The sequence below is a fragment of the Myzus persicae genome, unplaced genomic scaffold (assembly GCF_001856785.1).
Source record: "Myzus persicae strain clone G006 unplaced genomic scaffold, MPER_G0061.0, whole genome shotgun sequence".
NCBI classification, from domain to species: Eukaryota; Metazoa; Arthropoda; class Insecta; order Hemiptera; family Aphididae; genus Myzus; species Myzus persicae.
The window spans coordinates 7,023-151,201 of NW_019103460.1; the positions used below are offsets into that span (position 1 = coordinate 7,023).

General features: G+C 29.6%; 1 protein-coding gene across 1 annotated transcript; it reads right to left on the reverse strand.

Annotated features, from left to right (window-relative positions):
• Positions 1 to 20,398: 20,398 nt before the first annotated feature.
• Positions 20,399 to 101,567, reverse strand: LOC111034566 (transmembrane and TPR repeat-containing protein 1-like). The gene is made up of 14 exons (XM_022315845.1): positions 100,748 to 101,567; positions 75,933 to 76,110; positions 69,690 to 69,763; positions 62,460 to 62,600; positions 61,619 to 61,691; positions 60,836 to 60,939; positions 49,393 to 49,582; positions 46,652 to 46,773; positions 45,954 to 46,127; positions 45,489 to 45,602; positions 26,043 to 26,186; positions 25,489 to 25,688; positions 23,008 to 23,143; positions 20,399 to 20,609 (listed from the first exon to the last, which is right to left on the reverse strand). The coding sequence occupies exons 1-14, from the start codon at positions 101,119 to 101,121 to the stop codon at positions 20,417 to 20,419; spliced, it is 2,217 nt and encodes a 738-aa protein (XP_022171537.1). The 5' UTR covers positions 101,122 to 101,567; the 3' UTR covers positions 20,399 to 20,416.
• Between the last annotated feature and the right edge of the window lie 42,612 nt (positions 101,568 to 144,179).

Below are 144,179 nucleotides of genomic sequence, written 5' to 3' on the forward strand. Positions count from 1 at the left end.
CACACACACACACACACACACACACACACACACACATTATTATATCGCACGAAAAGTATTTTAAGCAATACGTATGACAAATGTTTAGTCAGTTAATAATTTTTTAAAAGCTTCGCGTTTTGTACAATTTTAACCGAAACGTAATAACATCAACAATATCTCTAAACAATGTAAGATATATACTACATTTTATGAAAATTCGTCTTATTGAGACAATCGCAACTCAAATGGCATGCCTGATCGATCAAATTCGAATCATGTTGAGATTAATTGAATTTAATTGATACCGTCGTAATATGCGTGCTCGATGAGAATGCAGACGAAAACCTTTCGGTACGATGAATACATCTACTATACCGTCGTTGCCGAGACAATTCAACTCATCTCAAAAATGTGATTTTTTCAGTGGAGACACGTCATATTAAGGCTGATACTGGTTTTAATGGTACTGTAGATAATTATATTATTGGTGATGATGTTTTTTTTTATAATTTCTTTGGGGTTTTGTGTATTATACACTGTATTCTCACTGAATTGTGTGGGTTTTTTCTGTAAGATATTTTGATCAGCATACAATATACGTTTGTAATGTTTTTGGAGATATGTTGCATTGTTTTGGAATCTACGACACCGAAAATACTATATACTAAATATTGGTAAAAAAAAAAAAAAAAATGAAAATCGTATGTGGGGGTGCTGGGGTAACGTTCGTATTTACATCGACCTATATACGGTATTTCGTGCGGTAGCTCATTTTAAAATAAACAAACAATACCAGCAATAAAAAAAGATTTAAAAATAACTATGACCTATATATGCGTTCACACGACTTTACGAATTCGATTTCGAACCACGGTCAAATTTTTATCTCGATACTCAATTTTTTTTTATAATAATATGCTCTGAACGCCTGCACCCCGGGGTCTTGTGTAACACGGGCGTGATCATAATCGCGTTTTTTACGTTAATCTTAGCTCACGTCGTGAGTTGTGCATAATTCATTACGGCTACATTACCCACGCATAATGATGAGCGCTGTTGCGTAACACGTGAGACGACTATGATCGCGAAGACGGGTTCGGGAATGACATGTGTGGCGGGGGGTCGGTGCGAGGGAAGCGTCCGGGAACCGAGGGTGGTCGCGGACGCTATTATGCGTGGGTATGCGCGTGCGGCGGGTGAGGCGGGGAAAAAATCTCGGTAGTTACATTAGCGTTCGTCCGTAAAATTCACGTCACGCGCACAGGTATTATGGTAGGTACTTGTGTCAATATTCAAAGCTCGGCCGTGTCGCCCCTTGCACCCGTCAACACTGATGCGCCTTAAAAACGCCATCAGTATTCAACAACTGCGGCGGACTTACCCTCGTAAAAAAAAAAAAAAATACACATAAATATATAAATCCTGGCCCGTGTGACGGGGGAAATATTATTACTGCGCTCGGCGCGGCGCGGGACGCTCTTGAGAGAGGGACATAGGGGGGGGGGATGTGTGTTTTGTCATGTATACCGTTTCTGATGTTACGACACGAGTTCCGGGCGTGGCGGAGAAGGAGACCGCAATGTCCGAAGATTTTTTCCACGCGTATCTGCAGGATAATAAAAATTCCGTTTGCATAGTATCGCATCGCGAAACTCGGCAGCGGTCGTGTCGGTTAGTGGGCGGCGGCGGTGGTGTGCTCGTGTGCAGGTGGGTGGGCGGGTGGGTGCGTGCGTGTATGCGCACGGGGTGTAGGTCGCTTACGTAATTTTGATTTATTCTGGCGGCGGCGGCGGCGGCGGCGGGGGAGCAGGAGAATTTCCGAAAAGGGAAAACTCGTTCGGTTCGAAGGTTATTGTTTGACATTTTACGCCTTTCTTTTCTTTCTTTTTTCCTTCGCCGCCACCGAGAGCGGCAAACCTGATTACGTGCGGAATACGTGCAAAGACATAAATAACTGACGCGCCACGGGCCAAGGACTCTCAGCCGGTGATAAAATTAATGACACTAAAACGGCGCACGAAAAGCGGACGATCGGATTGAACGGGTTTTCCGTAGAAATGAAAAACAATATTATTTAGGCGCCGCACAGTCTGACTGCTCGTATTCACGCATAGCCAATGTGTTTTCCTGCCTGCCTACCTACCGACCACGTTCGCAGTCGATTTCCGTCGATCGTTCGACCGACATCATTATGCACTGCAAAAGTTTTGCGTTCTTCGCCTGCAGAATCGGTCAGGGAAAAAAGGAAGAAAAACAATTACTGTAACTTTTTTTCTTTTTTTAGACAGCTATTAACTCTCGATGATTACCCCGGTGCTCGCATACATTATAATATCCGTTTCGGTTATTTTTTTTTTTTTTTTTTAGTAAACTCCAATTGACTTGGAAATAAAAACACAAATAATCAGAATTGCGTATTGAAGTACCTCGTAAAATATGCATCCGGAAAATTGTGAAATGGAAAACGCTGCTTGTTTTGTATTTATAGTACGACTCAACCGTGGCGGCGGACGGCGCAGGACTGTAATTACAAGAGGATATCGGAATGGGAAAAAGAAACGAGGGCGTATCGGTAATAACGAACCGATAAACATTATCGGGGCTTTTTATTACCTAGATAGTGTAGATAATAATAATAATATACTAACTGTCCAATCCCAATAATGATAATAACAATGAAAACGATCACAGAATAATGATGTCATTATTAGAGGTTAATTTTGCAAAACCACGAGCACTCTGAATAATTAACGAATATATTATTTTTGTTATGCAAACGTGGAATTTTTTTTTTATTACACAATAATAATATTGTTAATGGTCAAACTTGTATAGTTTTTTAAGCAAACACAATATAAACCGTATTGGTACGTTTGTATCTATTTAATTATTTATATAGTTTATATTGTTGTATGAATTATATACTCAAAACGATTAGGAAATTATTTTTAAAAAAAAAACTATGGAACACTGTCTCTACGATGCAAAGAATAAATTTCGAATGATACTCTCCGTCGAGTAGGGGAATAGTAAGTTCCTACACGAGAGTAGCAGGTAAACAATTACATACGTTAGTTCCTACACGGTAAAAAACAGGTACGTATGTTAGTTCCTACACGACGGGAGAAGGTACTTATGTAAGTTCCTACACGGTAAAAAACAGGTACGTATGTTAGTTCCTACACTGCGGAAATATGTATATTATACACAGACGTATCGTTTTAATAATAATATGTCCAGCCGTAGATTACTAATATACATTCAATTAATATAAAATCAATACGAATATGTTAAGATTTTAAGTTATAGAAATAAACCTCATAAAATATAAAATTTCGTATTTTATGTATTTCTATTATATTGTTTAATCACCATATTATTATACAATATTTATTTGTGAAAATGCACTATGACGATTTTTATTATATTTTTTAATCATCATAATATATTTGTTTTAATAAATTCGTATACACATATTTAACCTTTTCCGCAGTAACTAACATACGTACCTGGTTTTTACCGCGTAGGAACTTACACATGTACCCTTTTCCGTCGTGTAGGAAGTAGGAACTAACGTATGTATTTTGTGTACCTGCTACTCTCGTGTAGGAACATACACATTTGCCCATCGAGTAGGTCACTCCAATCGAGGATAAATCGTTGCATAACTACCTACCGAAAATGTTTCTGAACCGATACTCTCCGTCAACCTATATTTTTAAGGATGTTTTATTTAATTTTTAAACGTTTCATTTTAATATGCACGCGTATGAATAATTATTTTAATATAAGCAAATAATATATTTAATCAAAAGATTTTTGTTTGAGTAGTACGGTAAGTTAAATTCGAAATTCAAATAATACCTATACATCGTGATAACCGTGCACATTTTTTAAAATAAATTATTAATTAAATGCGTTGAAGAATATTTAATACAATATTAGAAGTAATTATATAATATATTCGACAAACATTGAATATTATATTATTCATTTCGTACTTACAATGATTAAGTCGGCGATACAACGAAAGTTATTAATTACTTTTAGTGAAGCTATATAATATGATTATATTAATATAGATTTTTTAGATTCCCATCGTTTTCTTTTATATTTTAAGTAATTTTTATCCAGATTCTAGTTTTTTTTTTTACTTTTCATTCCATTCTTGCGTCTTTTGGGTAACATTTTTTTTCGCGTAATTTGAACATGATATTCTGAAAATCCCTTTTTTAGGTCTATCGAATTGTAAAAATGTTTACTCACGAAATTTTACTACAATCTGCGGAGCAGCGGAATACACTGACCCTTTCCTTTTTAACCACATTTCTCAGAGCTCCCATGGGAAAATGTTTGAGCAGACCACTGTGGACGATTATGGCTTTTGATTCGTAACATAATCTCAGGTCTTTTATAATATTACTTATATTCTTATTATATGTAAAACATGTTTTTTTCATTTTATAATTTCGTCTAACTTTGAAAGGCCAAAATTCTGGAGCCACAGAAGATATTTTAGGTTATATTATACATCAAAGTACGATGTATAATATTGTTACAATGAAAATAATAATTAAAAATTGAAAAAATAGTACTCGGTATGAAAAGGTTACAATAGAGTTTTTTTCAAAGATGGGAAATAACAGGGTTACATAGGAACGTAGAATAGTTATTTTCTGATTCCTGAGTTATGCTTTAATATTATTTATCGATAAGTATACACGATATTTCACGTTTTTTTCTTTCAATTTTTCATATTATTAGTGCATTGACCTAAAGATAAAAACATTGTTATGTGATTTCAAAAATAAATACATTTTGCTTATAAGAATCACGATTTTAAGACAGTAATATTATTTGTTAAGCTCTCAAACACAACAGCTCTTCAATTTTTCACAGTAAAGTGTGGATTCAATGTACTTGTGAATTAGCATAAGCCTGATTTGAGTGGAAAATTGATCGGAATTATTAATATTATGAACATAACAGTGATTCGATATTAATTATTGACATATGAAATATAAAAAGAAGTTGAACGTTACAAATAAATTGAGTAATTGTCGATTGTAAAAATAACATAATATGACTATTAATGTGTTACTCGATTAAAATGTATTTGATATTTGTATTAATCATTGGATAACAATAAAAGCTAAAATGATATTTATTTGTATTCGAGTTAATTTGTATTTTTTAAATAAACCGATACTGTCGTTATGAACTAACATTTACTTGATGTTAGTGAAAATGACATACAAGATAGCGCCATATTGTGTTAAATTTATATTAAAAAAAAAAAAAAGAATATAAAAGCTTATAGCAGTATTTAGATTCGCGTTTATATTCATTTTACGGTCTAAATTCGATATATTATACATTATACACACCCATATATAATATATATGCACACATACATAGTAATAAAACGGTAGTTCCGGTTACGTTCGACTCTGTTCCGACAAGCCGTATAGTACTTTAACAGAAATTGCTTTGTAGGCGAATAACACGCATTTTGTGTGTCCCTCCCATTCGATGTCAATTTCTGCTCAGGGCTTTGGGGCGGCAGTGGCAGTGGTCGTAAATTTTAATTTCAAATGGTTTTTGGACGCGCCCGGCTATTCCCACACCCCGATGTAAATAGCATCTTGATGCGACATTTTGTCTAGGTCACGTATTTTGCCCACCGAAGTTTGAAAACATAATAATAATAATAATAATAATAATAATAATAATAATAATAATATGGTACGATATATACGCACGGCGTATATCGTTATTTGTTCGATTCAATATCGGTAAAAACGTTTGTTTCTAGACGGCCCCGACATAGAAATCTCTCTGAAATAAACAGTTCCAAACGAGCCGGCAGCAGAAGAGTAGGTACTCTCTTATATAAGTTTCCTCAATGCCGCCGACAGCCAGAGGTCCTCTCCGGCACAGTAGATTTTCTCGTGGCTCGCCTTGTACGCGAGTTCGGACGTAGGACCGGAGAATAAAATACTATCCATATTACATAGTAAATTCATTCAATTTTTGTTTAAAACGAATTTATGAATTATCGCGGTGACGTCCTTTGGATTTCTCGAGGATCGTTATGATTTAATCATGAGAATTGAGCTAGCATCAACGAACGGCCTCTGGGAATATGATGTATCGAACATTTTATCTAGATCACATAAAGGTAATCTAACTTTTATCGAGACAATACAATTTACTTTTTCGTCTACATGAACATAAAGTAACTAATAGTACATATAGTTGCGCACAGTGATATGGTAATATATTATGTAATAATTTTAGTAGGTATTCAGATGGCACAATTTTGGTCGAAACAAAAATGAAAATTTTTCATGAAAATGAATATGATTTTCGTACGATTTATTTCGACAAGTAAATGTGTCATCCAAGATAATATTAATAGATAAATGCCACAATAGTTATCTAGATAATAGATGAGTAATTTTTTTATCTAGATAAGTCTCAATACAGGCTACGAGATTATGAAATATACAGATGAGTACGATTATAAAAGCAACGCAAAAAACACATTTAAAAAAATGGCCGAATGGCGTAAATTAAAAACAGTTCTCGCCGTGATAACAATTAGGACGAAGTTCCCTGCTTACAGTTTTAAGAATGGCCCACGCCAGCGATGGCCTTTGATAAAAGATAAAAAATAGAACATTATTTATCGAATTTACGGCGGTGGATATTTAATGGTGGTGCCCCTGGCGTATAATGGTCTCGGCGTCTCGCACTCGGCCAGAGCGCGAAAACTCGTTTTTGCGATAAGAGCTCGAGTAGGGGTACCTACTCCCCAATATAATAAGTTATAACGGTAGAGAAGAAAAAAACAAAAACACCGGAATAATAACAAAAACACTTCAAAATTAAATATCTCGCTAAAAAATTGGTATATAAAAAAAAAAAAAAACAAATAAATAAATAAATACACTGTTCATATTATTATTATTATTATTATTATTATTATTATTACTATTCTCTTCGGGGAAACTACGAAAAGGAAGAGCGAAAAATAATACACGTTGCAGATAAATAGGTAAATGCAATATTATCATAATAATATACGAGCGACGGCACTGCAATTGTATTCGTATCGTATGTCGTGTTAATAAATTCGAAAACTCGGAAAGTGTTGTTAATAATAATAATAAAACCGAATAGTAGAAGCGTCTGTTATTAATATAGCGCTGTACGTGCAGTGGCTGTACAAAATAATAATATACTACTGCATTAGTATATTATATTCACGAACTACCTACTCATATTTCAAATGGTATTTAGTTTCGATGTGAAACCGTTCTTATTTTTTTCTCTTAAATTATTTCCCAAGTAAACGATATGTTGATATACCTATTATACCCGCTACCTACATGCGGTATATTCAAGTGAACCGAAATTGTTCAGGCTTTTAAAATTGATTCGCCGAGACAAACACAAAGTTGTCGAAAGAAGCATAGGTAGTATAATATAATAATATTATAAACGACATAATATTTTGTTCAAGTGCACTTCGTAATGAGTTCTTGAACAGTCATCTCGTATTTTTTTTTTTTTTTACACCATAAATACCGTATTTCAGAATGTACATCGGGGCGATTCACCGACAAGTTCATTTTATCCCTTAATTAGTTTTTTTTTTTTCTTAATGGCACTATTAAACGTTGTATCAAAGCATAACAAACTGCTAATAGCTCAGCAAATACTCGTTTGAATTTAAATTAAGTAAAACAAAATCATCGGTCGAACAATATTTACAATAACAAAAAAAAGTCCTATAGAAGTACACTCCTAAAGAAGTGTGTTCCGCGACGCGACATTGCTTAGATGCCCTAAAAAAATACAAGTATTTAAAAATATGGCCCTTGATATTGTGCGCTAAAAAACACGAAACATCAGAATTTGAATAAACGCATAATTAAAGAGCACAACGAGGGTGATCATGCTTGACGAATTTTCCAGTTTATGCTACGTATATTTAGTACCTATTAAAATGTATACATTACTTATATTATTTCTGTAATCCATGTACTTATACGACGCTCTGCAGCTTTTTAATTCACACCCTACAAGCGGGAAAGGTTGAAAACGGCACGCACTTTTTTTTCATTAAAGACGACGACGAAATTAATGGCTCTGCATATTATTATATAATAGCGACAAAATATATCTGCCGTCCGCCTCTTGCAGTATAATATTAAAGTAAACGTCTGCACTTGTGCCCCGTATTTATTACCCCGTTCATGCATGTCTGTTATACGTATACGTATCGTGATATTATGTAATGCTGGATTAAATGCAATCTTATTTACATTTTTTTTTTTTCTCGAAGAAAAACTCAATAAACTGTACCTATTGGTCACAATGGAAATAATAATTAGAATATTATTCTCTTTGATGTCTGTTGAAAACACGTAACTCGATTGGTCACAAGATAATCTCGGTACTCGAATAAATTGCCAGGAGATCTATAGAAAGAACGAAATAGAATAAAATATCGCGGTAAGTGGATAGGTTAATTCCGGATTGAACGATGAACCCAAAAGCATAAAGAATTCGAGGAAAATTTGAATCAAAATAAAAACAAAGATCAATGGAAAAATCAGTGGACCTCGATTACCAATAACTTAGAATAAATAACACTTTACGTGATCGGTCCATCTTGTAGTGGTTTATTTCTCAGGGTACAGTTCGACCAGAAAACTAATATTAAATCCCATACACATCACATTTTATTAAAGAATATTGTCTCGAGTAATAAAGTTAATTATCGCCATAGATAGTTAATTTTTAATCCAGCACACATAGTCAAATATTACAATAATTTTAATATCAAATGTTCACCCATCTGATTGAGTGGTAGTAATTAATTTAAGACATAAGTATACATTATATATTTCTCTCTAATAATTGTAAATGATTGAAATTAATCCGATATCGTTTGACACGAGTCGGTAATAGGGAGATAAAGTGATCTGTTTAAATATGATTAGATTCAAATATTACTCTCTATGTGTGACACAAGTCAAGCTTATCCAAAATGAGACATGAGTAAACAATATTCCCAGTGGAGTGGACGAAAGTTAGAAAAGGGATGACGTAATCGAACGACAGCACGGGAAATGGCCACGCAGGACCAATGGTCCTGGACCATGTACAATTTTTGCACTGTGCCATGGAACGAACTTATGACGTCGTATATTTTTTTAAGTGGTTTTTTTTTTTCTGTCGAGGAAAACACATTTTAGTCGGCAGAAGTGGTCTACAATATCGTCCCTCATCAATCGAGTGGAAATTATGTATTGTACTTTTACTTCGCCATTTTTCATCTTTTTAAATTTATATTTCCCATAAGTTATTGACATGTCGTTGAAAACAATCATTCGAAAAACTAGCAAGCAAAAGTACAAGTTTAAGATGAGCATACGTATTTAATTATACTTAATCGTTGTTAGAATAACCAATATCAGATGGAAACTGTTTTACTAACGTTTATATTATTTAACGTTAAATACAATCGAATTTTTATGAATTGAGATTTCAAATATAAATAAGACAAATGGCTGCGGTAATCGGTAATTTTTGATTTTTTGTTTGTCATAAAATAGATTAAAACGTTTATTCCTGTTCTGCTTGGAAATTTACATTAAACTAACTTATTCTCGTTTATTGGTAGTGAAGCACAATAAAGCTATAATTGGTAATGTTAAAGCTGAAACGCAAAGTTATTTATTTGTTTTTACGATTTTCTATAAAATTTTGTTCAACCATGAGTATTATAAAGTATTTTTATGCATTTACTAAAATAATAAAACTGACATTGTTTTATTATAAAATCATTATATTATTAATATTATGATATGTATTGTTTAATTTGTTATTCATTTTTCTATAAAATGCCAATACTAAACAATATAATTGTACTCTTAAAATAAAAAATAAACAAATTTAATGGATTTTGTTGATTACAATAACATTCATTCATATGCATTTTAAACCTATACACCGATTGATTCCAAAAAAAAACACTTTTGTGAAAAGTTAAAATAAATGAATTGTAAAAATAGGTATGTCAATACAAGTTAAATATATTTTTTGTATAAATTTAGCGATGTATTTGTTTTCATTTGAACGCAACTGAAATATGACAATAACTGTATGATGATACTTTGATTTTATTTTCTGTCTCATATTTTATGATTATTAACGAAATGTAAATATTAATATTTAAATCCAGAAAAAACCTCGTAAAAGTAGTAGTGTGTTTCTATATATGTAGTTTGAGAATTGTATGAAGTCTGGAAACAAGAAATGCTTTTAACTATCATTCCCATTTATTATTAACTCCTATTCAAATCTTACCTAGAAGAAAGGTAGTTTTCAGAACGTTCATCTCCAGTTCTATCGGACAGCCCCATTATTATTCAACTCATTTACTTATGATCAACCGACCTCACTCAGCTGAGGACAATGTCGATGGTAAAGCTCTTTATTCTCTTCATTCTTATTTTGAAATTGCCTCAAAAAAGTTACAAAGACATCTAAAACCCACTGTCAATGTTGTATAAAGACTGGGATCAAAGTATATTAATCAAGATCCGTCCACTGAATATTCACTCTAATACCTGAAATTTGTTCGATTATTGCAATAAAAAATCTACCTCACATTATTGCGCAAAACGTTCGTTACTATTAGAACTACAGCTAGACCGCAGAGTAATTCGGTCCCCCAACATTCATAATAAGCGTCTTGCTTAAAAATAACTGCTATCGACAATAATTACAACTTCTTCTTAAATATTAATCTGAAAAAACTAGACTCTTCTTTATAAGCTTTTTCTAAAGCCAATACAGACATAAGTAGAACAACAATTTGGAGCTCAGTACACTAGAACATTATATACGGAAATTTGGTAATTCCGTCAAATTACTGAAGATTCAAAAACCTATAAAATGATATCGAAACCGAGTGCTTAAATTAAATTGGGTTCCAAGTGAATTTCAGTTCAAATCAAGATTGTAGATGATTATTTAAACATATTAACAGTTTTCGATAACATTTTTTATTTGTCCTCAAAAAAAACTTTTAATTTCTTCTGATCATATTATATACTATTTGATGAATGATAGGTAAACTAATGATAAATTAAAGTCAATATGTCCATTAAAATAAAGTATGACGCTTTTAAAAATATTTGTTTCAATTCATACCAGTCTCATTAAACTGTTATTATATGAGTGAAAAACATCAAAATAGGTATTTCATTTTGACTTTCTACGATTTGAGCAGATATGACCGCCATTTTTACTGTGGTCGGGGTAACGTAGTCAAAAGAATTTTTCAGTATTTTTGTGTGAGATAATTTTTAAAATTTTGTGGCAAAGCGCGTTATGAAAATACACCAGCCACAAAAGAATAACTTTAATGATAGTCGAATATTCAAAACAATAATAATAATCATATTTGTTTCGTATTAGATCTTTGAGACGACCCTATTGGTCTCTGCCAATGTCTCTTCACTTGAATCATTAAAAAATGAATGAAAAAACCACTGCAATTTAGATACGCTAAGACGAAAGGTGATTTCTAGAAATTATAGTTAAGAAGAAAAATATTTACTATCCAGAACTGGGAATACATGAATTCAGTAATAGGGCTTAAAAAAGTACAAATTAAATTTAGTCGATCCGCGATGGTTAACACATCGTTAGCAAATAATAAGCTTTCGTTTACGACACGCAGAAAAAATAATGACGACGACTTTTGTATTGAAATCGAACCTAGGTTTCAACATTTTCTCTAATTGGTATTGAATTTCATTCATTTACAATTTCTTGCAACTATACACAAGGTATGCCGAGTAGAGCTACCAGGTTTCGAGTTACGTGTTTTTCACGAAATCGACAAAATCAGAATTTCCTATGTATGGCACATAAAATGGTTTAATGAATTTTTTTGGCAACGCTATTGATTCCGAGTTTAGCAGTCCGTACCAAGCGTATCGATGCTAACAAAGTAATATTGTGATTCGAATTCTACCCAGAAATAGCAATAAAAGCAACAAATTCGGAAAATTACATTTTCTGACGATTTCAGTTATGCAAAGCACGTAAATAGCGTTGAACATCAATATGTGACTACGAAATATTTTTTCCCGTGGTAAAAAAGTTTGTATTCATATTATATTTTTTGAAACTATACTTAAATATAGACCCTCCTTATTTAAACCTTATATCGGATGATTGCTTTACATGTTATATTGAAACAAATTCAATAAAATATACTGGAATTCGTTTGCATAATATAGTGGTTGAGATTCAAAATTTGATTTATTGTTTATCGTGATCAAATGTAAGTATATTTTGGACTTTGATTAGTTAAAAATAGATTCATTTCGGGTATATCCTATTCTGTTGCTTATTAATATAAAACATCATGAGTTCAGTGAATATGGCAACATTTCTGTTGCAGTTGGTGAACTTTTTTGTAATAGTAATTTATTTTTAGAAGTATTAAAAAAAAAAAACCCCGAAATTTATTAACCAACTAGGGTAACACTTTAATCCATGGGTGTTGAACCTATTGGAAGGCCTAGGCCACATTTAGCTTAAGCAAAGTGCGTAAGACAAAATAATGATATGACAATAATGTTTTTAACAATACGTATTATTTATAATTAATAATTACTACAGAGAATAATAGCATATATTTGTATTAATGAATAACAAGTGTAAATTATAATAAATCTTAATTTTGCTTATGATAAGTTTAGTGTCGTGTCCAGAATCGAATTTGTTTTGCCCATGATACGGGTAGATACTAATACTGGTAATTAAAAGTTTTTCAAATTGGGAGCCGCAATAAAATCTTTCGATGGATGTGGATCGACACATTTGATTTATCACACCCCGCGATGTGTTTGTATTGATCAGTCAGGCACAATGAGAATCTATAGGAATGCAAAAAAATATCAAGAGATGGTATGATATTACAGTTAAGGGATAAAAAATAAATTTTAGTATAATATAGGAACCGGTGTTTTTTAAAAACCCAACTTGTCCAAAAAATGGTACCACGATATATTGCAGTTTTTGATTCTTCATATTATATAGATCAACACATTTAGAGAGAATCCTGACTTGTGAGAGCGTTTGAAATAGTTTTTGCAAATAGTGAGAATTGCACAAATTGCTGATACCCAACTAGTAAAAGACATGTTTTTTTCAAAGATTTTTCCAAAAGTTTGGGTTTTGGGACAAACTGGGTTCTTCAAACGACTGATTTAATTATAGGTAGTAGATAATTTCAGTATTTTTGTGGTGTTTGATTAATATCAATTTACTTTGATAAAGTTCGTATTTTATCAAAACAATTATTTATATTTTGGTATCTGTTTTTTTCCACGTAGACGACGAAGTTCAAATAAAAGTTACCATTATGATTGTTTGAAATGGTTAGTGATTATGTTTAAATAACAAAAATTACGCAACTTACCATTTTGTGTGGGAATAATCTGAACAACAATTAAAAAGCATTCGCTGTTAATGTGTGTCCTCGTTACCTACCTACTCATTATGTTTTAATGTATACCCTGTTTCGTATATTTCAATAATTTATTATATTACATGATATTATAATATTCAACTTAATTAACATTTTTATTGTAAAACTAAAATTGTAGAATAATTAAAATTCTTTTGATTGATCTCAATAAAAAAATAATTTAAATCGGTAGGTACCTATCCACATTGTTTGAAATATTGTAATTATGGCACAGTAATAAATTACACAAAAAAATACTTCAAAACTAAATTGTAGCACCAACTAGATATTATCCGTTTGGGATAACATTTTTGTTCATGTGCTTTATCATTGATCCAATTCAGGTGTTCAGATAAAAAATAATGGCATTTAATGATTTAAAATGACCATAGTATAACATGGAAAATGATACATTTTTTTTAACTTCGAATTAATTAAAAGTGTATAATATGCTACCCTTAAACGTTTTGGCACAACGTAAATTAATATAAAATGAGAGACTTAGACGTATAATTAAGCTTGATATTGTGTATAAAATACTACAAAATAAAAGCCGATTGTTGATCAAATTTACAGAAACAATTATTTAAACGTTGGAGATAAATTTACATCTTTATATTATAATGGTAGGAGCAAAAGTTCTCGATAATAATTTGTCAAAAATGCTTTTAGTCAATTGAATGTCCATAGTATGCTAATTCGAAATTTCATTCTAAATATCTTCAAGTTTTTTCATAAGAACCACAATAAAAACCACAATGCTGATCAAAAAATGTTTGTGTAAGTTATAACTTACAACTAGGTATAGTGCGGTAAAGTAGTAGTAAAAGTTTCCATGCTATAATTGAATTGCTAAACTGCGAAATATGAAATAAGGTAGGTAGCAAAAAATCTCGTTTATAGTAGAATAGATATGAAAAAAACGAATCGTGATTGGAAATTTATTATCATGTTTGGAATTTAAGAATTACAATTTATACCTTAAATTATAATATATAACTTATTAAAGTGATTTGTGGTAGACATATTGTTTTTAGAACCATAATAATATTTGCTTGAAAAGCAATGGGAGTAAGTGTGTATTATACCTACTTATTATAAATAATAAGTGGTAAATTTAACGTTTCATAGTGTTTATATAAGACAGCAAAAAAATATGAAAGTATTATATAAATAAATTGATATTTTGTTAAATGTGCAGTGCTTCCGATCGGCCGGCATGAATAAAGATTACGAATAACGTAGCAGGAGACATTGGAGTAAAATAATCACGTATCGGTTACAAATCAAAAACAGAAAATTAATGCAAGTCAAGAAACTATAATACTACCTTCCCGTACTTCCTCTAGGAATTCCATTAAAAAAAAAATAATTGAATTTTTCGTCGAAAAAATGAAATGGTTATGACGTTTATAATACTATTAATAATAATAATTGTGTATTAAAGTATTACACTAAGTCGATGGTTCATCACGTCGTCGTGATATTATTACTATACACATACTCAGACGTATGAATTTTTGGACGTGAACCGTATAATATTTAACCCCAATTATTTTATTGCATTTTTATATTATATCATGGTAATTTGTTTTTGTGGCATTATGTTTTTTGCATTATAGTATTATACCTATATTATGTAGCTTAGTTGAAGTAATATCTGTTATTATTGTCTTAGTTTTCTGTGCCCTAATGCCATTTATTATTTATTGTAATGTTACAGTAATATTGGACCTCCACCTGTTATATACACACATGTATATATGTATATATTATCATGGTTAGGTCCGTGCGGAAAAGACACAGAGCTGCATTTAATGCGTTATTCCAAAAGGTATCTGTTATCACCTCCCTTCCAGCAATCCAGAGGGTAGTATGTGCGCAGGTCCGGATTGAACAAGAGGACTACCGGGCTAAACCCTTAAAAATTCGAAAGATCTTTGGTGGTTCGATGAAACATTTTTTTAGGAACTTGGACCTGTCTAGGCGGACAGCCTGACAAGTAATTTCATCCCAATCCGGCGCTGGCAGTGCAGTGTAACTACAGCAGACAACCATATTATAATGAATTATATTAGCGATCGAATTAATACTAACTATTTACGTCTTACAAGTGTGATAGGACTATGGATTAGGTATCTACGTGTCTAACTATAAATCATAAACCACAATTATTTTAACGCGCGGACTAGCATTATTATCGATTGCTCATTTCGACTAAATAAATTCGGCAGGTATGTACGATCAACTATAGTTGCGATGACAACCTTTAATACCTATATATTGTACTTATTAGACGACCGTATTCAATTTATTATCGAAGCAAATTTTTAAACAACATCGTTACGGCCGTATTCGTGTATATACCTTGGCGTACGTTGAGCGTACCGTTTTCCACGTAATTCTGGTTAGTTGCGGTTGTAACTACCTACATGTGATATCACGTATTTTTCGTATTTTTATTTCACGTGACTCGTATATAAATTATTATTATTTTACTCTATTCATTATACGGCGCACACGATATACAACGTACGAGTAGTATTATAGGTACGTCAAGCATTGTCGCACACACACACACACACACACACACACACGCACTCACGCAATAAAGCTCTCGTTCTCGATGGCGCTAAAGGACTTGTCACATAATGTTTTCAGACACACGGACACAAAGGTCGCGGTTCGTTACAGCGGCATCTGCAGCCGTGCCTAAATGTATAATAATATATTATAGTGCACCGTACAGACATGCATAATAATATCGTTCGCATCCCGGCTGTTTGACAAAAAGAAAAAAAAATTAAATTAATTGCGATATTATGTTTGGTTGCGAGTACCTGCGAAATGTAATATGATATAATAATGTAACGACGACAACTCGATTAAACTCGAAATTCACAATTATTATTATTAATCCAACGGTAGTCGGCCAACTATAGATTTCCTATCAATGTTGAGGCACGAGCGAGGAAAATATAATATTATATCGCATCATAATATTATGGCGAACGTGTTCGAAAGCGCTATGCCTATATTGATATTTATAATTTTGAGGTGCTCGGACGCAGGCAGGCTACTATATGTTTGCGGGTGAACCTGCGGATCAAGGAATCTGGGTAGTCTTAACTCCTCCCTCCCTCCCAAATGTCTTTCGGAAAACCCTAAAAAAATAGTTTTTATGTTTGTTCAGTAAAACTGGTAAATATTTTGACTATAAAAAAAAAAATATATATTTCTGTTTTTATTTTCCATGATCTGCTTCAAAAGCGGCAACAACCTAGGGGCCTACTATTATTTGAAAAATCTGATAAAATATCAGTTTTAAAATAAGTATTTTTCCGATGTTGTTATGGAAATCGCAATAGATTTATTACTGGTTTTTTTTTTTTTTTATAGTTTTTATAGTTTTAAGTAAATATCATGTCGAGTGTTACCGCTGGGTTGCTACTCACCTCACGCATTCACAACAATTGTATTTTTAGCCCCTATATGCTTATTGTAACCTTTATTACAGATTGTATATATTCGAATAAAATATGTTAAAAAAAAAAAAAAAATAGTTTTAAGTATTTTAAGACATGGACCTTTCTGAATGATTATACCCGAATTCCGATAATGTGAGGAGTTACCACACTCCTCATGAACTATCAATGAAATTGTTATAAGTTATAAGTATTTTAAGTCCTAAAAGTAAATTTTTAAATATTTCTTTACCTATACGTAACAAACGTTCGACACTTATTTGTTTATGGATTTTGTCCAACAAACAATACAAAAACATGCCAATTATGGATAAGCAGACGTTCCGTGCAGACATGTACCAGCTATGTCTCGAGCCATTACTGAGATATGATTGGAAAACGACACTACGCACGAACCGTTCCATTTTGTATTTGAAAAAAAAAACATATGATGATAACGATTACCATTCGTTTGGCTAATAGTCTTTCGGTCGCTCATCGAATATTGTTTATTGCGATAAACTATAATATTGTTATACATTTATTATATTACACCAAAACGTGTGCAGATTTTTCGTCGGCAATAAAAACTGTTGTTAAGTTAAAATATACGAATTATAATTATTATTATGTTGCGTTATGACTACACGTGAAACGGAATTACCAACCTATCTTAAACAAGTACCTACATTATTTTTAACACATCAATTAAATTAACAATTATTTCGTTCAAGTAAATTATGACACCTTGAAAACAGATTAAAGTATTCACTCAGTTTTGTACCATATGTCGACAAAGGAAACACTTTAATTGCATAATTTCAGATAGGTACCTACTTTTTATCGGTAAGGCTGGGAGGATAAAAGTTAAAGCAACAAAAAATGAATTAACTTGATTAAATATTAAATAAACTTTTTAAACAAAACTCGTTTATTTTTTAGAAGCAAATAATTAAAAAATAGCTCGTTAAAATTAAAAAAAAAGTTTAAATTAACTCCGTTTTAAAAATTCTAGCTCGTTAAATCCAATCCTTGGCTGCTGGTATAGTATATTATGCGTATAGTATACACGTAGGGGTCGGCGTACTTTCGGATTCTCGCTGATGTTCCTTTTTTATTTTATCACATTATCGTATTTACAACGACGTTCTATATAGTAATATTACGATGTACGAAGAGCTTATTTTTTTAAGCCAAAAACATAAATTATAATAATAATTGTTAATCGATGTAGGATTTCCGAAAAAAAAAAAAAATAACGACGTCGAAAAAACGAGTGCAACACGGCGTAACTGCCAGAGTCAGTTAAATAATTAAGTGAAACGTCTTTACTTTTAAATAATCGAAATAAATATAGCACAATATGTTTATGTCATTGTAGATAAAATACGTCATCATTGAATTCCGTTTAAATTGTCTGTATGTTTGATTTTACAATAGTTTACATGAAATGGTTACCTGATTAATGAAAAATGTTTATACGTCTTCCATTTTAGACATAATGTATTATACAACGGTTTTGAGTATAATATTGAACTTTCTAAAAAAATAACAATCTACACCTAGGTTTATTATTAGATAAACCTCTTTAATATGGTTAACGGGTTTTTCAGTAAACCATTTAATTTCGGATTTTTCAAATGCCACTTAAACAATACCTATATGCAGTTCTACTTAAGTAGGTACTGTATAAGACCGAAAAAAATGTGCTTAAAAAAAAAATATAACTAATATGACAACAAAAATAAACATATAAATATAGTAGCACATTTTTGGTTTCAGCTCACATCACATATAAAATGTTAAATATTCGTGTTGTAAAATGACACCACACGCGCGAATTTTAAATAGTTTGGTATTAGATATAGGTTGTTTTCATCAATTGATTTTCACATTTCATTATTTTATAAAGTGATATCGGTAGGTGTTCGCATTTTATTACATTTCAGTATTTGACCCAATGATGGTAGGTATTTTCAATTCTGGTATACCGGTATGATAAGTATTCCGGTGTATATAATATCATTGATGTCATTTTTTATATTTGTATTAGGTACCAGTACTAATACTAATCCGGTATGTATTGGTTTTATGGTTTTCCAGTTTATACTGGTATGTTCAACGATGGTATACAGTCACATACCGGTACCGAACCCGACACTACAATTATACACGACACACTTATTAATACTATCAGGAGACAACCCTAACTCAAGAGTATATTAAAATATTAGCTTCGCTTCTGTTATTATAACTTCAATATAAATATTTCTGTTGAAAAACTCGAACCAATCATTTTTTTTTTAAATCTCTCATTTTTTATTCGGATCGATTCTGAGCTGTAGAAAAAGGGAAAACACTGTGAGCTGCGCATTAGTAAAATTGATTAAAAAAAAAACCTCGAGATGTTACAATTGTATAAATATTCTACGATGTTATATCTTAAATAATATAATATAATGCGATTGTTTTACAGGAAGAACTAATTGTCTTGCAAATATTTGAAAATAATGTTTTTGCATAATTTAAAAATAATTATTGCAATACAACTTTTTGAAGACAAATTATGTATTTAAATTATCAGAAAAAATATTCTGCTTCGGAATATTAAATAAAAAATGTATACTGTCATTCAAAAATGTAAAAACTTAAAAATGTATTTGTTTTTTAATGACTTGAAATAATTATGTAAAACAATACATTTCCCAAAAAGTTAAAAGGTACTCTTTAAGAAAAGTTTACTTTTAAAATAATCACCTTGTATAGAATTACAACAGCTGCCATATAAAACGTGTAGTAGGTGCAGTCATTGTTTAACTAAATCCAATTAAAAAAGTAGCTAATAAAATTATTTATTTTAATCTTCAAAATTTGTTTGTAAATATCACGAAATCCCCATGCACGGGTTTAAACAAAACCCCCCCGTTAGAACCTTTTTATCGAGTACAATATTTTAAATCGGACGTTATAAATATATTTACTTCATATATAATATATATAATATACAAAATAATATTAATGAGCGTGAAAACACTACGTGGTTAATATTATTATTATTATTTACAGTGTCGTGAAATATATTTTCCGGTAAGTCCATTGATTATTGTATTTTGCGCTATCGTTTTCACGGGTGCTACGCTCAATATTTGTTTGGTGAGTATAATGATTTTTCGGAGAGGGATGGTCGTTCGGGAAACACTCGTCCCCGGTGGTCCCGTCGTGGTGGCGTTAGGTGGGGGGGAGGGCGGAAAACGAAAAACGAAACGAGTACATCACTCGGATCGGTGATGTCATCCCCCCCCCTCACACCGCACCGCCATTAAGACCCAACACTCGTCCCAGACCGATGCCCACGACTATACACGCGCGCGCGATGGTCGCAATTTGTTATTAGGGTCGTAGTGGATTAAAAACGTACGTTGCACATTGACATTTTGCCGTCGGCGTTGCGTCGTCGCGGCGGCGGCTCACCGGCCGAAGGTAGCGGCGCCGTGGTTTGGCCCTGTTTGTACAGCTGCCATCCCTTGACGTAGAGATCGCCGGCGAACACGATCCGACCGCCGCCGGGCACCGAGTGTCTGCGTCTCGTCGACTGCCACCTGCACCACAACAAAGGTCGGCTGATAATTATTAGGGCTTTTGCGTGTCGTCCGCCGCCGCAAGCGGGCGACGTCCAATAATTAGATTTACGGCGAAAACCCCTACTCCTCCTCCTCCGCGCTTCGCAGCCCTTTCGGACAGAAAGTGTGGGTGTAACCGCGCGGGTGCTGAATCACACGACTATACGACAACGAGCGCGTGTGGGTATAATACTATATGCTCGGCCTGCACGGAGGTGGGTGGAAAAAAATTTCATTCGAGTATACCGCCGCTGTAGTTTCAGTGTAATGAAGCAAAAAAAAAATATATATACATTTTTAGGTATCATAAAGTGATATACGAATGACCCGCGACTACATCAACAATAAATAATTTTATTAAAAGCTACAACTGATTTTAAAAAAAAATAAATAAAAGAATAACCTATATTAGGTAGTACGTATTCTTCTATAAAAAATAGAGAACGCTTTATGTTGCACTGTTAATGAAGCTCTACATGGGCTGCAGGCTAATATTATTTAAGCTGCAGTTTTTGTACGTTACCCGTTTCAACTTCTTCACCACAAATTTTTCCCTGTTATGTAAAGTTCTAAAAAAAAACTACGTACTAAAAGCTAATAAATCTTCAAAGGTTTACAAAAGATATCTTAATGTGAATAGAAAAATGTTTTGTGCAATCGATAAAAAAACGATGATAATAGGTTTCAAATACAACATTATTAAAATATAAATAGGTACACGTTATTATAACTTAATTTTTTTGAATTACGAATAAATTATATTATCATTAGACTTAAACAGTATGTTTTATTAAAAAACGATTCATCTTCCGTAGGTCATCGATGGGAGGATAATTTGTTTATAGATTAAAAGTTTGATATTGAGTGGACGATTTGATTTGGGAAATTATCTAAGTTTGTAAAGTTTTATCCACCTTAACAAGACTCAACGATTTCGAGTGACTTTTTTGGAAGGAATCATGTCGTTATTAAGAGTCACGAGAGGTAGAGAATCACGTGTATCTTATAAATTTTTTTGCTTAGTATTTATTTATTTATTTATTTTTTTTTTGCTCCATTAATTAAAGTTCTCCAGACTAAAGAATACTTGTTAAACCAAAATTAAATGTTGCCTCATTAAAAAAATGTCACCCTTCGTATATTTATTAGGGACAGCAAATATATATAAAATATGTTCTAGTATTATTTGATTGGACGAATGACATTGATTGAAGTTAAATTCCTAACACTTAAATACAGTAAAATAAGTAGGTACACAATACGTTTGTTGGGACAAAAATTAAATCAATAAGAGCCAACATTTTTTAAGAATGTATAATTGCCTTGTTAACGTAAAACATAAAACATTTAAGAAAAGAACATGGTACTATCAGATACAAATACTTAACCATTATTATTGTTCAATCATTGTCATTAGTACTCAATCACAAAATACATATTTTATACTTTCATGTTATTGATAAATAATGGTTAAATAAAACATTTTATTATATGGATATTTCTTACAATTTCCCAAATTCAAAATTACAGCATTATAAAAAAAAAAATTAGCTTGTCTATAATTTGATAACGAAAACATTGTTATAAAGCATATTTAAGTATTATTCTCAAGTATAAACGTTTTGTTACGTGCTATACAACGAAATAATAGTTTTCATTGAAAATTTATCTTCGATAAATAGCATATCTAATATTTTTTATTATTTTATTATTTGTATTATATTGTCATATCGCATAAATAATTGTATAATATAATGAAGTACATAGATGTAACACTACGCCAACATGTAAATAAGTGACGATTTTTTAAAATTGTTTACATGAATTTATGAAAATTTCAATTTTATATTTTAATTAGCAGCTTGCACAAATATAATTTTCATTTGTTTTTTTTTATGAGATATGATTGATAAAGGTTCGTTCTGCATGAACTAAATAAAAAAGTTAAATTAATATTTAATTTTTTATAACCAAAAATTTTTCTTTAATAACAAGCAATACTTACGTATTGATTCTAAATAAATTCAGGCCACATAAACTGAATTTAAATGTAAGAAAATATAAAAATTGCTTCAAATAATTTAAAACTACTATTTTTATTTGTACGATAAATCGTTAAAATAATTAATTAAACCCCTTTTGTTTCCAAGGTTATTATTATTTTTATCATAAGTATAAAATAAATAACGAAGTGTGAAAGTAAAATAAAATATCAAAAATTCATTAATTTTATATTATCATTGATACTGATATAGATATTTATTAAAGGTATTTGCGAAATACATCCATCTCAAACTTCAAAGTTATGAAATATTTATAAACATTAATGAAACTAAAATTATTTCTGTTTGATTTTAATTTAAAAAACGTAACTTACCATGTTATAAGTCTGTACACTCTGGATTTCTGTCCTCGGTCTCTAAGTACACGGGCCAAACCCAAAACAGACTCCCTGTGTTCCATATTCACAGCCATGGCTCGTTTATAATAAATTAAAGCCTCGGCCACTCGACCTGAAAAACAATTAATGAATCAGACATAAATACCTACTAAAAAAAATATGAACGTTATATTGCCTCCAATATTATATCCAATAATTAATGAATGCGAGCATGATATTTTAATCAATTAAGTTAAATGAATTAGAGTTGGATGTTATTTTACGAATATTTTAAAATACCTTCTGAAACGTTTTAATAAAGTGGTTATATCATCCATACGTTTAATAAGTTGAAAGGCTACTTATTCGACGAGAATATTATAGTTTATTATTACTAACCAGTAACCACTATGTGAGTAATAGTGGTATTATTTTATTAATTTACTCTGAGTGCATTTTCCCTACTCCTTTCATATTTATGAAAATTTTATTTTCTAAAATGAGATGACATGTTTCTTACATAATAATAAGGCTTCATTACAATATTGACCTTACTTTATATTCGATTACATAAGAGGCTTTTCTATGAGAAATACGGTTTTTTTCTCAATAAAATAATTCCATTGTCGGATTACGACAAAACGGGAAAAGGTAAAACGTATCATCCTTTACAATAGGATTTTTTTCCCAAGAATAGTTTATATTGAAGAAGCCAATTATATGTTTTTGAAGTTTTTTTTCGGTTAAACACAGACGACGTCCATTGTTCATACTATTAACTCTGAGATAGATTTAAATAATTTGAGTAAAATCAACAATACTAGAGAGTAGAGGTTAAGTTTGAAAAGTTATTTATTTGTTATTTATTTTTTACTCTCTGAGAATCATATTACAAAATATAAAGTTGTGTATGAAAAAATCAAGCTCGTTTGCGGTTCTTGGAACTATAAATATGATTCAATTTAAGAACACATATTATAATAACACATATAATATTATAAATTATAATATGGTATGTGGCTTGGTGTGGCCTGGTGTTTACATTCAGTTGCGTACGCGCTCTGAGTGTACGCACCAGCCTGTATTAATAGTTCAAGGATGGGTGAACACCCGGGATTGTCAGCAACAAATCCTTGCCACACATAAACAATACGTTCTCAAATCAACCGCCCCTCTCTCCACACAGTACCAGACTAATGCCCTTGGTAGTTGAAGCCTTTAAAAAAAAAAAAAAATACTATGTGTAAATGCTAACAAATAGGACTGTCATATTGCCGATCAAATATTTTATGAAATCCTACCAATTATAAATATGCACTTATATTTTTTACCAAACGTTTCGTTATTTATGACACACAAAAAAAAAACATTCTTGCTTATTATTTCATTTACAAGTATAATATACTTATATTATACTATATTTTGATATCCTTGTAAATTATTGGTCGTGGTAACTACGTGTATATTATATTTACTTAATATATTTGAATTTTATTCTGTTTTAAATTACATTACATACTTAACAGTTAATACTTATAGGCTAAATCAAATTAAAACAGCTAAAAATGTTTGAAAGAAATATAAAATAATGATTCGCATAAATGATTATTATTTGTTAATAAACTACATTAATGTAATTTGAATTTATAATTTTTCATTTCAACGTTCTACCTAAATCTGAAATTTAAGTTACTATTTGGATGAGTAAAAAATAATTAAAGGATTTGTAAACTGAGTTTCAAAAGTCATAATCTAGTTTATCAAACTAATTTCTCTCGATAAATTCATTAATTATTGATATTAATATTTTGTTTATTGGAAATCCAACTTTTGTTTGACTTCACTGTCAAGTTTAACTAGTTACTGATAACATCGTGTAAAGTTGTTCTTATATTGTTCTACCTATTGATGTTTATTTGTTAAAATGAATTTAAATATTAATGGTGACTTTATTTATGAAAACTAATGTTCATGATTCTCATCAATCAAATGATACAATTACAATGTTTATTCATTATCTGATATTAATATGCATTGTCAAATTAGGTGGTTTATTGTTTTATTTTATGTTGATTAATATTAGTAAATAAGTAATATTTTTTAAGCATAATAATTCACATCATAATAATATATGTTATTTATAAATTATAATATTATATTATATGTAATGTTCGTTTATAGATAAAATGACATAATATGTAGGTATCCAATATTTTGTTGTTGTAATCTTTCAAAATTGTTTATAGTTAACGATCAGGGTGCTAATGTTATAAGAATCACTTAAACAGTTATAAAAGTTCGATTTATGTAGTTAAAGGTCTATATAGTAATGGTCATTGTCTAAGATAATGTTGAGACCATTCTTCCGTTAAAAATACCTTTAAACACTTGAAAATCGCTATTGTATACTTGCGAAATTCTCGCAGTATGCGATATTCTTACACTGTAATAACAATACACTTAGAAAGATGTACTCACGGTTATCACGAAGCCAACGAGCATAACGTGCTTGATGTTCTGGGTGTTTGGGTTGATAGGCGGCAACGTGTTTCAAAAGTCGCCCAGTTTGGGTACCTGTATGCAATTTGGCCAACAGCAAGTAAGCAGCTGTGTAACCGTTGTTTAGCATGAGACATCGTTCCAGCATGGCCACTGCGTCTTTGGTCCGGTTCATCAACCTGATGTCCATTAACAGTAGGTATAATGTCAATTTTCATAAGTGTTCAAATCAACAGAAAATGGTAATATAAAAATAAATAGTAAACGATTTTGCCAAAAAATCATAAGGCAACATTTTGTATACCTAATTCCTAATCTTCATTATTTTAAAAACTGTATAAAAAGCATACTAAGAAATTCGGAAAACAATATAAATTGCAAGTAACAATCAGTATTATGTTTAACACGCAACATCCCGAGGACCTGAAGCGTGAATCTTTTTCGCCCAATTTAAATCCCCCTCCTCCCTTACTTCAAAAAAAAAAAAAAAAATGCGAAGGACAATGTTGTAGAGCTGGTACAATAATTATTACCTGTACACTTGGCCCAAGTTGTAATGAGCGTTAACGTGCCCCGGAGAGTATCGGATTGCGGCCAAAAAATGGTGTTCGGCATCCCTGGACCTTTCCATCAGCGTGCCTAAGTTGTTGTGCGCACTCGCATAAGACGGCCATAACCTACAACGTAAAAATCACCGGGCTAAAGGATATGACTAAATAATTTACAATAAACCTTTAAACTTAAACAGAAACTACAATAATTTAAACGCAATATAGTTTATGATATTACTCCATAATAATTTCTGTTTACATTAGTTTTAGTTGAAAGACTTCGCGGTGCGTATTGCGTATAAGTCTTAAATGCAATTAAACACAGTTAAGCTCTACGACATTATTACACTGCAACTTATGCCATGTGCGGAGATAACTTCAAACAAAACGCAGTTGATTTGCATGCACCTGAGTCCTATCGTGAATTCTAGACTCGTTTAAAGTACACAAATTACAATGGAATTATTTCGTACATCAAGGGACAAGATCACTTCAGTGTTTCTAGTGGGTACATAGCGGGTTGTCATTGTACTTGATTCAAACCGACTAAGAAATAAAAAAAAATCTCCCGAGACTGAATTACGTGTTGTAATTTTCTTCAACCACTGCATTTTTGAATTTGCAAAGACTTCATTTACAGATTTAAGAAAATAAAATCGACGAGTTAGCATTTTAAACTGGAATATATTTTTACACAATTGTATTTTGTTACTTAAGTGGTGAAATCTCTCCCAACTCTTTCAGTAGTGAACATTTTTAATTTCTGATTCGACATTGTTCTACAACTATAGAACTGATGAAAACAATCTTTGTCATACATTTATGAGTACCTAATGTTATACATGGTGTCATACTCTGGATATTTTTATACGTATCGAGAGTAATTTACACCGGTGAGCTACCGACAGTGACGATTCTGACGAACACATAATATATTATTTTAAAATTAAAAACTGTAAATATACGTATAGTTACATCCCACAATATAATTCGATAGTTTGTCTTTTCGTTTTCCACATATACCTTTATTTTCATCGGTGAATACAGATGGTCGGACAATTCCTTATCGAGAACGCCGAGTTTCGCTCGAGAACTTTTTTCCGCCTAGAAATTTGCAACGACACCTACGCGCCACCACGCCACATACATAATACATGCCCGCCGCCGCCGTGCGATACGCCGTACAACGACGACTGTGTTTTTTTTTCCCCTCGTTCGGCTTTCGTTTTTTACTCGGCAGACACGACTCAAACATTCGGGCCGAGCGTCACTGTAATAATATTATGCAAGTAGGAATAAAACACGTCGCCTGCATCCGACACGCGACTTACTATATGTATAATACTACACCGTATATATCCACCGTCATCGTCGCCCGGTTGACAACTACTGCGACGACAACGGAGAAAATCGATTTGTCTCGCGCTGTTTGTCCGGGACTCTAATGGAAAAAGTGTCATCGGCGGAATCCAATTTTGGACTCGTCACAACAATACCACACACACACACACACACACACACACACACACGCACACACACACACACTCACGCACACAGACCGACGTGTGCGCTCGCGCGTGCGTGCGCGCGCGTTTTTTTCGCCATATGTCGACGCGGTTTTTCCACTCTCCGTCGTGTCTGCGAAAAACCTCTTTACACTTGTTTGCATAACCGCGATAGCAGCGAGTTTGCACGCGCGCGCGTGTGTGTACAACATCATATCAATTCGCTTATCGGTTTCGATCTCCGCGCATAACGCCGCCTGTCCGGGGTAAAAAATATAAAAAAAAATACGTATATACGCAACGAAATACAACCCGTCGCCGGGCGCCGTGCCCGCATAATAATAATAATATGTTAACCCGAAAATCTCTTGTTCGACAGCGAGCCTTTTCACGTTGGTATGTGTGTTACACGTCATACGCACATGCACCGCAATATTATGTACGCACACGATCATAATATTATTATTATTGTATGCACAGCCAGTCTCGTTCGTCTTTTCGCGATGTCCCGTCGACGTCATTAGACGGTTGACACAAACGAGGGTGTATACATATACATTATACATATAACACGATCCAGCGATATCAGACACACCACGGAATAAAAAAGTACTGCAGACTGAGCTGAACGAGCCGACACGGAAATAACACGCCCGCCCCGACGGTCTACGTCATTTTTTAAATTTATTTTTGCGTATTCAAAACATCATACGCAAGAATTATAATATTCAGCTACACTATAATCTCACACCACCACCACCACCACCACCACCACCACCACCAACCCCAACCACCACTATCACCACCACGTGTTTGTTCCCGTTTTTCACACACACACACACACACGTCGCGCATACATTATACGCGGCGGCGTGTAAGCAGGTTAAATCTATAATTTTTGGATTTTTCCCCTCTTTTCGCCGAAGGCCAAAAGAGTGATGGATGACGTGTAATAATTTCAAAGGGCTAACTCTCATAAAATGGGTCGTTTCATCTTTTTTTAAGCCCCGTGTTGACTGAGCGTTTTTACCCGGTGAATGAATAGTTTAATATAAGTGTCCACGCCAGATGGTTTTTCTCGAGGTGTAAACTAGCGTTTTTTTTTTTAATGTATCAGCAAATTTAACATGCATGCGGTTTTTGTTCGTCGTCCTTAAATCCACGCATCCACTAATTTTGAGCACAATTTCATATCGAAAACACACGGTTCATTAATTCATTATCGTTATTATTACGTGAGATGGAGATCAAATCTCTGAACACGTGTATAACATGATAGTGGAGTGACATTTATCTTGTTATAAGTGGCGATACATGTACACCGTGGACTACAGGAATCGTAAATTTACAACATTAAATTGCACTGGATTCAAACAGTTTTTTATTCAAATATACCGAACAACCGAAATATAAACATAATGTTGAGATCAAATTGTGCTCCACTTTCAAATTGAAGAAAATATTTTCTTTGTTCGCGATAATGTTTAAAACCATTGTAGGTATAACTATAGGTAATGGACGATTAGATTAAATATTACATTAATCACTGTATATAGTGCAAAAAAAAGTTATAGTAATAAAATATGAAGTACAAAATATTTTTTATGCAGAACTATTCAGTCTTGATGTAACAGACTAATCCTAAATTCCGTTTGAGTTTATTGTTAAAGGTTTTCGCTGAATTTTTAATGTTGTGAGGAAAAGAAAACGTGTAGCAAGTGCAAGTCGAGAATAAAAATTTAAAATTTACCGAGCAGACGTGTGCAACTGTTGGAATAACGAACGCGCTTGTCACATCTCATACAAACAACTTTCATCAGAGTTCTAATAATAATAATAATAATAATGTGTATACTTTTATTAGAATTTATCACTGGAAACCGACCATTTATCAGGGTATTATTACATTTGCAACATCATTCAAACTTCAAGTAGATAGTATATATTCTTTTGTAAATATTTAGTTTGAACCAAGAACTTAAATTTGTATCTCTCTCTATATATAGGTACAGGTTTTTTTTTCTAAACACATAATATATCCTTATACGTTGAAATTGAATGCGTAATACATCCATTGGGATCCATTCGGTCCTTCTTTTAAGTCTTTGCAGTTACACATTATTCATTCGGGGTTTTTTTTTCCTATTTTTTTTTTCTTTTTTATCCGGCACGCAAGGCGCCGCATATTTCCGGTACGTAATAAAAGTTGGAAAAGCGTAAATGTGAATGTATTTTTCAGCTTCTGCGGTTTCCTCTCTATACCTCTCGATTTTCACACACACACACACACACACACACACACACACACACACGGGCGGGCGGGCGTGCACACCACGTATGTTTATGAACTGCCCGTCTGCACATACGCACTCGCGGGTAATCCGTCTAGGCGTGGCTTTTGCTCAACTTGTAAATACGAGTCCGCTGCCGACGGCTTATTTTATTCACTAACCCCGCCGCCGCCGCCGCCACCGCCGCGCAGTACACGAACATAAATTTTTTTTTTTTCGTAAAATATACACATATAGGTACACATTACTCACGTCTCACACTCTCGAGTGTATTATAATATGCACGTTGCACACGATGTTTACGCCATGTGCCGCCATCGCATGTTAAAACCGCGGTCCGGGAACATCCGGTGTGAAGGCCTTAAATATGTGTCCTACTATACAGACTAGTTCCTAAAATGCTCTACCCTACGGTTATCGTCTAAATAATATCGTATTATAGTATCATACTCAATAATGATAATAATTTGCGACCAAGAAAAAACACAATTTCGCAGTCGAAATAATGTTTTTCAAAACACTTTGCAGAGCTTAATAAATTACTATAGTACCTAGGTATTATAATTTATTAGGTTCCTTAATAATAATGTTATACAGCCATGTATGTTATATGACTTATTGTTTATTGTACTGTTATAGCTGATCTTAGTCCAATATAAGGCGCCAGATTTTTAAAAAACACTTCGATAAAATATTCACTGAACATTTTTTTCTTATGTACCAAAATTGTATCACATGTTTTTAAATAAAGTAAAATAAACTATTACAAACGAAGATTGAACTTTTTAATGAAATTATCAATTACCATGACCAGAACCGAAAAATACCAGTTCTTGATTTGTACATAACATTTAACAGAACCTCATAACTAATCTAAATAAACATAATATGGCTAATTGAGTTACAACTTGTTGTACCCAACTAGTTTAGGGGTCGTCTTATGACAGCACATCACAGAAATTGTAGTTTTATTTTTTCGATTTAAACTTTGCTTGAAAATTCATACATTATTTTAGAATAATATATCAATATGGGAAATATAAATTAAATTTAAAAAAATAGTTAAACTATTTAGCCTGTGTGGTCAAATAATAAGATATTACGGGGACAATAATGTTTTTTTGTTTGAATGAGAATATATTTTAGGAATTTAAGGGTTTGTTGATGAATTTAAAAATTGACAATAGGTTGTTGCGTTGTAGTGATAATTTGGGACAGTTGAAGATAAGATAGGAAACGTCACGAGTCGTGGCCCGTGGGGTTGTTGTGAAATGTGCGGAGGGTTAGTCATTCAATGGAAGTTCAAAGGCATGGGGGGGAGGGGAAGTAATGAGGCGTAGTCAATTCAGAGACTAGAGCACGATGTTATCTATTTCCTATAGAGATTAAGGTTGTACTAGAGTTTTGGTGGGCTGTTTGGGATATATATATCTGTACCAATTGGACAGTGTAGAAAAGAGGTGGGTGTACGTTTCCAAATGTTTAATGCTTCAATCCATAATTTGGTTATGCACACCAGGTACGGTTTTAACTTTTAACCAGGGTATTGGTTGTGATCTCAGACCGCGGAATTCTTATACTTGTTGGACATCTGAGGAATGCTGTGGATTCGGAAATTTGGTCGACGAATTCGGTACTCACTAATACTATGTAACCGAGGTACAGATGATAATTTAATTTCAAAGTTTGAGTCTGTTAGTAAATATAATAGGCATCTGATATTGATTGTAAGAGGAGAAGGTTGTGATTAAGGTGAGTAGGTGGCACTAAGAAATGTATTTAGCGATACGGCTAAGAGGTTTTTAACATCAAAGTTAATTTGTACAAACAGATACTGTTTGTCGATTGATAGTATAGTGGCTGAAATAAAAATAACTCATGTGGTCTACAATATTTATTGAAATTATGGTATAATATTATTTTTAATTTTTTTATATTAATTATTATGATTTTTTACCAGACAGGTACTTCAATAGGTATTAATTACAAACACTGACTGCAATAGACGTAGTTAATTGTATGTTTAATATGTTTGGACTCTTCTATTCAATTCAGTAGATATAAAACAACCAAATGCACAATTTATTATTTTAACTGACATTTAGTACACCAAAATGAAATAAGGTCAATGGAGATGAACTCATATCTATACGTATTACGAAACTCATGTACATTTATCTAGTTTTCATTGCCCCTGGGAAAAATAAAACCCCCTGTATTTAAAATGAGGCGGGTTTTTTAGTTCATTATTTATTATTATATTTTGTATAGAAAAATGCTGGCTAGGTCAGATCTCCTGTTTCATTGAATTACGAGCCTCCTGATCCAGACTCGGATTACCCATTAAAGCAACTGAACATTTTCCTTTATTTAAAAAAAAAGTTTATTTATTATTTATATTAATAATTTATATACGGATGAATGTATAAGTATATATATACATTATATTATGTATGCTATAATACTGCGTGAGTAAAACCTAACCAGAAGCGTTACTTTAGAGCATTGGATTAAAGAAGTTTTTTATTCGTTTGGTGTCCAATATGGTAGAATATAAAAGTAATTGTTATGTCTTTTTTACATTTCACACACCTAGGTAATATATCATTACAGTACAAGTTCATCTGTCAGTTTGTTCAATTATAATTTTAATAAGTATTTTAAAATAGGTTACCATCGATATTTACACGAAAAAAAGGCTGTTATTCCTTTTTTAGGTATATAGTTATACATTTGCTAACACTATATTTATGTTAGTTTTAAACGTTATGTCGACTTTATGCATTGGACTTTGTTACAAAATATGACAAAACTAGTTAAACAACATTTTTTTTTTATAATATTTTGTTTGATTGTGTTAACATGTAAAAAAATAAAACAATAAGATATAAAGAATATAAGCAAGCAAATATAATAAAATAAGCTTGTGTATAAAAATAAAAGTCGTTGATTACATATGGATTAATTTTTTTCCAGGTATATTTCTCCAGGCATTAAGCCCAAACTTGGGACTGACATAATTGAATTAAACAAACTTCTATAAACTCCCTTTATTATCATATTAAATTAAAAAAGTATTCCGTTGTTTCATTCGACATATTTTTTTTTTTTAGTGTCTTATACAACGCAATTTTATAAACTCCGTAGGTTCTGTTGTATCATTTTGTGTATAACTCTGTATATGTAGTACATAATGACCTGATTTCGCCATATTATTTTTACTTTAGCTAACACGAATGTCTATTATAAACTTTGTGCATTTGAAATCGATTTTAGGACCTATTTACATGTTTTATTTTACTGTGAAAATAAAAAAACTACATAAATTTTGTTTTTCTTAAACGAACTACTTTCAATATTCGAAATGGAAGGGTGTATTGGAACTCCACCATGTATTCCGTAAGGAGTTTCGCCTTATCGATTTAACGGGGATAAAAATATATACTCGTATACATAAATAAGAATACTATATACCGATCCGACATCTAAACACATTTAATCCTAACAGTCATTCTGGCAGGTGGTGAAAAAAACGGGTTGAAGAATTGTAATGCAAAAATGCGTGTTTGTGTTTTTTTTTAAGATGACCAAAAAAAATACGATGTGAGTTACGCTCTGAATAATATGATGTTGTCAAGAAATAAATCCGTGCGCATAACAATGCGTTTAGTCTGTGCGACCATGTATGTTTACAGAATCCGGTACGAGAACTTCTGGGAATGCTTTGAAAGTTTTGGCAATGCACGTGACGACGACCACGAAGACCTCGAGATTCACCAATTCCACGTACTTACATGAAATACGTTGTGTAAAACCGTCGGAAACGCCGTACTACTGTACTAGATATTATAATATTGTCACACAACGAGCGAGTATAAAATAAACACACATGCACAAATCCCGTAAACTCTTGCAAGTAAACGATTTGACCGGAGTAGAAAGAGAATAGGGGGGCGAATACAAAAAAAAAAAAATGCTAAAACAATTTTTTATCCGAGTATTTTCACTCGACGCAAGTACACAACAAATTCAATTTCCCCTCATGCCGTTGGCTAAAAAGGCACGGGAAAACGTTCTATACACCGCTATCCCGACCAATCCACCCACCCGTCCCAAGTATAGTTTACGCATAGTTGACATGTAAAACGAGCAAGGCGGTAAACAAAGTTCAGACGGCGAAGGCGGCGGCGGTAGCGTATATTCTATTTCATCGTCTTGACGTGTATACACCCAGTGTGTCGGCGCACTGCACGAAATGACACGTAATTTTAAGCATGAACGCTCTTATCCCATTTCAGTCCAACATCAGTCGTCCACCCGACCTACACTCCGACACCATCCACACCACCGCCACTTCTACTTATATAATATACGTAAGTGCGTGTGTGCGTGTGTGTGTGTGTGTGTGTGTGGATTCTCGTTGGATCATTGTATTACAGCACTGACATGACGACGCCACCGCACAAAATATTGCTCGACACATATTGGCGGGGAGGGTTTTCCGAATCGAAGACCTCCGCGAAACAAGCGTCATCCCCCATCCTCTTCGTAATTCATCTCGTCCTACGATGATATAGCGTTCAAACACAAAATGAATACACCGCACCGAGTGACGAATGTACACACCAGCATCTCCACCAGAAGGTTCGATACCACACAGCCACTGCGACAGCCTCAAAGCCCGATAAAAGACTCTACGGGCATAATAATAATTTGACGTTGTAATATTATTGTACCTGCCGAAAGTAACGACGAATCGACGAAAAATCTGACGGTGGAATACAGTTTGAAATAATGCTATGCTAGGGGTACCTCCTATAAACCAACAGGAAATCCTTAACCGAACATTCCATTTCACCTTGATAGGCATGTGTGTAATTTTCTGGCTCAAGTTAAAATATCAAACTGTCATTTGTTTGAAAATCGTCAAATAACTGTAAGCATAATAATGGTAACACGATTGATAATCTTTTAGCCACACGCACACACACACAAACACACGTATACACTAACTCCAAACAGTAAGTTGTTTATGTTTAAAATATAAAAATATTTTATAGACAGTGCATTGAAAACAAATTTACTAATTGACTTCTTTTTTCTATCCAGTTTTAATAACGAAGACAATAATATATAAACGTTTTAGTAAAAATCGCACGAATATGAAATAAGCTTAAGTTATTATTTTTTTATCAAAAAAAAAAAAATATATATAGTGGTGTACGTAATACAAACATTGAATTCCATAATATATTCGTACACCATAATACAAAATAAAATATAATATATTTGAAGAGATAGAATTTAAAATATGCTGATTGTGTGTTCACTTGCGAGAACCACTCAACTTTATGGTATTCGAATCAACGACAGTTATTATAAAGTTTTTAGAATGTTGACATTGTAATTGATTGCGAGCCTCTACGACGAACGACAGTTGGCAAAAATAAATTGCCAAGCGATAGGAATTTAAAAATATTGAACTATACATTGAATACTATTAAACAAATATTAAATAAATGATTTAACAGCATTGACGAACTGAAATAACAATCGCTACTAATAAAACAAATAAAGTATTCATAAAGTACAAGTAAAAGTACAAGTACAATTTTGAATAAAAAAAACTATGAATAATTCAAAAAGAAAAGAAAAAAGCTCTAGTGAAGGAATACACCCTGATAAATAAATTATAAATTATAAATGTTTAAATCTCTCAAACAAAGCGGCGTATCCGTACCTACTGCGATATTTAATTAGTTTTTAAAAATTAAATTATTCAATACGATCGAATAATTATCTGGCTATATCTTAATGTTATCGTGGTAGGAAAAAATTCATATGTTTGGACATTATTAAGGTACTCGCTGAAAATTAAAATATGTACAATGTTTTATAAAAAATAAAATAGAAGTAAGGCAAAAAAAAAAAATGACAAGCTGGTGATTTGAGATGGAGCATAATGCTGTCATCGGGCGATGAAGGTTTTCTGTATCGAATCCAGCAGTATATCGACTGCTGGAGCACTATGTCGATAATATTATAGTCTGTGGAGGAAGAAAGTTTCAAGGGACTCGGGTGTGTTGAAGATTGAGCCACTATTAAGTTGATGACGGGCCACAAACCTCGTGTAACGACCTGACGTGCACTTAACGTTGGTTGCTAATGAAGACTACAAACTCTCGTCTCCGTGCCCTATGATCGCCGTTATATTTACTTAAATCAACAAGAGGTCATAATATAAATCACCTCTCGGAACCATGTTTTAGTCGTTTATGATGACAATGTACTTCATCGTTTATCGTAACGATTCGTGAAAATGTAAGACAGTTTAAATTAATAATGATAACTTTAACAATATTATGATTATGAAAATTCCAGTGTGAACGTATTAAAACCAACAATATAGCGTCAAGTTAGTGAAAACGTGCTCGTTTAAGCTATGAAATAATATAATATCATGGAACTCTAGAAGGTTCCAAATCTTGAATTAAATTTTTTGCAGTGGAAAAACCTTTGATTAAAATTATTATACTGATGATAGTGCACTACATTTATTTATTCATAACAAGAGATTCATAATTTTTTCTAGAATTGATTGGTTTTCCTTTTTATAAGTATTTTTCAAAGAGACGTTTATAATCCTTTTTTGTATTAGTGTTTAAAATATACATTTTAAGGTACGTACACTTTTGCAAAAAGTTAAAATATTTTCTAACAACCGTGTTTTAAGACGGCTATATTCTAATGTTTAGATGTAAAATAATGTATTCTAAAAAATATTGACTTATGTTCTAAATATTAAATTACATATTAAAAATAGAAAATATTGTGTAGATAAATTGTTGATTTCAACATTACCCAGCTCTCATTATTGTTCGTCGTATAATAATATGAACTTTCAGGATATGTTTTCAACAAAAAAAGATAAAATAGTTTTATCTAAAATCCTCAGTTTAATGAGGGTTTTTGAGATGTTTACGATAATAGTCGAGGCATTTCGTGGTTTATGCTTGTCACTACAGTCGTAGCGTTTCCTGTTTTCGTATTTATTTTTAAGTGGCTTCTAATGGATTTCTTTTGCTTTTAAGAAATAATAGTTTGTTTCATAAACTAAACATTAGGTCAAGAATTTGTTTTATTCATTGTTTTTCACTGAGCAATAAATCGAACTAAGTCTAATATACCAGTTGTAAAATATCGTTTTATGTATGATATTGGTCTAAAAATATATATTTTCTAAAGTGCAGTATGATTCCCATTTACACATTTATGACACGCACCAGGTGTCCTGGAAAATATTGTTGTAATATCGATATGCATGATTCCAATATAGTAGTTACTGAACAGTAAATAAAATGTACCTTTTATTAAGGTTATTGGAACACAAAACAACACTCGAATGTTTGCTCTAGATTAAAAAATATATTTGTTTGGGGTAAAATGTTTATTTTTAATTTCATAGTTGGTATTTAAGGTTTTATTATCACTGTGAAAATCAAAACGTTACTGTATGTCAGCGCACTATATTTTGTACTCTCACTTTGGCCCATGAACAATACAGCAAATTAATGCATTCATCTGAACAAAGTTTAAAATGTTGTTGTTAGTTCTAATGTCAGGGTGAATTCACCAATTATGAATCTCAAAAATAATTATGTTATTTGTAATTTTGCTTTGATTTTTTTTTTTACAATATTAAAACGTTCATGCAAATGATGTACATGTAAGATATTATAATAATTTAAAAATTGTATCACAATATTATGCAAATTAAAGTATCGATAAAACTAAAAAGCGGTTGTGTAAACATATAACATGATGTTATTAACTTTAATTTTGGTAATAGGTAAATTAATTTTAATATTAAAGCAAAATAACTAATATGGGTGCACCAGAACGCAAGTTTGCTATGTTTAGTGAGCAAAACAAATGCACCAACTTTCTGTTAAATGAGACAAATATCAGTGGATATCTATGATAGCCGATATGTACATTGATTCTATAGATAAAGATTACCTATAACTACTCAATTTGTAGGTACCTACTCATCAAGCATACTTATAATTCTTCAACAATATAATTGATACACATTATTGTTCGTGAATACAATCCCTGGGCAAATAAATCGCAACAAAACTTTATTGCATATAGAGAAATCATTGAACAAAGTAATAATGATTTATAATATAAAATCTGGGTGATTCTAAAGAGTTTAATTATTTTCAAAAGATATCGTTCAATACGAAACTTAAATGTCAGAGATTAGTATAAGATGCTAAAATGCAGAAATGAACTGCCTGTATTATTTTATATTTTATAAGTTTTCAAATGGTACTAATTTTTTGATCAGTATCAATTTTATTAAAACAAAAAACAAACAATGCATAATAATAATGGACTCTTAAGTATTAATATAAATTTGCTGCTATTTAAAGAATATAAAAAAGTGTATTGAAAAAGTTTCACCGTTTCAAACTGAAGCGTTCAATAATCAAGCAAACTATGTCTCTTTTGTTTCGTCGTTTTTATGGTCAGTTAACTACAGACAGAAAAAAAAACTTTTATATTGAAAGATAAGATAGTGATCTTTGATTGGGACTAAAAGCTGGTTTTTCTCATACGCTTCTATTAAATAAACCTAAAGAACTCTTTAAAAAAAGAAAAGAAAATGTTTTAACAAACTTTATCAAAATAAATAGACTAATATAGGTAAGATATGTGTTTATTCTGTATATACCTACTAGTCGCCTAAGTTAGCAGACTAAAATAAAAAAATAAGTAAAATAAATATTATCTTGAAAAATTAAGCTTTTGTTCTTTTGTAAGAATTTAAAATTTTAAGCATATTAGGTAAATCGGATAATACTCAACTTGAATAATATATCCGGGTTATTGGAAATTAAATTGTAGCATTGCAAAGTTGTTTAGCTATTGATTTCGTTAAAAATATGCGTCTACAAGTACTTACATAATAATATTTTATTTAAAATATGAAAACACTAGTTTAATAATTTTGTTTAAGTTCAGTTGTATGTAACTCTATAACAGTAAATGTGCTTAACATCTATGTAATTCATTAATTTTTTTTAATCTTAGAAAAAATATCCAAGAAAGCAATAAAATTGGGAAAAATATTAGTTAAAAATGTTATTTGGAAGAATATTTATTTTGAGAATCATAGTTTAAATATATATAGGAATATCCCAATCTTAAATAATATCGTAAATTTTCCACTACGTAATTATAGGTCCTTCAAAATAGTAGTTTTGAATTTTAAAATTTTTTAGTAATAACATCTGACGGTAGTTTCGATTATTATAGAATATTAATAACCAAAGTATTCAATTAATTATTAGTTTCTATTAGTTTCATTCATTATATTTGCCCAATAGAATTTCTGCCAAACACAAACACACACGTCACACGTGTATGATATGAGAAAAACAATTATATTTTAATAATTATTTTATAATAAGTTTTTTTTTTGTTTTTTTATGTACTTATTCGTAATAATTTATCATAACAGAGTATGTAATAATTACAACTAGCAGACACAAGGTCAAAAAGTTTTATACCAACATAAATAAATATTTCATAAACTGAAAATATATATTTCAGTGCAATGAGTAATATTTTGAATTTAATAGTTTTCCTAAGAAAAATAAAACTACGGAGAAGCGTGACTATAGAGAGTTCCCGATTGATTCCCGCATGGGAGTCAAATTTTCGGATTATCTGATAACTTTTTTAATTAGTATGGCAAGTAAAAGTTTTAACGAAAACAGTTAAGAATTGTCTTCGTTCTAAACACTAAAATGAAAACTAATTTTATAATACTTATTTTAACAATTTTATAAATACACTCGTAATTCTTTCCTTACTCAAAACTTTTTCTCCTATGATTAACAATGTAATTTATATAATTATTTAAACAGTATAGTTAAATTTGTTTCAAACATTAATAATAATGTTTTTAATGTATAGTGTATAGTATACATATTATTTACAAACGTATCATAATAATTTACAATCAATAAAATAATCCAACACTGCAAGGCTAGCGAACCCATACTACAATTAGTTTGTACTCAGTCTTTATATTTTTGTAACCGGATAATAACATTTAATAACCAGATAAATGAACTTTTGTGCATTGAAGTATTTTTTTGCTTACCTAGTAAACATTTTTGAATTAATACAAAACGTTCAAATGTGCTGTAAGTTAGTTGAATTTGAAATTCAACACCGTTTCGATATTGCTTTATTAAATATATTGTAGTATACAACTATAAAATAAAATTTGTTAGTATATTCGATTAAATCTAATCGGTATTAAAAATCGCGAATTACAAAATTCTTTAATATTTACTTATGTCAAGCACTTATTTTTTCCTGTTGCAGACACTGCATAATCTATTCGGGAAAAACGAACAGAAAGTTATGTGCCAAATTCCAGTGCAAAAACATTTTTTAAAAAGTTAGGTGACCTCACATAAGTGATGAAAATAATGTGTATTTTGTTGTATATCTGCAATGTTGCGTTAAAATATCAATAAACCAAAATAAATGCACAATGATCATCAAATAATAATTATATAATACAGTAAAAACACATCTCGTTTATTGACTTTTTGTTATAAACTTTGTTTCAATGTTTAATGTTTTAAATTAGTTTTCTTATTTGAATAGATGTGTATAGCATAAAAAAGTAAATAAGAACATTGAATATATTTTAACTTCTAACCAAAATAATTGTGAGTGATTCTAAAGAAATATTAATTCATAGATAGTAAACCAATCCTAAGAAATAAAATGTGTACCTATGATAGTAAAGTTTAACATTTCAAAAAAGTTTTATTTAATATAATATCTAAGTGGGCAATGGGCATTAGTAATATACTTATTCGTAAAATATACAAGTCTGAAAGTCACATCTGACTTTGCATCTGGAATTTCAAAATTAGTCATTTTATAACGAATAAAACAATGATCTAATACAGTAAAATAAAAAATTTAAATTATAATAGGTAATTCAAATGATTTAAATGATTCATAATTAATCGTGTAATAAAGCCATTTAATAAAACAAATTGAGAATATCGGAGTTATTATATTTCAGTTATATCTCATTTATTAGGTACCTAATTCAATAAATATTATATCTAATATGATTACGATGCAATTATTATTATATAATTCAAAACCATACAAAATGATGAACAGTTGTATTATTCTTATTTATTATGGTGTAACTTTGAAAAATAGTATTTTATGGCTAAAGGCAATAGTTATTGTACTGCACCATAGTTATTCTGTGGTATTTTATTTTTGATAAGATATTTTCTGGTTAAATATATTTTAGATTTAAAGTTACTTAAATAAAAATACTCGATTATTTTTTTATGATTCCAACTATTAGTTTCATGAAATTATTTTGAAGAAATGTTTGTGTCTGATTTATTTGCGGTTGAATATAAAGTAATAGACTGGGAAAGTTCTGTCTCTTTTCTTTGGAAAAATTGTTTTATATTGTTAGCATAAAATATGACTCAAGAGTGTCTACGGTCTTGTTACAATACTAGAAAATGAAAAGTAGACTCTTGTGGCTGGTAGAATGATACATGTTTCAGTGCATTATCTAAAGCCCAGAGACGAGTTTGCGGACGAAAAATATCATTCAATTTGTCAAACCGTTAAGGCAGAGTTGACATATCCATTTCAAAACTTACACAAGTGTAATATTATTATCGTTTAAAATTATTCCACACTTTTTTCCACACTACACAGGGGGATCGTGTGTACCTACCTGAAAATGGGATTTCACCTGATTTATTATAGCAGAGATGTTGATATAGAAAATAAAACAACATGGGAAAAAGAAAATTGGTCATCATCTGGCAAGAAACACGACTTGTCGGTTATATTTTTAGTTGCATTTTAAATTGCAGCTGCTAACAAATTAAGAAACTTCAATATCATTTGCTTTGAAATTGATAGACTCTCACAAAAGGACTCGACATAGTAGTGATTAGTGAACGTTTATACATTTCCTATATTATAACAATAGTAATGATTAACGCTTAAAAGAGGACCGACTCTGTTACAATAAATTCACAAAAACTCCAAACAAAATATCTATAACTATATTTGTATTATATAGACTGATATCGATTGTATTATATTTAAAGGATCAAAAGTGATGAAGCGTATATTTTTTATTATTATTTTGATAAGTAAATGACATACAGTAATGCTAAGGATAAAGAATGAAACAACTATCGCCAATTGTCAGGCTACACCATCGATCGTTGTATTATATTATTACAAATGTTAATTCCTAAAGCGTTTTATTGTATTTTTAATGCACAGCAAAAAATCAATAAAATATAATATTTAAAAGATTTTATTTTTTTAATTATTTTTATATTTTTTAAGTATGCTTAACTCATTTTTAAATTTAAATTATGCAAGTATTCAAATTCTGATTTTCAGAATTTTTAAGTGTAAATATAGACAATATTTTTGAATACTTGATCTTTTACAGCACCTAAGAAGTATCCTGTGGTGATATCAAATTTTGTTTTTCAAATGAGAACCTACATGCTAATTTTGAATCATATCATTTTTCTGCATACGTTAACATATTTTAATCGACATATTTTGAACTATAAGTGTATAGAGTTATTCTACTTTAAATATTAAAAATAATAGTCTACGTAATAAATCGATATTATTTACTTGTTTAAAAGTGTAGTGGTTGCAATATTAGTTCATAAGGCTTTTGTAATGTTAAAAAAGTGTCCTAGTATAATATTTGACTAAGTAGTAATTATCATCAATTTATTTATATTGTATCCTCAATTATAATCATCGAGTTCTAATCCGTTTACAAAGTATTTAGTAAAGTTAAATTAAAAAAATATTATTGAAGTACATAAAATATACTATAGTAATTTAGATATTTGTTTGTACTAAGTTAGTAAATAGTAATAAAAACCATATGATAATTTTATTTATTTCGATTTATCATTGATATGTATGTCATTGTCACTAAAATTTGATTAAATACTTGTGTTTTTTAGACATTTAAAATCATATTTACATGATATCTGTTTTCCAATGTCTTCTGAGGTATACAGTTATAAGTAAACAAACAATAGTAATTATGATATTTTTTTTTATGATAAGACGGCATTTTTAGTACACTTTCAAAGTAAATTATGAATTAATTTACCTCAGTGTTACATAATATATTATTGTTTAACACATGGAAAAACACAATAAGGGAGTCCAGTTGTAATATATAAAATACAATTTTCTCAGTTTTCTCTGTAAAAAGAATTATCAAACCTTATTTTTCCGGTATTTTATAACGACGCTACTAGGGGGTCAAAACTAAAATTATTTAGCTATTGCGTTTCTCATTCTTTTCCTCCGTTTATTTCCAAAATCATATTAAAGTGTCAATTACTTAAAATTTCCGCAGTAAAAACGACATTTATTAAGATACATTTTTTTTTGTTTTACCTTATTTTGTCGATAACTCAATATTAATATTATGTTGTGGTGTATTCGACTTTATTTTTAATATGCTACCTAAGTTATAAAACTAGTAAACATTAAGAATTTTTACACTTGGTGTCATGATTAAGTCATGTTAGGAAACTCAAAGCTTAGAAGCGAAAAACCTCTGCACTGCAGCAGCTTATAGTGTTGTGCGTAAAGTCTTAGACCGGATGGACGATAAGGAGATTGTTTGGCAACAGGAAATGAATACTCGTGTTAAGTTTTCAAGGATGGAAAAGCGTACAGAGTCGTAGTGCTCTTAACAGTGTTTTAAATATGTGTGTAGAGTGTTGCGTTATTTTACATAGTAGGTATTTAAAACAACATCAAGATGTTAATTTGCATGCAAATTACAAAACATGAAATAAATGAACGCATTTGTTTGAAAACCATCATCATCGAATTTCTCACGAACCCAGTTTTTAGTTGTGATCACTGTGCGGAAACTAAAAACCCACATATTCTCTGAAATTGTTGGCAGTGTTTGTAAATGTCCCACGGTAGTTGAATGATTGTTTAAATGCTGTGGCCCGAGGGGAATAAAATGCACGAAAACGAATGATTAAAAGCTTAAAAGTTTGTCAGACAATGACATAGAAAATATTGTTTTAGCCAGAAATATAAAATAGAACGAAAACGAAAACGAAATAGTTACCGAACTGCAAGCTTCAAATTAAACTTTAATACTATTTCAATTGATAGGGTCGTATATTTAAATTAATTTTTTTTTTTTAAATATTTTTTACAGAAACGACCGCTTTTTATTTTCAAATACTATTTTTTTTAAAGTATTAAACCGATGTGAAGGATTTTAGTGCAATACTGAATATTTAAAAACAACCTTCATTATAACAACATATTTACATAGAATTATAATAATATTAATCATACCTATGTAACTATTATTGTTAAAACTTCAATATCAGACTGAATGCCTCAAACTCAAGCTTAATCGAATAATTCATACATACCCACCAGTAAAGATGATTGAAATATAACAATATAAATACAACTGTTGTATTTAATTGCATCGCATTTTGACGAGTACTCGTAAAAAAATATATTCAATTCCGAATTTGAAAACAGATAGTTTTGAAATATTTGAGACTGTTAAATCGTTTTTAACGTTTTAATCTTCGCTTACGCATAACTGAAAACGACCGTAAAAGTAATGTTGATAAAAAAGCAACTTGTTTGAAAAAAGTAAAATAATTATAATAAAGCCTAACAATTGAAACTATTAAACACAATGCAATCAAGCGTAGTGAAGCCACTATCAGTTAGAGGATAATACAAACAAAAACGTGTAATTTATGCTTCACCGAAGTTTTCGTTATATCCCAATGGAGCTTATTTATATTTTAACATGTCACGCATAACAGCGGCAGTTTATCTTGCGCTTTGTGCACGTTTTAACCTTTAACAGAAAAACAAACAGTCCTCGGATCCCTCGTCATAAATATTGTCTACGCTGTTGGAGTATCTCCACAATAAAACTCGTTTTTTTAATACCCAACCGTCTTCGTGAAAAATAACCAAAGATAAAAACAGAAGGGACGCCGAGATATGGTCGTCTTTTACGTCTTGCAATAATAATTATTTTCCGGAAGACAAAAAAATGTACGCATATATATATATATATATACTTACACACATTTAAAAAATGGCCCGAGATACCCGCCTTCTTTGTGGCTTTCGAACTGCAACGACTTTTCATTTTTTAAGAGCAAAAGCACGTTCTGAAGATAGAGCGGTCTTAACACTAAACAACAACAAGACAACTAATACGGATGCCTTGTCAGCTTCCACGGAAAGTCATAATCTAGAGCGTTTATTGCTCTACGAAATTATAATTTCTTTTTTCAACAATCTAAATTACTAGGTATGTTTATTCGTTATTATTGTGATTCACTGCAAGCGTGATTCGCAGACGCTCGCAAGTTACAACTGCAGTTTGTTGTCGTTATTGTTTAATTCTCGTAAAAGTTTTACTCGTAGGTATGGTGTTAGAAAATTATTGTAGTTTTCTTTTCTGTAGAGTAAATGCGTTTCTGAAATCTTACCTTAACGCCTCCCTGTAGTGATTTACAGCTGTCTGCGTGTCCCCTACGTCCCTTTGGTAATTCGCCCAGTTATAGTGCATTTTGGCGTTGTGTGGCAGAGTCTTCAAACCAGCCCTGAAAAGTCACATCACTTTATATATACCATGATGCAATGTATATGAACCGTTTGGGAATTTGAGATAAAATATGCATTAGGTACAATCGATTTTTCTACGTCACATTTTCATTTTTTTTTTAAATATCTAAATTTAATTTGTCAACGAAGATATGGAATGGCCAAGATAAACAATATTTTATGGTAGGGAATAAAATTTATTCAAAATGTAATATTTCAAAATGAATGACAATATTATACAAAGAAAAATCACAGTAGGTAGCACAATATGTTTTATCTATCAAATTGTGATAAAAAAAAGTATGGATTTGAAAATATTTTAATTTAAGTTGTTCTTTATGTTGACTTACTTAATAATAGTCGGTCTAGACATCCAATCACTATTCCTTAGTACGGTTCTAGCTACGAATAATAAGAGCGTGAAGCCAACAAAGAATTTCGTCGTAATCACCACCCAGTTCGATGTTTTTTTGTGATTCTGGAGTGTTTGAAGACCATACACGCAAAACAAAATGAGTCCCATACTGCAAATTAGTAATATTATTGTAAGTATATAGTTATACAAGCTACAAAACTCATCATTATTGATTAATATTTAATGTTATACAATGTTCTAGAATTGTGATTTATAAAAATCACATTTATAAGTTTACCTTTAAAAACTAACTCAATACTGTTAGAAAGGTAAGTTAAATACAATACAAATCTGGGAAATAAATTGTTTATCAATTATTTTAAATATTTATTAAGATATATCAACAAATTTAGTATAAAAGTTGTATTTTGTACAATGTAAATAAAGTTATAAAATATGTATTGATAATAATAAGGATTACATCATACAATTTATTAAAATTACAATGCATTTTAATTTTAGATAATACCTGTTATAGTGCTCGTTGCACTTTTTCATTAACTAATACATAACACGAACAAATGCTAATATTTTAATAACATATTGTATTAATATGTTTAATTTTTCCTAATACAATTCTATGATATGCAGTGGATATTATATTTAATCTAAGTATATTTTAATAATATTTACCTGGGTATGTAAAGTACTCTTTCAGCTACCACGAATCCTACTGTCACTAGAAGGTTGGAAGCAGGAATATAAGGGATGATAAGTAAAAGAGCTGCCAAAACTTGAGGACTGTGTTTTTGTGTCTGAAAGTAAAAATACAAAATATTTCTGTTATTTATACAAAATGAACACGTAAGCACAAAAATACATTAATATTAACGATATTATATTTGTTATATTAAATGTATACAATATAATTATTTAGCATCGATTAGAATATATTATGTATAACTTGAATTATAAAATCTAGTATTAAAAATCACTATAAATATCATATTAGGTAAAAATGGTTTACTCTAATAATGGGACAGAATAAAATAACTCAAGTTGTATTATATGCAAAAATATGATTATTGTCAGGAATGGATAGTGAACAGTTGCAAGAAATAATAAATTATGAAATATTTGTAGGTATAATTCAGCAACGGAACGACGAATCTGAATATTATTATTTATTTTTTCTTCGCAACTGAGTTTTACCCGAACCTATGACATGATTAGTTTTTTTCTGTTAATGCCATATATTTTATCAGTAAAACCCATAAACCGTAAATCTAATGAAAATCCGGATGTGGGATAAAAATAACGTATCGTGGACGACAAAATAAATAACATTAAACATATTTTGCCAATGAAAACTGATTCAAATCGAACTGATATTTATGACGATATTAATTTAATATAATCTATATCATTCTACGTAAATCGTGCATTATGGGCGTGTCAGAAGGGTGTGAGCTAACTTCCATTATAGAGCCGTGTTCTCGTGTTACGTGATATGTTGTATTTCATCCAAACTAGACGTTACATTTGGTTAGCTAAAACGGCTGTATGATAATAATATTATCAATAGTTATTTACAGATTCGCTTCAATATCTGAAGCAACAAGACCGAGTTTTTATTGTAATTATTATTATTTGGAGAACAAAATTAACGGAAGCAGTGTTGATGTACGTGCTCAGTGGGATAAATTACCAAATGATTACAGCAGCGGACGGATATACAAGGGACGTTATTTTTTTTTCACGCGAACAATAACAATAAAAAAAAAACTCGAGGTTAGTGTTCCGTAAATTGAACTCGCGAATACAGCGTTTTATATTCCGCGTATATTTCCCTCACCCCCCTCCCCCTCGCTCTTGGTAAAATAGACGGAATAATATTATAATTTTCTGCCAATGGGGAATTTTACGACTCAGCCTAAAATTATTTCATACATATTTGAACAGCGTAAAATTTTGACGCCAAATTACTATACAGTAGTGGTTTTGGTTGTAACCGTTGTTTTCACGTGCAAGTCCACAGGGAATTCAAACGAAACCCGACGAGAGCCCACTCTGACTGACTACCATTCGTCATATAGATTGAATATTATTGTCTACAAGTGTGTCAATTGACGTAGTAATAAAATATTATGTTAATCCGGTGTATATATATATTATGTTTATTACGCATATGTTACTTAATGTGTTACTTCGATGCATATCCAAGTGTAACGCTATTATAACGAGAACTGTGATGAAACGAAAACATAGTTAATTAACACCATGGTTCCTAGTTGTCGTGTACAGATAGACAGTCGTGGTGGATATAATAATAATAATAATATTATGGATGACGTGTTAATTAATATGAATTATACATCTAGTTAAAATCGTATGGTAAAAATAATTCATTGTTTTCTTATCCTCTTGGACTTCCCTGTATACGTTTGGCTATGTATATATATGCGCTTAATTTAATGTTCTTCGTCCGTTGACCTATTTTGGCGTTTATCTTTGCCAAAATGTTTCGGCCAAATGTTAACGAGCTCGCCAGGTCGACCTTTCCCGCTTATCATTAAATGCCTCCCGGAATTGATTGTGCATAAAATTCCGGTATCCGTTTTGGATTAAACTAACATCTACCCGCCGCCACCTTTACCAAAATGAAAACACGGGACCCCGAAAATTGGTGGAGGTGAAGTTGGTCATATGGGTGGAGGGGAAGTGGGTAAGCATACCGGTCTAAAGACGCAGGTTTAAGGACGGAAAACATAACTCATGGAAAGCCCACCTTCCGAATTCCTGTTAGCACTGTAGGGTGTCGCACACGAAATCTCCCCACATTAATTATGGTCATTTAGTTGCTTACATTACCTCTACTTAACGTTATTATGTTAGTTTCATATTCTTGTAATAAATATTATCATCAATTTTTATTTTTCCACTGATTTTTGGAAATATATTTAACTCAATTATAATAATATGAAACTTATAACTTTTTTTAAAATTTAATGAAAAATATAAAGGCTAAATGTAATAGAGTGCATATTATATTATAGTATACTGTTTACATCTCTTAAAATTTTTACCTGGTGTTTATATCAGTACAAATGAAGAAGCAATCAACAATAAATGTGTCTTTAAAGTTTTTATTCGAAAAATTAATAATCACACTAATGATTTTAAGGTGTTCAGCAAAAGTAATAAAACTACCACCTATGTTATGATAACGGTAGGTATATAATACAAATTAATAAAACGATAATTTTGAAATGACTTTTTTATGAATAAAATAAACACAGCAATTGTTAAATGTCATTACAGAATAATTGAGTATTTAACATGTGATATTTCATCGTAGAGAGGAAGACGTTTGAAAGAGAAATAAACATGTAAATATTATTATGGCAGTATGACGTGTATAGTGCACAACTTACGTCCATGTCGGATAATATCTTGCATGTAATGCACAACAAGAATGCTGCAGCTACACATGTTCCAATGTTTCTGATATCGTACAGAGACGTGACCAACGGTAGTGAATTCATTTGCCAGTCGTGACTCAATGCCGACGGACACAACATCAGCCACAGGTTGAACGCAGCTACATAGCTATAGCTGAAGAACCTATAAAAAAAATTTTTTTTGTCCTTAATATTTAGTATAGTTAAACAATATTACATTATTATAAACCTTATGTTTGATGTGTACAGTACTAACTAGTCTTAAGTAATTATTTTTTCAACACGGTACAAGACGAACGTAAAACAATTCTGATTAAAATATGTTCCTATCGATATTTTAGGATTTTGTATACCATTATTTAAAGGTTTGAAGCTTACAACAATAACGTTTAAACGTGCAATTAGGTATTTATTGGATATTCACGTTTCAAATAAATGATTATTGTATAATTAAAGTCTAACGTGTTTATAATAATATTCAATCAGGGACATCTAATATTTACCATGTTAGTTACTTGTTGTATTTTTCAATATCGCAAGGTTTTATGTGATCATACATAATATTACACTTTATTTAGTGTACGTTCTAATAATGGCTTTAACATTAATAATTTAAAAAAATTTAAATAACCTATTCACCACTTCTAGTGCTTAATTTATATGTATTCAAAATTTGATAATTTTGTATTTTTATTTATTGTAGTGTATTGTAGAAATTCCAATTTAGACAATACTTTAAAACGTGATTTTGAGATACGTATTTAGTGGTTATTATGCGAAATGCATATCGTTATAAATAATTGCAAGTAAAACGCATGTAACACTAGGATCGCAAAATGACGTGTTTTTCACCTCTGTGTAGAGTGCAGAATTTTGTTTCTCTCGATTTTTCCACCTCTTTTTGACCTCACTTGCATTTGCCGATATTCGGAACACGTACAGCAGAGTAAGTAAATTTCGTGAGGTCTGAGGACATTAAAACCTTGTAAATACGCTTGGCAGCGATCTCGAGAATGGGTAGACGAAAGTCCACGCGCTGAACCGCAATGACATAATTTTTCCCAAGTACACCTTATAATATTATGCGTACTGCAGTTTAACGAACGACACGGTCAACGTTATTAACAATTAATTTATACATAGACCATTAAATGATCTTTAAAAGTCTTTAAAAGTCTTTAAAAATATATTATGTAGATACGTCCACGAACACTGTTGGTATATTATTATACCGTCAGTCACCGTCCGATTGTCAATTTCTGTGTACTATACGTTTTTGAATATTATAATAGCATATAGTTTAATCTATATAATTGTATTTAGAAGAACAATAAAGATTCTGTGGCAATATTATGCGTCCTTCTCCGATCTCAAAAGCAACATGAATATAATACATTGAAAAACAATTAAAAAACTTTTGTAATTTCAATTCCTCCTTAAAATTAACGTTGTTATTTATTTTTATTTTTCTATACACTAATATTTAGGTATATTGTTTTTCGATGTATGATATTAAATTAAAATGGACATGGTCATATGAAACAAGCTTCATTCCGGTTAAAATCCATAGGGTTTAAAAATATTTTGTTTCTGTATTTGAGTTATTGGAGTTCCGAACTATGTGCTGAAAATTGTCAGCTAACCCTTCTACTATAAGTATAGTATGAACCACATTGATTTTAAGGCGACTCCGTGATATGCTGTATAGGACACTCTTGTAGAGATCCACATTTTCAGATTGAATGTAATAGGATTAAAAGCAATAATTGAAAACAATCTTTTACGATTCTTCTTTTGTTTCAAATAAGATTAATGGCTTTCAATACTTATGTTTTTGAAAAGTAACATCTGAGACCTATTTCGTTATTACTTTGATAGTAATCAATACCAAAAATTTAATAAAAATCTATAAACTAGGGTTATATTTTAATGCGGACCAATATCATTGTTATATTTTGATGCATTTGACACTCAAAAATGCACCGTAACAATGTCAAAATATATTTGTAAATTATTTTGAAAATATGTATTTCAATAATAATACAATGAGTATGGATTTCAGAGAAAAATAGAAATTGTAAATGTTTCACATGTGGGTATAATTATAGTGAGCAGTGTAAAGGAACCACATGGTTGAAAAAAAAAAATAATAACGAATATCGTTGATGTAGTGTGTGGGGTGAGGCTCTATTACTTAATAATTAAGGTCGTTAAATATTTTGGAAAAAAAAATATGATTTGATATAGTCCAAAAAAGGATGTTTTTCCATCGTTTTAATAAATCGCACTTCTACAATATAGCAGGCGGCGGTGAATCATGAAAAGTTATTCATTGTGTCATTGTTAAGCTACGTCAAACGTTACTACAGTACCTATTTAGATCGGCCACCATATCCATATATCATGCCATGTGTCGCATGCATTACTTACAGGACAATTCTTAATAAACATAAATATAAAAATAAATTTGCAGGTTGAAATAAACGATACGTGGTGAACATTTTACTCACTATGATGTACAAAATTACTGATTAAAACTGAAATTGGTCTTATCGTCTAAATAATAAATAAATAAATATAATTTTTATTATCCGGTGTTAACTGTGGTAACATTATATATGTTAGCGTTAATGTATGAAATTCCGTAATTCTATAGAATAACTAGTTATTTAATAAAATAACGTATTACATACATTACCGCTAACATATACATCACTTCATATTATGTACGTTCTACAAAATAGTTTCATTGTATTGCAGTTGAACGAACCACTGAGGTAAATAAGTCGAATCCATACATTTTATACGTATGTCCCTGATTTAAATATGACTTATTTCTTTACAAAAAATGGTCTATCAAGTCAAAAAAATCGAATTTTTTAAAATAAAATGTCTTGTATTCGTTCACTCCACTATCAATTCTCCGAATATCCTTAGTTATAAACAGACAAAACAAATACCATCTCACTCTATCTAAAAGACTTGGCAATCATCCCCATTGGACTGTGCCCAAGAAACTCTGAGTGCCTAAAAGTCGTTAAGCTATGGTTTTGTCATTTCTTAAATTAAGTATTGAGTGATACTCTAGTGTCTAGGGTATTGAAGCAAATTACATATTTTAATTTCCCTATAATTAACAATTTTATCTTTTGTATTTTTTTTTACAGTGTATTTGGAAATTTCGTTGTTTCTATTTAAAGTTAAGTCAATATCAAATTCATATGCATGAGTGTAGTATGATTAAATTCATAATATATAATATTATTTATAAAATGTATTCTTAAATATGTTATGTATATTGTATATTACATAAAATATATTATAATACTTGGAGAGCATATTATTGTATATTATTACTATTATTAATGCCTTATAAACAAACCAGGTCTATATAAAAAATTGAATACAGGATAATTATCAACAGACGATTGGCTAACCAAACTGATTTAGGTCAAAGTTAAGCGAGAAGTTAAGAATGGAAACTGACCAATACAAAACCAAACATAATATCGTTAAATTATTTTTAAAATTAGTTCTTGTTGAAAATTGCTTAATAACTTCCAAATTTGTATTGTATACAGCGACTTATGAATGAAAAATCTCCTAACAACTTTTAAACAAATGTTAGAACGACAAATATATTAAATATGTCTAATATAGGCACCTGAATTGTATTTTACATACGAAAACGTTACTTCCAAAGTAAATATTAAATGTATTCACAAATTATAATAAATTATGCATGTAATGTACAATGTATAAAATATTTACTAAAATCAGGAAGTTAACTTATTCTTAAACACAAGTGAATGCGAAGTTTGAATGTTGTTAACTGCACGTCTGCACGTTTACAATATTGTGATTCTAAAACAATTTTCTTGCTGTTGCGATAATATAATGCTATTTTACAGCATCATCATTTCCGTGCGTGTCTTATACTGCCAGCGAATAAATTAACTTGACGTACTTGTTCCTTAATAACAGTCTTCGATAGTTTCTTTGCATACAATTATTGTTAATTGCAAAAACAGTCTTGGATTTTACAACAATTATTTACTAATTTTAGTGGAATGAATTTCTGTAAAAGCTTCCACATAACAATATAGCCCATATGGAAATTTAACGTTTAATGAACAAAATACTGTTTGTAATCTTTCAATCTGAGGGTGTACGGAAACATGGAAATTTTATTTATTGAAATTTCAAAGTTGTTTTTATTCACAAACATTTATTTGTTTCTTCTTTATTAAATTAAAGTGTATTGTTAATAGCAGTGTGGAAATCAACGAGATAATAAATGTATAGTATCAGGCTGGATCCATTTCATTAAATTAGTTGAACAGTATAAAATAATAAAGTTTAGTGGCCATTGAAGTTTGTTTAAAATCGAATTGAGAATACAATTTAAATTGTATAATATCGCATATACAATAATATTACTACCAAGTACCAATCAAATATAAGTTTACATACCTAATCATGAAACTTTACCCATAAATAATAGAAGGATATGAATTCAGTAAAAAGTAACTGTGGTGAGCCTACATGTTATTGAAACTTAGAGATAATGATTATATTAAATTTAAAATGAATTAACTTAAACGCCATTGTTTGTAAAATTGAGTTATTATGTTACTCATTCAAATAAATATCCTTACCATAAACATATTGATATTCAAACATGAAAATATATTGAAAATTATAATAGCATTCAGTAAAAAAATAAAATAAAACACCTTTATTAAAATATTATTTTATTTATGAAAACATTGCGATTCAATTAAAAAAACAGATAACAATATTTTATGAGTAAGATAGTATATTGTAGTAACCATATAAATATTTAACTACACAATCTTGCAATGTATTTAAGTGACATATCAATTTTTTATTTGGTTATTACTAACAGCTTTAACATACATTTATTTTAACTAAGTATTGACTGCCAAATGTGATTTATCTTCAGGAAGGTAATTTTTCAATTCAACGGATAATTTCGTAGAGAAATACTAAACTATCACAGCATTTTATTGATACCAATGTTTAAACCTCCACCAGGAATTAAAAAAATTGAAATAATGTTAAAAAAGAAACATTCTATATTAATTTAATTGTAGAAATAAAATGTAGCGTTAATTTTAAAATATTTATTGAGTTATACGTTTTTATTACATAGTAGTAAAATACCTTATTTAGATACCTCAAATTCTGAGAGGAAAATACCATATACGATTTCGACTGTTCTATATTTATACAAAATGTATGGCATTAGCTTTTCTTAATTACAAAATACAAATTATATTATCGAAGCGTATTTAAAGTATAGTAAAATTTATATGCACATTTGTATTCACATAAAATATGAATATAATTAACTAACGTAATTTATGATAAACTAAAAAATTAAAATATTAGTAAAAATACAATATTTCAAACCCAACACAGACAATAAACATATGGTATGAACTATTATTTATTAAAATATACATATGCATTTGTTATTTTTTGTACAATGCTTTATCATTTTTGTATATTATTATGATATGATTATTACTAAATAAAAATCAATAAATTAGTTCATACTTTATACTGGAGTTAACATAGTGTTGACAGTAAGTAGTACATAAATATAATTAGGGTTTATAAATCAAGATTGATTAATTAACTATAATCGATTTATAATAAATGAGTTTATTTATTAATTTTGTAACAATATAACATTACTAAAATTATACACGTTATATATTTTGTTTTATCTAATAATTGTGTTAACCTAAGACGGAATCAATAATTATACGTTATAAATCACGCCTTGAATAATATACCATGTGGGTCACCAACTTTTTTTAATATCAACCAAGTCAAATGTAATGTAAAGGTGGTTTGTTGTTTCAACCGAGTAGTATAATTTAGCAGTTAACCATAGTTTGTGGAGTGTTAGTAATTAAATACGAATCAAGTGGTATGACTAAGGTCAGGGGGTTTTAGATAAGTTTTAATAATGCAAGCAAGTTTAATTTAATTTTAGCCCCCGTAGGGTCTCTTGAAACTGTTTTTACGTTGAAGTAACTGAAGAGTAATAAATCTATAAGTGTCTATTATTTAACAAGATTTATAGTTTAATTTGGAATTAATTACAAAGGTACATTTTATTTATAAATCGACACAAACGTAAGAGTCGAAAAATAAAACATTTAATATAGGTAACTTTACTAACAATAAATTATATTTAGCAAGGTGTAATAAAATATATTCATGTACCTGTGTATATTTTGTATATTATATTTCAAGTTTTCAATATGATTTCTTAATAGTAATGAATAAAAAACTATCAATATGACTTACTATAAAACCTATGATAGTTTGATAAAAAAGATAATACAAATGGATTACAACTTATGTGCAAAATGATGTATTTAAAGTATTATTTTATTTCGTAATATTTCTATGAAACACACCTTAACCCATTAAATATTATATTATCAATTAAACAACACGACTTTTATATAATTTTAGTTTTGATTTATATTAGTTGTATTTAACTCGTATGCAGTAATTTGTATTGTAATTTATTCGTTTAATTAGGTACATTCATTTTTATAAAAACATATCATACACTTTTCAACTAATCATTGCAGTTATAATCAGGCAAAATGCAAATATTTATGCGAATATTATTATTTATTGAGATACTTTTATATGAATATGTCTGTATTTAGGATTGGTACTTCCGGATATCCCCAGAATGTCATCTGAACGGGACCACACCAGGGAATAAAAAAAATATAAAAACGTATATTTGCTTAAGTTTTTTTTTTTCGAAATCATATTGGTACTTTATGATTTTAAGTTAAATAATACTATTGTACTTTGTTTACTTCATTTTGCTATTTATTTTACTAGAGAAACGGTACTCATGCCGAAATAAATTTTAGTCAATAAATCAAGTAAACTGGAACAGTTCCAATATTATATAATGTAACTTTTATTGTTTAGTTGTGTTGGTGTCTTCTTATAGTCGTAACTCGTAAGTACTGGTTTACTTTGTACGACAGGACAGCAACTACAACACTGTATCACAATAATATAATAACATAATAACTTTTATTACACGAAGTTTCATCACTGTGAATTGTGATAAGTAATATTATCACATTGTTGTTATAATTTCAATTTTATCAATATTTAAGTATAACATTTTGTCCAGTTTCTCGTTTTATTTTAATATTCTTTATATTACCTACACCTTTAGCTTACATACATGATTATACGTGATATTGTTTCGTTATTTGATTCCACGAAGTAATTTTTTAATTGTGTTGATTATGTGTATATATTTAAAGACTAATAAACGATTGTAGAATAAAATACAACTGTTTGTTTTTCTATTATAATTAAATTATGTATTTGTATTTTAATCAAAAATATCCATACCTATCTAATTGAAGTACTATATTAGTCCATTATGTAAAAACCAAACAAAATTTAAAAAAAATAGTAGCTAATAGTATTAACTACCGGATATCGTTTTACATTAACAGTCATTCCTGAAAATTTCTCACCAAGTTACGGTGCCGGAAATTTCCCAACCCTATATGCATTTAATATTTTCACTTTAACTACTTCGGTACATTAAAACTAAACTTTGAATGGAAAGGTTTATCATGAAAAACTAACCACTGAATGGGACCCAGGCACCTAATTTCCACAAACCACTGGTTTTTGTTAGAAAAAAGGGTCAAATAAATAACAAACACTGAAATTGCAATAAAAAAAATGTTAGCATGATAAAATATCGTATATTTTATAGTATTTAAGTATAGAAAATGTGACTTTTAATGAAGAATACAGAAATTTACTACTCATGAAAAAAATAATGTATAAAATACTACTTTATAATGACAATAGTTAAATATATTGACTTTTAGTAAGAAATGATTTTACTTGTTAGATAATATTGTGTTTCAATGTAAAAATAAAATGAAATATTATTAACCGTATTATCAATGGAGTTTCACAGAAGCTTCAAAGTTTATAAGGTAGTGTACAACCAAATACTTTGGCATCCGCCTTCTTAATTTTTTCCCAAATGAAATATTGTGTATACGTATTTTACAAAAATAAAGTCTTAGGTAATAGATGTTAACATTTTTATAATTCCTATAAGACTCGAGGAATTTTAAGAATCTATAGTTTATACCTTATTTTTTCAAATGAGGCAATACTGTAAGCTAATGAAGTTCACTGTTATCTTTAATTATTGTTTTTTATTTTGTATTTAGAATTTAGATTATTCGACTTTTATAGAACTTTGTTCGAAAGCATTAAATTCAATATATCTATTTTTGATATTTTAACACACATAGCTAAACATAATTAAAAAAAATTTGTTTAGTGAGACATTTGACGATTGCATTCAATGCTTTATGAAAATAATTGAAATAATTAAACAGGAGATAATATTAATAATCTATTTATTATGATCTTCAAAAAAAATATAACTGAATTTGCCAGACTATTGAAAGAACAATTATATGATTTTCAAACTTCGGAAAAAATAAAGGTACTTAACAAGTACAATAAGATCAAATATTACCATTAAATATTAGATACATAAATGACTATGCTACCTATTTTATTATCGAATACATTTTTAGTTCAGTTGTCTAAATAGTATAATAAAATCGTAATACAACTATGATGTATATAAAATACATTTGTTTAAAACATAAACTATTTTAAATTAAATACGAACATACGTAGCGTATAATTATTTTCAGTCGAATAACATGAAAAATATTATATACGACAAAATATTTTACTGAATATCAAGGTGTTTCCGAGATTCAGTAACACACACTTATTTTTGCGAGGTGAATTTACCAGTGTATCAAACACTGGCCAACAAATAACCCTTTGGAATTCCCAATGCCCATGATAACGGACAATGATAACCCCGGGTACTATAGCTTACCCCCTTGTTAAATTTATCGGTCGGCGGAATTTCTCTGTATAAATGGGTTCTGAAATATGTCCATTTTGAACATTCCAAAACCTGGTGGTGGCAAAAGCGCACCCCTCTCGTACTTTACTCTCGTCGTCCACAACAGAATTTAATATTAACTGCTTTGAATGCGCATAGGGGTTGTTCTCGTATAAGATACACAATAAATTATTCGACAGGGAGCCATTTAACGGGGCAGGGCCAAAGGGATGCTGTGGTTCTTGCATAGTTCTACTACCAAAACCATTCAATGTACCAAAATCCTCGGTCGCGGCCTACCTCACCGCCAATCATTGCTAAACAATTACCTTTGGCCCATTAATTAGTTGTAGTTAACAGAAACAATATTTATACATACAATCAGCCAGACAACATTATTATTTATACTAGGTACCTGCCTATACTTATTTTTCTCATCATACATTTTATAAAATATTGATCTAGAAACGTCATTTATATATTTTTTTTTTTCTTAATGACCCTCTTGCATTAGGAGAGGTTCCAAAATGGATCCACTTTAAAAATAACACCCCACTCGATCTCATATTTCCCACTAAACACCATCATCCCTAAACACTTGATCGTTCAAGTTTCTGTCACATTAATTATATTTGCAAGACTGCAATGAACTGTCGCATTAGTTTGCCGAGAATAGCTGGTTAGTTAAACAAAAAAGAGTTAATATTATTCTTTTGTTTATAATATGTATGTTTTTCCGATTCAGATATAAAATACAAAACGTCTAGTTGACAATTCAACGACATGTTTGTTTTTTATAGGCACTAAACTTTGAATAAATAAAACAGTATAACATGTACAATCTTGGTCGACAAGATTCTTCTAAAATAATATTAAGCTACGACAATTCGTGTATCCCACAGCCGATAGCGCCCCTTAAATATAATGGAATTTCAATGTATATTATATAATATAGATATTATTAAGGGTACCTAGTACCTACATAAAAACAAAGTTAATCATCTACGAGATTTTTTATTTGAATTCACTCTACGTGTGTGTGATTGCTTTGGGTTCTGTTCTAATATATCACTGTTTAGTATAGTATTCAACTTCTTTAAGAAAAATTTTTTTTTATTGAAAAACATATATTTATGATCATAATATATTTTTGTTGACCTTAGCTTTGGTGACAAAGACAAATTAGTTGTATACATAATATTTTATTTATTTTGGATAACTATTCGATTACAATAATATAGGACTAATAGTTATTTGTCTGTGTTTCTACTAAATGTATCTCTCCAATTAATAATGTATAATATTATATTATCTAATCAATAATTAAAACATTGCATGTAATTATAATATATATTATAATAATATTTTAGACCAACGTTAATTTGGTTACTTAACCATTTCAATAATAATGATTATATAGGTATTATAAGTTCGTATTATTTACTATGAGGACCCAATTTTCACATATCTTTATAGGTTAGTATAAATAAGATAATTTTTATGAATTTTAGTCGAATCTTAAAATTTACATTTGGAATTATTGTATAATTTATTCATGTTTTTTATATTTATGTATTTTATATAAAAGAATATTATTTTGATAACTAGGATTTATTATTCAATTATTGCTGTAAGTTCGTCAAACACTTCCAATTATATTCTTTACTTTCATGTTTCTCGTGCAATCTTATAATTAAACAATGAATTATATTTAAATTATATAATAGCTAACGCAATTTAAACAAAACTGCATTCTTTCTTTAAGCCCAAAAGAAAATGTATGTAAAATTATTAATATTTTTAAATGCTGTTTTGTTGACTAATTTTATTGTTATGATTGGTTCACTAAATTAATTCATAATTTATGTTCCAGAACATTATATGAAATTATAAGACTATTCACATATTCAAAAGTAAATATTTTTTTAATAATAGTTTATTTTTTAAGTATGCATTGAGAAATTATTAGTTTAGAAATTGCATATTTAAATTAATTTTATTATTTGTGTGTAAACACTTTAAAATATATATGGAAATAAAAATGAGTAGAACGTTTTTTAAAGAAATAATATAAATAATTTACAGGACTGAATACTATATTATTTGAATTTAAATGAACGTAATCATTTTCATAATATTTGTTCCAGAAATAAAAAAATATAAGTATCATAATGATGTAACTTTATTTTGCCTAAATTATTTGAATAAATATTTTATTGATTATATTTAAATTATTTCCCAAGAAGTAATCGTTTATACAACATTAAACAAAACTTTTAATTAGTTTTTAAATCTATTTGCATTCATATTTTACTGCTTAAGTTGGTTTCGTTATTTTTTCATGTTAAGGTATATTTATCAAAATGGGAAACGTTAAAACTAATACATTTCGTTCATATAGAATGTTATTACTTATTGCTAAATAGTATTTACCTGACTCTTGAGCTGTCATGGAACGCTGCAGGATTGTCCGGCTCAGTAAATTTCGGTAAACTGCCTTGAAGCATGTACAGTCGAAACGTTAACAGTGCAACTGTCTGCAAAGTTTACAGTAAGTACATGTGAAATTACACTCCACAACTTTTATTTAAACGAAATTAATCTTTAGTGAGTGATGACAAGTGGTTTTTGGTTTTGTAATTGCCATATTTGAATACAACATCGGATATAGTTACATTTAGTAAATAATGCTTATGAGTATTATAGCAATTAAAAAATATGTAACAAAAAATAATATTTGTTTCTCGAAAAGTTATATTCTAGAAAACTAATATTCATTGTACATTATCATGTAGAATTAAGCATTCGATAACCAAATTCACATGATATAATTATCATTTTTTATGGATTCAAAATTTAGAAGATCAAAGTTTAAACAAATAAATAAATATCGGAATAGCCAATTACATAACAATACTATTAATGGAAGCATCATGAACCACATTATTTTATTATTGTTTATAAAAATCTATATTGGGTTTATAAATTGTACTACAACTTCTTCAATTGTACAAACAATAAAATTAAGAATATAATATTTCATATGTTTTGAATTAAATTTAAAAGAAATTAACAGTAAGTTAATGCATTTCGATTAAAATTAAACTTTATTGTTTTAAATAATAACATGATGCATTGTATTTAATATTTACCCAATTAACAAAATATAATAGTGTGTAAAACTATAATATTTTAGGATTATAATAAACAACGTACCGCTGCTATAGTTTTTGGAGCCCTTCTTGCGAATGAATTATATTCCTCAGTCTGCTTGTGTTCCACCAATGACCTACAAATCAAATATTGTGTTAGTTGATTAAATGATTTGAAACATCAATTTTCGGTCTAAAAATACAATTATAATATTATAATCATGGACTCTAATTATTGTAATAATCAATATATACAACGATTATTAATTGTGTTTTTCAATATTTTTAAGATCACTTTCGTAAATTATTAAACTAAAAATAATTTTCAACAATTTTAAGCTTACGAGTATAAAAGTTTAAGCTCAATGAGTATTAAGATTATACCGTACATTATACAACAAACATACCTAGTTTTAATTAATAATATATTATCAATGTAATATTATGTTTATTAATTAAATACTACTATATTACTAGATAAATAGTTAAACAACGTTTAAATTTAATTTAAAAACAGGATAAATACGATTTAAAATTAAAATAAGGTACTCTAACTGCATACAACTAAATAAACAATACAAATACGATTTTACTAACAGAGAATTATATACTTTAGGTATTTTAAATTTAATTCCATAAAACAACACAATATGTATATCCATTTAAAATCAGTGATTTAAATTACTATTTATGTATATACTCTATAGTATAATGATCGTTAGTTATTTGAAGGAATTTTCAAGCTCATTACAGATAACTATATCGTTAAGCAGAGTTATATTCTTAAACGGAAAAAGATTATTTCATGCTCTGTATTATGTCAATATTCATATTAAGCTTAAAATGATTTGGAAAATAATTGATTTTTATTTCTACTTATTTACAAAATATTTTAGTTTTCTCACTTTTTAATATGGCCCCACGAAGAATATATGTCATAAGCCAGATTTACTAAAAGGACCATTAGCCCGGTTTCTTTGGCCAACATTGATAACGCTCCGAATGAACAGCTAAGCAACACCCGTTCTCTGCGTTTCCATCGTGTGCTGTGATAAAAAATAAAATAAATTATAAGACATAAATAATAACCACATATACCTAGTAAAAATTTTTTTATGGATTTAAGTGATAAGTACAAAAAAAAAAAAAATACAATTAAAACTTACAAACATTTTATTCACTGAAATCTACACATTTATTATTATTGGTAAAATTACAATTTATTTAAAATTGTATTTAGTGTATTTCAATTTTGAAATATTTAAATTTAAAACGTATAAATGAGTTGAATTAATTAAAAAGCCCACGGATATTTAAAAAGAAGCTAAAAAACAAATCCACTGAAAAATAATATTTATTTTATAATATTAAGTCATGTTTAGATGCATTTTTTACAAATAAAATAATTAATTTAGTTGAAATTTATCTATTTATGAAAAATACAGACTAAATTATATATTATTTATTTTATGCTTCTGTTCTATGACACTTTTCCTCAAAATAGGTGATTACTTGTTTAAATCAAAAATGAGTAAAATGATAAGATATTTTATTTTAGTTATTACATTTATTAAATGCTTGCAACAAATTAAAATATAATTTTCGCAGATAACGGTTGTTTATCATTCCATTTTTAAACTTTTAACATTGCGGTTTATTCTAAATGAAAACTAAAATTCAACGAATTATACTCTTGAAAAATGTTAAAGCGGTTAGTGGATATCCGATATTATGCAATATCACAGCTTTATCCCCTCAGTATCTACTGTTTTAAACTCGCTTTTTATCGGATCTAATTTTCAAAAATGACAGCTGTATCAAACATGTAAATAATATATGCTTGTATAATGTATATACATATTTAAAAAATAATCAACTTTTAAACTTGATTATTTTAAAACAAAAATTAAACGTTAAATTTATGCATTACCTAAACTTCAATAGATTTTTAAATTTCCCAGTATAAGTGAAAGAAAGACATTGAATTATTAATATTAGTTTGAAATTATTGTATCAATTAGATAATAATATTATAGATACAAGTAACATAATAACATGTATTATATAGGATCGATATTAAATTTAGAAATAAATAAATATAAAAAAATGCACAAACAAACAAACAATATTGTCGTGTTTTATAAATAAAATATCACAGTGGGTCATGCTTATCGATTGTTTTTCGTCCTCGACGATTTCCAACAGAAACTGTAATAAATCAAAAGGGTTATATTTCGACACGAATGTTCACCAAACAGATTATCAACTATTGTTTCCTATGACAAATGTATATAAATAATTTCAACACTGTGTACGGATTATGCTAAGTATATTCTATTACAGTATAAGAACTGGTTGTGAATTATCACGATCAATAGTTATTTTTTCAATCGTATTGTCTCTCCAATGTGGATAGCCACAGGCGTTGAAATCTCGAATTCATATTATATTTTATCTCCACATGTCATTAAAGGGTTACGGACATCGTATATTATACTGGGACGTACCTTTTTTTATAGCAATAAGACAAGCTGTGAATATTGTGATGCTATTCTTCTGATGAGGTTCCCTAGTCAACATACGTTTGTATAATATAGGTGATAATTCATTTCGATTCCACCGTATATTTCAAGTATGGATATACGGTGGATTGGGTACTGTCCTTATGGTCGATAGTCGATACCTTTTCGACAATTTCAATATTCAGCGAGTTACGTTTTTAAAATTCCAAGAAACGTTGCCAAAATTATATTATATAATATTATTAATATGCGTATTATTGTTGTCGTCGAACATGGTAAGCTGAACTTCGAGTTTTATGATTGCTTATTGTTGTTGGAGATTTCATATTACTGAATAAATCATTAATGATTACGCGTTTATAAATACAACCAACGACGACGAATATTGCTTGTGATTAATATTCGAAATATATTTTCACTGCTCAGAACATGGTTTTCAGTTTTTTGCCTTTTACCAACATTATTTTATTAATTATTGTATTACTATTATTATAATATGAAATATTTTACACCTATATTTTAATTAAATAAAAAAACACAGAGAAGTAAGACTTATATCCACTGATGAACTTTATGGGAATTGAATTGTTTTAAAATTCCACAAATGTGACCGTTTCATTAGATAGAGGAAAGGTAGTTATATAATTATCTTAATAATCACGTGGAGGTGCACCAGCAATAAATGTACAGCGAGGTTGTTCACAGAAAGTGACAATCACGACTATTATTCTATGAAATATATAATTTGATTTCGAATACTATTAAAAAATAACACAAAAAATACTTAAGTGACTAATGACTGCCCTGACATTAATGGTTTCCTACTAACAAAATGATATCCGAATTCTTAATAGATTTAAGCATTAGTCTTAAATCTCCTCTTTCGCATATTTCTAATTTGTTTCTTGATTTGGTCAAAAGTTATTGAACAGAACTAAAACCTTTTTCATTGCAATCAGTTATAAACAATAAAAATGTAGATGATAGACGAGTGCTCCCTTTAGCGCCTCCGCAGAAAAACGCCCTGTTCATAATAATAAATGACCATGAGGTAGTGGTAGAACCCACGATAGGAAACACTGTTCTATACGATAGCTCTTCAAAAGTTCAACATCAGGTATTATGGGGAAATTAAAAAAAACAGCTTTAGAATCAGTTTCGATCAGACCAATAAAAATTATTCGTACAGAACTCATTAAAGACATTAACACTTCAGTTCTTCGTCACAAAGCTTTAAAATCTGTTCGAAAAGCAATCTACTGAGTAAAATGAAAAATATACCCGGTATTTTCAAAGACCCTTATTGAAGCTGTTACTGAACTTCAAAAAAAGAAAAATGATGATGTTTTTAAATATAGAGGTCAACAACTTATTTATGTTCACGAAAAAGTACGTTTAATTTATACTGCCTACGGCTAAATAAAATATAAATTTAATGGTAAATTGCTCAACTTTTTTTGCTTCCAGTACTTTTGATTATGCACTATTTCATTTTTTATAGATGCATACCATCATTATCAAAATGGATATTGTATTAAAATATTTTCTTAAAAACTAAGTCAAAATGAACTTAGGTAAGTACATGGACAATGGAGTAGTTGTATTTAGGACTTGTGTTGTGAAATCGGCTCAAACCTACTGTTTAATTTTAATGGATGATACATAAAATAGACTAACCACACAAACGTAGTTTTTGATTGCGATCAGTTTAAAAAATAATCACTGTTATCAATTAACACAATTAAGAATATAAGATTTTTGACATGAACTTTCAAATTTTATAAGTACTGAGAATTAAACACTTAAAAAAACGTTATATCAAATTTCGTGCTCAATTTTACTGGGTTCAGTGCTTATAACATTGTTTTATTTTACAACAAAAAAGTTTGACAAAATTGGAAAAACGTGCTCAACTATACGACTACCATTTTAACCACCTTACATATTATATTATTATATATATTCCAATTTCCTTATGTACATAATTAAAAACAGAAATTCTGATATTATTTCCAAACGACTCAAGGGGATAGGTTTTATAGTTGGATAACGTCGTAACTTGTATAATCAACGATAAGTAACTATATTCACACATTAAATTGATTTGTCGAACGTCGAGTTTCTACACGGATATCCAGTTATTTACGGACACATTTTTACGAGTTCCCGTTTTAGTGAGGCTTTTATACTTTCATTTCATGAAGTGTCAAATGAAAACAATCAACAATTATAACCACTTCAGGGTAAAATATAAAATGTGAGCGATGCAAAAATATTATGTGACAAATCGTGAAAAAATCCGATGGTAAAATATACTTTCGCGTATAAGTATTATGATAATGCATCACGTATGGCTAAAATTCTTGGGCATACTCGTGTTTCAACAGAAAAAAAAGGATTTCATGATAAAAGGTATTCTGTTCCCCCGTTACACTGCGCCATCATACATCGTCGTTACATGCACAAGTTGAAGTTGTCATTTATCTTATTAAAATATTATTGATACATTATTATTAATAATATATAATATTGGGGGATGTTTATCCTTGCATCTTCCCCTATAATATACATACGCACATTAAAAGTATCTAATAATAATCACAACACTACTGTTGTCGACTTCGTGATAACGCACTGGAACAAGGATCGGAACTGTCACCTTTTTAATCGATAGACAGATCGATATGTGTTAATAATTAATGTGTTGATTAAGAAATCATGTCTTAGGGATTAGAGAATATAAGAACGTACCTCATCTCAATCAAATTATTTGAAAATGTAAGGATATTATTGTCACACCACGCGCCGGGCTAAGTGCAGAAAGCGGACGATGCGAGACCTTATATCACCTAAATATCATCAAGTACCCGCGCTACATAAAAAGAAAAATACCGGCCACGGATGTGACACCGGCCGATTTTCAAATCTAAAATCATATCTTTTTGACGTATCCACGACCTGGAAACGGGTGCAACTCGATTACTTTCGTGCGGCAGACCTATATTATGGGAGACGGAGTAGAGTGTGGACACTAATGATTACACGTCTGTGCGTTTAAAACGCCTCCTCCGCTTCGCCGCCGCGTCTAATCTGCCGACCGCGTGCGATGACAAACGATCGTCGGGCACAAAACTCCGCCGCACCTGGTGTACCTCTCACGACGACGGTACAGCGACGACACGCCCGTTAAAAATACTCGTTTTAGACACACACACACACACACACACACACCCAAACCTACACCCACACCCAAGCACGCACCCCCCGAGGTATATACATATACACACATATATATATATATATATATATATATATATATATATATGTGTGTGTGTATTCCACGCGCGAGGCTTAAATAAATGCTCGACAATTTACTGGCACTTTGCACACAGCTGCTAATTCCTGCACCGGAGGGCCATCATTCATGCTTAATCATACGACGGAACTGCGTCGGACGCGAAGGGACGGCACCCGAGGTGAAAAAAAAAATGTAAAAAACCATACTGCAGCTCTTCAATTATTATTCACAAAAAAAAAAAAAAAAAACAAATAAATAATTAAATAATGAAAAGAAGTGCTTGGAGGAAAAAAAAATATAGTGATCGATACACCAGCGACGGTGATCAGTCATCATCGTCGTTATAGCTTAGTTCCGTTCGATTCGGAGAGATTAGTTTAAACCCCAAAAGATATCCGAGTTGCATGTGGTAATTCCGAAAATTTGTCAATACGGAAGTTTTGTTTTTACCGTTTTTACCACCCGCTATCGGCGAACAGTCATTTCTGAGAGCTGATCAACTTATAACCGCAGACGCAGAGAACAACAAAAACAAGGATAATGCAAAACTGTTGTTTAGAGGCATTGTATGTTTTTCAACAATTTTGCCATTTTGAGCACCCTTTCATACTGATTAATATTATTTTGCTTAATATTATTCTAACAGTTTATTGACAGTCTTTTGTTATTACATTTGACGCCTTTGTAGTAATTTATTTTAGCACTATGTTTTCAATAGTATTAACGGCAAGAGGTTAGGATATAGTTAATACTAATAGTAAATGAGTATAATATTATGAATTGTATACATTTTTTTTTTAAATCCCACATGAAAAAAAGTTTATCTTTCTTAAACGTTAAGCTCTTTTCCACATATTTTATGTGTACCTAGTGTAAATATGTATATTTCACACATCAATATAGCTAAAAATGTATAATACATTAATAATATACTCTACTACCCATACCTTGTGGTTCTTTTACTATCGAACATTTATTATTTCAAAAAATATTATTAAAAATATTTTGATATCGAAAGTGTTAAAACTATAATATGCAGTAATTCAAAAAAATTAGTTATTATCAGAATAACAAATACTATCAAAAAATTAATATTTGTTTAATAATTAATGTCTTACGTTAAATAAATCACTCAGTATTATTTTATAATGGACGGATTTCATTGCAATAAAAAAAAACAACATATTATGATATTTCGTTAAAATAAAATACTTAATAAACTAACAAATTTCTAAGTATAACAAAATTAATAATATTAAAAGAAAGGGGATGTATTCAGTAACCGCTCGAGTTTAGCTTGTCATTGAATAAGTCAATATAATCTAAGTGTTCAATAAAATGCATCATTGTAAATTCAATACATTATTCATCTCTACTCAAAATCATATTAAACCATACACTAACTAGTAGTATCTAATTTTGAATCGATACGAAAAAATCTCTAAGATATGAAAATGTAAAGAAATGACGATTGCTTGTAAAATATGTTGATACTTACTAACGAATTTTTTACATCTGTAATAATTATTATTTATTATGCTTTATAATTTTATAATTATTTTAAAAAACAAAATAAATTAATACTTTTAATTAACAATTTATTTTATGAATTGTGTTTTTAATATGTTTAAATTTACAGGGATATAATTCTCCATCTCTATAAAAATGATGTGGTAATACATATTTTTTATTTATTAAATTTAAGGGTTTTTTTTAATGACTATTTAACTTTTAATATTTTTATATAAAGAGTTTTAAAATATTTTAAAATTGTTTATCATAATATAAGTGGATGATTTTTAGTTTTTATTTTTGTTTCAAAGCATCTAAGTTAAACTTATTAATTATTATATATTGATAATTTAAAGCTATTAGATTATGAATGTAGAGTGTTGCATTACAATTTTGGCAGTCAATCTAACTTATACCCAAATTGAATAGTACTTTATAATTAGAACATCTGCTTCTTTTTGGGAAAATATTCTGATTTTCCAAGATATTAAATTTAAAATATTGACTCAGAAAATATTAAAAAGCTAATTCGTTTCATATACCTATAACTTACATAAAGAAAAGGAAGTTTAATTAACATTTTTGCAGATAATACATCGTAGATTCAAACGACACCCAGTTTTTATAATATAAAAATGTAAAATGAATTAAGTTACTATAAGTTTTCATTATAAACATATTTTAATTAAAACTAAATTAACAGGTAATAGCACATTATGTGTATAATATGAATATACAGTATGGTCGATTGATCAAAAAATAAAACCTTTCAATTAAATATAATAATATTTCAATGTACTTACTCATGATACGTTAAAAATGATAATAGAAAAAACAGGCACGCCAATACATCTGCTCTTCCGACGATTCCCGTTACCTGAAACATTTTTAAATCAATGAGATACGTCTTGAGGACATCCTAACCCAATTTAACACTAAATTACCAAGCAACATACTACTTTAATAAAACATTAAATAGTATTCGATATCAAATGTATGTAAAACTAAATAATGTTCTTTATATTTTTTTTTAATAACATTTTTAACTAATAAAATAGTTCCATATATTAATAAACTGTTTAATAAATTTTATGTAATTCTAATGTTTATGATTTTATCAAGGGAAAAGCAAAAATATCGATTTTATCATAACGTATTTTTACGCGCAAAAACAATATATTTTTGCACGTAAAAATGTCAAAATATCGCATATAAAACTTGTAGTTTGCCAGTGCAGATCGATGGTTAAATATGGGTTGCGGTACCTAAATATATACAGCGCGTGTACATACACCATTGAATAATAAAAAAAATAACCAAAAGGTTAGGTCCCTTTGAACGAATTCGGCTGGTTGCATGTCATATACAATAATACTGTCGTAATCACCGGCAGTAATACGTATGTAGGTACTAAATGTTCTTAACGGATAATTTGGGCGTTGATCTCGGGGTGAATGAAAACTAAAATATCGAAACTAATTGAACGGGAGAACGTTATTAGTGTTGGAGAAAACGCGTGTCGAATGGTCTGTTGATATTTCGAAATTAACTATATTGAGAAGTATTATACTAACTTGTAATATACAAGTAATGTAATTGGACAAATAGTTTTTAACTAATACTCGTTTAAACTTTAAGTTTAGGCGAACCTGTGTACATTTTGTTCAGCGCTTAAAGAACTTGTAGTTGGCACAATTATAAAAGATTTGATCATTGCTATAGAATATCCAACTATTGACATCCAAGCAACATTTTGAATATTAAATGCGTATATTAAATAGTACAACACGTAACAGATTATCCATAACCAAATGATGTGTAAATTAATAACATCATATTAAAAATAAAATAAAACTACGTGTTAAGGTCTCCTTATTATAAGTTTTTATCGATGTGCCTAGGTAGTCATAGCTTTATTAACTGCATAATATATTAATAAGCTAAATACATAGCATAAAATGTATAGTTACCTACTAAATTCATTTAATCGTATTACATTATTCTTCAGTACGGGTATTAATAGGATATTGTATTTGATATAAACAAATGAGATAGCCATAATTAGTTGTATATTTTATGACATATCGTCTCTTATCCATAAAATTCGGTTTGCCTCTCCTGGCGATCTGGTCTGGCTATGGGCCTTAATGTTTAATAACTATTATTGTCGCATATAATTTTCTCGTACACCGGCCATTTAACATGTATAGTGTAACACTTTAAGTACGTACACTATACGAGTAATAATATTACACGCTTGTGTACGTGAGAGACACGAAGACTACGGAAGTTTCTGCGAGGAAGGGCGAGCTAACCTAACCGAACCACGTGCCCTTGTCTCCAAAAGTGCGCTACTTCGTCGACGATAGGGGAGCGTGACCACAATGGTATAACGAGATTATAAAGGCGATTCGAAGCACACTCCGCCGCCGCACGTACATATCGTCAGGACCTTTGACCGTCGAGGGAAATTACACAGAACGGCAGAAAATTCATCTCGAGTCCGAGACGACGAAAATAAAATCGGCGGAAAAAAGGAAACTAATTTTCACCGCGACACACGTGATTGGAAAGACGGAATGGCGAGTGCTTGCGCAATTAAAACGGTAAATGTCCCCGGGGCACCATTATTATGGCTCTATATGTCTCTATACACATGCACATACCACGACCGCGGTGCTGCTGTGGTCGTACTGCGACAGCGAAGAAAGGTATACCTATACATATATACTTACTGTTATTATTCCACGGAAATTTTGTCTACCTACGTCGATTATTTCGTGTGTTGTGTTTGTTCGCCTACTCCACCGCCGCCATCGTACGTTCAAAATAATCTAACGTTGACAACGGCGACGACAACTTTTAATTAAAATCACCCCTGGGGACTAAACGCGTAAAAGCTTCGCATGGCGATGGCGGTGACTTTGGCCATTATATTATACACAAAGAGTTACTGCCCCGGAAATCCGCACACGTCGTAACAGATTAAAGCAAGTTCCCATCGACAGTTTTTCCGGACGACAAAATACCACGTGGGACTGAAATCTCCGATGGCTGCCAGTACTACTACCGTCTGTAAAGTGCCCGTAGTGGATCCAGATTAAATTTTGTTGGAAAAACCGTCGACCATCGATTAATAAACGCGTAGTAGCATATAATTGCGTGTTAACGGCGAACTACCATCAAATAAATAGTATTTTGTAATTAAATAGTTGATAAAAAACTAGGTGTAAGTTGTGACATATAAAACGAATATAGTAACTCATGACGATTACTAATAATTATTTAAATTTATAGTAAGCTTAAATTGTTTTGATAATTATTTGCTCTGTTTTTAAATGCCTTACATTAAAATTTCAAGGGAACATTTCAAATCGATCTTAAAAAATAAAAGAAGTAAAAATAATATTTTTTTATGCATTAGTTGTATAAAAAATACGTTGTATAAACAATCTCAATATTAATGTTATTACTATTTACTAGGTAGCATAATAATTAATCAGTCATGTTAACTGGAGTCAACAGAAAATAAAAGTTATGAAATATAATAGGGTGAGAAAATAAACAATTATTCATGACGTATATTATAATATACAAGAGGCAAGAAAAAGTTTTCACGCATCGTCAAAGATCCTTGAACATTAGTGATAAAAAAAAGAAGTTGGCTAACCGAGGGTTTTCGGCCTTTCGTGAAACTTTTGGCCATTCATTGCTTTTTTTATACAAGGATGCAATAAAAAAAGGTATCAAAAAGTCGGCCAAGCATCCTAGAAGTCGGATGTATATCATTTGAAACACTTTTTAGGTAGATTTTTTTATTTTATTATTATTATTATTTTTTTTTTTTGTTACACAAGCGCCCTGACCAAATTTCTTGTTTTCTTTACACCACCACCACATAATTTGCAAACCTAATAACATTAGAGTGAATGTGAACATTTTCGATCACTGTTGCTCCCATCCAATGAATGTTCTTGAAATAACGATAAATCCGTAAATGTTTAAACGACGAGATAGCTGTAGGTATAAAGGATTAAACAGATTCAGAATTCCATGAGCCCGTTTCGTTCATGGCACATAAATCTTCAACCCTTCGCCTCCCCATTATAAATGTATTATTTTTGTCTTATTCTTTTTTTTTTTTTGAAAACAACTTGTTCACCCTTTTACTTCTCATAATATAAATTGTTAATTTTTTACAGTGCACTTTGTTACCACTGTTATCATACAATGTGATGTATCCCGACTAAACACAAGCTGTGTATCTAAATACAAAACAGTCAATACTGTTGTATCTTCAATGCAAGTGTGTGTAAGTTAACGTCATTTTTTTTTAATTTTAACATTCTCTAAAAGGTTAGTAAAAGTGAGATTTCTATTGGAGTTTAATTATTTAAATATTTGTATCCGTCATAATATTTTTGATTTGTTTTAAGTGTGTCAGTATTATTTACTAATTTCTTAGTATATAATAATATGTACCAGTTCAAAAATCATGTTTAAATGATTATAACTTGGCAGAAAAAAATAAGAATAAGCAAAAAAACAATCAGAATAAAAAATCCAATTTGATGATTAAGATAATTTACCCATAATATATAAAACTTAAATATTAATAAAGCTGTAAATAAGCTATTTCGTTGTGTATCAATTGTATCGTTCCATTGGGCAGGCCATTGTAATGGATATAATAAATTTGAGTTAAATTATATATTATTATTATCCACGAAAAATGATTCTGAGCAAAGACGGGCTGTCCGTCTATATTTTCTAAATTTATTTTATATTTATCTACTTGTTATACAATAGGATACAATAAAATATTATATTAAATATACCATTATGAATAATTAAGAATAACAAACTCAATGGTGAAAAGTAGCAGGTCACTGTGAATGATATTTTTTTAACTTTACAATTTGAGTTTAAAATATTGTAATATTAACATTACATAATATTCTGTATTATTGTAATAGGTACTACAATATAGATATTTTAACCACTATAAGCCTAACTTATAATAAATCTCAACTTAAAATTTCAAGATTTTTGACCAAACTAAACAATTTTTAAAAAGAATCATCCAATAATTGAAAATGCATACCAACTGCATGAATAGCTAATAATAAAATTGGTCTAAAAATGTCATTGTGTATAGACAATTATTATAAGATCTTTTCAGTTTTTAGTTTTTATAAGAATTCAGGTAATTTTTTACCTCCAAAACACCTACTAACCAGATTCTATTTTCAAAACATCCAAAGTATAGATCCAAAGGTTTTAATAGATTGAAGTATTTTTAATGTTTCAAAATATGATATCAGGGAAAAATATACAAACTCTTAATTTTTTTGTAAACCAATAAGTAGGTACATTCATCGCTTAGCTCATAATCTAAAATGATTGTATTATTTCATATAAGCTGAATTTCCTCATGAAAACATTTAAATTGTTTATATATAGTATCGATATATTACATAGTATTGTAATATAGTAAGTATATAATATCATGTAGGAATGTAGGATTAATGTCTCAATATAAGTATCTATAGAGCAAACACTCGTACTTATACAGGAGTAAGATGTAAAGCTTATTTCTTTGAACATAATATAACTTCCTGCAAGTCCACGGGTATTTTGAAATAAATAAATATTTTATTATACAAAATTTGATTGAAACTAAATAAAACGTTATATTATCGTCTATAGTATCGTGTTACTAAACTTTGACATGAGGTTTAGATACGAGTATGTCAATTATAATGTACATTATCGTTGATATCTACTGTTTATTAAGAACTATGCTATAAATTATAGTACATATAGATGAAAAGTTTTCGCTTTTAAAATCTGAGCATAGCGATAAGAATTTTGATTTTCAAGTTAAGAGTGGTTTCTAGTAGCAAATTAAATCTAGTTTGTGTTTATTTAATTTTTTTTTTATGGGGGTTAGTTAAACAATAAAAAGTAGCTATAATAACAACTTATAAAGAACACCTTGTAATAAAAATTCAAGGTTTCTGATCCAGTGAACATTTTTTACCGATATTTATAGAAAAAAAAACTAACAACTATTTACAATTAAAATGTCTATAAATAGTTCAAAAAGATTCAAAATATTTTTAATATTTGATCATATATAGAAAATGCTAATAAAAGTGTTAAAATTGCCAATGTTTCACATTTTTGATGAAAATGTTAAGTGTCTAGGATATTCATTTAAAAGATTCACACAAAAAAAAAAACAATATCCATATTTTGTACAATTCTAATTTTGCGTAAAAACTGCCGTTTTTACTTGCTATTTTTAAAAGTACAGAGGATATTTTGCTTTTTTCCGATAGCTATAGAACCAATTTTCTAGTAGAAATAAACACCCTCAAAGTGAAAAATGGTAAATATTTTACTGCACCAAAAGTTGATGACTCCGTCAATGACAGATAGAAAAAATAAAAATAAATTAAAAAACATATCATTGTAAAATCAATACATTTATCGCTTCACTCAGAATCTGAAAATATGTAAACAGTTTTTTATAGACATTTTAAGTTCAACAGTGTTTTTTGTTAACATTTTAAGTTCAAATTCGGACAAATTTAATATTTAAACAAAGAATTATGATTTTGGTTATTTTTTTGTGATATAAAAATATTATTCAAGGGTAGGCACTTGAAAATTTTAACGCACATTTGTCATATTTTAAACACAAAATGACATTTTAAAATGCATTGTTTTTGGCTAGTATTAATTCAACCTACCTGCAACAATACAACAGTACTACTAATAGTAAAATAAATTACTTTAATAACAATATAAAAATATCATAAAATATACTTAGTATAGTATAAGCCTACACCTATAATGGTCTTCACTCAGAATCGTTTAACAATTTTATGCCATGGGAAATGATTTATCATTGCATTCAAATTGAAAAGATTCATTACAGTGACTTACTTCTCAATTACGATAATATAGGCATACTCGACACATACAACTGTAGTGTAGAGCGGTTACCCACTTAACCCTTTTTTGTTTTGTTAACTCACCGCTTCTGTGTGGATTGGATGGACGGCGAAAACAATTCCAGCCAAAAGTCCATATTTATGTTCTAATCCAGCGACTGAAATGCACAAGCGGGCAAACAAAACGCTACAAAGGCCATGAAGGATAACATTGACCACGTGAAACCACACAGGTTGAAGCCCGAATATATAATGGTTCAATCTGTAACACACAAAAACACATATTCCTTGTATAAATAAACACAATTTACAATACGTATTTTACTTAAATTATTAACTGACAAATAAGAAAAAAATCTTTTTGACTATGATGAGTTACTATGAGCTAACGAAAACCTAAACGATATTAAGAATAAAAGTCTATCAAGTTAGCTAATAGGTTTACTGAAAATACGTCGCAATGCTCCAAAAGCACTATAAGTATGTATTATCTATTGCAGTTTGTTGTCATTTCGAACATGGATCTTTTATCTAAGTTGTATAGAGGTTTTTTTATTTCAAATAACTTATTTAGTTAAAAAAACAAAACAAAATATTAAAATCTTTATTGCAAGTGCTTTGGATACAATAATTAAGTAACCTATACAAACAATATCATGCTCAATAAATTGGTTTTGTTGTTTGTTAACAAACTAAATATTCAATATTGTATTGTTGACTATGAGATTAATTGAATTGTAAATACGAATAAATAAGTGTGTCTGCCTAATTAATATAGATTTATTTTACGTTTGTTTCATAATATTTTCACCTAAAATATATTGTGTTCGCAGGTACTCACATGATTGGTTTTGGCTATTCTGTGTATAGTGAATAATATGATTTAACGATATGTACGTATTTAAACTTGGAGTTTCAGTGGTCAAAAGTTGGGTGGAGTGGTAGGTAGTAAGTTAGTCAAATTGTCATATAATATTTAGCGAAATATACATTTTTACTATCACAATACAGTTTAATAATAACTATAGTATAAACACAGCATTTTCATAGACCAGGAAAACATATTTTGGTTTCTAGATTAAGATAAAACGTACAATTGTAACGTAACATAATAAGTAAATATACAACAAAGAATAAATTAAGCACACACAACTAACCAAGAGAGTCGAAACTCCCTTTTTAAATTTTATTATCAAGTTGGTGCTACTGTTTTTCTGGATTTCCAACGAAACCGACTGTAGCATAATTCAACCAAAGATGTTCTATAATATAACAAAATGCAGTGATTCTTTCCGTCTTCGCGGGAACCACGGAAAAACGATAACACCAACTAGAAAATAAAAGTTGTTAACGTGAGTTACGACACTCATAACATGTGTAAATGAGCAATTAATCATAATTAATCAATGTGAACATTTAGAAATGTCAAACCATATCCACACAACTTTCAGATAATCGTAAGTACCTATGTATTTTAAGTTTCATTACGATCGATATAGAAGTTTAAGATAATATGGCAATAATAAATTACATCGATTGGGTGATAAAAGGGCTACCCTTCGATCCACCCAACTGTATTATTTTTATTATTCTAAATGATTAGGTACTTTTTAGTTATAACTCAATATTTGTATAGTCTAGTTTATGCCAGGGTGTCCGTTCGTACCGGATTTCCCGGGACGTTACCTGTTTAGGAACCCATGTCCCGACGTCCCGGACAAAGTTTCTCGGGACAACGATTTGTATTGGTTTTTTACTTTTGCATAGCAATATTCCGTAATATACAATTTTTTTTCAAAATTCTCATATTAATTATAATATGCTAGAAACATGCAAACAATTTCAGTAATACCATAATTATGTAATTCATGACATAAATCAAAATTGTAATTGATTGTTAAAATCGAAGCATTTGATAAACGGTTGTCTAATTACATTTTTTCATCAGAGCCAGGTTTTAACTGAAACTAGTAATATTTTGATAAAACTTTCCTATAGTATATTTCTTCACCTAACCATTTATTGTACTGTTGCTTACACGATGTTCTTGAAAACTACTAAAAAACTAAATGACGCACACACTCAATATTACAATCTATGTTCAACTGCCAATAAATATATCCAATTATTGTTCAAAGTTTCTACAACAGTATTATTGTTTTTACCGGCTTAAACTATGAGTAAACATAAAAAAAAGAATTTTTAAATTATTAAACTTCATGGATCTAAATAATACTAGGAAGTCCAAGAAATAATATTTCTTTTTCAATTTAAATTTTATTATTTTAGAAAATAATAACATAGTATTTTTGTAAATAAGAAAACTTAAGTAAGTAAATGAAAACAATATCCGAGTTTATTTATAATTTATGTTAAAATATTATCTACACTAATATTATTTACATTTAAATTTAATTCTACTAAGAATGTATTATTTGGTATGTATAATTTGTAATAATTTAATGACACTCTCTCGACTCTTAATTGGCAATTATAATTACCAAAGTTTCGCGTCTTTATCATTGGGGTTGCACTCCTGCTACGCATAATAATTTAGGATACCTCTAGTAAGTCTTTTCTCAGGTTGTATATTATTACTGTTTAAATGATTTTTAACAAAAATAAAAATAAATGGTCAAAAAACATTTGAAGACATTAAAAAACTAGACATTTGATTTCAAATTTTAATATTTCTGGAGCACTTGGATTTTAAAATACCTGAAGTATCTAAATATATTTGAAAACGGAATTATTTATTTAAAGTAGGTTGAGTGAATTAGTGAATTATTTAAAAATGACTTAATAACTTAACTCATAAATGTTAGTCATTAGCATTTACTAAGTAGAAATAGTTTCGATGTTTGCAGTTATAAGTATATCACCTTCTAAAGAATTATTTATTATCCTAATACTCGAATACGAGTATCTACTGTATCTAGTGTGAATTAATTATCATAAAATCGATGTTATAGACTTCGATTTAATTGTATGTCTATATTTTATTTTTATTGAAAAGTCAGGAATAATAAAAGAAAAAAAAATCAGAATTATTATACAATTGTTTAAGCTGGTTTAAAATTTAAATAAAATGCACACAAAATTGATAAAATGATAGAAAAAAAAACTAATAAATTGTAATATATGAAGATAACGTGATGCGCATTAAATTTATTTCATTTCATTCAAATTATGGTGAGTAGGCTTACAGATAGTCACGTCGTCTCAAATATAGTTCTGAAACTGACGACTGAGTCATAATAGTATTATAAACAGATGATGCATATGAGGTAAGGAATACCATTACGTTATTAGTCTATAATATAATTCTAATATGTTTCTGTTAACAAACATTTCCCGTGTATTCTCTACGCAGTTCCACCATATTAATTCGTTTTCCTTAATAATTACCAACATTTAAAATAGATATTTTCAAAGTTCACCATTTGATACTTGGACGATAGCGACATTTTACTGGCAATGCTACGACGTAGGTTTTTCAATTTAGCTGCAATGGTATTTTCATAATTTAGTTTTTAATTGATAATATACTTAATGATTTAATTAATTAGCCGTTTTTTTTTTCGTTGGCCATAATCCAAACTATTTGGGAACGGATACTCGATAAGAACTGTTTGCTCGATTTGTGATGTAGACCATGCCAAACTTTTTCAACTTATAATTAAAACTGAGAGATTATACTCTCTTTGGAAATAATTAAAACTGGGGAGTTATTCTGTGAAGAGCTTAGAGTCTGGTGGAGAATTTTATTCTGGCAAACGATTATCCACAAGTTAATTTAAATAAAGCCTACGCAAGGAATATAGATTGCAACAAAGTCCGAGTGCCTGAATTCCCATCCTGGTTTTTCTTTAATGAAGTCGTTTTAAAACTTTTCCCATCACGTCAACGAAGGCAAGTAGTAGCGAGTAGCTACAACAATGCTGATGTGATTAAAACACTGCGTAAATCGATTATTTTGTCAAACTACCTCCATCGTAGTTATAGGTTAATTCAAAACGTTGTATTGACATGGTGGTTCATTTGAGGTAAATATTAAAACGTTAAAAACCTCTCAATGAATATTACATTTCGATAATATTTTAACAGTACACATTATATGATTTTTCTTCATCGACATCACTTCGGCTATTATTTGCATATCAATAAATAGACATTAATGCAGAGAATATAGACAAACACACATAATATTTTACATTCAATATCTACTGGCATTTGAACATATAACATTTATCTTAAAAGCATAAGGATGCTATTTGGTATATTATATTTTGTCCGAAATTCTAATTACCTATCTCTTTTCTTATTGTTTAGGATTTAATTAACAGCATAATTTAAAAACATAGTAAATATTTTTATGCATCCAAAAATTTGAAACAAAATAAAATAGAGCAATCAAGAAAATATTTCTGAAACAATACAGTATTGCTTCGCTCGTATAGACTTTGATAAATTTTAGTCAGGTTAGAGAACCATTTACTAAAACAAAAACTGCTTATTATATAATCACCTTAATTGTTACACTAACAAGTAACAACAAAAGTGAAATGCTCTTCTTTAACATTTAAATAAAATACAAGCCACACATTTAAGTTATATATTTCAATCGTCTACAATTTGAACTACCTATATAATGCAACAAATTTAAATGTGCTCATCGTTTGAGTGTATTTCAGAGGCTAATACAATATATTGGGGTAAACTTTTTTTTTAGCTCAGTAAACACCACAATTGACAGTATTATAGGTAAGGCTAGGTAAACTGCTTAAACAACAACGTATAATTATTTTTTTCACTTAATTCTTAAAAATTCCAATAATAAAATAATAAAGGGGCAAAAGTACTTTATTGATTGCAATTTCAAATACTGTATTAATTAAACTTTAATGTAAACGAATAACTGTAGAAGACAACATGTTAATTAACTACAAATGTGGTGGTTCAATAAACACCACTAAGTAATCACAAATAAAAATTATTAATTTAATACATTTTATGAGATGAATGGACTAGTTTTACATTATTAATTCAAGAAATAATCAAATTATTCGAAAAATGCTTGCTTATGATTGTTAATTTGTATTTTTTATAATCATAACAATAAAAATAATATTATACCTACGTCAATATTATTTTTCTTAATCTAAAACGAAATTATAAAATACATTTCAATAGACAGGTGGATATTTAGGCATTATTTACATACTTTATTATTATAAGTTAATAATAGGTTGAATATAAGTGATGAGCTAATTGACCTTTAGCATCAATATACAATTATAATACTCCTTCTATTAAATTATACATTCAATACACTTTTTGATTAAGTGTCAGCTCACCCTTTTGAAATTCATTAGACCAAACATCTTTATTAATTAGTTTTATATTTTCATTTGAATACCTAATACTATTATAAACTCATATGATAACATTATTTCAGATAGGTTACAGTTAAATTATTGTACATATTTATATCATGAAAATTCCCTGTACATGAAAGATCATCTCGGGTGGCACAAATGTTGGGAAAAAAAAAAATAAAATACCTATTGAACATAAACAAAATACCCGATTTTCAATTATTATAATACAAAGATTAATTTATACTTCGACAAATGATCCAAGATATTATATAAGGCGCATGTCACATGAAAATGATTACATTGTCATTCAATGTGTATTTCTACCTTAACAATCATTCACTTTTTTAGAATAATGAATAGTGAACCAAGATGAAACAAAAACTAGATAACATAATAATTCCAAATTATGTGCATGGCAAAATATTTACGAATATTACATAAACTAATATTAAGTAACCATATAGTAGATGGGAGATAAACCTAAAGGCTTAGAGAATAATGGGCATTAATAAGATAATTTAACACTAAATCCTTAAACTAAACTAACTTACATGTATGAATACTAACTGTTGATAACAAATAAATTATGAAAACTAAACATATGATCAATTATTTTCTGACGACAGAAATCTTATATGATATAACTATATAAGTAACATTATTATACTTCATTTGAAAAAAATATGTATAAAAGAGTACAGAAAAAAATATATTATGAAAGAAATAAACATTTTATAGTAATATTATAATCTTGAAATATTAAAAATATGTCTTATAAGCCGCAAGTTTTATATTCTGAGCTCAAGTCAATAATTATTAGTATAGGTGCTGTTGATACAATTGTATTTTTAATATACCTAGATAGAAAACCTAACGTGTTTAAAATTTGCATTCAAATTATTTTACAGACAAAACTTTAAAAACCATTTTACGGATTCGATCTGTTATTCTAACATTTATCGTGGCGATTCGACTTTGCATGAACAAGTATTCATCGGGGATTATTGTTCAGCACGCAAATATGGTAGGTAGTTGAACTTTAAACATTATTATCTCGCCAATGGTTCGTGACTAGATAGTAGGTTGATATTTTTAAGTAATTGCATCCAGGCGGTTATTTGGAAGCAATATAATAAAAACAACATTTTTCACAATGTGCACTACAGCGGATTTATTTAGTATAATAATATGTGGGCAGGAGAAAACACTTTTATTCGTTTATTTTTACCTTGAATTTTTTTTTTTTTCTAATGAGATTCTACAAAACACAAAGCCCATATACGCGCCCTTTGCGTCAGGTAATCTGATTAGCCGGACATGACGGCCTGCATGACGTGCGTGTTCTGGTGTAATTTCCAAATATGGCCTCCCAGACTTCCATTAAAAGAACCAAAACTCAATTATCATCTCTCCCTTCATTCTACCACTTGTCCACTCGCTGTCTAACTCTGCACACCACTCACTTTTCCGTCGACAGCAAGAGGACCTCCGAGAAGAAAAAAAAAAGGAAGAAAAAAAAATATTATCACAACGGAATACACCCACCGAAGTTTTACCGTACATTTAATCATATTATTTTACAACAATGCCGGAGTGCCGTGAGGAATTTCTACGCTCTGTAATTATGAAGTTAGCTGTTTGTTAAGTAAATTAGGTGTAATGAAATTTGATTTGGACGAATTTAATGTCACGTTGTGCGCTCCGGAAATGGAATTATAACAAAACAACCGAGATAAAGTTCTGCATGACTACGGCGACAAGAAATTTTTTCACTTTTTTCCGTTTCTTTCAATTTTTTTTCACATTTTTTTGCAATTAAAAACCCGTTTGAACGTTTTGTTAGAGTAATATAATATTTTGTAGTCAAATTCATGTCAGCGTGTTACTGTCATAGGTATGCTGTACAAAAATAAAACGCACATAATATCTACACACGATCGCGAGCAAATGTAACTGTTTTGCAAAATAATTTCCTGTGCAAGAAAAAAATACTACAGTGAACAGAGACATGCATTAGAAGTGTTTGTGTGGATTTATAACGAAATTCTTCACGGCTGATTGATATTTATGTGCAAAATCATGTTCGTCCATGTGAAAGGGGATGGTTAGACCGATCGTTGGTGTTTACATAATAATATTATAATATTATTATTCCACCATTTCAGACACGACAGGAAAATGGTTTTGCGTTAATCTCCCGTGCCAAAAATTAAATTATTAAATAACGTATATCATTATTATATGTAGGTACATATTAGGTAGGTATATGAATACTTGATGTAAAAAATGAACAAATACAAATTGTTACCAGTTCTTTCGGTAGGTAGTCTAAATATAAAATCAAAATTATGAAACATAATATTACGTCAGAACAATAATATATAATAATATTACAGACTTAATTAACTCAACAAACCTATAAACAAAAAGTTTTTTAAATTAAAATATCGCTCTAAAAGGTTATCAACATATTAGTTTCAGTGGTAAAATGTAGTATGTTAGGTGCATATATTATTTGGATGGAAATATATGGTACAATAATTATTATTAGGTGCCTTTCGACTATTTATATTTTGTAAAATATGACGGTACTTAAATTGACTACCACTTATAAATTGCATTAAGGGGGTGAGTGAGAACGCTTGATGAATCACCCTGTATATATTACGCATTTCATTTATCAAATAAGATAAATAAAAAATAGTAAACTTTTTTACTTAGATATTCGCAAAAAAATCGAGTCAGAATTAAAAATGTATTGTTAATTAAGAATGAATTATTTGAACCTATACGACTATACCTGGTTAGCGCCCATTTGACTGGCGAAAATATGGTATCGATCAAAAGTTAAAAAATAAACTGTGAACATGTACCTACGTATTATATTTAAATATATTGTGCTATAAATATTGTATGTGGTGAATATTATCATATGTATTTCTTGCCACTTCATCGTCGGAATATCAAACATCTTATTCGAATGTAAAATGCTAAAAAATAAACAAACGCATCGTTCGATATTCTTTATTTTTATAAAAATCGAAATTATCGAAAATCTATTCTGCAACTAACTGTGTTATTAAAAACATGAATTTCTATAAAAAAATCAGTTGAGGTTAAGGGTTAACTAATGATCACAGGGTTGCAGACATTTTAAATTTCCCAGAAACATAATTTGTTTTGATATACTGAGTATTCAATAAACCTTTCTATACACATAATAATATATGAATATAACCTATAAATATACATCATATTATATTACAAAGTGTATTGCATCTTTTTAAACTTTGTAAATAATTTAATTATTATATTCTCTATTATGATTTATTTTAAAATGTCAGAAAACTAAATTATTTTGTCTTATACCATTGTGTTAAATAGTACACTATTTAATTAATATTTCATGGCTCAGATTTTATAACAATAGTTCTAAGATTTTTTAAATAAAAAGTTTATAATACATCTTAAATTGTGTTGTTTAGTATTAATTAAAGCCAAAACGTGTGTTACAATATTTTATAAAGCTTTAAAGTATTCGAATAATCTTGCAAAATGTTTAATATACAAAAATACATGAAAATTATATAAATCCTATTGTTATTCGAAAAATTTAACAAAATACATAATTCTGATCTATAGACAAATAGAAAACCCATTTTTTTTTATACAATTTCGCAAAGCTCTTTACCTGATTTTATGCAGATAAAGCTAAAATATTTGAAAATATTAAAGAATTTATTTTTCATAGGTACCCCTTTTGCTTTAAAATTCTAACGAATCAGGTACCTTACACCATGCACGTGACTGCCAACTACTTTTAAATTATTTAAATATCTCTTACAAAAAGTTATAGTATTTCTGAAAAATATTTTTTTTTTCAATAAAATAAGTTTTATGATTAATCTCACTTCATTATTCATTGTTATTTGTTTGAATTTCGGTATGATGTTGTAATCAAACAAAATTGAACTCTGAGTTACCTATCTAATATAATTCCAAATGCAAAAGTTTACAGAATTTATTGATTTAACCTCAGAAGCAAATTAATTATTAACTATACTTTTTATTTAATAATCATTTCATGTTTGTTTTGTTAACACTGAACGTCAAAACTTTCATAGGTATTTTACATATTTTGCACGAATTGCACGGGTTACGTGGTATATTAAATCACTTTTGAATAAAATACAATGTGCGAATATTAATTATTAACAAAATATCTAGGTATTAAGTTTCAATCCGTGGTAAATTATTCAAACAGATTTTAGTTTAACGCATCTTAAGTTTTTATAGAACTTTATACGAAATGTATATATGCTCTGAAATTTACAACCACGTAGGTACCTATATGGTTTATTTTCCAATGATAAAAGTGAGGCGTAAAAAATGAAACATGTGTCTGGCATTCTGTGGTTCAAATCAGTATAAAATAATCAGTTTTATAAGTGTACTATAAATTTGAATAGATTATCAATAATCCATATGGACGAATAATAATTAAAACTACAATATTATGACATGGGAAACATTTTTTTTTTTTAGATATCCTAATGACACTTCTAAATAGTCAGATAATATCTTATCTCTTTCACCTTCATTTATCGCTTGCAGTTCCATCATTATGAGCAAAACATTAGGTTTCAAAGTAAATCATCTACGTAATTGGAGATGTTCGGGGGACGTTAGTTTCAAATTGCTAATTGTACACAGCCACACAGTGTTTTGATCTTTTAGAGTTCTACACAATTTAATTACAACCTTCGTATATGTACCTATATTAATATTTAGTTTTTTAAATTACTTATCGTGTAACTTGAATTTCTTATTCGTGTAACACTAATTTAAATATATGTAAGTATATAATCTTAAAATGTACATAACGATAAAACCATTCCGTATTTCATTAATTAATTTTTCTTAAGAGTGCTCTGTCCAGTTAGTTTTAATTTAAAAACAGTCTTTCTCTCTCTCTTTGAATTTGCACAACAGCCAGAATAAAAAAGTTTGTTTTAATGAGAAGTTAAAAAAAAAACTAAGCAAATATTATATATTTTGTGACAAGACGTAATCGACCTTTACGTAATAATTATCGTTTTCCTTCTTATATAAAAATTGGTTTCAGGTTTATTTCCTTCAAGTTTCTTAACGATATTCTTCAATAAGACTTTGGCCTACGACATTTTTAACCACTTTTGGAATTGATACTTAAAAGTCATTATCCCATAATTTTTATTACACTTAGTACACATTATTTTAATACCTTAAATACGTTTTATCGAATTTGACTATAGAAGATTGAGTAAAATATTATGCAAAATGTTGTATGCAATTTATTAAAATTACAAGCTGTGTTATATAATTGTTATAATCAAAACAAAGAAAAAAAAATTACAAACAACATGTATACACTAAAATTATTAAAAAATGTATGAAAAATATTGTAGTTCAAACTATAAATAAAAATAAAACCTTGAAATAAAATATTCAAATGTTTTCATTTTATAGATATTGTTACTAAAAAAATATATTAAATATATTATACGTCAAAATAAATGTGACATTTTCTAATGTTTTCATGATAATAAAATTATACTTGATTATCATTTCATTATAATTTAATCTAGTACATCCATTATTTTAAGTTTATTTAATTTAAAAAATCGCATGTACTATTATATCAGTTCATATTAGATTCGTTTATATATCAAATTTTGTCAAAATTCTACCTTAAAAGTCTATAAAATAATTTATTTTGTAGATTGTTTGTTGACAGTAATATGAACTACTTATGAAGAACCTTGTATAAAAATGTAAGATGTTAGCTAAACAAATTGAACACGTTATAAGCTTTTAGCTGCAAAGTAATTTGAAAACTTTCGTGATTTTGACTAATTTTGACAACATTTTAACTTGAAATGTTTATAAAAAAAAATCATGCCTATGTATCTTAAATATTTTTTAACGGCTTTAATAAAACGTATGGAAAACTTTGTAATACATTTTTAAACTTTTTTACAGAACAATACATTTTTTATCGATATTTCGAAAAAAACTAAAATAGGTAGCTCAAAGAAAAGACAAAATATATCTAAAATTAGAAAATCATGTAAAGGAAATGGTAATATAAACATTAGGTGAACATTTTTAAGTGTCCATGGTCATCGCAGGTTTTTGAGTTACACCAAAATAATACAACTTTGTTGAGAACTTGTTGTGCATAACATTTTCAGTATTCCTTAATTTGTATTTGTTGTAAACTATTATTTAAAAAAATTACTTGGGATTTTCTATTCAGGATTCTCAAAAGTACCAACTAGGTTCCATTTAAAATCAGACACCACTCTCCAAATATAAGGTCAAATAATTTTTCTACTAGAATATAATAGATATCATGTGTAAAGACAAAAAAACATATCATTGTAAAATCAATCCATTTATCGCTGTGCTCTGCTAAGAATCTAAAAGACGATGCTACAAAAACAACGCTGCAATGGTCTTTCATTTATGACTCTATTGTTAATTTTTAAAAGTTCTGAAAGGTGAAAAATTACAAGGGTTGCAGAACATAATTTAGATGCGCAACATAATACACCTATGGCATAGTTTTTTTTTTTAGTCGTCGTTCTGACAAGATATCTAAGAAAGAAAGTTCCACTATTTTTCCATCAAGTTTAAAAACAACATTTAGACAACCACACTTGTGACCTATAGTGAAATTATTATAAAAGAAAGGTTTTTTGTGAGAAGAAGCCAAAGTAAGTTTAAAAAAAAAAAATATATGATACATATTTTGTTATGCAGATTGTTCAGTTGATCCAACGTAAAATTGGTGAAATTGAAATTTAGAAATGTATTACATCATATTTAAATCATATAAATCAGTTTCAATAACTCTTTTTTAAAGCAACCTTGCTACAATTAATTGTCTACTGTACTAATATTAATATATTTGAATACAGAAATATTAAACGATATAAATTTAACAGTAATTATGTAAAAAATAATTAAAACATAAACATTTTACTCGTTTTTTTTTTAAACAAAAATCTAATTAAATGCATATACTTTGATATTTCAATAAGATAAATATCAAGTACTAAAAGTTTTTATAAAATATTATTTAATTTTTACTAGATACGAGTAATATTGTGAAGCACACATACAAAATAAATTTTTTTTTATACATTTGAAATTACGATTATTTCTTAGTACTTAAATCTAATTTATCGGAATTACATCTCTATTCACGTAATTAATTTAAAAAATATATAAAAATATCAAGTGGATTCATTGGATTGGATTATGGCTAACACTCACAGTAATTTCCAAAAATGCCTGGATCGGAAATGCTTGGTAAAACCAAACATTTTCGAAAATGACAATTTTTTTACTATAAAAATTGTATAGGTACTGTATTTATTTATTTTTAAAATCCTATTTTTTTAAACACTCTTTAATTTAGCGCTCATTCTGACTCGCACCCTATATTTTAACTTTAAGTACCTATGAGGAAGAAAATACGTAGTCTAGACATTTTAGTGCATCTTCTTCACCACAAAAATAAACATCAAACTAACAGACTAATAAAAAAATATTAACAACATATTTTTGAAATGGGTGATCACTGTGTGAAATAATGAATTTTTGTACGAATATGATAGGCGCATATGTGGTTTTCGGTCCAACGAAGTCATGAGTCAGTTTTAAATTCCATATTATGTTCGGAAATAATAACGAAATGTGCATTGAATTTTTCCGAGATCGTTTAGATAAGTCAGTCAAGAACATTTTAAATTCGAATAATAATTTCGAGAAAAATAAATTTAGTTGTGTGTTCAATGTAGTAGACTAAATTCTCCGTTTGCTCTATAATATTGGTGCTAGTTCTGCTAAAATTCATAATTGAATATACCTCAATAATGTATAATTAACTTTTGATTTTAATGAAATTAATTATAATGGGTACGGTTTTATTTAATTCAATATTTCCATTGTAATGTACAGTGTACATTGGTATACATATACTATATATTATACTATAAAAGCATTAGTGAAATAATTGTTTCCTTAACAAATTGAAACGGGTAATCGAATAACCTGAAAGTAGGTGTGTTAAATGGGGTTAAAGCAAAACATTATTTATACTGTTCCTTAACACAAATACCTTTAATTCTGTGTTACAATTTTGTATATTTATAAATTATTATTAAATTAAACAAACAATATGCAAATCAATCTAAAATAAAATATGCTTGATGGTTTTGTCAAAAATTAGTTCGAATTCAACCTACCGTATTACTTATAAAGAAATAAATTACTCGTATAGTAATCTAATTATATGATAAAATATCTTCTGAAATAGGGATGGTTTGCGTATGTATAGTTATTCGTATAAAATGATTAATCATGTAATTCAAATTTAACATACCTAATATTCATTATAGTGAGTTCAATGATATTATGGTACACAGAAATTGTACCATACTTTATATACTTTAGAGTAGATTCGAAGGTTAGTTTTTTTTTAATTGTGACGTGCAATTATTATTGTGTCAAGAAGCGTTGGTATAAAAAGAACAGTGAAAGTTGCAAGGTAAAAAATAAAAATAGTGAAATATTAAACATAAAGTATAAATAATCTATATTATAGATAATAATATGATGAATTAATTAGTTACATACAATGACGAAATTTATACGTATTTATAACATAACATTATACACTATTGAACGGTTGCATTTGGAATGTTAACAATTTTAAATACTAAAATCTAGTTATGTAAAAAATAGAACCATTAATTGAAACACATAAACCTTGTCACATAATTTGTAAGTTTACTTTAAGAATTTTATTTAAGTTTTTGAATACCTTGTGCTGATTTCTGTAGGTTCATACACACTTACAACGTGATATGATTGTCAAAACTTTGTATGCAAAATATCACCCGTAGTCCAAAGTCAAAACAGCTTAGCTACCATACACTTAATTTTAAATCATTTATCTTGTATTGGTCACTTTTACTGAGTTGGAATATAATAGACTGTTCACACCACGGATATTGTATAATAACTTAATGCTAGAATCCTGCCCGGATAAAGTACTAGCATGTTTAAATTTTTTTCAAATATACGGTTAAGGGATGATTTAAATATTTGTCTCATAAAAATTAAAAATTTTATGAGGTACTAGGCATCTGTATATAATTAAATTTTAAAACGAAATGTTATAAAAAGTTAAATAATACTATATAGATGGTATAGGCACCCATACTGTGCGTTTCAAATAATTGACTCTACCAGTTTTTATGAAACATTCTATAAACTTACGTACTGATTAGCTAACATTAAATATTCTTACGGAAAAGTTAATTTTTAAATGAAATTAATACATTATGGTGTGCGTGTTGAAATCAAATAGCCTATTTAGCTTTTACTGTACACCTGTTGTAGTACCGCTATCATATATGTTAATCGCGTGTGGACGGAGAATAAATTAGGTTTATATCATGTAAACGAATAACATTTAAAATATATTATACATTGTATTATCGTATGCAAAGAAATTAAAACACAAAACATATTATAAGTTATTTCCAATAAACGAGAAAGTTTTTATACTTTAGAAAATCGAGAAGGACTTGCATCTAACTTCGTTCAGTGCGCTAACTCAAAACAGAATAAAAAAAATAAAATATAAAGAAGGGCTTCCGCCAAATTTAGTATGCGCATATTTTTCCGTGGGATATATTATAATGGGTGAATCCCTAAAGTTTAAAGAATATTGTAATCGGACCATCCCTGCTCAATATTCTGACCGAGTTTTTGGGGAAATTTCCTCACCGAAAATATTAACCCTGCGTGGCAAAATGTGTGTATTTTGTGTTTCTTTTATTTCTCTACCACATGTGATGCTCCTTTCAAGCGACCACTCCCTAATTTTAATATTTTATTATTATTCTATTTACACTTTTTTTTTCGTGGCCAAAGGAATCGTGTAAATAGTATTATTATTTAACAAACATCAATCGCATTATTTAATATTTAATGACATAATGACCCGTTTGTTTCAAAAAGAGACAGAAACCTAAGCACCATATCAATATTTGTTTTTATTAATTTGTTGTTGTTAAAGTGGCTAAAAATAATAAGCCAAACGATATATTTTAATTGTATGTAAAACATTTTTACATAAAGCAATTAATACAATATGATGAATATCTGATTATCTGAACTTAATATTATTTTGGAATGAACTATATGGGCAATAATTAAAACTTGTATTTAATAATATGACTCATAAAAAATATCAAAATTATAATATAATAATAGACAATAGTTGAATATTAAACGTTGCTTGTAATGAATGCAATCATAAAAAAGGGAATTTATTTATTTATTCTAATAGATACTATTTAAAAAAAAAATGTGTTGGTATTACAAGGAAATCAATTAAAAAATAATTATTATTGTTTATGAAAGTATCTGCAACTATTTAGGATATACGGGTTAAAAATTAAATGCAGGAGATTGACAAAATAGAATGAATTTTTTAATGAATTAAGATATATTAAAATTATTTGTTTCACTACAAGGCATTTAGAATAATATTTATGTAAAAAAAATAACATTATAACATTTAAAACATAAAAAAATAATACACTTAATATTCTTCATGATGACCAATTTTGTTTTGTTGTATAATTCTGTCTATATTTTAACAGTTTTGTCAAAAATAGCAATGTTACACCTTTTTACCCTTTATTTTCTTTTAAAAGGAAACTTTACTTGTACAAAATCATATTTTATAACCGTAAAAAGTTTTTAGAGTTATTTTTTCACCCATCCCGGATGTTTTTTTGTGTCTTTAAACACAAAAGAAAAGTCTTAAGAAATATTCGAGATATATATATTTATAATATAATGTATATTTCACTCATAAATAATATCTTGAAATGTGATTTTGAAAAAAATAATTAACTCAAGTCATACAACTGTTATGTAATATTTAACCTCTTTTACCCTTTGTTAGATCATTTTATATAATTATTCAATTATAACTATTAAAATTCATCCTGAATGGTAAATTACAAAAGTATTAAGAGTTTGAATACACAAATAATAATTTTTTTTAATAATATAATATTTTTGATAATGTTATGAATATAATCATTATCGCGTAGGTGGGCATTGCATAGAACCATAAATTGTGTTAGGAAATTATATGCTATTAAAATACTATGACTTAATTAAATATAACTAATTAGTCATAAATCATTGGTAAATTACTCATAAGGTATAATAAATTAATAGCGTATTATTAAAGTTGGTTAAATTATAAACGTTTTAAAATGTGATTCATAATGGTTATGTAAGTGTAATATTCTAATTCCTATGATTTAATCAATTTGTTACATACACAATATGAATAGTTGAAATAAATATCTACCATGAGTAAAAATTGAGTTTTCATAAATTAATGCAATTTATCTTTCAACTTTTCCAGCCAAAACGTATCAATCATTATGAAACTATGGCAGTTTAATTGAATACAAATGAAATAATACAACAAACCACAATAATAGAACCGTGATTTCCTTGAATTCAGTTATAGTTTAGAGCTTATAGATTTTATGAATGAAATCCAAAAATTCAACTTAACTAAATAATATACAATATATGGATCCATAAATTATGAAATTACTAGACTATAATACTGGACTGTAAATTATTATGATAGTTCTTATCACTTTATGTTATTATGACAGATATTATGGTACTCATCTCACTTCTTATACCCCAGATCAAAATTGCATTTGGTGATATACGCCATTGGACTTTCAAAGAACCGTTCTAATAAGTGAATCTCGGTTATAACCACGTTTGGTAAAGTTTCAAAGTTTCAGATATATCTTTCAACTTCGTCGATGGGTGTCAGTAACTTTATCTAAAATCTTAGATAAACGATTGAAAAAAGTCAAAATACCCTTATAAAGTACCATCTAAACTTGTATTTTAATTCTTAAAGGTGATAATACGTTTTAAGTGATTCTTCTAAACTTCTCCTAAAGAAAAAATATTCATAGAAAGGTATAATAATAAAAAAATTAAAACCGCTAAATTCCTTGATTCATTTAGAATCTAAGATTCAATCGAAATAAATTAATAAAATTAAATGCATTCAACCTGAATTATTTTTAAAAATGAGACACTTTTATTGGCGATCCACAGTTATTTTTTTAAACAAACCAATACGTTAGTGGAAAGCTTTATCGTATAGTTTCGTATTATATTACATTATTTATTTGAATATCTTTTTTTATGCATTAAATATTATTTTAATTACAAAATGGTAAATACTTAAGTGTATATAATGTTATTTCTTATTTGTAACTATAAATAATTATTTATTGAACTGCGGTTTTATTTTGTTCATTATACACAGCACACTATAATAATATGAAATGTCATAACCATTTTTATAATATTACTGTTATTATTTTTTTTAATAATTATACCTCTAGTATGAAATATAAAAAAAAATCATTAATCGTGTTACTCTACAGTCCACAATATCGATCAATACAGAATGTATTGTAAGTATAGTGTAAACACGCTTAAAGTGCATTTATATATATCATTGGAGTTGATGGTAGGTAAATAATTGTATATATGAATTCCCTACGGAAATGCAGACACTATGGGATATTATATTCTCTGACTAATAACAGTGTTAAAAGTACAAATTAACTCTAACCAATCTATTATCTGTTTTTATTGCCATTTAAAAAATATTCATAAATGTAATATGTCGAGTGAAATGTATATAAATAAGAGGGTTGTAAGAACTATGAATTCAATAAAAATATACTATTATGGTATAGACGGTAATAAATTTTTTATATTCCTGAGCAGAATACTTTTCCGAGTTCTTCGATTCATAAAATCGAATTTCAAGTGAGTAGTTAATTATAGTTATCAGTAATCATTTATTAACAGGTGTAGTGTTAGTATATCTACGTTATGACGTGGTGTACCCATCTATTCTGCCAATTAACTCTAATTATGACTAACTAACTAACTAAGTAACTAACAGTTCAAAATTAAATTGTTGTGAATTTAAATCCTAAACAAATATTGTGAATTTAAAAAAAATTTGGATACAACCTGATTTTATTAGATACCATAATACCAGTATTCAAATATTATGCACGTTTATTTTGTTACAAATATAAGTATATAAGAGGTGATTCAACAGGCATGCTTACTCAACTTTTGTCTATCAAATTACGCAATCATTAAAAATTCAATTTTTAGAAATTTTAAATATTTTACTCTGGGAAAATATTTTCTAATTGTTAAAAATCTCAATAACTGAATAACTACTTGTTTTTAATTTGGAATAGGGCACATCAAAATGTTCTCAAAATGTATCAACTGAATAATTTACGGTAAAATAGAAAGTTCTCATTTGAAAAAAAAGTATCACCACAATACACTCCCTAAAAGGCCACTACGCTGGCATTAGTTGTCTCCGTTTTACAAGTACGTACATAACATATCAAATTTACCCTCGGCTGATCAAGTTTAGATTCGTTAGCTTAAAAATTAAAGTAAATTCATCTATTATTAAACTTGACGGTAAGAAAGTAATCTGTGTTTGTTTGTGAGTTTTTTTAAGATAGTTAAATTCTTTTAGTTAGTTGATGTATAATTGAGTATATAATATTGAAAATTATAAATTCTCACAAATCACTCAGTACTGAACTTTCGTAAAAACCCCACATATAAACACAGATAATGTCCTTATACCATCAAGTTTCATAATAGGTCGACTTACTTTGATTTTGAAACTAAGTTAAGCTAAACGTGATCTTCTGAGCGTACATTTGGTATGTTGCACACTTATGTAAGCCAGACACGACAAATGTCTGTCTATCGTCATTTTCGGAATTACAAAAATATTTAAGAATTAAAAAAAATTGTCTTTGAGTAGGTATCCTAGTAGGCGTATAGTGATAAATTTCAAAAATCAGAATTTGATTCAGATTATTATCAAAGTAAAAATTGGGGTGATCATACTCGGTAAATCATCTTGTATATAAATCAAAAATTAAGAATCGCAATATTCCCTTTGTATTATTTGGTGAATTCAAAGTGACTTGGATTCGTATTGGCTCTGTAGGAACCTAACCTGTACGAATCTTCTGTAAGGAGGATATTTGAGAAATTATACGGTGAACACAAGTGCAATAGTAAATGGTTTCCCTTTTCGTGGTAACTGGTAAGTATTCTCTACTTATAACTTTGTCTAGACTCTAGAGTCATTGCAATACATTAGTTTTCACCCCTCGTACTAGGATGGTCACATCATTGTTGATACATTTGCGTTATTCTTCGTAGAATAAAAGCGACTGATGCTGTAATATTTACATTTTTGATTTGTATTTCCGCTTACTTTTCTGAGATTTCTTTGACGTTTTTAAGTTTTAACCAAACATAGAACATTTTCTTTGGATATCAAAAAATAGAATATTATTAAACAGACTGAAGTTATAATGTAAGGTATTTATTTAAAAGTTATAATTATTCAAATATGTTACAAGTATTATGATTTGTAATAATTTACAAGTCTGCCGGTACGGTATCACGTGAAAAAATGTTTTTACTTTCAATAGTTCCAATATCGCGTCGATATTAAATTGTAATATTTAAGCGAATTTACCTATTTTAAAACTTAATGGTAAGCACATTATCTAATTTTTGAAGTTGGTTATTTCGACATTTTAGTTTAAAGCGCAACATAAGTATGAGAAATACCATATTAAAGAAATCCTCAAACCTCGCGGGTGAGGAGTCCTCTTGAACATTTTGTTAAAAGAAAATGTTTGTTTCTTTTTACAATATTATAATATTATGTAACGAAACCTCTGAACATATTTTATTGGCGGTAGTTAGTACCTATATTTTATTTTTTATACATTTTACTTCAAGTAGTTTAAAAGACATAGTATTTACAAAAAAAGACTTAAAAAATAGTAAAAGTATCACTTTGTGCCCTCGAGGGTTGTTTTCATTGGCAACGTTTGACTCTCAAAGGCTTAAGGTTCTTTGATATATTTATTTTTAATGTACAAACAAATAGCAATATATCATGAAATCATTATATTCACTATTAATATTTCAACGTACCTAACGAAGATTTCTTCAATTCTCTATTAATGCGTATCTGCAGATACCTTCCCAGGAAACTAAAATAAAATTGATCAAGAGATCAACTAAACATTGAGACCTAAAAACAATAAATAAAACTTGACGTGTATTAAAATTAATGGTTTCATCAAGTGGACGTAATAAATGTCATTATACCTTGTAACTTTCTTTTTTTCTTATTATAACCATACGCAATAAATCCACTATTTACAACAGGTGGAAAATATAATATATTTTAATAATGATATCACTTAATTTATGACTTTCAAATTAAATTTCGTTTTGTAAAGGTACTTTATCTAACTAAACATTGTATATGCTTACATGAATTATATACATGCATATTTTTTAAATTTGACGAAAATCCAGTCAAAGCATATAGATTAATCCAATATTATAATATTATAAGCTACAAGTTTTGGGTACTGTGAGAATAATGCGATTAGTGATTACGTTTAATTAAAGAGAATTATACCTATCGGTACCTATATAATATACATGTATATATATTTTCCAGTATATCAGAAAATGATGGATACACGGAGGATGATAAGGCGCCTGTAGACGAGGTCGAGGCGACCACGGACTATTAGCAACTAATTAAAATGGCTACGACATAGTAATTAGTCGGCCGTAATATCAAAACGCTTCATAATCACCAGACTTCCGGTTTTGTCTCCGGATAATCTTAAATAAGGGTGAGCTGTTTAATTAATTACTTCTTAGGCGTGTTTATAGCAATTTACGTACACATCGATAAGTGTACACTGTACATTAATGAAATATAATAAAGGAGACCTGGTGGGTGAGTTGACGAGTTGGGCAAAATGACTGATAATAACTGATAGTAGATTCAATCAACTTTCAAAATTGGATACGAAATCAATATAATGGTGTTAAGTTTAGTGTTAATACTACTGACTATAATTGTTGCTTTGTGTTTTTAATAATATGCATTTTTGTTATCACCACGACCCCACGCACAATTTCATTTTACGGAATTCTGTAATAACGATTTTCAAAAAAAAAAAGTTTGGTTAGATCCATTGATTGTTTAAATTCAATTTAAAGAGTATATTTTATTCTTTATTTTCGTGTTCCCGTACTTTTTTTCTACTACGTATTTTAAAATCGCTAGAAAATCATCAACAGTGAAATAATGATGTTATCTATCGGGCCAAGTTGATGTGGATAACATAACTATCGTAAACTTAAATTAATACATTTGCATTACCTACTGTAATATAATTATGTACGAACATTATAGTTTATTATAAATAGGTACTATAAAAATCTAAGAAATTATAAAAGGAAAACGATACCTACTCGTGGGACAATTAACACTACTAATAGCAACAGACGATTATGTAAATAGATGATATCTTTAAATTTCATTTATATATGTTAGGTTCATACAACTTGATAGACACATTATTTGTATTAAAATTAGTTTAGTAAATTTTTTGCATAATATGATTTGTAATGACATGTACGTCAATCTACTCTATTGTATTATATTACTCTATGTCTCATTGTATATTTATTTTATTATTAGTTACGTGTCTCGATTATTTCTTCCGAAATCATTCAAAATCGCAACGAGAAACAAACATAATATATACCTGTACTTATGTTTAGTTAAGTTTAGTTTTATATTGTTTATTTGATGTCTACAAAAGTGAAAAGTATCTTGGTACTAAAATTATCAAAGATATGAATTGTTTTTTTTATTATTATTGCTTTTAATAGTAGCCACAATAACAGCAGACCTATTATATAAAACTAAAAGAAAACTTGTTCAACTTGTTTGAAAAAGCCACCCATTGATGACATTTTGGAACACAGAAATAAACAAAAATATTTTTACAATTTTGTTACCTAGTACGTTTCAAACGCGTATAAATACAGTAAATTATTTGTTGGCATCGAAGAATAATTTTTTTAAACATCCCATTTGGACATTTGGTTAATCGGTTGTATAGATTTTATTTTACGTGAAAATAAGAAAACGGCTTTGCATAATAGGCACTGCAGTTATTTCAATGGTGTAATTTCTGTTTGTAATGGAGTCGAAAAACCTATTTGACTGGGCCTTCGAGTCGTTAAGGGTTCTTAAAAATCTTCACATCTTTCAAAGATCAATTCTGCTTTCACACACTTTTACTTAAAGTTATAATATCCAGAAAAGGAGGTTTTTCTCGTAATAATATCAGAATTAATTGGAAAATGTGTATTACACAATTTTAAAGTAAACTATATTTTTTTGGTATTGAAATATCAATTTTTCTTAAAACGTTTATAATAAAACATAATTACAAAAAAATTAATGTTTGTGAGGTAATTTTGACTGTAAAATAAATACTGAATATTATATTAAAAAATTAATTTTTATTTCTTTAACATAATATTATTTTTTCACGATTTTATAATAGGTGAGTGTTTAAGTTCTCAAATCATACTAGAAGGAATAATTATAGCTGGTCTCCATTTACATATTTTAATAAATTATGCATAATTTACACAATCTCGTAAATATGCGACAGCGAACAAAGGCAATGACATAACCACCTGTAAAATACTTTGATATTTGATATTTAAATATTATGATATTTTTATTTTTCTTAAATTCCGTTAAAATAACTAAATTAAAGCTCTTTAAACGATGGCGAAATGTTCTCTGACGGAGACTGCAGGTATTATTTGAAATAATATTTTATATAGACCTAATCTCCTAAGAATTTCGTTAGACGGATATAGATTTTTAATTTTCCAAAAAGTTTTTATTTATTTTATGATTTACAATTAAAATATTATCATAAAGTACTGTTTCTACGTTTATTATTATACATTTCAATTTAAATGACAGTTTTCACAATTTGCTTCTGTCAAAACATTGTTATCTCGTTAATTAATCGAAATCCGTCAAGCCCAAGTTGTATTAACAGATATCATTTAAACTTGAAAATCGGTGTTCTGAGAGGCCCGGGAGTACAGAGAGCATAACAATATACTTTACCACGTGCCAGTAGCGCATGCATGTATTTTCGTGGCGCAACCTTCCGCTAAAACCTAACCTAACCTAACCTAACCGGAAAAATCCACCTCATTCTGTTGACGATTTTGTCGAGGGTCTGAGGTGGCGATACAATTTCCAGATCAGCCTTAGACATACACACACTGTACACTGAAACCTCGCCAAAATACAATACCGTCGTACCAATGTTATGTATTTATAATAATGTACCATAATATATTGTACTTGTATTTTTCACTTTATAACGTGGCCAGCCTTGGTCGTCCACCTATGTGTTTTTCGTACTTAAAATATTATAGTATTTATTATAATATACGTAAACGTACATGGTTTTTTTTAAATTAAATAATAATATTAATAATCAATATTTTTATGTATTTTATACATAAATTCTATACAATCAACCTTACATAAAATATTCATTTTTTATAACACACCAGAAAATATGAAAATACGTATGTATGGTTTATACCAATTAAATAAACTTTTTCAATAATTGAAAACAGGGTGTAATGATTGAAATAATATAGCCGAAAATTCAATTAAAACTAATGAGGAGTTTAATATTTCATATGATCTACTACGCTTCATAAACTAAAGGATTGTCAGTTTTTCACCAATTACAAAAAAAAATATATCATGACTTACACACGAAATTAAGAAATAAGTGTTTATTTTTAACACTTAAAGAGACCATATTATGACTCCTACTAAATATTGTACATTTGTACTATGAAAAGATCATTTCGAACACTTCTCTGAAACCAAGGTTACGGTCCACAATGTTAGAGAAGTGGCTTCTAAGGTTATGTATACCCCCATAAGACAGAAAATGCCACGGGGCTGTTACAATAAGGTGGATTTTCGAAAGTAAACGAAATTTAGAATAAATTATTGATTTTATGTATAATGCAATTTTTTTAAATTAAAGAGTAATGTTTATGTTTACTTTTTTTTTTACTAGTATCAATACAATATATTATATTACATAATATACAGTAACCATGTATAATTACAATAGTATTATAAGATACGTAGTCTGACAGTCGTTACAAAATACAACGCCCAAAAACCCGCTGCTCTGCCCCGTTGTGAATAAATTGCAAAAATATCCAAAAAAAAAGATATAAATTTAGGATCGAATCTGCCGTCGAAGGACCACTAATCATATCACTGCTACGATAGCAACTGACGCAACTGCAGTGGTATACCACGATAAGCAATAATATATTAATAATAATAATAATATTGTCGCATGCGATGTGTCGCACCTGAAAGTCAGCGTGGTCAGCGGTCGGTACGACTTGTGGCTGTTGGGGTCCGACAGCGGGGTGCCCCAGAAGTCGTTGGTGGCCAGGCGGGCCAGCGGGCTAGTGCCCAGTACGTCGGCGTTCATGGCCACTGCCGGTATGTCGTCATGCACGAAATCGCCGCGCAGGCCGTTCCAATAGCACACGGTCACGGCCACGGCGACGGCCGCATAAACGGCGACCGCGGCTTCGGGCCACCCGTGTCTCGGTCGGGCGCGCCTGCCGACGCCACTGCCGCCGCCGCCGGCGCCACCGCCGCAACCGTGATGGTACTGGTGGTATTGCTGGTACTGTAGCGTGTTGTTGTGATTGTGATAATGCGGCGACCCCCTCATCGCGCGACGGCCACCACCTGTACCACCGTCACAACAGTCATGCCGTCAAAGCGAACGGCGGTCAACAAAACGAAACCCCGAGGATAGTATTGAATTATTGAAAAAATATGTAATCGACAAAAATCGATGTAATGTTATAATATTATGTTATTATTTTCGTAAATGACTAATAAAAAAAAAAAAAACATAAAAATACGATCGAACTAGAATATCCTTTTTTTTTTTTTTTGGTTGGTTTTTATCCAATGCGACGGTAATATCGTTACGCTACTATTAGAATATTATTGCCATAATAATATCGCGATACCGGGCCGCCCGACGTTGGACGGTACACCGCGCGCGGACGACGACGACGACGACGACCGTACCGATGCGCACCGCATTGCTACACCGACTACCGAGTGGCGGGTACAATATACCAGCGAGTACTGAAGCGCCGGCACGCCAAACTGCCGAAGTCCCGACGATGCCGTCGGTGGCCGCGTGCGCGGTTACGGTTGAACGGAAAAAATAACCGACGACGTCGCTCTCGCCCGCCCGCCAGAGGGCGAACCGGCGCTGTATATACCACCACACATGTCCGCGGACGACTCTATTCCTCCCCCCCCCCCGCCGAAGGTTACGTCCGAGTAATATTATTATTAATAATATAGGTACTACTACGCGGACTGGACTGTGAATTTTTTTTAACATTTCTTTCTCTACGATATAATATTAATATATAATATTAGATCTCACTTCCACCCCCACGCCCTCCTCATCGGTCATGTTGTATAAAATCGTGTTTTATTAATATTTATCATTAGAGCAAGGACTTTCATGCATTTGCATGTTTTTTCTGGTTTAATTAAACTTACGCAGAGGAAGTACACAATACGTTTCACAACGTTTGCGACCAAAATCTAAAAGTTTTTAGTGCATATTTTTTGCATATTTGGACATTTTTTAGTTTAAAAGGCATAATTTTGATTGTAAGAGCATATTTTAAGCTTTTAGTGCATATTTTGATGGTTTATCGAAAATCGAGCACTTTGGTGAATATTTTCCACGAATTACGGTCAAAAATTTATTATAAACTTATAAAGACGATAGAGATCAATTTTATCTTGAAATAATAATAATGGTCAGCATTAATTATGTCTATTTTTGTATTTTTTTTTAACGAATAGTAGGTACGTGGGATAAAAACGATAGTATCAAGTATCTATAGTCAGTGGTTAGATAGATTAGTTCTAGTAGATTTGCTGCGTGTGTGTAAGTTTCGTGAGTTTAATTTTTGTCACTATTAATATGCCAAAAAAGAAAAATCAACAAAAGCTTATCGTCTGCGTAATTTTGTAATCGAGTTTGATAAATCTGTATTTTCAATGGATAATAAAAGAAGAATGGGATCTAACACTGAAAAGAAATTTCAAATAAATTTAATAAAATAAATGTAGTTAAAACTTATAGTGTTATATTAATAAAATTAATTTTTTTAAGGGCGTATTATTTTAACCGCATATTTTTAATTTTTTGATGCATAAGTGCATATTTTTAAATGCATATTTGATGATTTTTTAGTGCACGGAAGTCCTTGCTCTATTTATCATCTATGCACTGCGGTACCGCGTAAGTAATAATATATTATCGTTAAAATACTGATTCTCCTTTCAGTACACAGCTGGCGTGATGAATATAACGATTTCCGATTATGTCAGCCGTTCGCGTTTGAGTGGAATTTTGAAATTATTATTTATTTTTCTACCTAGTGACACGTTTCATTTATATTTGTAGGCTTCCTGAAGCTACGGGTTATGACATTATCAGCATTGTTCGTTAGGGCCCATATTTCGAAACGGGCGGTTATTTTTTTTTCAATTTTCAATTTTTGTATTTTTTTTTTTTTTCTGTATTGTTATGCAAGAATAACACATCAAAATAATTATGAATTACAATCAGTATCAAACAGTAAACGATAATAGAGTTTATTTGTGTATCACAATAATAAATGTCGCTGTGTGTTATAAGTGTGCAATGTGTAAAAACGATCATAATATTTTGCTTAACCATTCGACAGGTTTTCCATTTTTTTTCCATTTTTCCACTCTCAAGTTTAATAATCATAATTTATTGTTGTCAGACAAATATATACAGCAATGCTATACACTTAAAGGTTAGGTTGAAATAGCTGATTGCCACCATGAAGTCCCGATTCTGACAACATCAAAGAAATATTCAGATTTTTAAATTTAACTAAATAGTACAAATTAATTTAATCACTCACATTTGTATCGAGATTATACTAAATAATACTGTTTCCGTATTTTTCTCTCTTTATACCTACATAATGCAGAATATATTTTTAATCACATTTGCCATATAAAATAATACTTTTTAAATGTCAAATGGCAATAATTACCGTTGTCGCGGCTTCAAATCAAAAAAAAAAAAAACAACAATTATAATCAATGTTATGACATAATATGTAACATTGTACAATATCTATATTTGGTTGATAATTTAAAACTCCCAAGAGTCTCTGAAACTACCACTGCTCTATTTTAGTTAATAATATTAATTGTTTTTTCACTCTTAAAAAAAAAAAAAATAGTATGTGCAGTATTATTAGAGACTTTTGACTTTGCTTCCCTCCCCCCCCCCCCACTCCAGTTTATATTTCTGTGGGCGGCCATGGCACCGCTACATAATTACTACAGGGGTTGAGCGAATAGTATTTTTAAACTGATTTTCGTAAATATTAAATTGTGATAATATTTAAAATATAATATATAATCATTGAGAAAAACGTGCTCCAGTAGTTTTATGAGGGAGAGAAAAATATACGTACCAACCTATAGCTGTAAAAGGATATTGCCATTGATTAATTACAACTGTAAATAATCGTAATTACCTACCTATTGTTTTTTTTTTTGTTGTTCATTATTTCGCTTCAAAATCCCGTATCTTATTATGTCAGTATTTGTTCTTAAATTTAAAAGTCTAAGGCACATTGTACTTGGCCCGGTTCGCGATAAAAGTCATAATAAATCACCCTGTATAATGCGCGTTCGTTGTAATACATTTTTGTCATCATTTTTGTACATCATCCACTACAGACTGGTAGTTTTTGTTTTCATATTGTTTTTATGGAAACTGTACGACAGTTCGCGGGACGCGAATTAAATAGCTGTCAATTTTTCAATGTCTTCCTCATTATTTTGGTATTGCCGTTCGCCATTCGGTTTAAACCTATATTAACTATCAAACCGACCCAAAAGTAGGCGTTTTCGAAAAATGTATATAAACCTAATCTCTGATATTCAGCATCACTACGTTCACTTGAATCATTTAATTTCAATTAGATACTTATTACTAATGTTCAGCTATCTTAAATTTCATTTTTTATTCCATAGGTACATCAAGTCTGATGTCCTAAATTGAATATTTATATTGTTGTAATTATAATAACGAACATTTGTATAGGTATCTAAAATTGTTCTTTTACTAGGTAGGTAAATACGTGTTTAGTGTTCAGCCGGATTTTTTTTCATCAGATTGCCCACCTAACATGAATAGCACTGATACTTGTGATCGAAAAAACATAAATCCCAAATCTGTAGATAATACAATATGTCTATCCAGTAGTCTCTTGGGAAACGTTAACACCAGATAAATAAAATTGTAATTAAAAAAAAGTATTTTTATAAACAAGTTAATTAAAATCTTTATAATTATATTAAAGAGTAATATAATATCTTTCACTAAAGTATAGGCACCATAAGTTTTTTTTTATTAATTTAAACTTATTAATTAGTTAAATAAAGATTTTTTTTTAATATTATTATACATGTGTTTAATAAAGGTTTTTTATTATTTTGTTGGTAAACTGATCTATTTTTTCAATAATTTTCTCCATGTTTATATTTTTGAAATAAAACTTAATCATGACTAGGACAAGAAATGTAGACCTGCAACTTTTTCTTAGTTCTTAAATAAACGAGACCACACAAGATCTCGACCACATTTTACCATTACTGTACATAGTTATTTCATATTTGCATTTAAAAAATCATATTAGTATAGAAATGATTTATAGCAATAATAATGATAAAGTAAAAATAATATTTACCTTAAATTTACTGTAGTATAGTCTTTCTTCTGGTATTATGCATTTTTGGAAATTTTCAAGTCCATTTCAATCAAAAAGAAAATTCAGTAGATAAATGTACCCGAAAACTCAGACAATTTTGACAATTCTAAATATCGGTATAAGTATCTACAGTGAGTGACCAATAAGTCATTTTTCAGCAAAGAGAAAATAAGGGTAGATAAGGTTTATGTCTGATTATGTTTCAAGCATTATGTAGAACATAAACTTCATAAACTCATTCGAACCGAAGCCATATATTATGTAGATTAAGTTTGTGCCTCTATGGAAGTATTAATAATAATATTATAATTTATATTTATGATATTAATTATTAACAATGATGGAAAAAAAAAATGGTTTTTATCATAAGTCATAAGACCTACCTATTTCTCGTCCTGTATCATCTGCAATTAAATCGTTTGTCGATACATCACTGTGTCAATCGTGACTTTTTTGCGTTTAGTAATCATTAATGATTTCGTATCACAGGCCCGCTAACGAGTATACAATTGTTGTAGTAGACGATGCTTTGTGGTCGGTAGTAACATATTCTGTAGGTTTAGCCGTTTAGTGCATATTATTATGTATATTATGTGGAACACACTATTATAGCTGCAACGCGCAATCGATTGTCAACCACATTTGTCCGTGTTTATACGTCTGACTAATACAAATCGGTGAAACTATTACAGTATTATTACTGTAATCCAGAGTAATTAATAACTATACCAATTAACAGCTGTAGTTGAATAGTTGACAAGCTGATTGACATAAAATAAACAGCCGAGTGTGAATACATCGGTGCATTCGTTGGATTCTAATTTTTGAATTTTGTGCACGGAAATTATCATATTAAATTCTAAACGTAAGATAGGTAATAACAATTTTTGACGTATTAACTATCATAATATTATGACGTATTCGTAGGTAAGTTTGACGTTTATGGTTTGACAAAATTATGAAGTTCAAAAGTTATATCACAAAATCTAAAAGTTCAGATGTATAAAACATTAATGCACCCACCGGTACTTTAAAGGTTATTACTAATTGACCCCCCAGAAAAACGGAAGAAATGCGATCGGGTATTTTGGATAGGAAAATTCTTAGAAGGATTTTTAGACCGTACAAGGATAGTGAAACAACCGGTGAATAGAGGAAAATCAAGTACTCCAGGTCCTTTTTCAACACCCTAGCACTATAAAAAATATCTTTCAGAAGCATACAATTGGCAGGATATACATGGAGAAAACAGAAATCAATAATGAAGACTGTGATCAAAACGAGGCAACCCTACAGGAAAATACCAGAGATAAAAGGACTGTGTCACCAAGGATGTAGGAGCGATAGAACCTGAACCAGGACGAAGAGAAGCTGCTGAGGATCCTGACAGATAGAGGAATGTTTTATTGGAGTGCTGGTCTTAAAGACCTATGAAGAAGAATATTGGTATATTGGTATTACAATTGTATATTACATTAAAACAATGAGCTATGATAAAAAATATTATGTATATTTTTAAATTTTTAACACGTCTAAGAATCAAAAAAAAAATATATAGATATAATTTAAATAACAGAATAATTAACGAATGAAAAGCAATTCATAATAATGATAGTCAAATTATATTTATACTCAGTTTATAAAACTTTAAGTGTTTTAAAATAGTATTTTCTACTTTTGTTATTTACATTAAAAATAACGAGAAGGCAAGACAATTTTATTTTTGTAAGTTACAACTTACTGTGAAGTTCAATATTATAGTAAAAATAGGCTCATACTCGTGGTGTATAAATAAATTTAATACATTGTGAGTCTCATTAGGATTACTTAAGTAATATTTTAACATTTTAATATTTCAGATTTCTTGTTTTAAAGCTATTCAGTGATTGCAAACATCTGAATTAAAAAATAAATATAGTTTTCGTAAAATTTGGATAACATGTAAAATATTAAAATACATTAAAATTGTAATTGTATATTTTTAAACTGTTTACAGGTACTAAATTATTGAAACATATTTTTTTAACGTTGTTTAAGCCCATCGTTATAATTTGAAATTAATGTAAGAAACGGTACTTTTTAATTTAAATTAGAAAAATAATCATCCAATAGTCATGTTGTATAGATTCATTCGTGTTTACAAATGTTTTTAACTATTTTATTAATGAACAATAATATGAAACATAAAATAATTAAAAAAACTGTCAGAATTTCATACCTGCAATATAATACAGACAACATATTTTTTTATATCTATGTGTTTGCAAAATCGCGGGAGAAGGGTGGAACCTCGTTGGAAACTTTATTATTTATTAAATGTATTCAGTGAGACAGCCAACGAAATTGAGACAAGAAAAATAATCGAACCGTAAACCAATTTAAACAACAATTTTTCAAAAAATTCATAAATATTGTAGATACTTGTGTATACTTACAACTGTACATCAGTAAGTTCTAAATATAATTTGTAAGTTTATTTTTTATTATCTTTCCAAAATCCATTATGCAGTATAAGTACAGGTTGTTTTGTTTATAATTAGTTGCCCTACTACACTATGAAATGTTCTAAGACGTTTATAATATGGTGCAGCGTTTATTTTAAAGTAATAAGTAGTTTGTGGGTCATTAGAAAACACACAATTTTACAATGGTTTATATTAAATTAAGTATAAATAACATAAATGTAATATACATAATGAACATAAAATCACGAATCAGCACAGCGATAAGGTCTTAACATTAAACACATTATTAGTAGGTACATTATTAATATATTTAAGTAATTTCATCATTCAAAATCAAGTTTATATTCGAAACAAGAAAACAAGTTACTTATAAGTTTATATTAATTAATGTAACAACCCACTTATAATGTACAAATTATGTAATTTATTGTATCCAATGGCCCTATAGTCACCGAGGCATTTATCAAAAAAAAAAAGAAAGAAAGAAAACAAGTTTAACTAGCAATTTATTGTTACATCGTGTTGAAATGTGTAGACAAATATCTGTTGAAATAAAAAAGCTTCTTTCTAATGTTAATCGTATACAAAGTATAGCAAATATCGCCAATAACATTTTACATTTTAATAAAAACTTGGTGCCTTTAGTAATGCACCTACGCAAATACATGACGTTTGCATTCATTAAAAGTTACAATCGAAAAATCATAAAAACCTTTTTACGCGGAAACGTACATTTCTAAAGTAAACTTTAGTCGAATTATAATATCAATACGACATAAACAATACCGACAGTAGAATGCCGATTATTCGTAGTAATTAATTTATAAATGTCATAGGCATAGTCCGACTAAATTCCGGATAATTGAAATGTATAACGCAACAACGGAATTGGTAACGAGAACAATGATCGACCAAGTAGAATTATTGTCTGCTCAAAAACCTATTGCAATTTATATTTATTTATTTGCACTATAATATTATGACGATTCGCGGCGTCCGGGCAACAATTTTTTTTTCTCCGTGCCTCTACTTTTCTCAATCTATTTTTTTTTTCGACCAGGTTGTGAACTGCGATATTAGTATATAATTGATCTTAGCTCCTGGTTAGTTTGGATATAACCAGACAACCTGCGTTGCAGATCCTTATGAATTGTGAATAATATAATAACAATAACTATCGTGTAAAAATAATGTTTGATCATTAAACAATAATAATAATCTAAGACAATACCATATGTATTTAACTCTTCGCTTAGAGTGAAGGGTTTTCAGTAGGATAATCCTAGTTCTAACCTACTACCGTTCAAATATGTGAATAAATTCATAGTGTACTGACATAAAATATAGGCGATAAAGCTTGAAATTCAATCCAAACATTTTGAAAATGCCATTATGTGTGTATAAAATATAATAATATATGTAAGATTGTAAGAGCTTCTATCTCCACGAATAATATTTTTGAATAACAACAAAGTAAATAAAAATTATATTCTGTGTTTAAATTGGTAGGTACCTAATAATTGGTCAAATTCGAATTTCAAAAGTTTATTAAGGCAATTATTGTGCTTTTATATTTTTTTTTATTTTTAGGCTTCGGTAAACAACCCACGAGGGACCTTGTATTACGTTTTCAAAGCTTAGCTATAGAAATTGAACATCTTATGAACTTTTTACAGCAAAATTATTTGCCAATATTCGTGATTGTGACAAAATTTGAATTTAAAATGCTAATAAAAAAAATGCATGCATATGCATTTTTAATACCAGCTTTGTCTCTACGCCACCTGACGTACTATTTCTAATGTAGGTGGGTAGGTTTGAATAATAGACTCAACGCGTTTTGCTATTGTGTAAAACAACTATAATTAAACATTTTAAAACAGTGGTACCCAACGTGTGTACACCGAATGTCTTGACTTGACTGACGGGTTTGTCTTTTATTTGCATTTGCGGACGTCGAAAGTCGTGATGACAACCCTGACACCTTGTTAAAAATATTATATAAATAAAAATATTATATTTACTATTAAGTTGAGCTCGGAAATAAACATAAGATTTTTTGGGACTCGGACAATGCCTGCGGACTACCCAAACGAAGATTTCGACTGATTACCATGTAGCAGTGAGGTAGGCGTGGGACTTTCGGTATAAAATGAGTATATCGAAAAACTATATTATGAACCCGCCAATCAAATACCGGTCATAAATAGAGGCTGGTCCCAAATTACATGTCCACACTCGAGTATAGAAATGCATTAAAATGTATTGATCCCGCATCTGGACGCACGACCGCGTCGCATGCGACACAGCACCCACGACATTTGGACGGCACTTGACCGTAACCTAACGACACGACACCGGCACCCGACCGAAATCGCTCCAACCCGCGGCCACCCGACATCCGGTACCGGGTCACGTGGTTCGACGTGGACGGCCGGAGGACCCCGATCTCGTGTTCATTGTGTGTGTTTACAGTGGCGAGTATTTATTTTCGAACAAACCACTTCCGTCGTCCGTTAACCGTGCACAAACGATTCTGAATTTGTTTCAGATATCATAAATATTACAGTGCACATTAATTTAATAAGACGTATATTATGCGAGCTCTGACCCGGGGCCGTCAGGATAACGGCTGCCGAGTTCAAATATTTTTCCTAGTCCTCCCGTTGTATGCGGTCATCACCATGACGGCGTCGGCGTGTTACATGTTTCCTAACAACTACTATTGCGAGGGTGCGTTTATCACGTCGTATTTACGTATATATGTATACTACCCCGAGGGTACTAACCATAAAACCAAATCGATGTGATGTTTAGTGTACAATAATAATAATAGTAATAATAATAGGTATATGTATTCTACTGTAGAGAGAGTGTGTAGGTTATATACCTACGCGTATGGGTATCTTGTTATTCGTACTACGTTTAAACGTTAAATAACAACACGTGTGTCGTGCTTGAAAAACGATTAATATTTTTTTTTTAACCGTTGTTATAGTTGTTAGTTTATTGTTGTACGTCTTGCGTTTACATCTCTATTTTATTTATTGAGTATTGGCTTCGATGTCTGTGATCATTAGCCTGCAAGTTATTTAGTAGGTTTTAAACAGTGGGCGAGGGTGAGGTGGTTAGAACACGTGTATATGTTGCGAGTGTTTGTCACTAATACTCGGGCGGTCACCCATCCGGGAACTAGTGGCGCCGGCTGATTCTTTCCACAGAACACGTTTTTAGCTGAGATCAAACACCGAGCCACATTTCAACATCTTTAATACTGTATTGTTTTAAAATGATTTATCGAAACTCGTTTTATATTGAATCAGCCACAACTCAAAATAATTGGCTTACATCGTTATTCATAGCTAACACTCAGTAACTCCGCTTAGACATAGTACAATTTTCGATGAAATATTGCAAATCGAAGTAAGCATCACGAATAAGACTATACCCATGCGTGGCTGTATCAGAAATCGTCTGATACTCGATATTTTGTTAAGCATGAACATTTGAAAAAAGAAAAATTACATGCAATTATATTAATATAATTTTTATATGGACCTATTTACCTTGGGTTTTTTTTATCTAAAACTTTTTTTCGCGGTCACTGAACATCCTCAACAGAATCGTGTACAGACGACTTGCATCTACAAAAAATATTACGACAAACGGAATATTTGTCATTTTATTCTGTTACACCCTGTATGTAACAATACATGTTTACAATTAAAACACACACGCGCCGAGTCACCGATAAATGGTCATATTGTATGCACTGCAGACGTGCATGACGTTAGAAAATCATACTGCTCTTAATAATAGCAATAATAGCATGATATAATGATGGCAATACGACCGATGTCGGCCACGTTATCAAAAACGCTTCGCTTAAAACTTTTATCTACGTATAGGTACGAAGCATAAATCGTAAATAAACGCGAAATTGCTCCGCCGTTGTTACGCCGTCGTTGTTCATCCATAAATCCAACTCGAACCTTCTTTAACATATTATTATAATATTACCTATATACCAGCTGGGTATTATACCTGCGCATGCAACATATAATAATAATAATATATTATAATATCGCGGTAAAGTGCGCGCATTATGCGCGAATAACAACGCCGAAAAGAATAGAATAGACGCACAAATAATAATATTAAGACAATGAATTAATCACCAGAGGACGATACACACACACACACACACACACACACACACACTTCGCAATTACTTAATAGCTTACTGTTATTTTACGAGTGTACTGACGCATTCTATAGGTATAGGTAATGCGTCATTTTTTAAGTATTTTTGATGTAGGCTAGTAGTATAATCGACGATAATATAGTAATATTGATAAATCGTTATAAAAAAACCGTCTGCGTAATTTAAAAGTGAAGTGAGACCCGCTCCCTTGTGATAATTCAATAATTGTTTGATTACTATCATCATACGAAACGCGTGTTTTGCAAAAAGTGGGATTTTCTTTCTTAAAACTATTGGTCCAAAGTAATACCGGCGGGTAGAATATATATTATATGCTCAATGCTAATACCTATGTATATTATAGGTACTTCGATGCCCACCATCGGCCACATACAACTGCAATATATACATGAATTCGATACGACCACCGTCAGATAGCCTTTTATGTTTCGGTATTATATCATGTTCGTAACTAATCGAATAATTTGTCGTACCTATGTAAATATATATATATATTATATATTTTGAATATTCGTGTTAAAAATATTATCATCTAAAATGTAGGTATAATATTCAGGACTTTTCCCAGGGTAAAGCGATCAGGACCTAACCGCGCCTTCACCACTGTTGGACAGGCCCAACTTTTATAGATACAATAAAAAGAGTCGAGTTGATGAGCAAAAAAAAGAAATTTATATTTTACACATTCAATTGTTGTAATTTTTTCTACCTGTAACGAATTTTAAACGAGTTAATGATTAAAATGTAATTTTCAAGCTGAAAATTATGAAAAAAAAACTATCTTTGAAGCACTCGTTTCGAAAAAAAGTCACCTACTTGCTATAATATCTATGAAAAAAAAATTGATGACCAACTAAAATATAATGATATAATTGACACATTTATTGATTCACAAAGTAGGAAGTTTAATTAATAATACGCTTTTCTATTGTATTAGGTGCCCATATGGTATTTTAAAATTCTATTGACTTATTAATTTGTCAATATTATTACATTAAGTACATTGTGAAGTGTTGCGTTACTAATTCATTTACTTATAAGTTATTTGTGTTGTTTAAGGTACAAAGCATTATATTTTTAAGTCTATAAGCCCATTTTTACATATACGTCATATTATTATACTGTGCAAGTGTGCAACTGACATTTATACATTTATAATGACATTTTTTAATTTCCATAACACCTACGAATCCGTGTGACGTTTGGGTTTGAAATCAAAAAGTTTTTGGACTTGATTTTTGTTTTTATTTCACATCGGTACCAATGCACAAGGTGGTGCTTGAAATCTATCACATATCCGCAAGAGACCACGTGACGTCGTCCCAAGATAGATGTGGGTGGGTTCCTCGCACACTCATACAACTGTCCCAACCGAGCACATTTTTTCTTGAATAGAAATATTTTCTGAACGAAAATAAATTAAATTGTTTTTTGTCAATAAAGAAATACCGAGAATCTTTCAACAGCGTATTAAATTTTCTCGCTACTTGCTGCTGTACAAGAATACATAAAATCATCAAAAGACAGTTTCACATTCAAAGCGACGAAAGACAGTTGACATGCGTTTCGATTCTCTGAGTTCAGCCGAAGGTTGTCGTCTGCAATTTCCTTAAAAAATATTATTATGATACTACCGTACACTATTATACTACTAATATTGTTCAGCGCAAGCAAAACGAAATTTGTCATATCATTTACCACTAGTGGCTGGAAATAAATCGATTTGAGGTATATTTAGGAATAAAAAATCGATTTTTCTGATTTTTCCCCGAAAATATTGAAATTTCTTTCACGAATAATATTCTATGAAAACCAGTTTTTTTATAAATCGACATGTCTGGTTGTTTAATTCATAGACCTTTTACTAATAGACAAAAATAATTGTGTTTGTAACAACAGTATTACGTCTCGCAGTGATGTACAACAGAGCTTCGACTAGAGAAAGGTCCCAGGTGTGAGTTAAATTTTGGGCTCCCTAATTCCGAATCTTTGGGTCTGAAAAAGGCCTCCTAAATATAATAATAGGGCTCTTTTGGGGGGTGCGTTCGTGATGTAGGCTGTCTTTACGACTAATAACAATAATCTAAGTTAGGTAAATATCTATAATTTATCTTACCCTACTACCCCGCACTATCAAAATATATTATATGGAGCAATCAAAATAAGCGACTTCTATGTTGTTACGCTTTCCGTATACTCATTGCTTGTCTAGTGGTAAAAGGTCTATGGCAGGGATGGCGAACCTTTTCGTAACAGCGTGTCAAATAAAAATTTTGGTAGGATTTTGTTTTTCCTGCGTGTCAACTAATTCGATAACCCTTCAATTTTTTTTTCAAAAACTTTAATATTATCAAACGTACATATTCGTGTGTGTCACTAAAATAGTGTGAGCGTGTCACTCTGTGACACGTGTGTCATAGGTTCGCCATCTCCGGTCTATGATATGACTGATATCCTCGATTATTATTTAATTTTTTTTTTATGTTTACAATCAGACAGGGGATTTAGGTTATTTAAATACATTAAGGAGTGATATTATTAAGTATTTATTTTAAAATATATATATAAACCAAAATAATTAATACAGTATAAATTATAATCGCCGGTCTTATTCGAACATTTCTCACGAGGAGCTTATTTTTTTTTTGTTGCCTACCCACACGGACACACTCTTTATTGAACTTGAATAAACCACAATCTACATGTTTTATATAGTTAAATAGAAATAATAAATTCGGCAAAGGGAAATAAACAACTTTTATTTTCCTCATGACGCAGTCTTTTTCAGTTGGTCGTTACATGATTGTTGAATAATAATGAGATTATTAAGAACAAAAGTTTCCAGACAAGATTACAATATCCCTTAACAAAAAAATATAAACCACACCATAGACCATACCAAAAAAGTGCAACCCAAGGCGTTCGTTCACCCCCCCCCCCTCCTAAAACCCACCACATAGGCTATAATATTCATATTATCTGGTATCCATGTATAATATTATGATAATTCGAAAAACCGTATTGGTCGTTTGAAAAAACTGAATAGTCGTTATAAGTTTTAAAATACAGACACAAAACTTGCGAGGCATGTTGCATTAATATAAAAATTGCTACTAATATTTTAATCAAATTACATTTATCGATTATGGGTACTGTACATTATTTTGTTATTTTAAGTTAGAATGATTAAAAGGAATCGTTTACAATAAGCGTATGACTCATTTTTCAGTATCAGAAACCCAATATTTAGAAATGGAAGCTTTATAATTATTTTGAATCGCATAAAAAAAAGGCCAATCAGTGTTTTAAATGTCCAGTTATCAGTGTTCAGTTACTTAAATCACATTATTAGAATTTTGTTAGCTTGCTAACAGTTAGCACTGAAGTCAAAACTCAGTTGGGGTGATTGATAATGTGATAAAATGATTTGAAATCTAGTTATGGTCGACAAACGGTGATGACTGGTGATTGATAAATACGTAAAAAAAAAAAATAATAATCTAGAACACATATTTTCGCATATTTTTTTTTTTAGTTAAAAAATGAATGGGTTCGTCCAAATACCGCGGCACAATGACGAGGATCACTTCGTCCTCGGTACAAAGACTGGTACGTCGTCGTGTACCGTGACCACGGCACATATAATACGGATTATATTCTTCGCACCGTCCTCATCCTCGGGACCAGGCAACCGCGATGTTTTCCGTCGTCGGTCAGACGTAGTTCCGGGAAATAACGGATTTAGCCGACCTTTTTCGCCTTGCCGTTCCTCCTGTGCGAATTATTTGTGATGGCATGGTTTTGCAGTACGATGAAATTCCTTCGGTGAAACGAAACACGAGCCTTATAATATGATATGGGCACAGACCGAGGGCGATGTATCAAACCGTCAAGGTAAAACGCACAGTAATGTTGCCAATATTATAATATAATTCACAGGTTAGATGAACAGGTACATTCAAACGCTTCCACGGCCGTTATTGTACTGTCGTTGCTTGGTATCCATCGAGTTGAGCATTAAATTTACATAATATTATGATCAGTGGTGGTGGATCCCGTGGAGTATACCATAATAATAATAATAATATATTCTACTCTCAAGACTTTGTATCGCATCATTTCAAAAATAAAAATATTATGTGTTCATCGAATGATTGATTTTAAATTTTTATATTTTTTAGCAAACGAATTTTTACTCTCATCAGCGACCGTAACGTGGTTACTATAATATTATAATTTATTATAGTGCAGGTTATTTCCGAAAGCTTCTCATATTAATTTTTTCTTACCTTAGGGTAACATGATGATCGTCTTACACTATTATACAATATTACAATTAAATATTATATTGACGAAATCATTGTAATGTAATGAAATTCATGGACCTGATTGGTGCGTTTCAGAGTGAGTTAATTACAATATACCTACCCTTTCAATTTTTTTTTTGTTTTTTAATAAGAATAAAAGTATACCAATTTAACCTAATAATTAATAAACTATCGCTTAAAATAGTTTACGCATACTTATGCATAAACTTTTATTTTATACTTTTTTATTTTCGTAATATTATGTTTATATGTGAGCTTTTTAAATTTAATAATTCTCCCAAGAATGTTGAAAATAGTGCAAAATACAGTTTCAAGATTTTTTTTATATAATTGTTAAAATTTAAAACGTTTATAAAATGTAATAATATCACAATTATTTGGTTGTTTAAAATTAATTCAACTTTAAACTGTTACCACAAGACTTGGAAGTTTAAAACTAGATTTCACATTTTTACTGAAATCGAAAAAAAAAACTTTAACGTTAAACAACATTAATATATTTAAACGATTGAAGTTTAGATTTTGATTCAAACGGTTGAATCCATTTTTCTTATTTCGTTATTATATTCAACAAATAGACAATAGTTGTCGTAAATACATGAAACATTCCGCTATTATTAAAATTATCATTTTCTATACACTGTAAGTACAACGGTTTTAATAATAATTATGTTGTAATTTGAAAAATGTAATTCGTAGGTATACTGTTGAAACTTTTCACCATTTTAATACGTATGCTAATATTTACTGTAGGTACAAATAGACATTTTCAAAATATTTATATTAATTTTAAGCTATTTACACTATGAAACTATTCACACCGTTGACCGTTGAACCGCAGAGGGTGGTTATTGACTTATAACTTATAAAATTAAAAATAAGAGCTAGTTAATATTATATTATGAAATAACATAATAACTACTATTTATTTTGTAAACTTGTTTTCGGAAAAAATAGTTCAACCTACCGTATAACAATACCTAGGAGATAGATGAATTACTAGTAGTGATACAATAAAATATTTATTAAAATATTGGCTGACAGACGGTCTTCTGGTTCAGAATTGTATTTCATTGTTTGTAATGGCTTATCGTTGGATTGAAATTGACATCCATAACAGTGACCTACTTAATGACAAGGTGTACTTGACATTTATTATACAACAGAGTGATTATTTGAAAAATAATAATTTATAGTCAGAGACCAAAGATATGAGACAAAAAAATACGTAAAACAAAATTGAGTTATTGAGCAAATAATGAAATTCATGGCAAGTTCAGTGGATCCGATCTTGGGCTGTAAGTTTTTGTTTTTAGAATGAATTTACCTACTATCAAACCTAAAGTTAATACTGTGTTCTCTCACGTTTCGATTTTATACGATATTTAAATGTCTATTTTGGGCATGCAGAATGTTACAATTTAAAAATGATCATATTATGTCATGGAAATATAACCTACGTGTCGACGTAACAACGGAATTGATGTTCTTAGCTTTAAGTTCCACGATAACGGGTGGACTCACTCTAACTATACTCGTGTTAACTACACATGGTTGGTTCTGCTGAACTCAAATTTGCGATGTTGCTTGTGGTTCGGAGAGAACACAGAACAGTGCTCAGATATCCCCTTACAAAGTAGGGCGCGTAAACACTGCTAAAAAAACATGCATACCTAGTACCCGTGAAAAACAAGTATATTATTGTAGTATAGAAGTTTATGAAAAAAAAAAACCATAATTAAACGCATTTTTTATGAAGTATCATCTGTATGTTTACGTTGTTAATTTATTTTGTCATAGTACAAGAAACTTAATAGGTAGGTATATAGTATGTACAAGAGTGTGGTCTGTGGTGTTACGCTGTGATAATAATTTAATATGACGTAGGAATGTGATAATATTATACATCTACTACTTGTATAATACTTTAGTATGTAGAAAAAGTATCCTTGGTACTAGACGAGTAAGAATTTATGGTTAAGTTTTGTACAAACTACAAAGTCTGTTAGATGTGAAACTTCGTCAAATGTCATAATATTGTGCATGTCAATAAATTCCACCTTTCACAAAATTTAAATAATAAAATATATTTAGTGTCGTGTAGTTGGTATATATCATACTATTTTATATAGGTACACGTGTTACATTACTTAGAAATGTAAAAATAAATCATATTAATATTTCGTTAAAATATTTAATCGTTAGTTGAATCGTTATTGTTGTCTTCGTGTATTACAAATTCTCAAGATACAATAATATATTATCATTTGTTTACAATTCAATTTTTAAGGAAAATATACATTTATTGTTCCACTCTGAATCTATATAGAATGTATGTTGTACAGTCACACAGTGTAAATGTTCTAAATATGATCCTTTAAATTTAATTCCGTAGTTCATTAAATGTTCGTATTTTTTTCTTTTTAATCACTACGTCACAATAAGTTTCAATAACAGTGACAAAGAAAAAAACAAATTTGTATTTATGCGTTTATTTTAACCCAATGATATTATATTGTTATAAATTTTAGTACAGCTTCAGCGATTGAAAAATTCTTTGAACACTTATACATAGACGCCTATAAAGTATCAGAAAAACTCAACAGCAGTTGGGCGTTCTGCAGAGGTCACCGCAGTGATAATGAGGTTTTTCTAAGGCCTCCCTCATAAGTGATCAACAGCTTAAACCACGGGCGCATGGTCTATCGCCGCCCCTCCATAGCGCAACCCTTATAATTTGACATTTTTCCTCTACCCCCACACCGCGCCCCGGCCATAATATTGTTACCGCTGTGTAGCTCAGTCATTATTTACAAGCACGGAGGATTTTTACCATTCATCTTATCTTTACTATGACACCTGTTTTTGTTTACTCACCCTTAAATTAGGCGTGAATAAATAAAACCTTATTGCAAATAAGACCGATGGCTATGGGCAGAATGGTTACATTATATATATATATATATATATATATATATGTATAGGGATGTAGAAGGTTACGAGAACTTGATACAACACTCGGGTTATTATTTTCCATCCCAGTCCTGAACACCGTCGTTCCCGAAGCCTCCTTTTTGCAGACAAACGCTGCAGCTTCACCTGTATTGTAAATTGCGCGCGCACACGCACACACGAGCAATACTATATAGATGCACGAACTGTACAATATGTGATCATCAAAAATGTACATCGTCTGAGAAGTCGACCCAGTGACAAACGGAAACACGATGTTAAAGCAATATTATGAAAACAGATGTAAATAAACATACTTATTACTGTGCATATTGTTGACGTTTGAATTCAAGATGTTTTCCAATATTTGAAAAAATATTATATTGCATTTTTATAAATTATTATGCCTCGTCAAATGTATGCACCTAGTAAATCGAACTATCAATTTTAATGTACATATTATTTAATGGGTAGCATGTTCATAAGAAATATTGTAATACTAATGCTTAATAGTTCTTCTAAATTGTAAACAGATATTATGTGATTGGCAAGATTCGTGTTTTTTTGTTGCAAAAACCAACCTAACAGTAGTTCACAATGCATCCCATGCATATGTATTTTTTTTCACTTTTTCCTTTAATATTTATGATGTAGGTATACAAAAGCTTGGTGTTTTGTATTAAATATTGAACACCATCCTAATATTCATATAATTTTTTGTTTGATTTTAAATTGAATCTATGCATAGTAAAAAATACATGTTCAATTGCGTTCATGCTTCGTGTGTCTGTATAATTTAAATTGGAATTGAATAAATACTGACATTTAATTTACTAATGCAATAATCGTAAATACAATTGTTTTTACATTTATTGTATGTCGTTGTGAAATTAATCGATAGTATAATTAATATAATTCTTGGGGTACTTGTCTAATAAAATGATGTAATTCGCATTAATATTTTTAGAACATAGGTACACTGTAGCCTGTAATAGGTGTATGTGTTATGAGGGCGCTAACAATGCATTTATTGTCTCCGCCTTACACATGGTACACTTCTGTTCACTAGTTGTCAGTTGTATGCTGTTAGTTTTGATATTTTAATGAATTGAACTATTTAGTGGTAAGAACATAATCTATGCTTAAACGAAACGATGGTAATTTTTTGATATTTAAATTTTCAAGCAAGATGATATTATGTGTTTATAAAATTTAAGGTATCTCAAATTAAAAATCTGATTTTCCGTTGAAAATTAAAATATCGAATAAAAACCGACAGATAACGTTCTTACCTATTAATGATGTTTGATGGTAGGTCAACAATTTACTTTAGTATCAAAACCATCAGCATATAGGTACTATTGAAACTAGAGAACAACAATTTGCCATGTCGTACGTTTGTAGGTTAGGTTAGACAACAAACTCATGTTCAACATCATTTTAATGCAATTCGTATAAAGGTTGAAGTTTATCATCGATTATTAATGTTGCAATTTTGTTGATACTTGAATACAATTTTTAATCACTAAATCTCTGAAACAGAAGACGATAAAGTTAATTTTGAAACCCGTAAGTAGTAGGTATAAAAATAGTTTTAATAAACGTCTATATTATAATATACACATATTGTATTAGGTACATTTTTCGGGTAACATTACTAAATAAACTAATCGTTTTAATTGTCTATATAAGTTATACCTACCAACCTATAATAATTGAGTATAATATAAACATTTTATTTCCTGTGCGAAAATAGACAAGAAAATCAAAAATTATAGTTTAATTATCTCCATTATGTATGGAACCTAAATATGACAAAGTTCTAAACATTGTAGTCACCAAGTATTTCATAATTAGACAGGGCAACTTAAACGCATTACATATAGTTAATTATTACGTGATTTTAAAATGAACAAATGAACATAATTTATGATTTTAATTATCATGAATTATTTTAATGTAGATTAATCGTACTACAACAGTTTTACAGACTTAAGTTAATGATTCATAATTGAAACATATCATAAAAGGTTTATTGTAACGCGATGTAAAATATATTATTCTTAAACTCACATACAAACAAACTTATTAAATGTGAGATTACAAATAATACATCCTTGACATTTTTGAGATACGAATTTTTTTATTAGAAAAATGTCACTAATATTTAAGTTTTCAGACCTCGGTTATTTGTGTTTTACATGATCAACTTTAAACAATGTTTAACTATATTTCTTCTATTTTAAAAAGCATTGGATGTTATTATTAAACAAATTCAGTTTTTTGGCAAAATTGAAATGTTTTACCTAGTAATATAAACACCTACTAAATAATATTATTCGTGATTAGAGCGATTTACCCCATTTACCATTATCATTATAATATAATAGGTCAAGTCTTATATTGTCCGAGGTATATCATTTATTGCGCACTTGTATATTTTGGTTTTTAGCATGTGACATTACTAATTTTAGCATTAGTCATTTTAAATTAGTGAAGTAAAGTTAACTGTATTATAAAAAAAGGACATACTTTTTTAATGGACGCCAATTAGTCTAAAAACATATGTATAGTATTTAATTGTTTATGACTATTTATCGTACGTCACACACTATATTTTAATATAGCGTGGCAAGTTATGACTGTTGATTGCTGAAATAAATATACAAATATACTATAATTGTGATCTATAAATTCAAATGAAACAATGGATAATCGTTTAAAAAAAATATTCACCAAATGTATGTTTGATGTCATATCAACCCCTTTAAGTCATAATATTATATACAGTAGTGTATATGTATTTATTATTACTATAGATAATTAGACCAATAATTGATATACGTGTTGTATCTATAACAACACAATAAAAAAAACAAAAACCAAAAGACAGGAGTATAGTATATTTACTCAATTTTTTTCAATGGCAGTTAGGAATAGATACTTATCATTTCTTTCAATTTAATAATGGTTTTCTTTTTAACAAAAAACGTAGCTAAATGTAAGGTTAGTATATGTAACGACAGAGAGATAATATAGTATGTTGTACATTACAATTTAATATGTTATTTTATTTTTAAGTGTATATATTATTTTATATCATTACTTAAATCATAAGTTGTTCTTGATTTTCATTTTTTTATTGTTCGTTGTTTGGTCAGTAAAATAATTCAAATAACTATTTTAACACTAGACTTAATTAACATATACATATATAATAATTTAAAAATTAGTACTTAAATACATTCAAGTTTATAAGCATGAGTCATGAAGACATGCGACATTATGAAAATAAAACATAATGTTAAATTATTACCTACATCGTGTGATATGTTTCCTTTAAGTGTGTCGGAGCCGAAACATTTTTACAAAAAAGCTTGTCTTACACAGAAAAAACTAACATATTTAGTAAAATAGTCCATTTTCATGGTATTGATTTTGAAAATAAAGACTTTACGCAGGTCTGATGGGTTCTGATTTCAAAAACACTAATTTCGGAAGGTGTGATAAATTCTATGAATCACAATGCCCTAATCATTGAGTATTTATTTGAAAAAAGTATTTTTCTGGTATTAATTAATTAAAAAATCATAGTTCACTTTTACTAGAATAAAGTCTTCTTCTTTCAAATAAAAAAAAAAATGTTTAAAATCTGACTATTATACGAGGCATGATCATTTTCCCCATTTTTGATCATTGAAATGGTTTTATTTTATTTTTCTGTACGGATTATTGTATGGCCGTCGCGCCACGCAACTAGAAATCGCCTGAATTTGTGTCCCTTAATAAATAGCCAGCTCCGACAGGTTTAATAGAATAGTATTTTTTTTTTTTTTTTGTATAGGGAAGTTCATTAAAAAGGTACGTAACTCTCAACGTAAAATAATAAATTAAAGGCTTTTTATTTCTACGAACTAAATAACTATCCATTTAGGTTTTTAACGTATTTAACGACAAAACACATTATCCCTCTCATATCCTATGCTTATTTTAATAAGTTAAAAAAAAAATGTTTATTTAACATTTTTATATATATATTATATAGGTGACTTAATTCTTACAAATATAGAATACAATAACAAAGAGAACTCACAATGGGTTGTTTTTTACAAGCCTGCTTTGTTGGGTCGATTAACGAGTGGATTTAAGCAGGCATAGTTTTTAATGCCTTTGGCCAAGGACTCATATGGGGGATTTTATACTCTCTCTTATTTCCCTATCAACCATTCGTGTACTTAAAAAGGACTAGTGATACCACAATTTAAATTAATACTTAAGAAAATCGTGTGCGCAATAATACGAATCCAGATGCTTTCAATTATTGTTTAAGATGATCTTTATGGACATTTTGTAACAACTAAAATAATAAAATCTGGGGTTTTGAGTATTTAACTCGTCATGGAGGATGTCACTTCAATTGTATTGGGTATTAAACTTAAATAAATAATAAATAATTGCATTAGAACAACAGTTTTAAGAAAATAATTCAAACAAATATTTAGGATATTTCACAATTTGTTCATTTTATGTATTTGATATCTAAAAATAATAATAAAAAAATGATTCTTATCTTTCTTGAAAGCTTGTCAAACAGAAAAACTAAATAGCTTCAACAATACAATAATTATTATGTATTGACTGCTTATTTTAATCATCATATATTATTTTTGTATACAAAACAATAAAACTAAAAATTGTTCATTGTTTAGGATTCCATGATTATAAAATAATTATAAGACTATTATAATTCTTATTTTATACACCTTTCGAACTCTGAAGTAATTAATAAATTAATAATGTATTCGACCAGCAGTATTCTTTTGAATTTATGAAGTTATTAACAAATGTATTTAATCTTGTTAAAGGTTTGACGCTAATTTATCTATTTAAATATGTATTCATATTTAAAAAGAGAGGTAGTAAATCAAAAAGTAACATTAGTAAAATAATAATTTTCAAATATTGGAATATATCCTAAATATTATGTACGGTTGATCAGATCAATTTTTATAATAATTAAATTTATAAACTAGAAATAAGAGTTGTGATGGATTCTAAGAAATCTAAATTATTTTTTAAGCTTGTCAAATCATACAACTCAACAGTAGATTTGTCTTTTATTATATTTTCAACTCGCACCAAAGTGTGTATGTATTATTCCGGTTAATCTCATTATGAAATCAGTTTGTGTGTATAATATCGATTATTTTGTTCGAATTGCATAATTTAAATACTTTGGCTGTTAAGTAATAATTAAGATGTATTAACATTTCGTTGTTATTTTGTTTTAAATAATTGAAAACTAACGTAGGAAAATGACATTAAATACTTGTTTCAGACGGTGCAGATGGTCGTCTTCCTCCAGGGCTCTTTAAAAACATCCCGCGAGTTCCTCCAAAGTTCTGTTTTTGTTTTGTCCCTGTAACCGTTAATTAACGTACTGTGTATAACGGAACAACGTATTTGCCGACCACCCCGATCTGATTATGTGCTTTGTTAATGGTAATAAATTGCCAACTCGTTTGTTTTACATGTTAGTATTGTATGAATTAAAAAGAAACCTAAGGTAACAATATTTTTTTGTTTACGTCTGAGTAGTACCTGCTTCTTCAAATAATTACACCACATGCGATGAATGGTTGATAATGTTATTTCGACGTGACATTAACGAAAAAACCCGATTTAATTGAAATTAAGATTTCATTATTTTGATACATTTTTAAAATACGCTTTTTTACATATAAATAGAAAAATGAATTTCTTTAGTATTAGGCTTTGCAAAAAAATATCGCATAGCATTTAAGGTACTGAAAAAACTGTGTCCATACAATAGCAATATTTACACACATACTATAAAAAAAAAAAAAAAAATGTAATAATTAGCAGCGCTAACACTCGCAATTGTACAAGTTCTTAAAACTAAGTGCCCAACTAGAAATAAAATGTAAAATAATGAATAATACGGCTACATTAGATGTATAGATGTATTTCAAATCAAATATTATTTTTATTTTTATAAGGAGGGGTTAAATATTTTAATTATTTTTGCAGCCATCTTGTTTGTAAATAATTATAATATGAAGTAACAACTGCACACACTATACAACAATATGTGCCATAAAACTACCTAACTAGTAAAAACATTACGCAGAATGAAGAATGAACGATTAATGTTTAACTCACTTTAAAATAAAAAAGTGTTTTTTTTTTAATATTTAAATAAAATTGAAATTAAAAAGTATTTATTGTAGACTCATAATTTATTAAAAATTAATAATTTTTGTAACTATTATTTTGTATTCTAACTTTTATTTTTAATTCGAAATTGAAATTGAATATTAATTTGATCGGGAACGTCTTGTAAATGTATTATAGTTGGGCAACATGATTTTTTCATTTTAGAGCTAATATTTGTTATTTTCCCTGATATTATATTTAAGTGTCTATATAATATAAGCCTCATGTGTACATCAACATTTAAAAAAACTTAATTTATATGTATAGACTTTTAGCTGGTATCATTTATAATTATGTACTAATTTCATTTTTGTAAATCAATTAAGACACTAGTTACACTTATAATTTATTTAATTTATTTCGTGTTTTCTAAATTGGAAATGTTTGATTATGAACTAGATTCGGGTTTTAATCAATATAGATAATATAATTATTAGTTATGTTTTTGAATTTTTTTGGCATTCACCCAAAGTTTATAGTGTATAATATAGTACCAACGGTCCAATTAGGATTAAGTACAAATGACTTTTAGTTCAATAACTAATAATAATAAAATGAATCAAATTTGAATACTACTTATTTTGAATAAAATATAATTTGGTATAATTAAGTTCAACTATTATGTTTAATACTTATGGTCATGACTCTAAAGTATATACTTGCGGAACTTATAAATAAAGCTGTATTAATTTTTAATGGATACATTATATGTCATTAGCAATGTGATTGCTCAATGAGTTTACACAATTACATATATTTAAAAACAATTATGTGTCAAAATATTAGAACAATTTACTTGTTCTTATTGATAGGTATTACAATCAATATTTGACATATTTACAGCGATAAATAACGTTTATATTTTAAAAGAAAATCGTAAAAATCATATATGTAATATATTTTGTTGGTTTGAGAAAAAATGTTTTAATGATGAGTGTAATTATTTCAAAGAAACATTTTAAATTTAAATAAAAGGAGAAAATTCTTCCATATATGAATGGTGTAAGTGTTCACTTATAGTTTTCAGTGGAGTAAGTTTTTTTTTGCATCACAAACAACACTTATTTCTAAAATGTAAACTTGTTTATTTCATATTGCGAAAACCTAGGAATGCAATAGTGATTCATTTTTTTTTTATTCAGTGATCGAAAACTCTCGAATTCCACACCCTAATAAATTCACTCTGTCAACATTGTTTCCGATAATTAGAAAACTTGCAGTGGAACGCTTTTCGAAAAGTTTCTGTTGATTTATTGAAGTGTCTGCCAGGTCAAGGCGTGTAAAAAAATGACTGAATAATCTGAAGGGACAAAAAATAAAAATAAATAAACAAAATTAAACTAAACTCAAAAAATTAAAAGTTGACTCACTGGTGGGGCAAACTAACTAATCCGCTTAAATTAACATTATTTAATGGTGGTTACTTTAATAATACTACCGTCAGATGGTATAATCTCGTTTTAATCAAAGCTTATTTCTATTTGAGTGAATTTTTACATAATTTATTTATTCTTTTTGATCCTATTTCCGTATAAAATACTTTAATAGATTATAAATTAAAATTGCAATTAAATTCAATGCGTAAATACCAATATTGTAGTTTTGGAGAATACAAATCAAAACGTACGTTTTTACTGATATAGATATTATATGGTAAATGTGTTCTTTCACTTTCTTATAACTATGTGATTTCGTGTTATCTGGGTACCATTTTGTGTAACTATTTATTTATTTTTTAAATTATATTTTTATGTTTTCGTATTTTTTATTTAATTTCATATTTTGTATTGTCATAACAACGTCATTCAAATGAAAAGTTTAATTCAAAAGTAGTATAGTTTTTTTTTGCATGCCTAATTTAAATTATCAAACCAAAGATAATATTAATTATTATAATATAATCTTACTATTAACTAATATACATTTATTTTAAAATTAATATACTAATAATTTCTATACGTTGGTGGTTATATATTATTATGCATATAAGGTATTCAAAATATTTTTCTATAAAACCAAAACATTTCCATTTATCGTCGTGTTGCGTGTTTCAATAATCGGTGTTATACTCAATTATTTAATTCGATAAACGTCTAATAAAATTTAAGTAAATACAATCGCAAACTATTCACATCTTTACTATAAAATGTAGAAAACAATCAATAAATGTTTTCTTATTTCTGGATTAGCAACAATATACACAGTTTTAGATTCTATTAGACGCTATTGAGGTACATATAGATTCTTAATGATGGGATATTATATTTAAAAATCTTAACCGCTGTCAGTTTTTCATAGAAAAAAAAGTGATCAACAAGTTTCAATTCGATCGATCTTCGATAATTTAAATTATATATTGTTGGTTATTTATTTTCTAATTAGTTTTCCTTATTTTCGTAAACATAAATATACAAAATCTTCCATTAAAAAAATCAAAATCTACTCATAATAAGCAGGGTTCAAAGCAATTTCGTCCACCGTGTGATGTACCCACTTTCATCTTATCCTGATTGGCTATTTTAATTGGACATTCGCTAACCATAATCTACCTAAAAATTTACAGAATTGGATAGGGCTTAAATTTTAGAATACACAGCTATGAATTCTGTTTTATGAGCTACATCTATCACGTTGATAAAATCAATAGTCGTAAAATAAAAATTTTGAAATTATTTTAACCATATTAAATACTCTACTCTAAACGGAACTAAAAAAATATTATACATTTTTACTTTGATAGTTTAATTCTTTAATTTTTTCCGATTGCAATGATTTTTGTGTTTCATTTCAACTAATGATACTAATACGAATATTTATTACCTGTCAAATTGCGTAAAGCCATTTGAATGTTCAATGGCGTGTTGAAAATGTATAAGTCATCATGCACATCATATTATAATTCAGTACCTATAGACTCTTTATCCAATTAATAATATAATATACATATGTGCAGGTATATAATTATCATTTGACTAGAAATGTACATTTTTTTTACGTTATTTTGGTTACCATAACGTATACACCCCTTCCTCCACCAAAAAAAAAATGTCCACCATGATGCACATGCGTCATGAAACCCCGTTCACCGAGCCACTGTGAGTGTTCAAAACTAGTGTCTCCGTGTCTGCAGTCATGATTTTTTTATGAGTATTATTTAAATTTGTTTTTCACACTTTTGTCAAAGAGTAAAATAAGTGCACTTTAGACATTTATATACTCACAAGATGATTTAAAAGCTTTTTTAAACCCTTTTCCAGTGCATGCAGTTTTCATCAATATTCAGTACGTTCACTATAAATGTATTATCTCGTTGCGTGTGTGTTGAATAAATTGATATATTTTTATCCAATGCTAATCTCGAGTAATAGACCAATACTCGTGATTTCTTCCTACGTTGCTCTATTACACGTCATTTGAAATCGTCAATTATTAATGATTATGAACTTACTTGGATAATTGTATTTATATCCAATGATAATAATTAATATAAATAATAGTAGAGCTGTGTTTTATGTTATTAATTTAATTTATTTTCATTTTGTTATACCTGTCGTGTTCAATCGACTAAATCATGAGAATGAGCCGTAGCTCATATTATATATTACGACCTAGTGGTTGAGCCATCCGTTTTTAGTAAAAATAATTAAAATTGAAAAAATATTTTATTGGTTTTATCTCTAATACTGCTGGATAAACGTACATGTTATATTTTATACTGTTACACTTTTTTTTATGTGTACATAGAACTATAAACGTTAGCACGCCGAAACAAACGGTCTTAAAACTTATTGCCGTCGGGTAGTCACTCATTTTCGCTGTGTGCGTTCTGTTTGCCAAACAATAATAATAATAATAACTCGCGAAATTTTCAAATGGTTAACAATTGGTTTAGTAGATGCCTCAAGCGTTTTAATGCTCGATATATCACATTATCATCATCATCATCATCATCATCGTCATCATCGCCGCCATCGTAATACCATCGTGTACAAATCTATACGGAACCCATCGAAGTGAAAGGGGTGGAAAATGTAGGTCTCTTAAAAAAAAAAATTACCGGTTAACGAGGTGTGTTTCCTTCTTTGTTTCCCTTTTCAACTGATTTTTATTTTCTTCTTTTATGCCACTGAAACAAAATAAGGAACTGCTGCAGGGGTAGGCAAGGACTATCAAACAGAACTGGTTGACTTCGAGTAAAATTGACTACTGGAGCAGAAATTATATAATATATACACCTATACATAGAAAGTATTGAGTGTGCGACGGTGTCCTTTGATGGTTGAATATTCAAATGCCAGCTTCGGGCACCGGAGCTAATAAGAATAAATAAACAAAACGGGAGAACTAGAGGGATTTAACTATTTTACTTTAGGAATCGATCACGCGGAAACTTAACCATCGCACTGTGTTCAAATACTGCTTTTTTACTAAACAACTATTGATAGTTATAAAAAAAAAAAAAAAAAATAGGACTGGAATATGCAAAAATAACCTAACACAATATTACAACGAATCAAACAGAAATAGAGTCTGTCTTATTGTGTTGTTCATTTTTATTTATTTTTGTGGCAATTAGGTTTGTTGTTTTGTGAACATTTATATCATGAATTATAATAATATGTTGAGAGTAACCATTGTAATATGTGTATCACCTAAACATTAGTTGAGAATCGTGTAATATTATAATCGATTCCATTCCACCAATTTGTAAACAACGTTATCCCGAATCTACGAAATTGCTGACTTCACGATGTCGACAATTTTCCACGAATTTGGTGTAACATAATTTTGATTGATTGCCTTGTAATATAAAACCAGTGATTTCATTTGATATTTTGTATATTATTCTTAACGCATGATAAATTTTGTCATCAATAATTTATGATAAACATAATTATTTGACAAATGTTTAAATTAATTAACGATGGGCGGATATTCAATAAATTACCAATATCTTGATGGTATTAATTATTATTATTATTTTTTTTTTTTAAATAAGTATTCAAAAATTGTAAAAAATAATAATTTGCAAAATGATTCATATAAGGTATATTTTGCTTTACGGAGAATTCAAAACGAATAATTCCTTCTGGATCCATATTTTGTGATATTTATTTATTAAAAAAAACTCCTGGGAAATCGTTACTGCAGAATAAAGTTTTGACTGTTTATTGTGCCTCATCATTGATGTGATATCACTGTAATGGATGTGTTCAAATTTAATTCAAGGATGAGTCACTACATACAATGAAGGACATTTCGAATATTTTATCCTTGGATCTATTTATTTCAGCATCTATTTCTAACTGTCTCAGAATAGTTTGAATCATATTAGTCTTATTATATGATAAGTATTTTCTGTTTATTTTTTATCTAAAACATTGCACATACAACTCACAAGTCAGTCAGAATATTTTGAAAATTGAATCGTTTAATTTTTTATTGTAGTATAATTAAATTAACCAATACAAATTTTATTAAATAAAATGCCTACAGTTGATATTATTATACAGACATTTCATTAGTTTATTATAATACTAATTAAACCGATCAAGATATCGATAGGTATCTACTCAAATTAAAGCAATCTTGAATTTTTTTTTTATCATAATATACTTCTCATTTTTGTACGTTATTAATACAATTGATAGGACTGTTATGGAATTACTCTTTTATTATTTTATTATTTTGCACAAGGCAAACTGCTAGGACTTTTGAATACGTTCGGGACCTCTTCTCTCTTTTTTTATCTCGACAATTTCACCTCATTGGAAGCCCCCCTGAGCAGCTTTTATGATTTCCACATGTATCCGACACTCCTACCATCTCCCACCTTAAAACAGTGATAATATAACCAAAACTGTTTTTTTTTTTAGATTTTTTATTTAACCTATGTATTGACGGCCATAAGCTTCTATCATTAGTTATTACATAATATATTATAACTTAAATTAGGTTAAATTATTGTTATAATTTGTTTGTGTTTATATTACACACGATTTCCAATAATTTATTTAATTATTAGTTGATGAGTAAGATGATTTGAAGTTACTACGTGTTGCCTGGGTTGTGGCCTTGGGGGCTTCCGATAGAATACTAGAAATAACCGCTTCTTGTCTTCCCTTCTCATGTGTATTTTGCCATGTTTCACCATTAGAGGGGTAGAGGGGTGCATAAAAGGTTTTATAAGGTCTCGTGAGAGACAAATCTATAGCCAAGTTTTTATAATCACTGATTGTAATTTAGTTCGACTTTCGTAATATTATACCGCTGTGTTATGTGACTTTTCACTTTCCACTAGTTTAGATCTGTTATTATATATGCAAAACCGACTTTACTTTTCGCTTAGATTTAAATTTTTTACGCATATTTTAGATGAACTCGGTGAGGATTTTCACAAATCCTCAAACTCGATAAGCGAGACAAATGCAAAAGAATATTTTGACAAATGAAGATGATATTTTTTTGCACCACTACTGCCGTATATATGATACTACCGTCAACATAATATAGTATGGTTTTAAGGGTAAGCAAGATTGAGTAGTTTCATAACCTGGACAATGCTATAAAGGCCGTTCAAAGTCTCGAGACTATTCTGATCCCATTATTATAGGCTTAAACTTTAACCGATTCAAACTTACCATACAGTGGTCGGATACGAAGTTGTATATTACTCCCATTAGAGTATCAATATTCTATTAATATATGACTTTATTTTAAATAAGTAGATAATATAATATTTCATTGTAATTTGTATTTACTTTGTATATGTTAATCTGTTGCAATAAATAACGTTATGGCAATGCAAACTTTTATATTAAAAATGCATAAAAAAGATTAGCTATTTGAATTATAAGTTGATACTTATAATATTATATGTATACATGTATTGTTAAACTGTAATATTAATTTTTGTGATAAAATTAACATATTGTGATTCATTTTAAATATGGTTTGTTTTTTACCAGTTTTATTTGGAAGATTATAAACCACTATTGAAAATAAGAATGCAATCATTATCATTTCTTACATTCAGACGGCCCATTTTTGGCTGTTTGTGATATTTTTTAAATTGGTTTAAGAATAGTACTGTTTTATGCTTTTTTGTTTCTACTTTTCTAGCATATTGTGTGTTGATAAAATTATATGAAATATTTTTGAATAGTTCTCTAAAAAATATTGTTTTAACCTTATTCTTTTTATAGTTATGATCTGAATAAATACGATACCTACTATCAAACTCCAAGAGTTTTTATTGTTAATACATATTATTCTTATTTTTACATCGATTAGTGGCATAACACATAAAATAATATGTAGGTATGCCGTAATAAGTTTATAAACTATTGGTTTATTTTAAGAGTTCATCGGGAAGCATAAAAACAAATAACCATCTTTGAAAATATTAAATCATACAAACAATATATAATTTAGTATTTTTTATTGTAGGTACATACATTGGATTTTTATTTGAATTTGTTCGTACTCGGGACCGGAGTAGTTATTTTTCCATAATAGGGTCACCATTGTGTGCTATACAGTAATAACAACTTTTTGAGTAATTGTGTTTTAGTGAGATAAAAATTAGATAAATAAAGTTTTTGGTACCATAATATACCATGGTATTTTTATTGGGATATTCTTAAAACAATGAAGTGTTTCTTGATACGAAAGGGTTGAACACCGTAATCAGTTGAATGAAAGCCATTATGAATAAAAACTAATTACAAATATGTTTATGCTATTTGAATAAACCAAATATAAAACGCTTTCAAAATATAATCAAATCGGTATTTGAATTAAATTGAAATATGGATCGAAAGCTATACGTAGAGGTCAGATTTTTATGATTTTGCATATTTGTTTCTAGTCTATGCAGTTAAATGGGAGTAAGAAATCTTTATGATTCGTGAAACACAGAATTCACAGGAAAAAATTTATTTTGCATAAAAAAACATATTTAAGGGGTTAGAGAATATTTGAGAATATTTTTGTAATATCGTCATACAATGAACTGCATATTTCACGTACATCAGCACTTTGATAAATACAATGTTCACTAAATGTTTTATTTCTGGGTTTTAATAAAATTTAATCTCCACTTATTCCTTATCGGTTGCGATAGCGATAGCACATCGGTTATTTCGTTAGCTTCCACGACTATTCGTCTCGCAATATTCTCCAGTGATATCGGTTGATGTCGAACGGTCCTTCAGCATATACAAAAACATTCTTACAATCTGGCGTAATAAAATGACACCGGAACACATGGAGCAATATGATAAAGTTTTTGATTGTTATTGTAAAATTAATCAAATTAAATATATTTAAAAATTAATTAATAAAAAATTAATTTAAACTGAATTTTTTTTTTAATATTACGATAAGAGAATATATTGCCTATTTTATGTGACATAAAAACATCATATCCTAAAGATTTTAAGAGAACATAGATTAAAAATTGAGAGTAATGTACACCGCACTTCCATTACAACAAATAATTGTTTACTAAAACCAAATTGAAAGTATTATTTGATTTATACATTTACTCGATTTGCGTTCTTAATTTCATTTTAAATAGTATGAGTAATAATGTAAATAATATTTTATAGTATTTAATACATTTAAGAATCAAATAACTTTAGAATACATGATCGCTAAATTATTTTAACTATACTATATTGTTTTATTTAACATTTATTTCAAATTATATGAACTGTTATTAATGTAAAACACAAGTAGTAAATTTCTCAATGCATAAGCTTAAAAATCGATCTCAAATATTATTACCTTTTTGTTCTAAGTTAAGTCCAGCCTAGCAATACCAAAATAAATATAATATTTTTGATTTTGAAAATTAGCCTTTCACTGCATGGCAACTTAAATTGTCATAAAATGTTATAATTTAAATCAAATTTAACAAAACTAATTAAAAACTACATCGACATTTCTTAAAAAATCTAATCTCCAAATTTTAAAATGTTATCGATTTATTCTTAAGGTCAATGGATGAACCTATATGCACTCGTATAGGTACATATTTTACAACAACAATATTCCATTTAAAACACCAATTATAATTTTTCAAAGACAAATACTTATACTGAATAATAAAAAAAATTACTTGGCCTTAAGAATAATTATTACAACTGAACAAAAATTTCAAAAATTTTACTTTTCATTATAAATAATACTAAATACTGAAACATAAAAATTAAATATTTTGGTTTGACGTGTTATAACTTTTACTTATAATTTTATATTTTTATTACAACAATAAGTTAAGCTGTATTTTCATACATGTTCGAAACAAATATACTAAAAGTGTTTATTTAGTTATTTGTAGTTCCTAACACAAAACTACAAACTAAAACTGAAAAGGGAACGGACATCTATTACGTCGTAGTATTATTCTATAGTGAAAAAAAAAAACAATAATAGTCCGCGGAAACTTAATTTTATTTTGCTATGTATTTGTCACAACACTGCTGGAACAAAACAATAAATACAAATTATTGAAATTTAACATCACGTTAGATTCAAGTTTAGCTGTCTGAATTCCACTTGTTTCCCAAGATTTTTGTTGGATATGCAAACTTTATCATCGAACATGTGTGCGCTGTATAGAAAGCTCCTGCTAAATCAGACTTAAGGGATTTCCAGGCCACTGTGGTCCCCCAATTTAATTAACATTATTGTCTACTCTGTTTCCGCTAATCTCCTATCCCTTTCATTTCACCTCCTATTTATCATACACCTAAGACACACTCGGTATGGTTCCAAAGCGGCTTTATTGATTTGCACATGACGAGCTTGGTGGTCGAATGTGGAAGTATCCGAAAAATGTTTGATCACGCTCTCGTCACTGGCGTTGTATTCGGGTTTTTATTGTTATACTTAAATATGCATAATGTTTACAAGCTTATATGGACAAATAGTATGGTAATTATTTTTAGAATGGCCAAAAAAATACCTGCAACCTACATTAATCATGTTGTTTTCCCGATAACCATTGCAGTATTTCGAGTTATAATGTACAGCCATAATATTATAAACAATTCACAATTCATTTAAGTGTGTAGGTTCACAATATGTATTTTAAAACAAAACATCACTTACTTAAAATATATAATATACAAGTAAAGCTGTACTCTGGTATAAAATATAACATTCGTATGAATTTTATTCTCAATAAGTAGTTGGTCGAAAGTACCTACTTATAGCGTGAGTACTACAGTCTATAAATTGTGGACCTTTTTTCTCAATGAGATATCGCGGAAGAATTACCTCGATTTATTTTATCTTTGATATAATATGCAATACAATATTATATGTTTTATAAAGCATTCTGCCTGGAGACACTACCTAGATCTGTGTCCATTATATTCAATAATTGCTTTATGGAAAATATGAAATCACTGCCATGACATTTAACTTAAGGTGTTTCTTAAATATTTTAAACGGTTTTTGTATAAAATAATGTTATATTAGATATTATAACATCGTTAAAATAACGCAATATTAAAATACATTAAACATACCTAATAAATGTGTTTACCTATATTATTGTAATTTCCAACGACCCGTGTAATAATGTATAAATTCATTGAACAAGTTTCTTAATTAATTTCGGAATTTTTAGATTCAAAATGAAACAAAGCGATTGTTTTTTATATACACGTGGAAAAAATAAAAGAAATATTTCAAGTAGGCAAGTTGAGAAAAAAGTTGCTTGCTGAAAATATAAAAGTTTTCATTAACCTTAACTGGGCGTTACTCTCTTATAGCCAATAACTATTTTACAAAAAAATCATAAACGACTTAACTAAGTACCTACATATAAAAAACTATTTATTTAAAATAACTCGTCACACTACAGCATACTACTTATAGACTTAAAAAAAAAATCCACTTTTTTTTAATCTAAATAAACTGGAATGCTTATACTTGGCAAACTGTAGCTAAATAATTATAATATTTCTTAAAATATGTATACCTAACATGATATTTGGTTAGAAAAATGGATCAACCTTTGCATATAATAATTTTAAAAAAAATGGTATGGGTCAATTGTAAATTTGTATGTTAGGTAAATTATAACTAAGCCTAATTTCACAAAATCCGTTAACTAAATAATGTTCTACAACATCGTAATTCGTTGTTATATTTGTATCAATTATTTTGATGAATTAACATTTATACATTGTTATATGTTGTTTGACTTACCTAATTTTCTAACAAATTTATGATTTTAGATTGTTTTCTAAACATTTTTATAAACTTGTAAGCAAACTCTATTTGTATTTTATATTTTGATAAAGTCCAAAGTTGCAAGTGTTGTCTGTCTAAGGATGATATATAAATCATACGAGTGGTTAGTAAAATTGATAAATATAGATTATGTATACATATAATGGCGAACTTTTCACAATTCAAACTGTCGAAAGCAAAGTTTTTATATTTCCGATTCTGCTTTCATATAATATTACCATCGAGTGCCGTAAAAAAATGTTATGTCATTCGGTTAGTTATACCATACTCACAGACAACTGTTTATACTCGGTACGGACTCGGGGTGCAAGATACTCTCAGCCGCTCGCACGCACAGTGCACAATATTTATTATAAGTGCAGTATATGGTACGTACGTAATATGTGTGCCCTGTAATATGTGTGCTGTTTCATTAAAGCCATAAATTCGCTCAAGAATAGAAAACGACAAAAAAGCATAGCGTTTGCTTGAGTGCTAATTTGGCGAAAAGGGAATTAGTGTTGCATTGGCGAAAACCCGTTGGGAAAATATATATCGTGTGTTATGTGACTGGCGATTGGGGAGGGGGCGGTGCGGGGTGGACGAACGCACTATCTGGGCTTGGCTCGGGTCCAAACAGCCTCGGAATCCACTAAATTGTAGCTTATGTATGGATAACCGTTTCCAAAACGGTGGCGAATGCAAAAAGTTTCCTTTTAGTCAAAACACACAGCGCGGGCATTTGTTGGCTCGAACACAAACGCCAGAAGGTCCTGCGACTGTAAATCTTTGGTCGTCCAATGCCGTTTGGCAGTCGGTTTCGGTACCACCGTCGGCGTCGGCAACGTTTGTTACCGTTGAATATATTTCCATCGCGAGTCACCAGCCCGAGTTCTAGACATTCGTATAAATCGTCGGTTATATTATACTATAAGATTACTATTATTATATTAGTACGCAAGTGCAGGGTCGGTGTTACACAATTTTGTCTGGTCTTTGTGTGTTAAGATGAAGTAAAATAGTTAAAACAAAAACAAAATATAGAACTAAAACATTTTAAACCGTTGTATGCATAGTTAAAATATTTGTTACTTGTATTTCATACAGATGTAAAGATACAAGGCTGTCGGAACTTTTTTAAGATCTAAAAAATAAGCCGAGTACGAATATAAATCAACCAGTGTTTGTCAATAACTCAAAAAATTAAGTAAATAATAAAAATTGTTTTTAATTTAGCAGACGGCAGCTGAATGGCGGTACATCATATTATTTAACAAAATAGATTATATACTGGAGAGCTTGAGATAGGGATTGCCGAATGCCGATTAGCAATGGCAATGATATGCCAACGGACTTAACGTTGTGCAACGTTACAAAAACAAATATATATTATAGTATTACAATACGGGTCCTTACTACTTAGCCGACAATATCAGTCGGCAGTATTTAGATTTCAAATTCGGTAAATTCTCAACTGCCGACTGCCGGGATCCGTTCCTATGTTAAATTTTTTTTTTTTTTTTCAAAAAGTATAATTATTTCCAACGGACAACGGCTCCCCGAAATTGTCGACTGATAATTACGAAAAAATTCAACAGGGGGGGGTGTGACGACCCACCATACCCCCATTGCCGCCGGCCCAACAGACAGGCGTGTAGGTGAACGGTATTTGTGTTTTGTAATGAATCGTCGTAACGATACGCAATACCTATGGGTACCGCACACGCGTCCGTCGTGTTATCATATCATATTTATTGTACGGTAGTACGGCTCCATTCGAGTTCGATACAATTTACTCTCGATCGTATACAATTATATTGTATTTGTATTGTATTTCAAAAGTATAATTTCAGACACCTGATTCGACTCATATCATGATACTATGTTATAGATTTATGGGTGCGTTTAATGAATTTACTGTATGATTCTACATTATCACGTGCCCATAAAATAAACCTTCCGGCTTCGTGCATACTCAGTTTAATACACAACTCAATGATCAATTTAATGTCGGTGCTTATTATTTATTTTACAAAAATATGCACGAATGAGTTGTAATCACATAACAATATAATATTATATATTAGCCGTACACTCTCACCACGCAATAAAGTTATTCTACGTCCTCATAAAAAACCATGACAAATAAAATAGAACGCGGTAACAAAACATTTTATAAATATATTGATTATTTCGGGAACAACGAATAGTCAATATTATTCTGTTGTTGTCCTAAATGCAATATGATAAAATAATATGAATAATAATAGTGACGATTATTTCATGGTAATAATGGGTGGGAACCTAATCATAATAATATGAACGGCCATATATTATTAGGGCAATATATAGGGCCAAAGGCCACTGATTGGCGCCATTGACACCACGTGTGTTGTAACTGGCAATAACGCCGGATTCGGTAGTATCATATTATTCTGTAGTAATTGCATTTTTTTTTCTTACTTTTATAGGCACACATTTACAATGCAATAAAATATTATTAACAATTATAAAATAATTTTTTTTGTTCGAATAAACAACATCGACAATAATATATATATATATATATATATTAAGGTGCCCAAGAGCGTTTTATAATATTTAAATATTATGCATTATTCTATAGGTAGGCATAATTATTACGATTTGAACTAAGTCTGCGGTGTCTGAAGATGTCACATGTTTTTGTCGACGACGAGCAACACAATTTAACAGTAAAACTAGATAGTTAAGTTGGTAGTTTCCGGCAGTGAAAGTAAATTCTAACTTTTTAACCGTATTTAGTTGACGGCATTGGTGCCTACACACAATACAGAAATAATATACATCATAGGTAATGTCTTGAGCACATGTACAACACGACAATGCAGTGCCGTAATAACATTATTGCCTAACAATATATTATTATTATTATTGCTATAATATCGTATGCGATATTACCTGCGTGTCTCCGCCGACGAAAATCGTACGATTTTCGCGTGTATTAATCCCTCGTTTGAAGTCCGGGCTCGCGTGTATCGGGCCTACAGAACTCCATTGTCCCCACGGGCTTATATTCCTCTTCCCGATTTCCCAGTCCAATATCTGTCCGATCCACCCATCTACCCGTGGGGTGCACGTGCATACAAGACAATAATATATACCGAGCACCTTCCCCGCCTTCACATCACCCGACTTCGATTTAATGCTGTGTCGACGTTTAAGTCGGGTGGTAATTTGAATTCCGCAACATCAACGCATACGTGTAGGTATAGGTATGTAATTACAATAATAGGCATTGTATATATTATATACATATATATATATATATATATGCTATATTATGTGAGCATATCTCTGCGGCTCTAAGGCGCTATATAATATAATAATAATAATAATAATATTATTATTATGTTGATTAATTAATTGTATTTGTATTATTAACTGCAGCACAACACAATCATATTATGATCATAAAGTATAATAATATCGAGAATATACCTAATATTATGCAAGTACAGTATTAATACGTTTTACAATCTTTGACACCCCAAGTTCAACAACTACTCTTAAACTCATCAACAATGCAACAAACACTTGGCGAGGAAAACTCCAAAAATATTTCTGACTTTTATACATAAGTTTAGCTGAATTACTATGAAAAAAAAAAAATAATAATAATAATACATTTTACAAACTCCCTCAACTGCTCGACATAATGTTTTCCCATGGATTTAAGACCAATAAAATGTAACTATATTACTGGCTCATGACCTCAGACGTTCTTAACCCAATAAAAAAAAAATCTCTGAGAATTTAAACGATAAATTCTATTATAAATACTTGTTTTTGTGTCTTTTACATTCACTTGTGAGATAAATTTTAGAAAATCGAATTGCGTACATTCCCATTGACCGACTGAGAATTTAAAAAGGTTTCCTATCAGACTTCAAATATAAAATTCACTATTTACATTATGACTGTATAAAAAATATTTTCTCAAACTTGTTTTTTAATAATATTGTTGACTTATAGTTTATTTTTAGTTTTCAGAACATTATGTGGTGGCTAGTTTCTGAGGAAAGACAATCGTTCGATTAATATCCAAATAAAAACATATCTATACCTACTCTTAACTATGTTGTATACCTACCAATAAAAAAAAAATATATGTTTACATTACTTTTACGAACTATGATGATTTATTTATCTGTTCTGTTCTCACGAAAACATTATATTGTTCAAAATTAATTATAAACTTGTTTGTTAAAAAAAAAAAAAAGTTTCTGTCTAATCCTGCATGATATTATATTCAGAACGCGCATATATTAACGTTTTTTTTTTTTTAATGTTACTAGTGCCGAACACTGATAATAAACTACGCAATATAGGTGCACACATATTTATATAATATTGTGTACCACCGTTATGTACAATATGTATCCGTGAACCTATATGTACCTACCAACTTACGACATAATACACGCGCACACACACACGCACACACACACACACACACACACACACACACACACACACACACACACACACGCACACACACACACACACACACACACACACACACATAGATGTATATTTATTATGCATGTATATACAGTGGAACGGATAATATATAATATATTCGTCTCCGTCGCGGTCTGCATACAATATGTGTTTTGGTTATCTTTTGGGGTGGCGGGTGGCTGTTTGTTGCGGTACACGTTCACCCTTACCCACCCACACTCCCACCGCGGGCCATCGACCCGGCAGGGATTATGCGCCCGCCCCCTCCACTATACGGCGGCGGCGGCGGCGGCGGACACGAGCTCACACGCCCGGTGACATGGACACGCCGCCGACGGCATTGGCCCTACACGCATACGCGTATAATGTATATGTGTGTACATAATAAGCGTTAACTGCTGCGGAGACCGAGCTCGGCATAATATTATCATATATTCAATTTTCGCGGGGCTATTAATTTCGGAAACGAGCTCACGAATTCCGAAACGCTGTCAGCCCACCCATCGCCTCGGCTCTTTGTTCCGCACTCCACCGCGGCCAGCACCGACCGCAACGGATCCGAAAGGGATTTTACGCGCTCGCACATAATATTAATATATTATTATAACAGTAGGTATGAACATATATATATATATATAGATCGGTGGCGCCCGTAGTTTGGTTCACCGGGGATGTTTGTGGTTGGGGGGGGGGGAGATTGCGAGATGGTCGTTTGCCCTCTACTGTGATCCAAAAATCGGCCTTCGTGTGTCGGTACTTAGAACGATCAGACTAACTTATGTGTAGGGACTATAATTACTTACTCCATACGAATTATTATACCTTCATATAATAATTATAATTATTATGCATTTACATAACTCTTTTGTCGTTGATTGATTGATTGTATGTTTGTTTTGTATCTATTAGGGTAACGCATTAAGTAATACATAATATAAACCTACTGAATCTAGAACGGTAGTTATTATTCTCATTAATTAATCGATCTTTTATACGCATTATTATTATTATTATAATTATCATATTAATCACCTCGTGTTATAGAATAATAATAAAATATTATACTTTTATTTTACACAGGTGTATAAATGCTTTATCATTTTTTAATTTATCCGGTACAGGCAGTTAGTGGTTAAAGTTGTCAAAATCACGAAAATAACAAAACAATTATTAATAACTATATATGTGAACTTAACATTTTTTCAGAGAGAATAAATAGATCTACATTACGTAGACATTCGTTATGACTGCTTCCTCGGAGTTTAGTAGTCATCTGTTGCTGTTCGGATGCCTCTGGTATAATACGATGGAAATGTATTAAAAAATTAACAAGTATAATATAATATTATATAAAGCGTTTCAGGAGGATTTGCCAGTTCACGATAACATTGAAATTCAATTTGTAATAATATCTTTCAGATGTCATAATATAAATTTTAAAGGTGGTTTGAATAATAATCGCAACGAGTTTTAAAACAATTACTATCGTTTTTTTTTTCTTTACCTTCCTATGTTTCGATCAGATGGACATTTTGGGGACAATTTTCGTCGACGGTCTTGACTAAATGTCCACGATCGCGACAACACCCTGTATCTATAATAATATGGTACGTTTATTGTTTGTGGATGTGTGTGATGTGTGTCGCAATAATGTTCGCTTGATGTCCATTTGCACGCGCTCGTCGTAAAACGACTGCAAATCGAGTTCTGTACAATTATATTATAATGCGTATTACTACCGATTGTGTATTATGCTCGGTCGGGTCAGGGTTGAGATATTATAATTGATCCACTAAATAAAACCTCAATGTTTTTATAACTCATATAAACGCACCTAGGTAATATTGTAAATAATTGTAATGCAGGTACCCACTGGTATAGACATCGTTATAATATTATTGTCGTAATGTTATTACTGTGATGAATTATTATAGACTGCAAAAAAAAAATGTATTTAATAATTATTGTTATGATCAAGATAATATATAAAAAAAATAAGATGAAAAATATTTTTACCAAGACTTGATGTCCATGATTTAATCAACATCTTCTATTTTATCGTGAAAAAAAAAAGAATACTACTTACAATCTATTATACAGGTATAATACACAATGTGTACAGACAACAACTACAGTGGTAATATTATAAAAAATAGACACGATGAAGACACGGGGAGGAATTATAGTAACAGAGGTCAGGGATAATGTGCCACAAATTGCAAAGGGTACTGAACTTCATATTTTAATTTGAGCGTCACGTACAATTATCTCGTACAACAAACCATTATGGAATTTCGGTTGTATTCATTAATTCTCAGATATAAAAATTGTCGCTCCCGAACAGTGCTTTTGCATTTTTAAGTATCAACAGTGTCGATATAATCGAAACTTCGACTATAAACTACAAAAGCTTAGTTGCACATACAATTTTCAGTTTCACATACTTATGCAGTTTGTATCATAAGCGCAAGAGTATTATAAAATATGACGATGGTACGGCGCTGAACCAATGATTGAGAATCTATACTTGCCACTCGGTCTGTTTTTTTTTTTTTTTATCAAATTAAAATACATGAACTACGATATTTAATAATAAACAGACAAATCTAAAATTAAGACATGTCCAAGGTAAATAATTTTTTTTAATTTTTTTTTTTTGGGGGGGGGGGATGTTTGATTAAAGTTAAACGCCTCCGAGTAAAAGCGTACCCGATGAAAACTTAGTTTACGATGACGCTACCCATGAATTTGTTGTCTCCACCTTACACACTTACGACATGGGACGATTTTTGTTCATGAGTTTCAACGACTGACTGGTAGGTAAGTTTTGATATTAGAGTGAATTGACCTATTGCAAAACATTAGGGTAAGAACATTGTCTGTGCTTAAGAGTCGTCGATTTTTTAGACATTTTAATTTTCAGTAGAAATATCGATACCTTTGTGGCTATATGAACTATATCACAA

What these genes read in the sequence shown, in the direction of transcription:
- LOC111034566 (XM_022315845.1), bottom strand. Translation starts at nt 101,121, where the DNA reads ATGAGGGGGTCGCCGCATTATCACAATCACAACAACACGCTACAGTAC. An exon ending in ATCCAATCCACACAGAAGCG is followed by an intron (nt 69,764 to 75,932) that starts GTGAGTTAACAA and finishes AAAATGTTTCAG; the next exon opens with GTAACGGGAATCGTCGGAAG. An exon ending in CACTACAGGGAGGCGTTAAG is followed by an intron (nt 26,187 to 45,488) that starts GTAAGATTTCAG and finishes TTTACGTTGTAG; the next exon opens with GTTATGGCCGTCTTATGCGA.